At 38.9% G+C, this 144179-nt stretch overlaps 2 protein-coding genes and 1 long non-coding RNA gene across 5 annotated transcripts; 1 reads left to right on the top strand and 2 right to left on the bottom strand.

Moving 5' to 3' along the window:
- Positions 1 to 19248: 19248 nt before the first annotated feature.
- LOC111098108 lies at positions 19249 to 30018 on the top strand. Its single transcript, XR_005367059.1, has 3 exons — positions 19249 to 19297; positions 29122 to 29187; positions 29898 to 30018. It is a non-coding gene; the product is annotated as an uncharacterized LOC111098108 (long non-coding RNA).
- Positions 30019 to 54084: 24066 nt separating this feature from the next.
- Positions 54085 to 64530, bottom strand: CAVIN4 (caveolae associated protein 4). Its single transcript, XM_038552943.1, is given in 4 exon segments — positions 54085 to 57174; positions 62783 to 63103; positions 63105 to 63239; positions 64391 to 64530. Coding segments are annotated over 3 exon segments (1086 nt in total). The 5' UTR covers positions 63192 to 63239; positions 64391 to 64530; the 3' UTR covers positions 54085 to 56496.
- Positions 63735 to 143878, bottom strand: TMEFF1 (transmembrane protein with EGF like and two follistatin like domains 1). Of its 3 annotated transcripts, none has more exons than XM_038552940.1 (10): positions 143659 to 143878; positions 121943 to 122052; positions 115540 to 115669; positions 111178 to 111204; positions 108761 to 108857; positions 90581 to 90729; positions 88521 to 88586; positions 74765 to 74888; positions 68518 to 68676; positions 63735 to 64829 (listed from the first exon to the last, which is right to left on the bottom strand). In XM_038552940.1, the coding sequence occupies exons 1-10, from the start codon at positions 143861 to 143863 to the stop codon at positions 64745 to 64747; spliced, it is 1152 nt and encodes a 383-aa protein (XP_038408868.1). In that variant the 5' UTR covers positions 143864 to 143878; the 3' UTR covers positions 63735 to 64744. The 3 variants fall into 3 exon arrangements, with proteins under 3 accessions (XP_038408868.1, XP_038408870.1, XP_038408869.1); XM_038552942.1 differs by having other exon boundaries at positions 63735 to 64551; XM_038552941.1 differs by lacking the exon at positions 88521 to 88586.
- Positions 143879 to 144179: the final 301 nt, after the last annotated feature.

Raw genomic sequence — 144179 nt, 5'->3', positions numbered from 1 at the left:
TTGGATTTGTTTTCAAACCTCATTATTTTAAGGAAGCCAAGTACATAATATTGCTTTGATTTCTCAAAAAGAACAGAGACAAGTTGTTTTTAAAGGCGAACAATTGTGCCTTAAAATAAAATAGCTTTATTTTTGGTTTTGTAAAAGAAATACATGTTCAGTGTTAAAAAAAATTTTTTAAATAATACAGAAATGTTTGCTCCTACTTCATGGCAATGCCCAGTTCAGGTGGGAATCCCCAAGCTTTAGACCCACTGGAGGTCTCACTGCACTTCTGTACCCTCTGTTCCCTCCAGCTGGAATTCCCATCCCAGACTCATCCACACTTCCTTTCTCTCTCTGATAAATTTATAAGCGTCCTAAAATTCTTTTTTTTTAACATTTTATTTATTTATTCATGAGAAACACACAGAGAGACAGAGAGGCAGAGACATAGGCAGAGGGAGAAGCAGGCTCCATGCACGGAGCCCACCGTGGGACTCGATCCCAGGTCTCCAGGATCAGACCCTGGGCTGAAGGCAATGCTAAACCACTGAGCCACCTGGGCTGCCCAACGTCCTAAAATTCTTAGTCCAAATTTCCTTCAAGGCTCTCATTGTAGCCTTCGCTTTGCCCCCGCCTTCCCCTACCCAGACAGAATCACTACTGCCTCCACCTCCTTCACTTAGCCTCTGAAAGCTGTAGTTAGCCTCCTGCCGTAGTTGGCTGTTTTTGTATCTCTCTCCTCCCCTTGGATTGTGGGTTCCGAGAGGGTAGGGGCCAATCATGTTCATCTTCATACTGACAGCATAAATGCCATGGCACCATTTGTAGCATAACCTGGCGGTGGGGAAAAATACAGCGTCTCTACTGTTCCATGGTGAGATGGCACAGTATGGCAGTGAGGAGCAAGGACTCTGGGCCAGACTGCCTGGGTTCAAAACCTGGCTCTGCCCTTGCCAGTTACAACTTTGTACACATTGATTAACCTCTCCATGCTTCAGTTTTCTCATCTGCAGAATGGAAATTATAATAGCACCAACCTGACAGCAAAATCATGAGGATTGAATGAGGTAGTATTTGTAAAGAACTTAGAATATAAACATTTGTTTAAAAATACTTGTTTGGAGAATAAATATTATTCAAGCCCCAAATCTGTACCACATCATTCAAGAGAGAAGAAAATACAGCTCAAATTCAGACTCTTGGGCCCACTTTTTTCCCTCCAGTTGTTTTCACCAAGTCTTTGGTGTAGGGACTAGTTGATATTGTTCCCTACATTAAAAATAGGGATTTGGCTGGAATTGATTTTAGAGATGACTGAGCTTAAGCTTCTCATTTTATGGGTGAGGAAACCAAGGTGAAGTGGCTCTCTGAGGGCACCAAGGCTCATCATAACAGTGTTTCATTTGCCAACCCAGTGCTCTTTCCACACATTCTCAGATAATAGAGAAACCCAGAAAGCTTGAGTGTTGTTAAAATTATTTGGGAAAAAAAATGTCAGCAAAACTTGTATGAGCACAGGGCCCATGCTGATTAAGCCTCTGTTCTTATTCAAAACAGACCTCATTATATTCCCACCAAAGCTGGATTCTACTCCTTCCAGAGAACTACTGGGCCCTTCTCCTTGGACAAAATCACCATGAATTTGAGAAAACGCCCCTAATCACTTAATGAGTGGCAGGAAGAATTACAGGATGTTAAATTGCCTTGGTGTCATCTAGGGAGAATTTTTTCAATTTTATGCTTCCAATGGGAGAGTACAGATAACTGTTACTATTACAACAAATGTGGGCATATCGTGGAATTAAATGCAAAACGTTCTTGCTTTTATTTTATTTTATCTTTTAGTGTTACAATGACATTGCAAAGAAATTTCTCACTCCTAGGCGGATGCTTCAGGCTATACCTCCATCCCTCTAGCGATCAAATCCACTCTCTTCTACCCTCATGGGTACTTCAGGAGGATGTTTTGCAACGCAGTGAAACAGCAGAGTAGAGGATATGAAGTACCTAGTGGGCTCACATTCAAAATCTCACATATACAGTCTAGCCCGAGAGATGCAAACAAACAAAAATCAAAACAAGCATGGCCACTCTTTGGACATGACTCCCGCTCCTTTGCCTTCTTCCCTTTGACAAACATAATACGCAACCGGGACAGAGCCATTTTCATAAATGTTTCATTCTCCCTCCCCCGAGCATGGCATCACTGGAGCATGAATTATGACCAGCTTGGCCAGCAAGTATCTTTCCACGAGCACATCCTTTCTCATTTGTGGTCATGAGCTTCCAGTGGAGCTGCCTGGGTGAAAAGAGCTCAGTATCGGAACACACCAGTGGCTCCTGCATCTCCCGACCAACCCCTTGCCTGAGAGTTTACCAGGCAGTAAATTTATGTTCTTTTCTCAAAGCCAAGACAAACGAGGGTCTTCTCTCCTTCCTGCTTGGTTGCAAACATAGGGAAATCCCACTGTTGCTGACTTATCCCACTTGGGACTCCCCATTCAAGCACTATTTCTGTTGTGCCATATTTGAACAATAAACATTGTTAGTCCTTTTTAAAAATGGTGAACAACTTCCATGGTTGCTGAGTGATAATACTCATAATTGTTGCCAACCAGGAGAATCTGTTTGTGGGTGTTTCCTTCTGCAGCTGTAACCACAGCATTGCAGGGGACAAGCAAAGAGAAAAGAATATGATGTAGCCCCAAACACATACCCTCTGGCAGCCTCACTCATCTCCCCGTGAATTCCTCTCCCTTACACATGCCTGCTTGGTAACATAAAACCATCCACAGAAGCCACTTAATTTATTGAAAGGCCTTCATAAAATATTTCCTTAATATTCAATAAAGTAGAAGTCACTGAAGTGGAAAAATGGAGTCTTCTTTAAAAGGAAACTTGCCATGTGAGGTAAAGCAAAATGCATTAACCCTAAGACAACTGTACTTTTGAAGATTCTGTTTCTCCTTAACTCTCCAGGTCGCTGATGGCACTTCTGCCCACCCAGCTACCCAGCTCAAAACCTTTTGCTTCCTTACTTCCCTCCACTCATCACCAGCACAGTCAAGTTCTATGTCTTAGATAGTTCTTAAAATGTGCCCTCTCATCCCTAACCTCACCCCCCACAGCCTTGATTCAAATCACCAGTTTCTCTGCAAGAGTTGTCCTTGTGGTTCTCAAGGTGGGGCTCCCAGAACACTACCACCAGCATCAACTGAGAACTTCTCAGAAATGCAAATTCTCAGGCCTTACCCCAGACCCACTATATCTGACACTCTGGGGTTGGCTTCCAGCAGTCTGTGGGTTGATTGGGTTTTTTTTTAAGATTTTATTTACTTATTTATTTAAGAGAGAGAGAGAGAAAGGAAGAGAGAAAAAGAGAATGTATGCCAGCAAGCTGGGAGAGGGACAGAGGGAGAAGGAAAGAAACCAAGAGTCAGAGGCTTACCAGGCAGTCTTTGTTTTACTAAGCGCTCTGGCAGGTTCCAATGCCCACTCATTGAGTACTACTACTACTTTATTGCAATAGCATCCTAACTTATCTCCTGCCCCAGTCTTGCCTCCTTTTCTGTTAATGACCTTTCTAAATGCAAATATGCTTATGTCAGAGCACCTGAGTGGCTTAGTCAGTTAAGTGCCTGGATCTTGATCTCAGGGTTGTGAGTTCAAGCCCCATGTTGGGCTCCACAATTAGTCACACTTACATCAATTCCCCTGCTAAAAAGCCATCAGTGGTTCCCTCTTGCCCTCTAGATAAAATCCTAACTCCCCAGAAGAGCATGCAAGGCCTTCTCTGATCTGTAAGTTTGCTCCCCTTCTGCTGGTACCCCTCCCCATGCACCCTCTGGTCCAGGTATACCAGACAGCCACTCTGAATGTGCCTGTCAAACTGCATGCTGCACCCCACCTGGGGAAGACATGAAGAGGTCAGAGCAGGTTTCACAGAGGCAGCGTTCCTTGTCTGGGTCTTAAAACAAAGGAGGTGAGGGGTGCCTGGATGGCTCAGTCAGTTAAGTGTCTGCCTTCGGCTCAGATCATGATCCTGAGATCCTGAGACTGAGCTCCCTGCTCAGTGGGGAGTCTCCTTCTCCCTCTGCCCCTCCCTCCACCTTGCTCATGTGTGTGTGTGCTCTCTCTCTCTCTCAAATAAATACACAAAATATTTTAAAAGAAAAAAAGGAGATGAAAGCCATTCCAGATATGGTCCTGATGGGTACAGAGGCCATTGAGGTATGACTGTGCACACAGGCCTATCTATTGTTGTAAGAACCTGGTGACTTCTGGGTTCTAGAATTGGAGATGTTCTTCCAGGGGCAGGAGCTCATGTCAACAGATACTACACTTCATTTTTTTCTTAAGATTTTATTTATTTATTCATGAGAGACACAGAGAGAGAGGCAGAGACATAGGCAGAGGGAGAAGCAGGCTCCATCCAGGGAGCCTGATGTGGGACTCAATCCCAGGACCGTGGGATCACACCCTGAGCTAAAGGCAGATGCTCAACCGCTGAGCCACCCAGGCATCCCCAGATACTATGCTTTATAGAACAGGAGGCCTGGCACCAATAGCTCCATTCAGGGGATCCCTGGGTGGCGCAGCGGTTTGGCGCCTGCCTTTGGCCCAGGGCGCGATCCTGGAGATCCGGGATCGAATCCCACGTCAGGCTCCCGGTGCATGGAGCCTGCTTCTCCCTCTGCCTGTGTCTCTGCCTCTCTCTCTCTCTCTCTCTGTGACTATCATAAATAAATAAAAACGTAAAAAAAAAAATTTTAAAAAAAAAAATAGCTCCATTCAGGCTGTGGTTTTCATTCACACCTGTTAGTGATACCCATGTGCCAGTAATAAAGCAAAGATAAAATATATTTTAGAAGACTTCTTGGGTGACTAGGAACCACCACAATGTGTGGTTATTTTTCAGGAGATTTATTAAAGGGAATCAAGGCTGGAAAAAACAGAAGTAAAGCACTATTAATAGCTTGTCAGCATGAAATAGTGCTGGTTGTATGACCCTGAGTAATGAGTAAACTTTCTGTACTTCAGTTTTCACATTTGTAAAGTGGAGGTAGTAATAGTACCTACCTTACAGAATAGGAACTAAGATTTTTAATCTAGAATACTTAGCATAGCTTGGCACATAGTAAGCACTCAAAAGTGTAATCATTATTATCATCAATATTGCAATTCTTGATAATTTAAGAGTCTGTCATTGCCACGCAGTATGTGTTTGCAAAGAAAGCATCCAAATGGGACAGAACATATTCTGGAAATCAAGACAGCAATAATATTCAAACTGCTTATATCAATTAAGTCTTTCACTTGTCCTCCTCCAATTCATTCTAGATAGTATGTCCACTGCCTCACCAGTGAAGTTAGTTACCCAAGTTCCAGATAATGTGTTCCAAGAATTTGAGAGGATCATGGCCTAAACTTCCCTAAGCTTTACACAACTCACCCAAGTATCTCAGCTATGGAGAGGGAGACAGAGGTGGGAATTTGTTTGTTTGTTTGTTTTATTCATTTTTTTAAAGATTTTATTTATTCATGAGAGACACAGAGAGAGACAGGCAGAGACATAGGCAGAGGGAGAAGCAGGCTCCATGCAGAGAGCCCAATGTGGGACTTGATCCTGGGGCTGCGGGATCACACCCCGAGCCAGAGGCAGATGCTCCACCACTGAGCCACCCAGTTTGTTTTATTCAGAGAGACACAGAGGGAGAGGCAGGGACATAGGCCAAGGGAGAAGCAGGCTCCCCATAGGGAGCCTGATGCGGGACTCAATCCCAGGACCCCAGGGCCACACCCTGAGCTGAAGGTAGATGTTCAACTACTGAGCCACCCAGACATCCCCAGAGGTGAGAATATTATCTGATAAGATCTAACTCATAAAATCAAACTCGTGTATAAAGTTATCTGAATAGCTTGGTCTCCTTTTGACCAGGGACAATATTATTCATCAGGTTTTGATGATGACTCCCATACCTGTGGCTGACTTGTCACTAGCTTACAAAACTGAAGGTGTTTCAACCAGAGAGAAAGATATTGTCCTCACTTCTAATGCTTAGCACCAAGTGCCTTGTTTGATAAGGTATTTGTGATCATCAAAATCAAAGAATGCCACCCACATCATTTTAACAGCACATTTTAGGAATAGATCCTAGTGGCAAATACTCAGAGCAGGGATTCTAAGTTTCTGCCAGGCTTCCTAAGTTTACTCCATTCATTTTAAAATGTGAGTTTCAAATTCTGGTATATACGATTTTGTGATTGAGAGACCTGGGTAATGAAAACTGAACTGAAGCTACTAATTCTGATAAATGAGGCTATCATCAAGAAAACTCTTGACTGTGTTTAGTCAGAGTTATAGGAGCAATAATGAAAGTAACAACCTAGGGATGCCTGGGTGGCTCAGCGGTTGAGCGCCTGCCTTTGGCTCAGGGCGTGATTCCAGAGTCCCAGGATCTAGTACCACATCAGGCTCCCTGATGCATAGAGCATAGAGCCTGCTTCTCTCTCTGCCTTTGTCTATGCCTCTCTCTCTCTCTCTCCCTCCCTCTGTGTGTGTTTCCCATGAATAAATAAATAAAATCTTTTAAAAAAGTGAAAGTAATGACTTAGAAGCAATTTGGTCCCATGATTTCAGTAACTGCTTAGGGGGTCTTTGCATGATTAGCAAATGTTTATTATGAGATTCCATCTAGCCCTAATTGGTTCAAATAATACATTTGGCTTCTCAGTAGGATTTGGAGTGCCATAAACAAGTTACTGAGTTATATAGCTCAAGGGGTCTGGCTTAAATGAAGAGGTTGCTAACATGCTCATACACCTTCCCTATGTCCAGGGTGACAACTAATAACATTTATGAAATGCCAAATCTGTTTTCAATACCGTATTAAATACTTCCATGGATCTTCTCTTTTAACCTTTATGGCAAAGCTACATGAAGGCTACTACTAACATTAGTACTTTGAAATAAATGGCATTTAGAGAGTTTTAACTTGCCCAAGATACAACAGCTGGTCAGTGTAGGGCAGCAACAGTCAAACTGGGCGATCTGACTGATGGAGCCCATGCTCTGAATCACAGGGCTCTGCTGCAGCCATACTGACTTTTAAAGTCTAAGTTTCTGAGCCATTCCTGGGATGTTACAGTTCTTTTAACTGATCATCTTTTTCTCCCTTCTTTGGTTGATAAGAAAGTCAGGATCAATTTTCAGTACTTCCTGGGGAAAGGCCACTTAGCATAGTGGAGAATGGCTCAGCCCTGGTCAGTCCACTACAGGCCCATAGCTCATCTCCTCCCCTTAACTGCCTTGTGAACATGGACATGTGATTTCATTTCCTGGAGTCCTATCTCCTCATTTAGAAAACAGCAACATAATACCTGCTCAGGGTTATTATGAAGATAAATTTTGTGAATTCATGTATGTCGTCTTGTCAGCAGACTGGTGGTGATGCCTTACATAGTAAGGATAAGCAATGTTTCAAAAAATGTTTATCTGATGTTGTGTGCTTATGCACACCCTACTGGGTCACCATATAAAATGTGTTTGTTCCTGTGAGTTGGGGGCCAAGTTTGAAGGCCATTGTTCTATCCCTCCAGCTCCCAGCCTTTCCTCTGAGGTCTCTGGGGTTCCTTTACACCCTCTTTTTTTTCCCTCTTGCAATGAGAAGTGGAATCTTCTTTTCCTTAGAATTTATGCTTCCACACAGACATAAGGAATATAGTCACCACAAGAAAACAAACTCTTCTTAACTGGCCCTTTCTGATTTGGGAAAAAGAAACCAAGAACTTTTTCCCTTCAAAGTGTCTTCAGCTAAGCAGCAGATACTTAGTCTGATTCTCCAAGCTATTCCACAGGCATCTCTGGACATGGAAGCTCGACACAGAGAAGCCCAACAGTTTTCTGACCAAGTAGCTTACTAATAACTCTAAGTATCCAAAAAATTTCCCAAGTGTGTGTGGTAACCGGGATCAATGACCTTATCCTATTTCATTCTGGCTTTCCTGTGTTTATTCCATTCTCCTGAACCCTTCTTGCTTATTTATCTCTTCGAATCCCCTTCTTCCTATTAGCCAAATAGCCTACTGGAATGCAAAATGCTAATTTTAATTCTTCATTAAGTATTTTTAATGACAATTACATAAAACCAATATCTTTTAGTTGCTTTAAATCAGTACAACTCTTCAGTAATTGAATGGTCATCAAAACCATAGTTTTGGTAAAAATAGTTCCCACTTTCAATCTGCCATCAATCCATCATCAGGGGCAATAAGCTTGCACTGAATTTCCTAGGCTCAAACAGAACTTGTACAAGTGACTTATGGAGCTGCCCTTTGATTTGCTAATCATGCAGGCTGATAGAATAGTCATATATTCAGAAAGCATCCTCACGGAAGCAAACAGCTCTATTAACAACCTGAAACCCTGACAGTCATTCTGAGCCAGTAGTACCATTATGTATATGAAACAAGATGAATAGTATAGTACATGAGGCCAAGCAGACTCCCTTCCAGTACCAGATGAAAAAGACACCTGATTTACTAGGACTCCAAGAGACCATTGACATCTTGTGATATCCACCTACTTTTCTTCACTGCAGACTAGGAGGGAATGTTTATCAGTCCTGTTAGCTGGGTTTTTTACTTTACCGTAAGAATTATTATTGACAGATTCATTTAGGGTAAGAAATGGTCTTTCAGGAAAACACGAGGGGATTGCAGCAGAGCCCAGGAGCAGATGTGCATTATAAAGCAATATGAGGCATAATGAGAAAAGCAGTCTTCCCTATCCTATTAATTGTTGGCCCTACCTGCTAATCAAGAATTACTGACCCCTCCCTTGAGTTAGCTGATATTTGTGTATTATAATGCACCATGGCCCATGGCTCAACTCTAGGTAATGCTAACAGCCAGCATATCAGTAACATTAATCTGAACCCTACCTATTCCCTCTGCATTGCCTATAACACAACTTGTGAATAATACATAATTCTTTCCGGTAGGTGAATGGCTGAGTAAATGATACAATGCAATTGATGAACTGTGCAAAAAATTTAATTGTCAATTATGAAGGCGATTTTAAAATATGGAAAATGCTTTACATATAGGATTTAATGATAAAAGCAGAATACAAAACCGTCAGCGTACTAAGCTTACCGATATGTAAAAATGCAGTTGAATGTAAAGAAAGAAGACAAGCTGTTGTTTTGATAAAGGATGATAAGCAATTTGTTTTTCTTTTGTTTAGAAAATACCCTTTAATGTTCCTATGCTATTCTAATAATAAAAGTTATTTTACAATTGAAGCCCACCTCTTAAGAAAAAGTTAGTTACTGCTTACCATACATACAACCATAAAATAAAACCTGCACATGAAAATGCTGAAACATTTTTTTTTTCAGGCTCAAAAATAGTGTTGGAATCTGCCAAGGAATCAGCTCACATTATTCAATGTCAGACACATTTACACTCATATGTATTAGTAATTCCTTTGGTTGACTTTTCCTTGCCGTTGTCATGGCAACCATTTCCACTGCCATTAGTACCTCTAGGGCCCTGCCTTGTTCACATATTTTTAGGCCGTTTCTCTTGTAACAAAGCAATTAATACTTGTGGCATATCCATATCGAAGCCCTGGTGACCTGTTCTGTCTCTTGGAACTGCTAAGCATTCGGTTTCCTTCCTTTCTGCCTCTGTAGGTGCTTCCCTTTCCCTTTGTCGTGCTTCTTTTTCACTAATTCTTACAAACCTCTTGACTGTTTCTAATTATATCCTATTTGGATTATTTAAAGTTTCTTTTTTTTCCCTACATACTCCATGTTTCCCTATGCAATGACATTCTCTCCATTTTCAACAAAATAGCCTATTTTCATTCATGACCACTTTGGACCACCATCATAAAAGAGAATCAAAATGCAGTGGGGATAATTGAGACTGTAGAGTGATTCTAGACTGATGACCACATGGCTGGGTAGTCAAGGATTGCACACCTCCAGTCACAAGACACCCACCACAGCACAAGATAGCACCTTGCATTTTCTGACAGCTGGAGTGAGTCATCTAATAGTCTTTCTAATGAAGATTAAAGATATTAGCTACCTTTCTTCACGCCAAATTAATTTTTTCATAGTAATGACCCATTTGGTGAGGCTGCTATAAGACAGACTGATTCTTACACTGCTGCATAGAGAATAAATGTAGGCACTTCTTGCTAAGCAATAACTACTATCAAATGACTCATCAACGTTTACTCCCTTTGGCTCTATAATTCTTATAGAAATCTCTTCTATGAAAATTATCTAAAATGTAGGAAAAAATAAGTGTTTATTTAAATTTGTTTATAATAACAAAAACACTGGTAGTCACCTATATCTTTAAGAGTAGAAAAGAAATATGGGGTATCCACAAGATAAAATATTTGCGAGTGATGCATCTATAATGGCATGGCAAGTGCATGTGATGTAATGAAAATTTTAAATGTTAATGTGAGGGGTGTCTGGGTGGCTCAGTGGGTTAAGCATCTGCCTTCAGCTCAGGTCATGATCCCAGCATCCTCGAATCAAGCCCCATGTTGGGCTCCCTCCTCAGCAGGGAATCTGTTCCTCCCTCCCCCCTGCTCTTGCGCTCTTACTCTCTCACTTATGTTCTCTCTCTCTCTCTTTCTCTCTCTCTCTCAAATAAATAAATACTTTAAAAAAATAAAAACTAAAATAAAACATTAATGTGAAAAAGCAGGATGTGAATATGTGATTATAACTTTGTAAACCACAAGCCCTGTAAGGAACCATGTTTTTCTTATTTATCTTGTATCTATATAACCTACCATAATATCTGTAAATATTTGTTGTATAAGTGGGTGAGTGAATGGATGGAGAGATGAATATGTGAGCCAAAAAGAATGGAATGTAATATACCATTTTTCTAAGAATGGTTGTCTTTGGGAGATAACTTTTTGTGCTATGTTGTTCTTTACTTAATTATATCTTCCATCTTATAATTTTTAAAAACTTTTTGGAGGAGTTGAATTTATCTTAGATTTATGCCTTGCATATGGAGATAATGCAGAACAGATCTATACCCTTTCTATATAGAATCTTCCAAATAGTTCCAGCAATTTCAAACAAATTCTATATGACATGTATTCCCAAACCTACATACAGTTTTATCTACTTCATTCTGCGAGACCAAATGTTTTTAAAATAGGTGAGAAAACTCTGTAAACTCAAGAACTCTATATACATATGAAAATTCTATATGCTAAAATTACTTTTGTTATTTTATAAATTCTCTTCCTAATGTATGAGTCAGATCATTTCCTTCATCAAAAAATCTTCTGGCCTAATGAATAAAATTCAACTCCTTAGTCTGGCATTCAAGGCTTTCCAAAACTCAATTCCAAAGTATATCTCTACTTTCATATCCCATTACAACATTCCCAAACCCTGTGCACTAGCCTTCCCAGATTATTTGCTATTTGTCATGTCTTGCCTTCCTACCAATACTAACACTGTGCCCTTAGCTTGAAATGTTCTTTTCCCTCCCTCTTGTCAAAATCCTTCAACACCAACCAAAATACTCCCTTTTCTGGCTATGAAGATATGATCAGTGATGACAGACTATAAATGCCTAAGATTAAAGCCCTTTTACATTTACAAATAACCAGGTGTGGTTTCTGCTATCAAATCAATAAAAAAAATTAAAGTATCTAATATTCATTGGCCTTCTAATTAGGATCTGCTATGATCACATCTCATTAGTGAGAGATAGCCATTTTACCTGGCAAATTTCACTTGACTCCATCCTGACAGGAAGGTGAGAGAGAGAGAGAATTACATAAGGTTTAGACTCAGGATTAATGTAACCAACACTCTGCAGTATGTGTGCATGTGTATGTTGGGGGATAAGAGAGGGTAGCACATGTTGACTAGAAGGAATTTCTGGGATTGTGGGCCATTTTATATCACTTTTAAGAGTTACAAAATGTAAGTGGGGATCACTGGTGGAGAGAATAGGAGAGAACAGCAATTTTCTAGCCTAAGAGATAGCATGTGAAGGGGGGTAAAAAGAACTTCAAAGGACATTTGTTTCCATCTTTTAAGCCATAGTTGGGAAATTTACCAAAAGATGACATTTTAAAATGTTTCTCTTTATAATGGTTACCCAAACTAGCCTTCACCCTGCCAATGAGCGCAAATAGGAAATAAAACCACCAACCCAGAAAAACACCAGCTGTCAGAAGAGACGGGCACATGGCAACTTCACTTAATTCAGGCACAGAAATGCCTTCACTGAAGTGCCATGCTCTCTTCTGTCTCTCCTCCTGTGGGGGACACTTCAACACAGCCAAATCATCTTCTCTTTCCTTGCAGTCATTTGTCTGTAGTTTTTTGGAATATTTATTATATTTCCATTTTTTTGTAAGTGTTCATATTTCCTTCCTCATCAATAAAAACCATATATAATACCTCCTTCAATTTGTATGAAAATTAATTCAACCAGCTCGTTTCCAATAAAAAATGGAGTGCACTTTTCCCCACTTTGTATTTCACTAATTCTCTCAGTAAGTTCTAACAGAATTACACCTATATTTTCTCTCTAGTGGAGAATTTTCCACTAATTCATTGGAGGATTGCTAGTTCAAACTATTGCAAGGGCCCAGATAATTGATTGATGCTGACTGGTATTACTCGATCTCTCCAGAAGATTGAACAAAAAGAAATGGGATTAAATCACATCTGAGAGGAAATACTGAGACAGGAAGAAAAAGCTTCTTAAGTGTATAAATCAAATGTTACAAGGGTTTCTATGAAGGTTGTAGAACACCAATCATCAAAATTCTTTTAAAAAGGAGATAAATCTGTTTTTAAAGCCCAATCTCTTGGAAGAAGTGATCCTGAATGAAAGACCTCTTGATGCCTTATCCTTCACAAAAATTCTATTATTAACCAATATTACAGCAGCAGACACCATTAACTGCCTACCCAATATCCATTCTTCCCTCTTCCTGACCAACAGACTCCTCTTCTGCTGCTGCCTGACATGGCCATATAACCTGGCTAATGAAATGTATGCAGGGGCACCTGAGGGGCTCAGGCAGTTAAGCATGACTGTTGATCTCAGCTCAGGTCTTGATCTTGGGGTTGTGAGTTCAAGCCCTATGTTGTGCCCCATGCTGAGTGTGGAGCTTATTTTTTTTTAAAAAAGTGACTGAAAAGGAGCTTCTGAGGAAGCTTTACAAAAAGGAACCAGACTCAGCAGTCATGCTCCTCTTACCCTTTGCCCTTTGCTCTTTACCCTTTCCAACTCTTCCAACCAAAAGGCAAATTCAAACCCTGGAGATGTAGCCACCATCTTGGAAGTCACACACTAGCAGTGCGTGAGTGGCGCAATGGGTCAACTGTCTTCAGCTCAGGTCATGATCTCAGGATCCTGGGATTGAGCCCACATTGGGCTCCCTGCTCAGCAGAGAGACTGCTTCTCCATCTCTTCCCCACTCCTGATCTCTCTGGCTATCTCTGTCACTATCCCTGTCTCTGTCTCTCTCTCTCAAATAAATAAGTAAAATCTTAAAAAAAAAAAAAAAAAAAAAGGAAGTCGCACACTAAACATAACAGAGAAGGAAGACACAGGCACCTTGTACTAGTACCCCAGTCAAGGATACTCTTCTAGACTTACTGTTATAGGACAGAAATAAAGCCCTTCTTTAGTTAAACTCACTGATACAATTGCATTCCCTCTTTCTTAAAACTGTCTACCTTTTGCTCTTGTGATACCACATTTTCCTGGTTTTCCTCCTCTCTCACTATCCCCTCCTTCTCTTTCTCCTTTGCTGGATCTTCTCTGCTCAGCCTCCACAGAACACTCCAGAGATCAGTCTTGGGCTCTTTGGCAGGCAAAATAATAGCCTCCAAAATTGTTCACATCCTAATCCTCAGATTATGCGAATATCCTATCTTATATGGCAAAAGGAACTCTGCAGCTATGATTAAGGATCTTGACATGAGGAATCATCCTGGATTATCCAGGTGGGCCCAATGAAATCCCAAGGATCTTTATAAGGGAAAGAGGGAAGCAGGACAGTCAGAAAAAGTTATGATGATGGAAATGGGTTGAGTGACACACTATAAACACAGAAGGAGGGGCCACAGGCCAAGGAAAGCAGGTAGCCTCCAGAAGCTGAAAAGGTGAGAAAGCAGATTCTGCCCTCGAGTCTCCAGAGAGAACTCAGTCCTGTCAATGCCTGATTTCAGCCCAGGGAGACCTCTTCTGACTTTTAGAATATAAAATAATAAATTTGTGTTGTTTTAAGCTACTACTTTTGAAGTGATTTGTTACAGCCACAATGGGATGCTAATACAGGTCTCATTTCTTTATCTATATGTTCTTCCTAAGAAACCTCAAGGCATCCTGTGGCTTTAAAAACTATCTACATTCCACAGTTTCCAAATCTTTCTCAGAAAATCTCACCTCACTCCAGGATGCCAGATTTGTATATGCAAATTAATATGTAAAGCACAAAAAACAAAAATAGTAGCCCTTTACAAATGCAGACTTATCTGAGCCTATTTTTGTCTGAATGTGTTACTTGTTGAATTAATCTAGTTTTCTGTGCCCCACAGGTGTTGATGAGCAGCATCTGAAAATAGCGAAGATGTAGTGACAGAGTAGATCACCATCTACTTCATTCCCTCATTCCCTCATCCATATATGGTTAATGACCCAACCTAGAATGTGCCAGTTGCCATGTCAGTCCCCCAAGTGGATAAGGCATGTTCTTTCTTGTGTATCTAATAGATATCCCAAACTCCACACAGCCATTGAAGAACCCCTGACTTACCCAGCTCATCCCACAGCATCTCCCCTTCTGCACCAAAAAACACTCTGCTCCTTTCCCAGGCTCCTTCATCTCAGTAAAAAATGCACCATCATCCACCCTGTTGCTCATGTCAAAAACCTAAGAGCTTACCTTGTACCCATTCCTTTTCCCTCATTTCGTGCATCCAGCCTATAAGCAAAAATCCTGTCAACTCCATCTTCAAAACACACCCAAATGCATTCTCATCTTCCCTCTCTACTGCTTCCCTTGCAATCCAAGCCACTGCCGTCCTTCATGTGCATACCACAACCACCTCCAACAACCTAGTCCCTACACAGCAGCCAGAAGTACATTTTTAAATGTAAATTAGACCACATCACTCCTCTGCTTTTTTTTTTCTTTGCACAAGGAATGCTTTAATAATTATCCAAATATAACAACTTCTTCATTGTGGTCCTCTTGGCTTGCAAATGAGAGTCAGAACCAGAGGCCTGGACCCAGACAGGTACAAGGAGGAAGCCTGAGAAAACCATTTATTCCTGGGGGCTCCGGTCAGGTTTATTTGTAAATGGGAAGGAAAGAAAATAATGTGAAGTGGAGGCAAGAGGAAGGAGAAATGAATTCCTGAGTGAGAAGAGGAGCTCTGGAATGACTCTACGGCAGCCCTGTGTCCTGTCTCATCCCAAGAAACATCAATGATATCTTGTTGCTCTTAGAATAAATGTCACCCTGGCTTTCAGAGACTTTCTTCCTGCTTCTTCACTGTAGACCTTGTCCCATACCTGGCAATGAGTAAAAGAGGACAGTAGCCTCACTGTATCCTCAGATGTTGCCTCACCACACACAAGAGGCACATTCAAGATACAAACTAAATTAACAGAAAATTCAGACAAAATTAAACGTAGGAAAGCGTACATTCTGTGAGGGTCCTGCTTATATGACTCCAGTGTTCACCCTGGTCAGCCTAATAGTCAGGTGGGGTCCCCCTGAACTAAGTTCAATGTAGAATAATACCCTAAGGATTCTCTGCTTAGGAACATTATGAAGAATATAAAAAGATTGATGGGGGATTCCTAAACCTTCATTTTGTAATGAGAACAAAACACAGTTCATGGAGTATACTAATACACTAAAAAGCCATAAAAAATGTCAAGTGGATTCTGATGTGTCTCATTTCACTATGGAACTAATAATAATATGATTGCATTGTATTTGTACAGCAAACATTTATGGAGAATTTACTAGGACCCAGAAACGTTGCTAAGAGCTTTACATGAGCTGAGGTATGCTATCATTACTCTTATTTTAGAGATAGCATGACTAAATTTGAGGAACACAAGATCACACAGTTATTGCATGGCAGATTCAGGCTACAAACCCAGAGACCTGACTCCTGAGCCCATACCCTTAACCACAGCACTAGCCTGAATTAACCAGCAGGCTCAGACTAGTCAGACTTTCTCAGATGGTTCTCTCTGGATCCTTTTCTGAATGGCTCAGCATATATGGCTCCCATTCCCACCCAGTCCTCTGCTGAGATGTCTAGAAGTCTTATGTGTATTTCAGGACCCTTAATATAAAGACCTGAGTTTCTGCTTAAGTATGAATTCAAAGGACTGATTTCATCATAACCTAAATCCCTACACATCTGGCTTTGCTTGTCTCCCACAGACTCTGGGTAATGCTGTGACGGCTGCTTGGTGCTGGAGCTCCCTGGCTCTCCAACCTGAGTGCTCTACAGCTGGTTCTCTGGGCCCCAGTGTTCCCTGTGCTGTAGCTGAGCACTGGCAGCGGGATTAACATATCCCAAAGTCTCTTTGACACAAAGAATATATATCTGCTTGAAGTGGAAAGTTAAAATGACTCCTTCATCAGACAGAAACCTGGAGGGAATGACATTCCGGAGGAAATACATTTAACAGCTCCACATTAAATGTTTAATTATTTCACGCCCAATTTTATGTAGGTTATTCTAAAATACTCTAATAGGGAGCAGGGCTTTTTAATCACATTTTGTAGATTCTAAATTGAAGCCACATTAATAAATGAAGTCACAGGTACTTTCCACCCTGCAGTGCACAAGAGTCAGGTGTACCTTTTCTCAAACGACACTCCCTTGGCACTTGAGTGATACAGTAATACATTTGTCTTCCTACAATGCTTTCTTGCTTTGGTGTTTGTCTATTTACAACAAAGGAGGTGAAGATGACAGGGATAAAAGATAGAAATGTGTCTTTTCCCACCAAAAAATTAAGACACATGGTTTCTATATCGTGCGTCTTTGTTTTGCGTTCACATTATGGGAATATTCAGAAGAGCCAAACTAGGAGAATTCTGGCCAAACTGAAAAGGAAAAGGCACCAATATAGTTATCAGTCATGTCTTCACGCAGGTATCAGCATATTTTTAAATGCAAAATAATATGAGTAAGTAGTAAGTTGAAAAGCTTTAAAAACGTATCTACATTTTAACCACTAATATCTCCTGCCTCACTACATGCATTAGGTAAACTTCCAAACGGGTGTCATGTCGCTTTAAGAAAATTAAGGCCCTAAACATAGAAATATAGCCAATTACAGTTACCAAAAATAATCATGTCTATGTTGTTCAGTGCAGGAGATATTGCTTATACCCCAAAAGAGATAGGGCTTTGCGGCATAGTAGCTCCTCACAGCTGTCAGAAGCCAGTTTCCTTATCAGTCCAGCAGGAGTGTAATTAAAGACAATAGCCAGAGCAGCTGCATTGAAAAAACAAGTCATTTGTCTTCCCCTTCCCCCACCCCTTCTGCTCACATAGTTAATCTGAACATAGCATCAGCTCCATCGTCAAGGATCCTTCAAAAGGCAGAATAATAGGAAACATATATCTGTTTCCCACTGTGGACTGTGAAGGCTGAAGAAACACTTGCTCTTATCTCGCTATTACATTACATAAAATGCAAGTAATTTAAGTTGGAAACTCAAAAGCTCCTAAAATAGGGCAAGTTTTTGGAGAATGAGAAAAATTATTTTCAGGAATAGAGAGAATCTGGGGAAATGACCTAAACTCAGTGGTGTCCTGGAAAATGTTTAACAACAGGCCATCTAGGAGGAAAGCCCTGATTTGTAACATTTGGGATTTCTGTAGTTAAATACCCTCGTTGTGGTTGATGTCAGGCTATCGAGGTGACCTCATTGAACACAGAGGTAGAAAGAGGGGCACAGAAGATGCCAATACACAGTGTTTACACCCCACAAACAACAGATGTATGAAATCTCAAGAGCATAGATAATAATTTGGACATAATCTCAAGAACACATTTTTTTTTAAACTAGGAAATAGTACATTTTGACTGTTACCTTTGTTTTTAATGTAATTTATTGAAAGTTTATATAATTTTTTAACAATGGCTATGTTTATTGCCTTGGAGAATTGCTAAGAACATTCACCTCTCACAGGCCAGTACAAACTGACCCCAGTCCACCACTATCTAACCTATACTCTAGTAAGCTGGCTGCCACCTTACTAGAAGTCATAAATAGTCCTCAAGTTATAACAGGTAGAAAAGGATGCAAAATAACATTTTTTTCAACAATGGAATTTGGTCACTTTAATCATTTTCCCAAGACCTATCTTTCTAGAATAATCTCCCCAAAGCCAAAAAAAGAAGGAAAAAATTGTAGGTACATGCTTATGTGTTCTTCCTAAAACAGTAAGAACACGGGTACTTTTCACAATCATGGCTATTGAGAATGCATTTATAATCCTTTCTTCCTCACATGTATATAACTAAATGCTAATAGGATATTTTGGCTAAAGTGCAGAGATACAAAAGCTATGCCCCCATTGAAGTGCAAAGCTTTGCTGAGAACTTGCAAAACGGGTGATTAAAAACAGTTATCTGAACTTCTACTTCTGGGAAGATGGAGCTGACCTATTTTTCCCTGTCTCTCCCACTAAGTACAACTAAAAACCCTGGACATTATACAGGAAACAAACAAAAGACTCTGAAAGGCAGAGAGGGAAGACAGGGCAACTAGGGAGTAACACAGAGGTGAGTTTCTTCCATTCTATGGGGCCCATATCCTCAGCACAAACTCTTGCCCCAACCCCAAAGCTACTTGAACATAAGCTCCTTGACTACCAGCCACCTCCCTCAGGGCAACTCATATAATTCAGCATCTACTACTCCTGTCTTTAATTTTTGTTTTGGTCCTAACAATTTCTTTTTCTCTTGCATTCAGTTATCCTTCAAATAGATATCTATTATATTTTACCTAGTTCCCCAGGCATTCTATACCAGTAAAGTTTTCAGGTTATCTAATCTCTAAATTGCCAAAAGAGAAGTCCAGTATGTAGAGAATTAATTCAATTTGGTATATATTATACTATCTACTGATCAATGCTTTTCAGATTTTTATTTACATAAAAATCAGCTGAGGATCTTGATAAAATTCACATTCTGATTCTAGGTCTTGGATGGCACAAAAGAGTGGACCTTTCTAACAAGCTCCAAGGTGAAGCCAAACCACACAGTGAATAGCAAGTTTCTAGATGACCATATGTTAAGTAGTAATTATCTGATTTAATCTTAGCCTTTACACTTTTCCATGTTTTCTGAATTTACTTCAATAATTTGACAAGTAAATTATAATGATGTTATTTCCATTTTTAGGAAAACATACTCCGCTTTAATCACTTTATGGTTTAGACTCTCATAATCCTACTAGATCTACTTTTCTCCTTCTGCCTCCACTGTATTACTTTTGTTCACCACTATGCTGTCACACAGAAGAATGTGACTTCCCTGGAGGGAAAGAACTGTAACTTATTGTATCACTAACAAGATCTTATATTCAGAAAGCAATAAAAAATACTTCTAAAAAGGGGCACCTGGGTGGCTCAGTCAGTTAAGCATCTGCCCTAAGATCAAGCCCAGAGTAGGGCTTCCTGCTTAGTGGGGAGCCTGCTTCTTCCTCTCCCCGCTGCTTGTGCTCTCTTGCTATCACTCTCTCTAATGCTCTCTCTTGCTATCACTCTCTCTAATTTACTCATTAATAAACATTAATATGCCAGGTGGACCTATCAGTCTCTACCCATAAGGAGCTTTAAAGTAACAGCTACCTATACAAGTTGAGTCAAATAGTCAACATCCTAGTCATAATAATAACAGCTAACACTTCATGAACAACCCATTGGATGCCAAGTATCTGATATGTTTTACTTCACTTAATCCTTTAACAATCCTCTAAGGGAGGTACTATTATTATCCTCATTTTATAGATGAGAAAAGCTGAAGCTTATAGAGAGGCTGATAATTTCCCCATGGTTACTCCAATAGTAAATGGTAGAACAAGAATTTAATATCATGTCATCCTGATTCCAGAACCCAACTCTTACCACTAGGTATATTACGGTCACATATAAATTTCAAAGCACTCTGGCTCAGGCATGAAGCAAAAGTAACAACGTAAGGCCAGCAGGAGAGGGACTACACTGAGATCCAAGGGTTTCTCATTCATGTGGACATGAATATGGGCAAAGGGTAGATAACCTACCAGCCTCATGGAAGATACACCCAAGGTTTGGTCTGAAGTAAAGTTTAATTCCAACTTAGATGGAATACTGAGACTGAGTCTGCTGCACCCCCTGATCCCCACTGGAACGGTTCCCACTGCAACAATCCCGGGCTTTCAGACATCCAGTTGTAGACAGTTGAGGGAGAAAATTAAGTTGGAGACTCTGTGGTAGGGGCAGGCATAAAAGCACAGAAGCCAGTATGGTCAGGCCAAAGTTCACTTATGTGCTGAAGAAAGCCCATCATTTTTATAAGGATGAAGACATCAGGATTTTCACAATGTGCTATGGTATTTGAAAATGCCATTGCCTGCGTCTGGAGGACACAGCTCTGTAAAATTTATATTTTCTGGATTTTAAACAAAGACAAGTTCAGAAGAGGGTTTGTCAAGTTGAAAGCATGAGAAGCTAAGGGTAAAGAGACTGAGTGAGCTGCTGCATGGTAATTTTAAGTAAATAGATAAATGGTCAGTGCCAACAAACATCAAGGATGCTTGTGCCCACTTACTAGCAGGTGCAACCTCTTCTAAAGAAAAGGTATTTTCAAAAACTCAGACTAACTGGGATAGAGTAAAATTCTCACATCTGAATAGAATGTTAGCCTTGAAAAATCTCATTTTAATTGTTTATACCAATTTGCCATCTGTAAAATTTCTACCTAGAAAAACTAAGAGAAAAAAACTGTACACATTCTTTAATAATAACTCATGGTCTTCAGTATTATGAAAATAAGCATTATGTAATTATTAAACTATCAGATTCTTACCTGAGGCTGATTGATCTCAGAACACCAGACAAGGTGTAAATAAAGCCACGGCTAAGGGTTAGTTCTTACAAAGGCTATTCAGGGTCATTGTGTTTCATGACTGCCACCTGAACCTTTGCTTCAGCTGGTGGCAGGGGGAACAAAGCAAGACAGAGAAAGAAATAGTCCTAGTGATGGCAGAGGAATGGCATTGCTTTTCCATATAAAGGAAAACATATTATTAGGTCATGGCTGACATTTAATAGGTAATTCACTGAAATAACTTACCACTTCATACCCTGTAATTTGATGTGATTCTTCTTTTAATAGCACACCGAACAGATGCACATTTCCCATTTACATTCAAAATGACAGCAAATTCTCTACCAACATGGCTCTTGTGAAGGATAAGGAAAGAGAGGGTGAATGTTCTAGGGAACCACACAGATCTCTGGCCCTGTCTGCCTGTCTCATCATTCCTCTGCCACCCTCGGCCCTTTCCACCTCTATGAGCCCCTTCCTTAGTCCCTTTATATCCTTTGAAGTTCTATTCTTCCCTCTCTCAGCCTTGGAAAACGTGAATGTACTTATCACTTAATAGACACAGATAGATACATGATATATTTTTACCATGAAGAATCTGAAGAGTCATCCAATTCTCAGGCATGAGAAAGATGACCCTTTCCCTCTCTCTCACTATAATTCCTGTCTTTACCCATCCATCTATTAAAGGTTTGCTTTGACTTTTAAATGCATTTTTGATAGTTATAAGAGAAATACAGTAGGCCCTAAATAACTAATCCCCTTTCCCTCTCCATTCCTTTATCCCACCTTACCCCCACTTTACACAGAGCTTTCCTCTCCTTAAAAATAAATTTTGAAGAATGCTCTTGAAGGATATGTAATACCCTATTGATTGTTAAATTGACCCTTAAAACATTTTTTTTTTATTTTTTGAAACATTTTTTAAAGGCTGTGTGAACACATACCTTTTGTTCCCATGGCTTTTCATCTTCATATGAGAACCACCAGTAATACTTAACCACCTAAAGTTTAAACTTTCTCTGAGGATTAAGTTGAAGGCTTGCAAGTCTTCTTTTAAAAGATAAAAGACAACAGTCTCTTGCACATAATGTCCCTCTTCCATCAAGCATTTTTTATAAGAAAATTAACATCCTCAAGTTTAGTAAAAACAATTTTATTCAAAGGAGAATTGATTGCTGCAGATGGCCCTCAAATTCTGTTGCAGCTTTGGAAAACATTCCTCCCAAGTAACCGAAAATGATTAATCTAATATGAAAAAATTAGAACTCAGTTCTGCCATAGAAAATGTAGCAAGAGCCAGTAGCTTGCATTTCTACAGAGCTGGAACTGAGAAAGAATAGCAGATCAAATAAAGGTACCACATTAAAGTATTTGTCAATTGTGGGATAGCTCATATTATTGCTGACAACTATTTGTCCCCTATCCCACAAGAGAATTACACATCTTTATTGTTTGCTGTGATACCTGCAAGGCCAGAGCACATCTCACTGCCCAGAGTCAGACTTAGCCATGGGCTTGACAGGCCAATGAATGTCAGCAGAAATGACAGAGTGCTTACTCCAAGCAGGAGCTTATTTAAGAGGCCTGCTTTAGCTTTTTAATCTCTGCCTAAAGAATAGCATATCCTAGATGGGATGCTCCATTAGCCTGGATTCCAAAATGAAGATTCATAGAAAAGAACCATATGGAACAGAGCCCTGACTAGAGCTGCAACCAGAGGCAACTGGCAGCAATAGGGGCAAGCTTCATCCACAGAGGACATGCAATGGGACAAAGAATAAATATTCATTGTTATTTGCCACAGAGATTTAGGAGTTGCTTTTTGTCACAGATTAGATGATTAATACAACAAACTAGTCATGATGTGCTTATCCCAAGAATGGGGAGACTGGGTTTCCATGTTCTAGGAAAAAAGGAACATATATAAAACATTTGCTCAAAGCTAACTGCTATTCTAGGAGTTTTCAGGAAATTGGCCACCAATCAGATGCCCTCCCCCCCCAAAAAAACCTTTTGAGTCTCATCTAGAAAATGAAAGGCTAGGTTCTATGATCTCTAAGTAAGTTTCCAGAGCTGGCATTCAAGTATGAGTTCCTTACTGGAGCCATTCAGAAAAGTAAGATTCACTATATAACTTAGAGTCACTGCATTTTCAAGAGAGTAGATATCTGGCCAAGATATCTGGTCAAGAGTGGATATCTGACCCTATTTTTTTTTTTCATAATATGATTGATGTTTTAATGTACCAAGAATTATTAGCACCATTTTCGGAGAAAATTGTCTCCCAGTTCACTAATGGTCACTAATGTTTGAAACTTTTTATTTCAGAGAACAAATCCATTTTTAGTTCCTATATTCACCTCCTTATTACCCAACTACCAAAAATGTCGGAATTCTTCCATTTTTAATGGCAATTTTCATTTAAAATTGCTCATTTTATATTGCCATGAATTTAAGATGCCTGTAAACATAATGATAATTATGTGAATCTGACTAATAATTTGTCTTACCCAAAATTTGTAAGTGATAATAGAGATACCATCAAAAGATTTCAAATCATTAGAGTCTAGTATTATTAAAGATCGATACTGTCACCATTAATGAGACAAAGGCATTGTTCTGGGAAGGGAAATACATCTAGAGTTTGATAAATGGATTTCAAATAAAGAGCAGAAATAATCTATCCAGGCTAAAAGAAAGCTTTTAAAGGCTGGCAAAGTAAAATATAATATTCTAAAGCAAAATTTTCCTATGCCTCTTCTGTTTTGAAAAAAAATGTAGAAAGATACCATTTATATCTTATAGTGATGTTAATATTTTTAACCATTTTATTCAACATTTTAACTATATAAATGTTGAATAGAACAAGAAATCTATAAATGTGCCAAACTTTTTAGTTCTAGGCAAAGAATGATAAGCTGTTGGGCCAGAATTAGAAATACAGTATTAGAAAAAAATATATGATGGCTATTTTTTCCCGAAGTACATTATTAAAATTCAGTGCTATAAAACATTCATTTAACATGGGCACTGTTATATCTGTATATGAAATAAAGGCACAAACTAGAAATAAAAAAGGTAAGTTTAGACAGGGGGATTATGGGTGATTTGGTTTATGTATCTTTTTTTTTTTTGTAAGTTTTTTTTTTTAAGATTTATTTATTTATGATAGACAGACAGAGAGAGAGAGAGAGGCAGAGACACAGGCAGAGGGAGAAGCAGGCTCCATGCACCGGGAGCCTGACGTGGGATTCGATCCCGGGACTCCAGGATCGCGCCCTGGGCCAAAGGCAGGCGCTAAACCGCTGAGCCACCCAGGGATCCCCTGGTTTATGTATCTTTTATCTTTAGAATAATATTTTTAAACAGTTACAAATAAATGCTACTACTAGTATCTTATTATATACTAATTTTAATGTCCTATTTATATGTTACTTTTAGTAAATCTAAGCAATCCATGATCTTTTCAGGAAACATATATCACATGAGAGTGAAAAAGAAAACAGAAGCATCTGTATTCCTACAAAAATTCCAGATTCTTTGAGTCTTTTGTCTGTGCATATTTATAAGAAAAGAGGGGTCGGCAGCCCTGGTGGCGCAGGGGTTTAGCCCCGCCTGCAGCCCGGGGTGTGATCCTGGAGACCTGGGATCGAGTCCCACGTGGGGCTTCCTGCATGGAGCCTGCTTCTTCCTCAGCCTGTGTCTCTGCCTCTCTCTCTCTCTCTCTGAATAAATAAATAAATCTTAAAAAAAAAAAAGAGGGGGAAAAAAAGTTTCCACTTCAAGGATAATTTCAGAATAGCCATCCTATCCTATTAAGAAAAAGAAAAAGATGGGCACAGTGTTTTAAAATATATATTTGAAATAAAAATTGGTCTCAAAGAACTGCCAAGGCAGCGAGAAGTTGTAGGACCAAGATTTAAGAGAAGAAGGAAACCAAGAAAGGTAATTCCAGAACTCGGGGCGCTTTTCCCTCTGGGCAAACTGCCAGTTCTGAAAATAATAAACAACGAATGAGAGGCTGAGAACGTGAGCACAATTTTCTTCACTCTCACAGGACTACAGGAATAAAAATTTGAGTTCAAGGCATGCCAAAGAGGAGAGGCTCAGAAACACCCTGCACTTTTTCTGAGATTCTGAAAGAGCATAAGAGTAAATTAGGAACAGACTAGCCCTCATAAGAACTGAAGCTCAAATTTGAATCTGGTCTCAGATTCTGATGGGATGACATTGACTCTGTCCAGATGAACTGTATATAAAAGCCTAAGGAAATCTTCCCAGGACAAAAAAACACATCACCCAGGCCTTCAAATGATCAATAAGATTTTTCATAAACAATGCTTGCCCCTCAAAAAAAAAAAAAGGCAGATAAGACAGATAAGAGAATAAGCTTTATCTGAAAATCAAGAAAAGCAATAGACATAAACTCACAAGTGACACAAATATTGAAGTATCAAAGACAGATAAACTATGTTCAGTCAATAACTGACTGAGAAGATGGAGAATTTCAGAGAACTGGAAAGCAGAAAATAAATCAAACCAAAAGTCTGGGATTGAAAAATAAAACATGGTAAATTGACAATAGGAGATGACATACAAATGAAAAGACAATTGATGAAGAGAACATCAGAGAAGAATATATACAATGAAGTATGGAAAATCAAAATGAAAAAGTAGAGAAATGATTCTAAAAGACACATGGGATATGATGAAAGTATGCAAGAATAAGAAAAAGTAGAAGTGATACTTGAAGAAATAATGGCAAAACTCTTCCCCCAAAAATGTCAAACACATCAAGAAGTGCTACAAATTCCAAGAAAGGTAAATACAAAGAAAACCAAACTGTGACCACAGCATTCTCAAACTGGAAAACAAAGATAAAGAGAAAATCTTCAAGTCAACCAGAGGAAAAGAGATATATCACCTTTAAAAGAACAACACTAAAACCATCAGCTGATTGCTCAACAGGAAAGAAAAAAAAAGCAAGACAATGGAATGATAACCTTAATGTAGTAAAGAAAACACTTCCTATCACAGAATTCTATATCCATCAAAAATATCCTTCAAAGTTTTAAGCAAAATACATTTAATACAAAAAACTGAGAGGATGTGTGATTAGCGCAAATGTACTCATGGAAACACAAAAGGGAGTGCTTCGAGAGAAAGAAAAATCATCCCAGAAAGAAGTGCCAAGATGCAGAATAGAATGCAAAGCAATTGAAAGGGTAAAGTACGTCAGTATATTTAAGTAAACATTGATGAGGATATAACAGGAATAACATCGTATGGAGTTTAAAATATATCATTAATAACCTTAACATTAGTAGCACAGAAGGCAACAGGGGGCTGCTCTACCATCTTTGCATTATCCAGAAGTGGTAAAAGTAGTGATACATACAATACTTTAATAAGTATTTGAGGGGATCCCTTGGTGGCTCAGCGGTTTAGCGCCTGCCTTCGGCCCAAGGTGTGATCCTGGAGACCCGGGATCAAATCCCACGTCAGGCTCCCGGCATGGAGCCTGCTTCTCCCTCTGCCTGTGTCTCTGCCTCTCTTTCTCTCTGTCTCTCATGAATGAAAAAATAAAATCTTTAAAAAAAAAAAAAAGTATTTGATTAACAGAAAGCAAATAAAAAAAAAGGAACTTAGATTAATAGGACAAATAAGTATGAAGATGATAGCTTTATACCCAAGATATCAATAATACATTGAAGGTGAACAGATCAAATACATAAATTTAGAAAAAGTTGTCAGGCTGTCATTAAAAATAAGCAACTTGGAGCACCTGGGTGGCTCAGACTATTAAGCGTCTGCCTTCAGGGAGCCTGTTTGTCTCTCTCCCTCTGCCCCTCCTGTGCCACCTCCCCCCTCCCCCCCACCCCAGCTGTGCTCTCTCTCATATAAATAATAAATAAAACCTTAAAAAAACTAAGCAACTCAATTACATTAAAAAGATACATCATAAATATGTGAGTTTGGAAATAAAAAGGTGGAAAATTATATACAGCATGCAAACACTCACTAAAAGAAGGCTGGTAGGGGATGCCTGGGTGGCTCAGTTGTTGAGCATCAGCCTTCAGCTCAGAGCGTGATCCTGGAAACCCAGGATCAAGTCCCACATCGGGCTCCCTGCATGGAGCCTGCTTCTCCCTCTGCCTGTGTCTCTGCCTCTCTCTGTGTCTCTCATGAATAAATAAATAAAATTAAAAAAATAAAATAAAAGAAGGCTGGTAGAGCTTCACTACCATAAGATAAACCAGACTTCAAGACAGAAGCACTACTCTTCAAATGGAAAGAAGGATGTTTTTTATGATGATAAAAGCATAGATCTAAAGGGAAAATACAATGCTTAAATTTGTATTATGAATCTAAGCACGTTACCTCAAAATACATAAAGCCTGAAACTGGCAGAAATAAAAGAATAGAAAAATCCACATCATGGTTAGAGACTTTAACACATCCTTCTCAGTAACTCATAGAAAAAACAAATATGACATCAGTAAGGATACAGGTTTGGACAAGATTAACAAATAACTTAATGGACAGATCAAGAACAGAACACCTCAATTACTGTCAACTACACATTCTTTTCAAATTTACCAAATTGTCTCCAATCTGAGGCAAAAATCAAGTTTTAACTTTAGAAGATTTAAGTAATACATGTCATGTCCTGACTAACTGCAGTAGAATTAGACTAATAATTAATATCAAAAAGATAACTAAAAAATCTCCTTATACTTGGACATTAACCAATGCCCTTCTAAATAGCTCAGTTAAAGAAGATAATGAAAGTGAGAAATATTTGAGATGAATGACAATATCTTTTTAAGCCACATATTCATTTTTTACAGACAAAGAACTAACACCACACTTAGAAGGACATTCATGGCCTTAAATGTGCACCTAAGAAAATTGAGAAAGGCTAAAAAATCAATGCTCTCAGCACTCATCTTATGATGTTAGTAAGAGAAAGGATATAAAATTAAACCCGAAAAAGCTGAAGACAGGAAAAAATGAAGATCAGAAATCAATTAAATAAAAACAGTCATATAGGAACATTGCAAAAGCAAAAGGTTGCTTCCTTGAAAGCCCTAAGAAAGTTAACAAACCCCCATCAAGACCAAGAAAAAAGGCAAAACAACAGGAATAAAAACGGATGTCAGTTGCAGTATTTACAGACGTTAAAACATAAGGATAAAATATTAACAAATTAATGCCAAAAAAATTGAAATAATAAATAGACTAATTCCTAGGAAAATGTAACTTAGCAAAAGCATCAGAAAGTCTGAAGAGTCTCATATCTATTAGAGAAATTGAATACAGCCTGGTATTTTTTCATATAGCAATATATTAAATAAATTTCCTTATGTCATTAAGTATACCTGTTCAGTGACAGAGAACATTCATTATAGTAAAGATTGGAGTTTCATTTAAACTTTACTAATTCTTAACCATGTGACCTGTGATAAATTATATAACCTCTTTATACCACAATTTTAAAAATTCTGACCTCATAGGTGAGATACTAAATTTACCTAGCACAATATCTTGGATCTAGTAAATGTTTGAGAATGACAGCAATGAGTATGTTTAATAACTGCATGGTAGCCTATGTTCCCCTCTTAAAAATACTGCAAGAAATCCTTATCTGCCTTTACACACATCCCTAATTTCCTCAGGCCAAAATCCTGCACGTGAGATTAATGGATCAAGAGATTCATGATGCATAGGGTCCAAGTGTCCTTCAGAAAAGCTGAATCAGCTAACACTTTCACAGACAACATAAAAGTGCTCATTTTCCTATACCCTTGGCCACTTGGATATTATCCTTTTATATTTTTGCCAATTTGGTAGGACAAAGATAGTATTCCATTTATTTTGCATTATATTTATGATTTAGTAAGTATGAACATTTATTAGATCTATTGGCATCAGTAATTGTCTTTTCATAAATTGTCTTTTGGCATCTTTTAGCAGAGCAGAAGAAAAGGAGGATAATTGGCACAAATCACACAGTCCTGGTGGTCAAGGCGTTCCAAAGTAAGTACCTGTTGGTTCTCAAACACAGGGTGAGGAGAGACAGAGGAAAGAAACAGGCCAGTCCAGATTGAAGGGTGGCAGGTTTAAAAAGCAAGGGAACTTGTCTTAGCAGCCACAAGGTAAAGAGATCTCAACACCAGCCCACCAGAATCTTGTTTATACAGAGGCCTTAACAGGGTTCCGCTCCCTTATACTATCAGACAGTCCCAACAGCACCTTACTGTCTCAAGGCTGCGGCCTTGGAAATGGTTCCCACTGTGGGAATGATGGGCAGATCCTACAACCCAAGGGAAAGAGAGTTGGTGAGGAGCCTCTAATTGCCACATCCAGCTCATGGATCAACCAGCAGTCACGTCCTCGCATGACCTGCTCCAATAGTACCATCTGAAATGTCTTAGATAGTCTTTCCTTTCTAGGGACCTAAAAACTGTTTGCCTAGAGGCCACCTTCTTGACAGCCCTTCTTTCATCCACTTTTCTTCTGGGATATTTGTACTTTTTCATATTGATTTATAAGAGCCTTTTAGAGTTTGTTGTTTACCTTTTAATTCTGTTTAGGTTTATTTGCTTTCATTCTCATTTAATAAGGGAAGTATTAAGGCCATAGATTTGTCTCTGCAGTTTTGGTCATATCCTGTGGGTTCTTACAGGGAGTTTCTTTGTTGTTGTAATCAATTTTTACATCTGCGATTTATTTTTCTTTGCACCTAGGTTTAGTACATAAATATAGAAGAGAAAACAAAATCAGGACGGCACAATGACCAACTCGCATTACCTGTTAGATTTTGACTCTTGAATAGTTATCGAATATTAAACAAAGCACATAAAGACCATAACCATGAGGATATGCTCAAGTAGAGTAATCGAGGTTTGTTTGGGTTTTTTTTCCAATTCAAAGGTTAAAGAAAAAATATGGGAGCAGGGAGAGAATACAAATTCTAAAAGGCAAAATTTTTACATAGTCACTGTCAGAAGTTGTATGAGATTAAAATAATATTGCACTCATGATCAGATAATGCTTTAACATACCAGATGTGATCCATAATACATAGGTCTCAGGAAATGAAAACAACCAAAGCCAGGCTGCAGACCAGCCAGCATGGGCTTGTAGTGGAGCGCCGTCAAGCGAAAAACATGTCACCATAGCAAACTTCCCTGAGGTCTATTTGACTAGAACCAGAAATTACCTTCATGATTAATAGTGTATGTAGCACTGTTTATACTATAGCACTGACAGTTTAGAAATTATTGACATTTCCAAAAGAGTCATCTGATAAGAGATTTTGAAATTATTTGAATTGAGGACAGTCCATGGCTTCTTGTCAAATTAAGCTCCTATTACAAAAAAAAAACAAAAAAAACAAAAAAAACAAAAAAAAAAAGCATCTATTACAAGACACAGACCATGAAGAATCCCAGAACAAGCTATAGGGACGCAAAATTTGATGAACTGATGCACAGACATTAACTGAACCAAGGTTTTTACTGAATTTTACATTATACCTTTTCAGGTGAAAGCTGCATGTAAAATATGTGCAATATATGAGAAAAACAGGCAACCCTGATTTTGCTCAATCATATTTGGCAATGTTTAATTATCAAAAAATATTAAATTGGGGGAACCTGGATGGCTCAGCAGTTGAGCCTCTGCCTTCAGTTCGGGTCCTGGGATCGAGGCCCGCATCGGGCCCCCTGCATGGAGCCTGCTTCTCCCTCTGCCTATGTCTCTGCCTCTCTCTGTGTGTCTCTCATGAATAAATAAATAAATAAAATCTTAAAAAAAAAAAAAAAGATCAAATTGTGCCCCAACCAATGAGGTACAATAGTCCCCCTTACCCATGAGGGATACATTCTGAGACCCCACTGGGTGCCTGAAACCCCTGATAGTACTGAATCCTGTATATATTGTGCTTTTCCCTATACATACATACCTATACAGTAAAATTTACAAATTAGGCACAGTAAGAGATTAACAACAATAACTAATAAAACACTCATAACAATATCCTGTTACATTATACACATAACAATAAAATACACACTTATAACAATAAAAGCTATATGAATATGGTCTCTCTCTCTCAAAACATCTTGTTGTACTATACTCACCCTTCTTATAATGACGTGAGATGATAAAATGCCGTGTAATGAGATAAAGAGCAGTGAGTGACGCTGGCGTTTTGACATAATTAACGTGATGCTACATCAGAAGGAGGAGCATCCGCTTCCAGACAAGGTTGGACTGCCAAAGGAAGCTAAAACCTCCAAAAGCAAAACCGCAGATAAGGGGGACCACTATAGAGTCCAGCTCTGAGAGCTTGGAAAAGCAAAGTAACAAACAATAGACAAAATATACAGCTGCAAAAGGGAGACTGATTCTAGCCTCTATTTTGGCACCATAACCCTGTTCCCATCAAAGCATATCATAAGAGTCTGAGGCACTGGCTTTTTTCAAACACCGCAGACAGAGAATTTCTTGACATCAGCATTTCCCACAGAATCCTTAGAACCCAACGCACATTTAGCTTTGGTCTGGGAAACACCATTTAGAATGTATTTTATAAAAGAATGTTTGTTAACATGCATACAGTATACTGACAAGTAGTTCAACACTATGTATAAGATAGTAACAATTGTGTTATTAGGTATTTTATATACTTTTATATATTATTTATTTCTTTACTTATATATATAAACATATGTAAAACACATTTATATAGTATATATTTTGTTTTTATATACACATACACAATTGATCTTCATTATCCTTAGGTTCCATATTTGCACATTTGTCTATTTGCCAAAATTATCTGTAACCCCAAATCAATACTCAGGGAACTCTTGGAGTCATTCACTTACATTCAAAAAACAGGGAAAATTTTGAGTTGCCCAACGTTCACGTTCTTAGATGAGGTTAAACAGGCGACATTCTGCATTCTTGTTTTAGTTCTCCTATGACAAATAAAGGTCCTGCTTATGGTTTACTTAGTGCCGTCTTTTTCACATTTTTGTGTTTTTTGTTGGTGATTTTACATGGAACCCAAACATAGGGCTGAAGTGCCGTCTAGTGTTCCTAAGTGCGAGAAGGCTGTGATGTGCCTGATGCAGAAAACACGTGTATTAGCCAAACTTCATTCAGGCGTGAGTTATAGTGCTGCTAGCTATGAGTTCAATATTAAATCAACAATGATATTAAATAGTGTCTTTAAATAGAAACACATATAAAACAAGGTTATATATTGATTGGTTGACAAAAATGTGAACAGAGGTTCACAGGAACCTAACTCTGCATTTGCCCTATGAGCGATGCTGCAGTACTGGCTAATTCAGTGTTCAAGACAACTTTATAGAATGTAACTACCAGCAAATAATAAACTATGTTATATATAAAAATGAGGAACAGAAACTTAAAGAACTTAAATTTTTTTCAGCTAGAGAAATGAGCTTGAATAAGGTCTATCTCTGATAGCTATTCATTTTTTCAATTAATGAATATATATTGAGTTCTTCTATGTGCTGGGTATAAAACTTGTGCACAAATATGGACATTGCCCTGACTTTCTGAATGTTTGTGGTCTAGCAGAAAAGGGCCACCACTCCTATACACGTGTAACGCACAACCTAACTGGGGAATATAAATGTAACCAAATAATCACATGAATGAATTAATCATCTCAGACTTGGATAGGGCTCTGTAAGAGAAGAATACGGTTCTCTGCCGAAGAAGTCACCCAACTTAACTGGAAGGTAGGGGATGAGAAAAGTATTCCAATCAGAAAACATGGCCTGGGCAAAGGCTTGTAGCAGGAGGGAGCATGACATTCTGTAGAAACTACAAGAAGGACATTGTGCCTAAAGCAAAAGAAATAAAAATGGTCCAAAATAAAACTGGAGAGACAGGTGGGGGGGATGAACCATCCAAGGCCTTGTAAGCCCAGCTAAAGTATGTTGGTTTTATTCTGAGTGCAATTTGAAGCCACGTATGAAAGGTGATTATATTATTTACCCTAAAAGATTACTCTGGGTACAGTGTAGCCAAAGGAGAAGGGGGTGGTCAAAGTCAATGTGTGTAGAACTGTTAAATTATCATAACCTCCCTCAAGTGTCTTTTACATCATAATTATAGCCTAGTAAATATATAGCTGTAAGTATGCAGATTGGACCTTATGTGGAGGGAAGAATAATGAGAAAAAGCATGGCCATAATCAAAAGAGTTTTATATTTCTTATTCTAAAAGTTATAGGGGTGCCTGGCTGGCTCAGTTGGTGGAATATGGTATTCGTGATATAGGAGTTATGGATTTGAGCCCCATGATGGGTGTAGGGATTACTTGGAAATAAAATCTTTACAAAATTAATTAATTAACTAAAATTAAAGTTCTAAATCATGGAAATATTGTGACTTCCTTTCTTTCCAAATATATATCTGAAGTTCCTATCAGATGCATACTTAATCTTCTTTACTATGACTTCTCTTATTTTTCAAAATGTACATTTGCATTCTCATTCAAATATATATGCATCAAAAGAGGAGGTGAAGGAGGAGAGGGAGAAAAAAGGAGAAGTTGAAACAGGAGAAGAGAAAAAAAGAAATGTTATCTTCTACCCATGTGACCTTGTCTGGTCCTCATTTGACCAAAGATTGTAGCAGATCTTTTTAAGACAAGGGGGAAATTTGAATAAGGACTGTGCAATAAATGACATGGGAACATTTTCATAGGTGTGATAATGTTTTACATTTTAAATATAAAAATATATTTACATATCATTATTTATTAGAGATGTATACTAAAGCATTTATGGGTAAAATGACATGAAGTCTAGGATTGGCTTTATAATGATCTAGAAAGGGAACAAGATAAGTGAAATGTGATTGACAAAAGATAAGTAATTGTTGAGCCTGGGTGATGATACACAGCAATTCATTACACTTTTCTTTAACTTTGGTATATTCTTAAAAACTGAGGGAAAGGAGACAGAAGCCAAATTGCACTGAGCCAAAGAGTGACAGGGGGATACTTTGTTTTCTCCGTTTCAAAGTCTTTAGTACATTTGTATTAAACATTAAGCTTTGATTTAACTAGGATTCAAGAAATTAAGAGAGTGAATGTATTTGTAGTTGGGAAGGGATATTATGCAGCCTCCCTTCTTAGGAGACCATGGTCCAAGAACCACAGAGGGCGGCCAGTAACATAGTAGTCCCTGATGGAGCGTCAGGTCCCAGCCAGAAGCCCTGCAACCCTGGAGGGGCAGATAAAGGTGATAAGTAACATCCAAGATGGATTTGGTGCTTGTAACGATTCCTTTAAAGCCCCAGAAAAGACTTGGGGAGGTGAACCTCATAAATGACTGCAGTTGCAGCGTTCAGCAGAATGAGTGCACAGACTCAATATTTGGGCTTCAAAGGGAAAAGCCATGCCTTGAGGCTGGACAACTGAGGAACATAGAATACACACACACACAAACACTTAGCAGAGCACTTCCTTGAGCTGTGTCCTGTTCTACACTCTTTACATATGTGCATTTCATCCTCTAAACTACTGTGAAGGGACGTTATTATATAGAAATGCAGAAACTGAAGGACAACAAGATTCTGTAATTTGTCCTATCCAGATAGGGAGCAGAAGAGCTGGAGTTCTAACCCAAGCAATGTGACTCCTGAATCCATGCCCTTAATGTCTATTCTATAATGCTGCTTCTCTCCCTCTCCCTCTCTCTCTCTCTCTCTCTCTCTGTAAGGGAAAACAACCAGATGGACATTCACTAGTGTGTTTTTGGTTGAAGATTTTTTTCCTTTGCCCTTAATTTATTTTCTGGGTTTCTTAAGTTAAACATGTATCACTTCCATCATTATTTTTTAAGTCTATAAATATATTTTTTAAAAGGACCTTCCAGGGATCCTTGGGTGGCTCAGTGGCTTAGTACCTGCCTTTGGCCCAGGGTGTGATCCTGGAGACCTGGGATTGAGTCCCATGTCGGGCTCCCTGCATGGAGCCTGCTTCTCCCTCTGCCTGTGTCTCTACCTCTCTCTCTCTCTCTCATTCTGTCTCTCATGAATAAATAAAATCTTTTAAAAATATAAATGAATGAATGAATGAATGAATAAATAAATAAATAAATAAATAAATAAATAAATAAATAAATAAATAAACGGACCTTCCAGGGTGCCTGGGTGGCTCAGTTGGTTAAGTGACTGCCTTCAGCTCAGGTTATGATCCCAGGGTCCTCAGCAGAGAGCCTGCGTCTCCCTCTCCCTCTGCCTGCTGCTTGCCATCCTTCTGTTCTCTCTCTCTCTCTCTCTCAAATGCATAAATAAAATATTTTTTTAGAAATTAAATAAATAAGGACCTTCTTCTTAGAAAATCCTGAAAATAATAATACAAGATTTTTCCCAGATTAAGTGAAAGAAAAAGTGTCTTCTGGAAGCATTTTTGTTTCATGCTCATGTAGATGTGTTCCCCAACAATAGAAAAGGACTATAAGGTAGAAAATGTGATTGTTAACATGGAAAAACATCAGCAAGACCCTCCCATGAGGTCAAAGACCTTCTGACACTACAGTAGAGAAAGATGGGATGAACAGAATGTGGTGAATTGCAAAACTGGACACAAATTTTTCTACCCAGTATCCACACTCTTTTGTAATGGGACATTACAGCTCTTCCCATCAAGACAGGAGGTCTATTCTGGAGATCTAATGCACTGCATGGTGACTATAGTTAACAACACTATATTTCATACTTGAAAGTTGCTAAGAGAGTGGATCTTAAAACTTCTCATCACACACACACACACACACACACGTAGAAAGGTAAATATATGAGATCATGAATATGCTACCTAACCTAATTGTGGTCATCATTCCTCAATATGCACATATATCAAATCATCACATTGTCAAACACCGTAAACTTACAAAACGCTGTTTATCAGCTATATCTCAATAATGATGGTGGGGGGAAAAAGAAGTCTACTTTTCATCACCTTGAATCTGGGCTTACTCACAGACCTTAATCTAGCCAAGAGACATTGGCAGATGTAATATAAGCAGAGACTTGAGAAACATTTGTTCCCTGTGGCTTGCTTCTTGCTGATCTTAAAAGCTTGAGATACCATGTAAATGAACCCAAGCTAACCTACTGGAAGATAAGAAGCCAGACAGAGAAAATCATGGTTCTCTGGCTTATAGCCTGCCAACCACCAAAAATGTAAATGAGACCTACCAGCTGACCAGAGTTGCATGCCTCAGTTTTTTTCATCTGTAAAATAAAGTTAACTTTTTTTAAAGATTTAATTTATTTGAAAGAGATAGAGAAAAAGAGCACATGAGTGGAGGGAGGGGCAGAGGGAGAGGAAGAAGCAAACCCCCCACTGAGTAGGAAGCCCAATGCAGGGTTCGAGTACAGGACCCCAGGATCATGACCTGAGCTGAAGGCAGCTGCTTAATCAACTGAGCCACCTAGATGCCCCCGAAGTTTATTTTTTTAAAGATTTACTTATTTTAGAGAGAGAGAGAGAACACACAGGGAATAGGAGCAGAGGGAGAGAGAAACTCACATAGATTCCCCACTGAACATGGAACCTGATGCAGGACTCGATCCCATGACCCATGAGATCACGACCAAAACCAAGAGTCAGACACTCAGCCAAGGTGCCCCAAAATAAAGTTAATTTTGTGAGAGTTTACTGAGGTCAGGTATGTAATGTATTTATAACTATATCAGGCATAATAACACTACCAAATGTTATTACCACAGGGAAAAATTGTGAAAGATATTGAAATGGACCAAAGAGATTACTGAGTGTAATCCCACATAGCACAACCATTCAGGTTATATCAACCTTTCATTGTCACTGGGCTATTTCACAACTCTAGAATATGGGAAATAATGTAAATTATCTTTGTCCATAAAAATGAAAATTAATTGTGTCTAGTGGAATATAATTGATTATTGCCACATAAATAGACCTATTTTGAATCTATTTGTAAAAGTATTCCAACATTACATATTTGCCTAGATAGTGTGTGGTTGTTCTTTGAATTTTTGTTTGAACCAACTATACATCTTACTGGTTCTCTTACTAATTAATTAGTTAAATAAATAAATGTAATCTTTCATGTATCTTCATTTTATGCTTGTATGACTCAAAATTCCACTTTTTAAAATTTATTTATTTATTTATTCATGAGAGACAGAAAGAGAGAGAGGCAGAGACACAGGCAGAGGGAGAAGCAGGCTCCATGCAGGAAGTCTGACATGGGACTCGATCCCAGGTCTCCAGGATCACACCCTGGGCTGAAGGCAGCGCTAAACCGCTGACCCACCTGGGCTGCCCAAAACTCCACTTTTTTAAAGTAGCTTCAACACTCTAATTATAGTGTTCTGTTGTTGTTGTTTAAAAAAAAAAAGAAAAAGAAACTTTTGTGAGTCAAAAATGTTGTGCCTACTTTCTTTTATACAGGAAAACAACATAAGGGTATTCTCACATATGCAAGAGCACCAATACACTGATAAAACATAGAACACATATACCTTCATTATAAAAAGTGCCTAAAGAAATCAGCATACTGAAGCATAAATCAACATTAAGAAATCTGGAAGAGCAAGAACTGAAGTGAAACACTGAAATTCCTTAAATATAAGTCATATAACATGTTTTGAAAATAACATAATATTTTAAAAATAAACTAGAATAATCTAGGGAGGATTCTAAGGAAATGTGATACAATGCATGACGCTGACAACCTCCTACCCCCAATTTCCTTCTTTTTTAAAACATTTTTTTAAGATTTTATTTATTCATTCATGAGAGACACACAGAGAGAGGCAGAGACATAGGCAGAGGTTAGAAGCAGGCTCCATGTGGGGAGCCTGATGCAGGACTCGATCTCAGGACTCTGGGATCACAACCTGAGCCAAAGGCAGATGCTCAACCACTGAGCCACCCAGGTGCCCCTAACATTTTTTAAAAGTAATCTCTACATCCAATGTGGGTCTCGAACCTGATGTGGGAAACAAAGGCAGAAGAAAAATTATTATATTTCCTTACTACCTATAGCCCATTGACAAAGTCCTTGAAACAGGCAGAGTGACATTCCTCTAGGAACTCAGCTATCTTGATACTAATACTTTGCTTACTTTGCTAAGGGCAAAAGGCACTCTTAGCACAACCCCCAGGACCCTGTCAGGCTATTTTAACATATAAAAATACTTTAGAAACTTCCTCTATCTCTACCTACCCCCCCCCCCATACATGTTGGCAATCATCCTCCAAGTCTATGATCCACTAATATACATTGTGGCTGAGTATATTAGTGGATCATATACGTGGCTGAGTTTTTACTAAACAGTAATAAATGGCCTTTTCCTAACAATAACTAGCCCCCTCAGGATCCCTGAAGTGTTTCCTAAATACTTGAGAGGCTTACACTATCCCTAATCCCCTCCCGACTTGAAAGTCTATAATGGGCCACTCCCCATGCCCCCAGTGCAGCAGCTCTTTCTGCCCACAGGTCCTGTCCCCATGCTTTAATAAAATCACCTTTTATCGCATCAAAGACATCTCAAGAATTCTTTCTTGGCCATCGGCTCCAGATCTCACCTACATTCAAAAACTACATTAGAACCCACAACCCCAAGATCAAGAGTTACATGGTCTACCAACTAAGCCAGCCAGGCCTACCACTAGCTCCCTCAATTCCCTTCTTAAGTAGATGAGGAAATCCCATTCCATAATTACCTTGCCATAAAGATGAGTTTCCCATACATGCCTGAAAAACTTTCTGCAAAAAAGGTACAGTGCTGAGGAGGGTGGACAGCTTACCTGCCTTGTTCTCCAATAATATTCATAAGCAGAGAATGTTCCCTTCTGGCAGTTCCTTTCTGCAGACCTTGGCAAAAAGAGACCTCCCCTCTAGGCCATCGCAATCATCTGCCTACACTAAAGAGATCTAAGAGGGGACAGCTAATCTCTTAACTGTGTAAGCTTAAAACTAATTACCTTGGTTCTAATGTGCCTGTTTTTGTAAGTATAAGAACACTAAGAAACTGTAGGGACTATCTGCTATCTTGACCCAAAATGTTTTGTAAGAAAGAAGATCTGTAGAAAAAATGTATCTTACTATTTAGAACTTGTAAAATGAATTTACGTGCTTCTGACTCAGCAATGTCTGAGCACTTACAAACTCATAAGTGTAGGGGGCAAGATTTGCTATCCCAACACATGCCTCTTTGGCTTATGGATTATTTTAGGTTATTTTTAAGAAACAGAAGACTCAAAACATTTTTCTTTCTTTTTTTTTCTTTTTTCCTTTTTGCCTCCCTTGTAACTGCTTCAGAGGGTGCCATCACCATAGACATTTATAGTGTAATATGAACTAGATATGGTAGACAGAGAGGAACCTAGCAAGGGCCACTTGATCTGAATCCATTCTATGTCCCACTTTTTTCTGTATGGCCCAACAAATGTGTTTACCAAATATTTATTCTTTCTCTTCTTGTGAATTGCATTCCTTCCCTAAGAAACCCCAGGCCCCTATTCCCTTCTCCTTAGGCTGAATGACATACAAACCTCATTTTATTGACTGTCTTTGCAATCTCATTGTTATGTGGATTCACCATATATATGTAATTAAATATTTTTCCTATTAATCTATCTCATGTCAATTTAATTACTACATCAGCTAAAAGAACTTGAAGGGTAAAAGAAAATTTTCCCTCCCCAATTTAAGCCACACCATCCATCACAAGAATATTTATTGAATGAAAGGTAAATAGCTACAGGGCTTTTGACTGGTTTCTTGACAAATGAAATAATTAGTATAACAATGACTTATTAGTCTTCCTATGGGAAAGCATGCTAAGAAACTACAAAGAATTCACCTTATATATGCCCGTATTTTCTACTTAAAAAAAAAAAAAGATATAGCACACTTAAATGTGTAATTCTTCTACAGTACATTTCTTAGAAGTACAACTTCTAAGAAACTTCAAGGAATACATATTATCCCCATCCAGAATGTTGGCTTCTTGGAAAGAAAAGATAGATCTCCCCCAAAAGATCAAATCACTACTTTTTATGAAAAATCAGCTAAATGATAACCAGATATTAAGGCTTCTAAATATTTACATTCCTCTAGACCAAATGTTACCCAATTTTGTCTTAAAGGGCCAGATAGTAAATATTTTTGGCTTGGCTAACCATATGCTCTCTGTCACAACTATTCATAGTCATTTAAAGACTGACAGTATGTCAACAAATGGATATGGCTAGGTTCCAATTAAATTCATTTACAAAAACAGGCAGAGAGCCAGATTTGGCCCGAGGGCCATAGTTTGCTGACCCTTCCTTTAGAAGTCAGAGCTAATGGGAAACAAAGTGTGAGGCAAGGAACAGTAAACACCCCCCACTCTATCTTCCCACATGAATCAGTTTAGTGGTCCCATATTCTGGAACTGCTCTCTAGAAAAATAGCACCTCAAGCAAGCGAACAAGAATCTCTCCTTTGTCTTGCTTATTAGTATTCCAGATTGTTCCTCAAACTCAGTGATGAAGGGAAGATGCAGAGGATATTTTCAGAGAAATCTGAAAGATGTGACTCAATCTCACTTTAAAAGGATCCCCTTCTGGCCAGAAAGTCATTTTAACCTGAAGTACCACTTATCTCAAAAGGAAATTAGGTACCATAGTGTCTTAGCCTGCCATCTTGTGGCAGATAGGGTAAGGAAAGGAAAATTGTCGCACCAAGACCTCGACACCAGGTGGAATGCCTGCTTTGTAAAACAGGCACTCGGTAACATGTGCTAGATGCAAGGGCTATCCAGGGAGCCAAAAAAGCCACAGTCCCTTGTCCTCACAGAGTTTACAATTTGTAGGACTGGAGGTATTTCTCAAAAAAAAAAAAAATTTTTTTTTTTGCACAAACATATGTAAAGTTACAACCATGGAAAATGGTCTGATGGAGCCTTACATGCTGCCCTGAAAGTGAATAAATGGAACTCAACCTAGACAGGGAAGGTGGAGAAAGTTTCCCTGAAGATGAGGTGATTGAAATGAGGCCTGAATATGAACAGGGATTTCCCAGATGAGAAAGTGAGGGAAGATAGATCTCAGAGACAGGGAACAGTGTCCAGAAAAACTGCCACGGGGAAGCTGGGTGGCTCAGCGGTTGAGCATCTGATCCCAGAGTCCCAGGATCGAGTCCCACATCAGGCTCCCCCAGGGGAGCCTGCTTCTCTCTCTGCCTATGTCTCTGCCTCTGTTTGTCTCTCATGAATAAATAAGTAAAATCTTTAAAAAAAAAATAACTGCTGCAGGAGGAAAGCAAGGAGGATGAGAGGGGGCTAGGGAGGTAAAGAGGAGGACATTTTGGGCAGAGCCTCAGAAACCATGAAAATGAGGGGATTTTCTTTATCTTATAAGCAGAATGAAACCAAAACATCATCTTAAACAAGGAGTGACAAAATCAGATTTACATTTCAAAAAGATTGAACTGTGTATCAGTCAGGGTCCAGAAACTATACAGTAATTTAAACAGGGGGAAAAAGTTTTTTTTAAAGATTTTTATTTATTTATTCATGAGAGACACTGAGAGAGAGGCAGAGACACAGGCAGAGGGAGAAGCAGGCTCCATGCAGGGAGCCTGACATGGGACTCGATCCTGGGACCCCAGGATCACACCCTGGGCCAAAGGCAGACACTCAACCGCTGAGCCACCCAGGTGTCCCTGAACAGGGAAATTTTAAATCAAGAATTACTAACTATATTTAATAGGAGATTGAAGTAATCAGGGACTGGCCTGTAAGACATAAGCAAGACTCTAAAATATATAAGCACAGCAGCATAAGGAGCAGCTACTTTCCAAGCAAGGGCCTCCCTACTCCCAGAGCTGAGCCTCAGACCTTGTTGGAGAACCAGAACCTCTGTGGCTCCCTGGATGGCAGTAAGTCACAGTGCTGCAACTTGCAGCAAATGCCCCCTCTGGGTACCAGGGGAAACCCTTCAAAGAGAGGTAACTCTCTGGAGGCACTCCACTATGAGACCACCTAAGGGGGGCACCCATGAGAAGCTTCTAGGTGCTGGGCACTGCTGGCCGCAGTGCACCACCAAAGCTGGGCTCAGGAACCTGGCCCTGGAAAATCCGTGCACAATGCAGGAGCCTGAGCAGAGGGGGACAACCGACCGTGGAAAGAAAAGCCCTTCCTCCTCCAGTGTCTCTCCAGTGCCCTCTACTGACAAAGTTCAGCATCGTGCCAGCTGGCAGAGGAAAAATATTTAATGGACCCAGCAGAGCAGGCAATTTGAAGCCAGCACCCATTCTTGTTAGTTCGGATGAAAGAATATTAGAGGTTATACCATCCCCAGGCGTGGCCAGAAAGGATACAGATCCAGGCCTCAGAGATAGTAATGCTTGCCTAGCATCCAAAGGAACGTGAAGAAATGCAATCACATTAGCTTACACACACACGAGTGGTTACTATGAGCACGTACAGGCAGCTAATCGGCACGGTCCTGAACACATGCGCACCAGATGTACCTCATAAAACCTCTACCATAAGAAGCAAAGATATTTTTCAGATTCCAAGTCTCTTGAGATAGAACAGGCCTGATGAAGAGGCACCAGTTGTAACTAAGCAACATTTGTTAACATGACTGGAGGTCCATATGACCTCCAGCCAACAGTGTCACCTCCTTTGGAGACCCCTGCCTCAAAGTTTGCCCTCAAAAACCCTCACTTGTAAGCCACTGCGGAGTTCAGGACTTTGCTAGCAAGCCTGGCCTTCTGGGGCTTCATACAGGCTTTCAATTCACCCACGTTTCAAGATCATCAGAGGGTCAGGGACCAGCTGAAGGGGGTAAAGTGCCCCAGCTTGTCTGTAAGAAGTCACCCCTCATTTCTCCGAAGCATTAGTGTCACCAGCTGGCAGAACTTGAATACTGCTGAGAAGCTGGGTTAAAGTAACTTTGTCAACAATTAAAATTTACTAAGCACAAAAACAAACAAGAATTAGAGTGGCTCCTTCTGAATAGTGTACTGAGGGTAGGGAGAGGAGTGGGCCAGTAATTTTTAAATAAACCCTTCTATGCAGTTTGATATTTTTTAAATCAGCCCTCAAATAAAAGTGGAGAGAAACTTTCAGATGAGTTAAGTCATTATATCCTTATAACACTGGACTGGAACTTTCATTACTCAAAGATTACTGTTGGGTCTAAAAGCAACTCAAGGACTTTTTATTATCCAAGAGTGGCTGAAGAAGTTTTAAGACATGCCTGAGATGGTCTGTGAGAAAAGAACACAGTGTCCCTCTGCCACCGCCACTTTGATCTCAGCTCTCTCAATGTAAGGGCACCCACAGGAAGTGTGCTGAAAAAGAGCTAGCTTAGAATTGAGCTCTGCTAGTAGGGAGGGCACTTGTTGTGATGAGCAGTGGGTGTTGCATGTAAGTGATGAATCACTAAATTCTCCACCTGAAGCTGACAACTAATATTATATGGTATGTTAACTGAAATTTAAATAAACATGTGGGAGAGGGACTCCTGGGTGGCTTAGCGGTTGGGCGTCTGCCTTTGCCTCAGGGCGTGATCCCGGGGACTCAGGATCGAGTCCCACATCAGGCTTCCTGCATGGAGCCTGCTTCTCCTTCTTTCTTGGTCTCTGCCTCTGTGTGTGTGTGTGTCTCTCATGAATAAAGAAAATCTTTAAAAACAAAAATAAAATAAAATAAAATAATAAACATGTGGGAGAAAAAAAAGAATTGAGCTCTGCTTGTTCAGGGGAACTGGGATTTGGACAAGTCTGAATCTAGGGGTAGCCTTGGTTTCTGACATAGAGTTGACCAAGTTCCTTCATTCCATGAAAGTTTTCCTTGGTCCCCGCAGATTGGTTTTGATAATGCTGTAGCATCAAACCAAAAGTCTTGTTTTGGTGGCATTAATCAATCTATCGAACTATGTGGGGGGCATGAGCCAGTAGTGAAACAGACCATCCTGGTGGGGAGTTTGGAAAAGAGGACTTGGCTAAAAACCTTAAATCCATCATCCTGCCCATAAAGAAGATATAAAAGGGTAAGAGTACAGTTTGGAAGAGGTGTTGGATGGAGGATTTCTTTGGAGCCCTGCTGATCTCCCAACCAAGGGTGGTGGGTATGAGCGGCTCGCCTCTAACTTCAAGCTTAGCGGAGGGGACCTCCTCAGGATCTCCCAGAGTTTGCATCGAGGAGTTGCAGTGGATTGCTGTTTGACTCCCATCTGGGAAATATGGAAATCAACGGCGCCTCGCAGGTGTGGCAAATCCTCAGGGCTGATTCAACCTCTGCATCCCCCAGGACAGCTCCTGCCCCCTCTGCTGAGGTCCTCTCACCCTGAGAAAGGCCCCTTAGGAGAGTCCTCCGAGTGACCACCACGCCGGCTCCCTTCTGCAGACCCACCTGGTGCACACAGGACTCATTCATCATCGCCCTCCTCCTCCTCACTGCCATTGGTTCCCTCTAATGCCACCTACGGGAAGGGCACTGCGCTTGCCCACTCCCAAAGCTCATGTTTATTAACAGCGTGGCTGCCAGCCGTAAGGAACAGCTCAAGAATAGAATATTGGTACTTAGATGGTCAACAGACCCCCCCACACACTCTCCCTAAACTCCTGGGTTGCATGGGTGGCACCTCATATTTCATATGTACATAATTTATTTCAATTAACGAATTCCCTCTTGGAAGGCGGTTAGATCGCGACCCACTTGTTTTAATACAATTCCTACAAATCAATCTTCCGGATCACGTGGGGCTCCGCTCAGGCGCAGGGCCGGGACCCTAAAGCCCGGAGACAGACCCCAGGGTGCACCCCGCGCCTGCGCACTGAGGCGGGCTCCGCTCCCTCGCGCCTGCAGCGCGCATGCGTCACCCAGCCCCGTATCCCACATCACCTTCCCCCCTCCTGTCGCCTCCTTCGGGAAATGCAGTCTTCACCCCTCCTGCTTCCTTGCGGAACCTGCGGCAAGATGGGGAGGGGGGCTTCTGGAACAAACCCGGTTCTAGAGAGCACGACCCCCCACCTGGGGCCGGGCAGGGCTCCCGGAAGGCAGGGAGCCAATCAGGGCCGAGGCCCCGCCCCCTCCGCCCCACCTGCTCCAGACAGGTGGGCTCTATTCCACTTGATGTGTTGTGAGGGTTAAAGTACTCAAAGTTCCTGCTGCTTAAAGAGTATAAATACCGTGCAGCTATTTACCTGCCTCCATGTCTACTCATTTTCCTAACGGTGTTAGTAGTAGTTTGGATCCACTTCTCCAAGATTATTTTGTATGTTCAATCCTCTTTCTCAAGAACTAACTAGTTGTCACTTCTGTGGCCTCCACTTTATACTTTTCTAACTGGACATTCTCCTTCAGCCCCATGTCCCACATCATTTATATATAAATACCCTCCCGTTGTCTTGGATCCTCAGGGCTCTCTCTACCTCTCATGAGATCTGTAAAAGGTTACCCATATCCATCTCTCTGTCCCTCCTACCCCATTTACTTCACTGGAATCTGGCTTCTTGTGCCCACTCCACTAACACTGTCCCCAGCAAGTGCCATTAGATACAACGAACAAACACCTGTGTGCTGCGCCCTCCACACCTGACACGTCTGCCTGTAGCCACTGTAAACCCCCTCTGCACTCCCATTGGTATCCAATCCATAATGCTCACACTCCTCGTATTCCTACTGATGATCACTCTTTATCAGCCACAAATTTGCCTTCCCCTTGTCCTGCTTCCCTGTTCTGGTTCCCAGGTCACACTAGTCCTGTTTCTTAAACTCTCCTTTCATAGGTGAGCTCTTTCGTGTCATGATTTTGCAATGTCAGTGACCCTAAATCCATACCTCTAGCCTAGATTTTTCTTCTGAGCTTCAGATTCTTGGAACCTCAGACTCAACACCTCTAAAGCCTACCTTTATCAGTTTTCTGTGCTCCTCATCTCAGTGGATGGCATCATGTGCTGTCTCAAGTCAGAAATGGAGCAGTTACCTTAGACTCCTTCCTCTCCCTCATGCCCAGTTGTGGGTCTGTTCCCTAGGAAATAGACTCTTGAGACTTGAGTGCAGGTGGTTTGGGGGAAGGGGAGTGCTCTCAAGAATAGCACCTGTGAGGACTGAGGGAGGGAGGATGAGGTGGAGGGACCTGAACAATTGATGCAGTTCAAACAGTGCCCTCAGCCAATCCTATGGCGACCTGGAATGGCCTTTCAAAATTATTCCACACTGAGAGAAAGAATGGAGCACATACCCCCCAAGTAAAACCTGTCACTGGATGTGAGCTGCTTTCAGGAAGGGGTGTGCCTTAGGTGGGGTGGCTCTCTGTGCTGGGGGTCTAGGCTGAGAGAGGCATCAGCCAACAAAATTCACAGCATCTGGAGGGATGAGTGCTTGTCTAAAAAGGAAAACTGGAACAAAAAAAAAAAAAAGGAAAACTGGGCATCACACCACAGTACCCACTACATCCCCATACTCAGTCACCAAGCGTTTTACCTATTCCTACATTTTAATTTGAAGATCCCTCCTTCTTTAGGCTACTCTCTTCATTCTTCAAAAAATATATGAGAGTCCAAATGCACCAGGCACCATGACAGGAACAAAGTAATGGATGAAGCAGATATAGTTTCAGCTTTCAAGACATTTACAATCTAGCTGGGAAGTGAATAATCATTCAAATATATACTTTAAAACTATGATAAGTATTCTGAAGAAAAATCAGAAGTACAGAATTCCAGAATTGTGCAATATCACCATTATAAAATAAATAAAAGCGCAGAATGCTGTGAGATCTTACAAGGAGGCTTGCCCAGCAGAGCACTGGGGTGGAGGCAGGAAAAGTTTCCCTGAAGAAGTGTCAAAGAGGAGTGGGGATTTACTAGGTGTGTGCTTGGTTGTTGGACTGGAATGGGAGCGGAGAGGTGTGAACAAGATAAGGAAACCGCCTTTGCAAAGTTTTGTAACAGATGGGACGAGGATTTGGAGGAAAGGCCAGCACATCTGCAATGCAAAAATTGAGAGGCAAGGGCAGTAAGAGATGAAAATGAGGAGACAGGCAGGAGCCAGGCCATCCGGAGCTAGACATTGGGTCTTTCTTCCTAAAAGTTATGAAAGCCAATGAAAAAGCTTTAATCTCTGTCACAAAAATGATATACCTAGTTACGCAAAATATTCAACCACTCCAATCAATGTAGATAAAATGGATCATATAGATACACAAAATTGTTAAAAGCTAAATTCTGTAATGCTAAGTGCTGGGGAATATATATATATTCAGTGACAGTATTACTACTACAATAGTCTGCTTTCCTATCTCTCAGGACTACTTTGCTTCCTCTGAACAGTAACACCTAGCTGTTATTGCTTGCTAAATGCCAGTGTGCTAAGTGCTTTGCATAAATTAAATGACTTAATAAAGCATCTTTATGAAGTGGGTACTATTTAGACATTGAGATACAGAGTGTCATTTGTGTAAGTTCTCATAGTCGATAAATGGCAGACTACGACATGAAGCCAGATGTCTAATTAGAAAGCTAAAGCTTTTGACTAATACCCTGAAATACCCTACCTAAGCTTTGTAAACACCCAACCTCACTTGAGTATTTCCACGCTGCCTTGAACTTCCTCCCATCATGCCCAAGTCATGAGATCAGACCTATTTTGTAAATCAATGTCCACCAAACCTAATACAACCAACCACGGGCTACCTTTTGAGGGCCACCCCTAGAACCAAAGCACTTTCACCTGGTTGATCCCGCTGGTCCTTATTCCCTCCTCACCAGCCTATGATTTTGACGCCCTAATCTTCTGGCAGCTAAACCCGAGAGCTTTAAAAACTATTTGCTAAAAAAATACAAACTTACCTGAATATGAGTCAAAGAAAAACAAGACCACAAATATGCTGTAGTCTCGTCCTAATAACTATTTTATGATCCTGTTTTTTTATTTTCTATGTTAAAGCTAACCCTCTATTCCTTTCTCTTTAAGATTTCACTTATTTGAGAGAGCATGAGCAGAGTGAAGGGTAGAGGAGGAAACAGGTTCCCACTGAGCAGGGAGCCTGATGCAGGGCTTGATTCCAGAACCTGAATCCTGACCTGAGCTGAACTCAGACGCTTAACCAGCTGAGCCACCCAGATACCCTCACCCTCTATTCCGAATTGAGAGCTATTCCAAATGGCAGGTTTATAAAGTTATGAAAGTATCCACCAGATGTCAGCCTTGAGCTGCAATGGAGTTTACTGGGCCGTGGCCAAGGAGTAAACAAGGAGGCAACAGGGAGTGGAAGACTTTTGGAGTTCAGGTGATTTCTTTTGCAATGTAATTGTAGTTAGCTCTTTGTTTACCAACACCCTAGTTTGATTTTTCAACAAGTATAATTAGATCAATACATCAGATCGTGTCACTTCTCTGGTCAACAAGCTCCAATGTGTCCCCCTCTCACTCAAAATAAAAACAAAACTCCTTACCACAGCAGCCTTTGACACCCCACTCCTCCATTCCCGTCCTCACCCAGTTCAGCCATTGTTCCCTGAACCCACCTAATGAGGACACTGTAGCTACCTTCTCAAGAGAGGCCTTCCCAGACACCCTTTGTAAAATGGCACCCAGCCTGCACCAAACACCCATAATGCCCTACACCCTACTTTGACTTTTTTTTTTTTCCATAATACTTATCACCTAAAATATTACATTTACTAACTGTCAGTCTCTCTCAGGAATGTTAGCTCTCGGAAGGCAGGAACTTTTGTCTTATTCACTGCTTTATTCCCAGAGCCTAGAATGGTACCAGGCTTATAGGAAGTGCTCAGTTAAATGCCATATAAATGAATTACTTGATTCAAAGATAGAAAAGATCTCATATTTTAAAGAGTCGTTTGTTTTCATTCCGTAAATACTTATTAAATACCTAATATAAAGAAGGCATTGAATTACGGGAAATATGAGTAACCTCTTAATGATGAAAAGCACAGTCTCTTGCTCTTACAACATTTCAGAAAATTCATACACAATATTTAAAAGGTTTTACAAAAAAAAAACAGTATGACAATCATGGGTGCCAATTGTGGGGAACTATGGAACAAAAACATGATGCTTACATTCATCTTTAGGCATCTTTACTACCTTGCCTCCAAATAGACTGTTCTATTCTTAAACCCTCCCTGGGAGATGTTTTCTGCAGAGTAGGATTTCTTTGTGAGTAACCCAATTCCCTTCCCCTGCATTTGAAATCCATTTATTTTGCTTTGTCCTTAATGACAATAAAAACTACCCAGTTACCTTTCTCCAGGTTATTCAATATGCACTATTTAAAGGAGTTCCTGGCTTTGATCTTTAATTTGAAGCTAGATTGTATTTCTGCCCAGAAGACTCAATTAAGTTTCATGATTTCCATGTCCATTCTGTCATTCCTACACCTCATGCCCAGGGGGAAAAAAAATAATCATTGTCCTTTTTGGAAAACAAAAACGTGGAAGTCAAGAAAAATAATCCACCATATGCATATGATCTGGGTTCCATCAAACCATTAGGAGTAAATTCAGACTCCTCTGGACCCAATTTAGTCTCTTCTCAGCCTCTCTCCCTTCACAGATGCAGTCATTCTGGAGCAGGGGGGAAAAAAAAGGAAGGAGATGCTTAAGCAAATTATTACCAGAAGATGATTTTTTTTTAAATATGGAAGAATAACTAGTAAATCTTAAGTGATTTTACTCTCCAATACAGGTTTGCTGGTAATGCTACAGATGGTTTAATAGGAGAAAGATGTAGGAGTTTCAAGTAGAGAACATTTTGGTGCACTTTCCTATGGATCTACAACCTATGGTCTATTTGGATATTTTCTCTCCTGTTGAAGGAAATTTAGTCCTGTTTCTTTACAGTTGACAAGCATGTGATTGTTCCCCTCTGAAATCTCCATTGCTTTGAACTACAGCCAAGCACATCCCATGCATAATCCTGTTAATTTCTTTCTTTTCCTTATGGAAACATTCCGAATAAATGTGGCCACTTGAAAGGTGCTAATAAAATTAAAACAACAAACTCATTTCAATGGATTTCATTTTACCTTAAAACAACATCTAAATAACCAGTTTGTTGAGAATTTAAAGCTTTAGATAAAAGGCCTAATGAGGCCCTGGTAAGTTACAAATATTAGCCCATAAGATTCTAAAGATAACTTGGCTGCTTTACAGCATTATGCTGTAGGCAAACTTCAGCCAGGAATAATACCTTAATGGATTCACAGCAAGAACATGAACCAAACCCCCCAGACCGTAGTTCTCATTCTGGGTCTAAATTTAAGCCTAGAACAGTATTTATTGTTTCTCTTATTTTTGAGTGAATGATACCAGGAAGGTTTGGAAACCAGACAATGTTTGAGGATAAAGAATTCCTGCTCTTACAAAAGTAATGGTAATCACAGAATGTCAGGAGAAAATTGTTCTTGAAATGAGAGCCCAAGAATTGTTCAGAAAATAGCTTTATTTAGAAGTGAGCCAACTTCTTTACCCACTCCTTCTTCAAAGTCCAACTGCCCCAATTTTCTCATGAAAACACAGAATTTCACTTCTCTAACAACCGTGTTTCTCCAGCCCTACCCTCTGGGCTATGATGTATAATATGCTACTTGCCTGAGACCCTCCACCCTCCTTGGTCCTATCAAGCAGATGAGCACCTCAATTCAATGTGTCTAAATGAGGCCTACAAGGAGTAGCAGCCACCTTCACTGGGTTGTTTAACTGCACATGAGGCCTCAATAGCACAAAGCAGGCTGTGGCTTCCAATTGGACCATATGTACTGGGGTGGTGGGTTTTCTGGCCCAGGAGCCCCAGTTTCTCTGCCTCTTGAATCCTTGCTACCTGCTCACCTGAGGGGAGGTCTTCCATTCCTGCAGCTCCGTCTGGATAAGCATGTGAGGCAAGCCTGTGGTCTTCACTACTAGCTGATAAAATGAGCTGTTTCCACTCGACAAACCTTGTGCTCTCCCTGCTGACACCCCAGAGCAGGCAGGCAGACAGAAATCTCCTGTCTTAGCTCTAAGCCACATTTTCCAAGACAATTTACCAGACGTTCTACATTTGGGAGATTTACTGGACCTTTGCTCAGTCAGTAATAATGATACATTGGTCCCCATTTGCTGGCAATCCTCATACAAACTCTTCTATCAGCAAGAACCTTGGAGAAGATAAAATGGGTTGCATCAGACCCTATCTTTAAACCCTTAATACATTTGCAATACCATGAGTCAGATCTAACACAAGAGACACCAGGGAATTAGATTTGCAATCACAGTACCCACAATGAAATTGAGGCTCTTGCTACAACTGTGGCAGCTGATAGGAGTAGCTACATAAAACTGGGCAACTGGCCTTGGTCAGTGTACCAGATTATAGCAGCTTTTACAATAATGACAGCTGCTTTGACACTGTACTGTCAATCACAGCTCTAACTGGAATCTTTAGGTGCCAAACAACTGATATTAGAGAAAAAAGTAACAAAAAAATATCCATCTAAGAATGAGAAGTAGCTTTTCTTTGGACTATACAATGAGCAAGCAGAAATCTGGCCTTGAGCAAAGATATAGATGGGAGAAGCTCTCACAGTGGCCATAAACCTAAAGACAATGCTGCTTCTCAAGGACTCTGGAGTCCTAGTGGATAGACAACAGACGTGCTAGAGCCACTTCAAATCAGGCTTTTCTTCAAACATCGGTGAGAATCATAATGGCTAGATTAGGAAGACCTGTAGTGTGGGAACTTATGTGGAGTACAGGCATGGCTCCCCTTTGGTATTCAGGCTATCCCAAGAGACCAGGAACCAAGGCTATCATCAGAGCAGAGTAAAAAGCCATCAGGAGAATATGGTCTTAAAATCCCTGGACAGAATATATTTCCTATCTCAATGAATTGCATAGCTACTTGCCCAAGTTCCAGTTATCATTTTCTCCCCATCACAACCCACAGCCAAGTTTAACCCATTCATAGTTCTGTTCATGCTATAGGGCAGGTGCTATTCTCTCACCTAGGAAAATACAAGGGCCCCAGTAACTGGTCTCTCTCCTCTGGTATGATAATAAGAGCATCCTTTCATAAACATAAGTCGTGGTATTCCATGGCTTTAAATCCATCAATGGCTCTCTGTGGCCTTTGACATAAAACCCAAAACACCTTCACACAATCTCCATAGCTGAACCTTGCCTTGAATTCTGTTATTTAGCTGACTCATTAGTTTTCAAATGGTAACTGAAATATTCTCTAGATTTCCCTGGCAGCCCCTAGCCAACTTGTTAGATGCTCTTCATCTGTGGTCCCATCATCCATTGTTAAATCTGAGGCTCCTATCACAACGATACTGGGTTACCTAACTCCTCCCCTAAGTTTTTCCAGGGAAAGAACTCCTTTAGTGCAGGGCCATGTCCTTCATGATATTTAATGACTGCTAGCACATGGGAGGTTCTCCAAGTGCTGGTGACCCAGACGAATAAAATACAGTTCTTGCCCTTGAAAAACATAGTCTAGTCTAGAAAGCAGTTAAGTAAACTGGAATACAATGTAAGTGCTATGACAGATGTGTGATCTGAATTCTATACAAAGCATCTTCCATTCCTACAATTCTAACATCTTATACACAGCACTAGTCACATTGCTCAATTTTTGCTTGACTATCTCCCAGAACATGACAAGCCCAAGATAAGGGTTGGAAAAGTGGAGGGGAGGAGGAGACATAGACTGTGTTCTATTCATCTTTGAATCCTCAGTGCCTCACATAGAAGCTGGCATATGAAGGTGCTGTATATATTGAGTATGTGAAGTAATTAATCATACCCTTCCTGGGGAGTGGGAGGTGACCAAAGAAAGCTAAAATGAGGAAATTGACATTATCACTGAACTTGAAAGTCATCTCCCAGAATGAGAGGGAGACAAGTGGCATGAGCAAAGGTATCAAGAGGCAGAGCAGTTGGGGGAGGGGAGGGGCTGGACAAGCACAGCTGATTTTAGAAAGACGCCCAAAGTAAATTCAAAGCCTAAGTACATTCTATCATTCCACCCCCAACCTCTCAGGGATCCCTGGATTTTCTAAGAGACTCACCTTACCCTAGGTCCCCTATCTACTTATGAAATACACTAAAGAATTCTGACCGGGTAAGGACAGCTATAAATCCTCACGCATCACATAACTCAGAGGTAGTTGGTCACAAGAATAATACACAGAATTCAGCACTAAGGCTTCTTCATTTTTCATTCACTACAGACCAGGTACTAGCATGCCCAAAATTCAAATAGAATTGAGGAGGAGACCATAATCATCATTCCCCAAAGTCTTGATTCAAATATGCCAGAGCAATTTATTTTGGGAATGTAAACTGCAATTGTTTTTAGTAGGGTTCAATAAAAGAAGCTATAGAAAACATGTCTCAAAAGAAAACAAGGCCCAGCAATTTGGACCTGGAATGGAACTGTAATAGAATTTTACAGTTAACAATGATTCTGTGAAATATTTTATGTAACATAACCCATGCTCTTTAGCTGATGGAGTCACAATGAACTTCAGGCTTTGTTCTAAACCAAACCCTTAAAAGTGCACAAAAGGCAAAGAATGAAGTCAAAATGAAAATATTTGTATTTTTAATTTATGAAAACTTGTTGAAGGGAGATCACATACACACACCAATACACTCTCAGCAAGCTGGATTTTCACGCTCCTCTTATCACTATCTCACATTTAGCCTTAGCCTGTTTTTTAACAAACAAGCCAGAACCAGGCCACCATAAACTCTCAGAGGAAAAGCCCCTGGATCCAACATGCATAGAAAACAGAGCCGCACTACCAAGACTCCACGCTCTCAGTGTCTATGGTGTTACACGATTTTGCCTCATAAAAGCAAAAAAAAGATAAATCCTGGTCATGGTTTTATTGAATAAATTGCTTAGAATCTAACATATAATTTCAAAAACACAGGAGTAAAATGAGCAAAATATCTATTTTGTGTCATCTGAAACTTCTGAAATAAGGAACATTGACTAGAATATTCTTTGCATTAAATGGCAATGCATGATTTTATAGCCTATAATAAATAGACATTCTTTACATTAAGAAAACAGAAGGTGAAAAGAGAAACAATTATGAATGTGGAATTGAGAAATACTCTATATGGTGAAAAATGTCAAGACACAAAAGTGATTGGAGGGGAAAATCCTGGAACTAAGAAAGCAGTATAACGCTTCAATGAATCTCTAGTTACATAAAATTGTGTTTCTGGGGTTGTACGAAGTCTTACCACGATGAAGAGCTGACCAGGTTATAATGTTTTCCACATCAAAACTCAAATGTATCTATATATTCCATAATGTTAAGCCTGGTGACATAATAAGGTCAGTAAGCAAACAAACTACAAAAATTCCTTGGTAGTAATATCTGCAGAAAAATATTTTAGCCCCAATGATATTTACTCTGTGTAGGGCTAGAAAAAAGAAAAAGCTTATAACTTCTCATATTCTTCTTAAATTCAAAACATATCTATAACAAGAAGGGTTACTATATCAAATTCATGCCATGTTATTTGCATTATTAGTAAAAATATTTATAAATAGGATACCAACATCAAACTTTACCTTTTTAAAATTCAAATTTATAATGGCTTTAAGGGAATACGTGACTAGGCATCCAAGCTCTTTCTAAACTATAACATTTTTTAAATTATTCTTTTCAAACAATGTTGTAAACACTTTAGTTTTCAATATAAAAAGATAATCGAGATGAACAATTCATGATTTTATGTATTCATGTAGAGTGAAGAAGGAAATGATACTGAATCAAACTCCCAAACCCAAATATCTGGGTAACCAAGTCAAATACTCTATAGCTTATTTGTATCTGTCTGTGTAAGTTGATTACAATTTTTAAATACGATATGAGCGCCCAAAATTGATCTGACAGCTGCTTGTCTACACTCTTCAAACTCAACAATTCCATCATTTCTTCCCCATTACAAAAAAATGGAGATTTAAACATACCAGAAGTGCAGAACCAGTATGACAATTTTTCATGTCAGCAATAATATCTACTTCCAGATTGGCTAGATATAAAGCTAATGGTTAAGTGCAATCTGGCTTCCTCCCAAACCAGCAATGATGAATTCCTATGATCACTGTTTTGGACAGGCAGGCCCTGAGGGGTTCACTCTGGAAAAAAGAAACATGAGGCCATTTCCAAACCCATTGCATCAGGAAAGATTTTAGAAAATCCTCTTGAAAGCACACAGTCATAGTTTTACACTTCATGCTGCCCAAAGATTGCTCTAGTCTACCATAGATCTAAATCAACAGAAAATTAGAAAAGGAGTTTCCAGAAAGCATTTTAAGACCCTACCCAAGGTTGGATTTTAGTCTTTGACAGAAAAAGATGTTACTCAAATATTTTTTATCCCTTAGTCTATGAAAAGGCTTCTGAAGACCAACTTGAGCTTCTGGTCCAACCTAGGTCCTCAATGCTTGGTGCTCAAGTCTTTTTTAGAAGGTGTAATTATTACAATTCTGTTCCTGAGGAACCAGTGGGGTTTGTTTTCTCTGAATGTGCTTGCTCCCTGTACCCCCAGAATGTATAACATTTCCTTTGATCTTCACAACAGTCTTCTGAGATGGGATAGACTAACACTCTCCATTTTACTGATGAGCGTATTAGCAGGTGTCTTGCCGAGGGGCTTGGTATAACAGAGCTATAATGCCAGATCAAATGCTCAAGTCCAGAACTTCATTTTTTTTTTAAGCAAAAGCATCAAAAAGAAGTGTGACTACTAATTTACTGATGAATCTATTTGAACATATGGATGATATAATCCACATGGGTTATTCCCCTTTGAGCTTGGCCACAACATCCATCTAGACCAAAACTGAAAGTTCACTTGCAAATGATGGCTACAAATTGCCCTTCCTATGTTTTAGACACCAAACACCTAATTGGCCCTCACTAGGAAACTACTTTCCTGCTGGGTAAGAGAAAAGAACTTAAAAATCCACAGCTGCCATTAAGAATGACATAAAAGAGAGTTGATAGAATCATACAAGCCCAGGGGAGAAAAAGGAAGTTATAAGGAAATGTAGAGAATACTTGTATTACCTTTAAAATTTTAAACATCAGAAATGAAACCAGCCGTGTCATCCATGTTTTCCTATAGACACATATACATGACTATTGTATAAAGTAAATGACTATACTACGCTATCAATGTAAATGACTGTATCATTTAAACTAGAACCTGTGATTAAAGAGATTTATATTTATAATATGCTTAGTTCCTCTTTATGATTACTGCTTTAAATCTAGCAAAAGAGACTCATCATCCTCCACTTTCACCTGGGGTTTAAAAGTAACTTTTAAAGGCTCAGGGGTTGAAATCTCTCCCCCTTCTCTGGGAGGATACGCCGCCCTGGCCTCCTCATGGTCTGTTTCACTGAGCTCATCAGTGTAGATCTCACTGATGGGACCCAGAGACTCACTCCTGGCAATGATGTCCACACCCATCTCCCTGACCTCCTCCACGTCGCCCGCCACGGTTTGGTCCTTCGCTTTCCGAAGGCTACGCATCTTAAAAGCTTCCCTTGAGGGAGCTGCATTAGAAATGGATTTCTTAAACCTTTCACCTGACTGTTTCAGCCTCTCTCCTGACTGCCTTAACCTCTCTCCTGACTGCCTTAGCCTTTCTCTCCTCTCCGGGGTCACTATTCTAGTTCTAATTCTGTTCACTTTCTTGTCAAAATTTTGCCGTGTCTTCTGCATGTTTTCTTTGGAAAATGCCTTTTTGATATTGTCAATGCGCTCCTTGCCTGACTTTCTAAGCCTGGCAGATTTGCTTTCTTCCACATAATATTCTTCGTCTGAAGATAGATCTATTGGAGGGTCAAAGACATCGTCCTCGACCTCTTGATTCTCAGTTAGGCTTCTGTCCTTGACAATAGACAGGGATGTTGGACACCGAATCTCCTCCTGAAGGAGAGAAAGAGAAAAAGCACATTAGGTTATCAGTTCTTTTACCTTCTGGCCACACCTTTTCCATCTCCTCCACAGGCTATGCAGCCTCCGCCTGTGTCTCAACTGTTGGTTTTTCTCAGGGTTTCTCTCTCCTTATCTCTTGTTGCTTCGTCTCCCAAGCTCAACCAGAGCAACCTGACCCACTCCTCCCCTCAGATCCAATAGTAAGCAAACTCACAAATATTTTCACCTCTCCCCTTCTCCTAAGATGGTGACACAATTCTATATGACAGACAGACCTCACCTGGACGTAACAGGGACACCTCAAACTTAACACGTCCAGAGTCACCAGGGGGCCTCAGTCCGTTAAGCATCCAACTCTTGTTGTTGTTGTTTTTTAAATAAAGATGTTATTTATTTGAGAGAGAGAACAAGAGAACACAAGTGGGGGGAAGGGGAAGGGACAGAGGGACAGGGAGAAGCAGGTTCCCACTGAGCAGGGAGACTGACACTGGAATTGATCCCAGGACCTTGCGATCATAACCTGAGTCGAAGCCAGATGCTTAACCAACTGAGTCACCTAGATGCCCCTCAGCACAGGTCTTGATCTCAGGGTTGTGAGTTCAAGCCCTGCATTGGGCTCCATGCAGGATGTGGAGCCTACTTTAAAATAAATAAATTCATTAATTAGATTAGATTAAATAAATACATTTTTTAAAAATTTAACATGTCTAAAAATTAAGGTCCACACAGCATCGTCTCTATCCTCTCCACAGCTGCTCCTTTTCCTGGGCCTCTCAGCACCAAACCCCCTCCAGGTGCCACCCAAATAGAAATCTCAGAATTTTCAACCCAAGTATTTCCTCTCCTTTCAACCCATATCCCATGGGTCACCAAGCACTGGTGATAACCCTGCTTAATAACTCCTGCCCGGGATCCCTGGGTGGCGCAGCGGTTTGGCGCCTGCCTTGGGCCCAGGGTGCGATCCTGGAGACCCGGGATCGAATCCCACATCGGGCTCCCGGTGCCTGGAGCCTGCTTCTCCTTCTGCCTGTGTCTCTGCCTCTCTCTCTCTCTCTGTGACTATCATAAATAAATAAATAAAAATTAAAAAAAAAATAACTCCTGCCCCCTCCTCCTTCCTCCTTGCCTCTACCAATGTCTTAGTTCAGGTCCCTGTCATCTCAAGCCTGAACTTTTTGAAATAATACATTTACCTCCAAAGCATCACCTAAATATTTCCTGGGAAATATTTCTAAAGTATAGCTCTGTAACACATCCTTTCTCTACTGTCAAACTTTTGGGAACTTATCAACATCACAAGAAAGATAGTAAGATTAGAAGGCTCTTCAGTTTGAGCTAAACTTACTTTCCAGTCTAGCAACAGACTGTGTATTGTGTACACAGAGTATTGTGTACAATGTATTGTGTAATCGCTCTCTGCTCCTCAAACACAATGTTTTCATCTCTTCATGCCTTTGTATATTTTTTTTACTACCTTTTTCTTTCATTACTTTTAATGCCTTTCACTTCTTCTCAGTTCTGTCAACAAAATCTTTGAGAATCAATTTAAATGTCCCCAACGTCCCCCCAAGAAGCTAATTCTTTCTCCAATTTACACCAGAATGATAGGTACACACCTCTACATACAACACTTTTTGAACCTCTAGATAAAAAGGAAAAGATGTCAAAGAACAAAAAAGGAGAACTATCAGCCAGTGAGGCAAGAGGAAATCCAAGAAAGTAGCACCTCCAGGAGCCAAGGGAAAAGAAGCTTTAAGAAGAGAAGGAGGGACTAACAATGTCAGATGTGTAAAAGGATAAGGATGAGGACTGGATTTGGGAACCAATCTAGACAGACACTGGGGACCCCTGATAACCAGCCCAGAAACACAGCTGCTAGAGAAACCCATCTTACTATTTAGGGATTATTTCCAAAACTAAACAGGCAAAATTTAAGGATCATGAGATTTTAAGGGAATCCATGAGCTAAAATTTCTAAAAGAAACTATGCTCCTACTTAAGATCCAGATTAAATTTGCTCAATCAAAAATATTAATAAGTATGTAAGAAATAGGTTTACTCTAAAACCCATCAGCTTGACAGTCAAGAAGGTCCTTAGAACCTCATTTCTTTGGATACTTGCTTAAAATCAAATTCTTTGGCTACAGGATTGGAAAGTCTAGCAGTTAAAAAAAAAGGGGGGGAAGAAAAGGCAGGTGGGCGTCTCATAGCTAGCTCTCTGATGAATCAGTGCGAAGCAGCAAAATTATTCCTCTCCTTTCCTGACACCTGCTGCAGGGAGTAGCTCAGCAACACCAAGTGAGTTAGTATGGCCTGAGAAGGTATAATTAGAATAGGAAGGAGCCAAAGAATAATTACTGCTTAGTAGGGGGGAAAACCTCACAATCTTAGTGTGAAGAAATCAGATATAGCTTAACTCAGAAATCACATACCCTTCTCTTCAATTGCATGAATTAAACAAAATCAGGCTTAAAAACAAAACACAGGTAGAATCAGAGAAATTACTTGTTACATGGAAATATTTGTCGCAATTCCTATTAAGTCAGAGATACCATGAGTTAATGATGAATATACTATAATAATAATAATTGAAGATTGAGGCACATCGGTGGTTAAGCCTCTGCCTTCAACTCAGGTCATGATCTCAGGGTCCTGGTATCAAGCCCTGAGTCGAGCTCCCTGTTGAGTGGGGAGTCTGCTTCTCCCTCTCCCTCTGCCTCTCCCCTCTGCTCGTGCTATCAAATGAATAAAAAAAAATTTTTTTTTTTTAAATAATGATCAGGGCAGCCTGGTAGCTCAACGGTTTAATGCTGCCTTCAGCCCAAGGCGTGATCCTGGAGACCAGGGATCAAGTCCCACGTCGGGCTCTCTGCATGGAGCCTGCTTCTCCCTCTACCTGTGTCTCTACCCCTCTCTCTGTGTGTCTCTCATGAATAAATAAATCTTTAAAAAATAAATAAATAAATAAATAAATAAATAAATAAATAAATAAATAGTGATCACTGAAGATTATGGGATTGAGTTATAGTTGATTTCCAAATAATTGTTATATATCTTTTTATGTAAAAGTCCAGGTAAAATCATTTTTGTAACAAAACAAGTACTATCGTCAGAGTAATCAGAGTGGCTTTGATTGAGTATTAAAGAGACATAGCTAAGGGACTTTTGAATATATAGAAGTCCAGGACTTATCATTAGGGAATGGCCAAATATCTCATTTGGTAACTACAAGCATGTGGTTTGTAAGCAAAATTGTTAGAAGAGACAGTATGACTGCTGGCTTGCAATGAGAAGGTTATCGAGGTGAAAAAGTATGTTCAAAGAGAAATCACAATTGTATAATAAAGAGCAGATAATTTTTTTAATGCCAATATCCAGGATTAGGTGAAAGCTAAGCCATATACAACTATGGGAGATAAAGATGTAGCCAGGGAAAACTTTTTGAGAAAAAACCCAAATGGAAATGAAAATACACTATAGCTGAATTATCCCAGCTTCCAGTTAATTTCAGTAGGACAAGTGATCTCAGTATAACCACTTATATACATTAACTATGAGAATGAAGTATAAGAACTAATTTTAACTAAGTATAACCATGTACATACTGTATAGTGTTCTAACAGCTAATGAATCATCAAATCCATTGTTTTTACCTTCATCTTTTCTCTACAAGCTCTACCGTTATAAAAAATAGCAGCTGCTTACTGACAAACTACTGCTTCCTCCGAACAACCTAATTTCATAAAACTTCACAGCATTGTATCTTACAAGGAATGAGATCTGACTTAAATTAGCACCTCTAAGTAGCTTTTTCACTATCTTCAACTTTTTCAACTATAGGAAATCAAAGAGAAAAAATAACAAGCTTCAGGGAATAAAAAGGTGAATATAGAAAATAATCTTAACTGTAAAAAAAAAAATTTATGTCAATAGACAAGAGTCAATTAGAACATTTCAGAAACTTCTTTCTTCTAGCCTTTGTAGATTTTGATTGGTAACTGGTTCATAGGAGAAATGTCAGATACCAAGAATGTTTCCTGGCATGCCCCGTGCAAGTGAAGGGTACGACATAACCCATTCCAGCTAATGCCCTTGGAAAGGGAACTGAAGAATGGATCCTACATTCTCTAATACCAAATCTAGATCCCCATTACATACACTAATACTGGGACTGGCCTCTTTTTCTTAAGTAAAACAAGGTTCTTAAAAACAGATCCAAAATACTACTCTGCCATCCCAGGGTAACTTCATCAGTCAACAGACCACTGTGGAAAACTGTCTAACGTGTGAAGAATGCTGTGGGGAGCTGTGGCCCATATCTCTAGTGCCTTACAAATATCTGCCTACGTAATCCAACTGCATTCCTATTTCATTTTGTTTTTACTCTTCGAGGTTTTTTTCCTATGCACAGGGTATCCATCCATTTTTAAAATACACTGTGATAACACTGAATATATATGTATGTACAAAAGTGAATATCCCTGCACACATTCCTGATTTCATGCTTAGAAAAATCCTTTGACATGAAATGTTGGGGCCAGAAGGTTTGTAAAGGTTCTTAATAACATACTACCAAAACTTCCCTCCAGAAATGTTATACCAGTTAATACTGCCACCAGCATATGAAAGTACCTGGCTTTTTTTACCCTTAAACTCTGAGTATATGTTTTAATAATTGAAAATACTCAAATGGGCACAAGTGGAATTCTGATCATTTATTTTGTCTTTTGTAAATGGTCTGATAACGACTTTCCCATTTTTCTACCACAGGAAGAGTGTTCAACTTTTTCCTTTTGATATGTAAGTTTTAAAATATAGATATTATGCATTTTGCCATGGATGTGTTCCTATTTAAAAAAATATGAATGCCAAATGCAGAGAAACATAGGAACTTAGCACAAGACGCAATGTCACACTAAAACTACTATATTAAATAAGCTGAGTCAAAAGACTTTGTAATCAAATATAAGCAATTACTTATATGACTCCAACATCTGTAAAACTGTAACAACTATAAAAACTGCCTGATTATTTAAGAAATAGTTTTTCTTACTATGACTGTAACTTACCTATAAAATCACATGTAAAAATGCCAACAAATAATATTCTGAAAAGTTTACATTTTACTGTTTAAGGATTTCCAGGCTCTCTCCATAATAAAGGGGAAAACCACACTGTGGGACTCCTGGTCCTCAGTTTCTTTTTTTATACAACAAAGAGGTGTTTTAAACTAGAAGCTTCTTATATATCTTCTGGAACTAACATTCTCAGTCTTTGAAAGGGCATCATGCTAATATGGCTAATATGCTGGAAGAGCCTTACCAATATTAAGTTTCAAAGTCAAGAAATAGCCTAAGTTATGATCCACAGTTCATATTACACAAAATGGTTGGGAAACTCAAAATACTGATAGGATATAGTACATGAGAGAACATAGAAATGGCTTTATCCTGGGATTCTCGCTAATACAGAACTCTACTCCATGAATATATACAATAGTTATGATGTGATGCCAGAAACTTCTGATACAAATGGTTGGCAATTCAAGGATATTAAGATTCTACAGGAATCAAGCCAAATGCAAAAGTAGCAAGCTTACCTGGAAGATCACCACACGGAATTTGTTTTTTTTCATTATTTCCTCTTGCTTGGATTCAACATTTTTCACATGAACCTGTTGCCTCTCCACCCGGGCCTTCACATCTTTAATGTGAGCACTGACTTTTCGAGTTTTCTCAAACAACTTGTTAATGACATAGCCTGTATTGCTGTGTGACTGGGAAAGCTTCAACAGGTCAATCTGGACAGATTTTATGGCATTTTCCATTTCCCTATGTCTTTCCTCTAGTCTCTTCTGGCTTGCCTGCACACTGTCCACAATGGTGGCTACTTTGTCCAGCACCGTCACAATGGTAAGAGCAGGCGTCTTGGTCTTCGTCTTCTGTAATGCTTGACAGGCGATTCTGGTGGATTTTATCAGCATTGGAAGCAGACTCATTATGTTCCATTTTAGTTATTTCTCAGTGAAAGATGTCCCACCACAATCAATTCTGGCACTAAGAGTAAAAAGTTAGCTTGATAACAGGCAACAGGGTTGTTTAAAGGGTTGGAAACCCCACCCCTGGAGACTGGTCAAGTATTTATAACTACAAATACCCACACATGACTGTTCTGCAATATGAACCCTTGCAGAGCACTGGGTACTGTTCCAGACATGCTTGGTGACTGACTAATGGACTCAAATAAGACTGTGTGGAGAGAAGAGGAAAGCTTAAAAAAAAAAAAAAAAAAAAAAAAGTTCCCCAAAGCCACCATGTTACTAATAATAAGCCAAGGAGCCAAATGACCAAAAAAACAAATGCTGAATGTTGAGGGAAGCTTCTGCCTTTAGATAATTTCAAGCAGTATTTGTAAAAGCAAAGGGGAATTCTGAACTGAAATCTTTCTCTACTTCACATATTAAATGTACTGATTCATCAATATCAAAGAATGTGGTAAATAAATACACCAAAACAGAGGCCATATAGTGAAAACATTATATTATAACATGCTTTTCCAAACAAAATATTAAAATTAATATTTATTTTTGAACATATTCTTAAATTCTACATGCATACTTCCAAATATCTAAACTACATGTTAAACAGCTGAATACATTCTACTCACATTTCAGATCTTTAAACACCAACAATCTATTAATACAGCTATTACTACAGGACAAATTTGGATAGAGGTCTTAGATAATTTTTAAGCTCACCTTAAGAGCACCAATCATTAACAATCATTTTTGTATTTTATTCACGAACACTGATACAATTTGTTTATGTTAAAACAAATATTTCTTAAAAATGAATGTGTATTAAAGTAGTTTAACTGATCGAGTAGGCTTTATTCCAATCTGTTTGTTAAACAGACAATTCTCACAATATCTAAATCTACTTTCCAATGATCTGTTCCAACTTTGCTACCAGATACTTTTCCAAATTATCAGAATTATTTTTTCAAAGAGAGGAATAATCAAATTCCAATCCATACAGCTTATAAATATTTTACATCTAACACACACAGCTTTACAGGTCATGCGATAGGCAGTGTCTAAAAAATCAGTTACTAAATCTCAAAAACATTTAAATGTCTATTTAAACACAGTGTCTTCTAGATTTTTTATCTTTTTTTTGTAAGAAAAGTAATCTGTAAACATCTTTACCTTTAGTTCATGCTTGGTCATTTGTTGTGGTCATTGTGGAAGAAGTGGGTATGACTTTATAACCATTTGTGAAGTGGTCCTTCTTTGCAAAAATATTACATTCCATGGGTAAAGAACAAGTCTTAGAATTACCATGTGGTATAAATTTGTGAAATCAATTTCTGTATTTAAAAACATAAAACAAAGACTACTAAACAGTCCAAAACTGTTGTAGCTGAATATTCTAAATACGAGCCAACAGTACTACACTAAAAATGTCCAAAAATAAGGCCTCTGAAATAAATATTTCCATTCTTTAAAAAAAGACATAATAAATGTACATCACATGGTTAGTGTACATATAAAAGTCATCAGTTAAACCATTCTGGATGACGTATCTGAAGTAAAATGACCTAGGTTTTGCTTCTGTCGCCGTCCTCTGTTGTTTTTAGGGCATTTTCTGTTGAAAATAAAAGAAAAAAAAAAAAGAAAAACGTCGTTTTGTTTAAGATATTTCAAACGTTTCCAAAGTCATACAGATTTCACACACAAAGCCATATTGGGAAACAGGATGCTGTTTGATGCAAGACAAGCTGAGGACCAACATGTCAGACTGCTCTCTTCCCTACAGAGCTGGGAGGTGAGAGGGCTAGGTACAGCAGGTGTGAGCAAAAGCAAAGTTCACTACCGGGTCTCTATTGCTGCCTATGCCTCCCTGAGAGGAATCCTTGTCCTTCCTCTGGCCTGGCAGCTCCCTAGCCACAGTGACTAATAACACATAAACCTTGGGCAGTTGAAAGGATTCTGGCCTATATATGTCTCCTGAGCATGATGACACCCGCAAAGTGACAAGAACAGCTTGGATGAAGGAGTAATTAGGAACAGGTGTGCATGCACAGGAACAAACACACAAGAAATGCTTAGTGATTTTAGACACTGACTCAAAAGAAGTCATCCTGCTTGACCACAGAACCCAATAAAGAACTGTCATGCTGGGGGTAAGGGACAGTCCTTGGTTCTACTGTACTTGTTCTCCATGGTAGTATAAATCTCACTTGCTGTAACTGCTCTTATGCCTGTCCATCAGAATCCAAACTTATGAGATCTTATTATGCACCAAGGGCTGAGGTATGTAATGTGGTGCAAAGGCACTGAGATGAATTCTGGTCATTTTGAGCTTAAGCTCTGCTAAAAACTAGCTGTGCAACATCCATTTCCTGTATGCGAAATATTAAAAGTTGGACCAACCTCTAAAATCTCTGCCAGCGAGGAATTTATAATTTAATCTAAAGAAAGTCTTGTGGCATGGAGTACTCCTAAGTTCCATGTTTTTAATTCAGTTTCAAAGAGCACTGCTTTGCCTTGACCTGAAAGCCTTGACGGTAACACTTTCATTTCACATACTGTATTTCATAAATTTTATCTCACTAATCCTCCTAAAAACACTTTGAGGTAGACAATGATGAAATCATCTCCATTTCACAGTTGAGAGGCCAAGCAAACCTCTTTAACTGTCACCAATTCACCATGACATTGGAAAAGTTCTAACTTCCTGGCGCCATGGTTTTGTCATCTATGAAATAAAGGGGTTTGACTAGGATAATGTTTGAGGTCCCTGCTCTTCTGTCATTCTAAGTGTCTAAAAATATGAAAGAAGATTCCAAGCATAAAAGAACAAAGTTTTACTCTTGCAGTCTTGATAAGTGAGTCAGTGGGAACATCCTTTGAAAGGGAGATTCCTCGCATGTAACAGCCACCAGCCAGTTTATGGGATAAAACAGCTGTCCCATAATGGACTGTGTGGGAAAGACACTCCTTAAAAATTCAGTGAAGCTAAGTCCAAGTACATAATTATAATATTCTGAAGTCAAGAAGCAAAACATTTGAGGGGAAAAAAACAACACAATAAAAAGACAGGCCTCAAGGAGAGATGTATGATAAAATTCAAGGAGATGACCCCCTTCAGTCACAGAGCCAGTGGGCAGTGAAGACAATATAACATGTTTACAAAAACATTCTGACGTTGGAAGTGTCTGTGAAGGCAGTAAATGAATCTGGGATATCAGCTAGAAGGCATGAACTTGAAAAAATACCTGTCAGTAATTTTAACTTAGTAGAATTAGAATGTAGAAAATTATAGCACACTGAGAACAGAGGCAAAGAGCAGGATAAAAGGCTGGATTAGGATTTGTAAAACGGGGGATCCCTGGGTGGCGCAGTGGTTTGGCGCCTGCCTTTGGCCCAGGGCGCGATCCTGGAGACCCGGGATCGAATCCCACGTCGGGCTCCCAGTGCATGGAGCCTGCTTCTCCCTCTGCCTGTGTCTCTGCCTCTCTCTCTCTCTCTCTGTGACTATCATAAATAAATAAAAAATTAAAAAAAAAAAAAAAAAGGATTTGTAAAACGGCTTAACTACCTCCATGATCTAGAGTAAGGTACTTCCCCCATCCAGACCTTCAAATTTCCTTACTTCTCTAGAATGGAAGGGGTTGACTCAAAGTTGCTTCCTGCTGATTCGAACATCCTTTGATCTTCTTAAAGATGGCACTTTCACTGAGCCTCAAAAACTTCCCTCATCTTTACCTTATTTCTATCTCTCACCCTCCATATAATTTATTACTCAACTCCTGCTTTACTAGAATAATTAATATCCTATATGGTTCCCCTGACATCATGTTTTCTCTCCTCCAGTAAAATTTTGCAGATGACACTCAGATCAATGGTCTGAAAAAAAAGGATTCATTTCAAGTTATCTCCTCAACTCTATCCAAAAGCCCTGTCACTAACAAAATCAAGTTTGAACCTTGCTCCCATGCAATGGTCATACTTGGCAAATACACTTCCTCATATGACTCAACATGGACCATCCTCTTGATGGTTCCGTGGAAAGAGGAATGGTTTGGAAATGAGGCAGCACTTAATCCAAATCCAGGCACTTCCACTTACTAGGCACAGTAATGACCACAGGCAAATTACCTAACCTCTAAGCCTATATTAAATGGCCACAGGCAGCCCAGCTGTTACATGGGTTGCTTCTATTTTCCCTTTCTACTGTTATTTTTCACATCACTATCATCCCTATTTTAATCTATTGCCCAATTTTATTCTCAGTAGTCTTGCCTAAGGGCAGATCATCTGTTCTGTGGAATAAAGGCCACTGACTTTAGCACCTAAATTTTATGAAAAATACCCGTTACTCAGAGAACGTTTTTTTAATCATTTCTAGATTTATCATTTCAGCTCCAGATGGCTTAGAGTATTGAAGGTCTGGCTTCTATCCAGATCTTAGATAGAAGAGCCATAAATCCATGATGGCCTGCCAATATCTGTGTTTGATATGCTCCAATTCTCTGCCCAGAATAATGCAGAAAAGTACAGAGATGATGTTTATGGAACTTCTGAACCAAATCTTAAAGGAGATAGGAAGAGCCAAGCAAGATGAAAAGACATGACACTGGGAAGCAGAACAATATGAATTGGATTTAGTCTGACTTTTCTTGGGTCCTGTTCATCTCTGACTTACACGTTTCCACTCAGTTTGGAAAATACCCATTTTACGCCCATTGTAATCCAAGCATGTCTTTTAATTTGGAGTTTAGTTACAATAAACACCAATGGTTTTAGTTATGATGGAAAATTTTAAAGGTTCCTTACGATTGTATTCCAGAAAATGAAGTAATGTTAAGACAACGATAGAATAAGAAAAGTAGTTTTCTTTTATCTCTGATTTCTTCCTTTCTTATTATATTTACTGTGGATAAAGTATATTCTTAGGGCATAAACACCTTCCAGTTCTTCAGAGGTTTAAAAATTTTGGGCATGGTCCTTCTGCTACTACCATCATCATCCCTCAATGCAGTTCTAAGATCCCTAATTTCCTGCATGCTACTGAATATTCTCATGCTCCTTCTGCCTGCAGCCTAGCTATCCATGTAACCCTGAGAATGAGTTTGTGCCCATATTCTAAGGAAGCAAGATAAGGAGAGGCCAGACCTACACAGAAACCTTAGGGAACTAATTTTAGGATTTTTTTCCTAATAGACTGGAGAACTTAAAGCATCTATCATTTTCAGTGTGCTTCAAGGTTCTTTAATTTAATAGCTACCCATCTCTAACTGAAGGTTGGTATTTCTTAGGTCATTACTTACCTTGTTATGCACATGACAATCGCTACTATAATGGCAATCTGTACAGCTCCAATAATTGCTGCAATAAGAACATGAGTGAGCTTTTGCCTACTTGGCACAACATAGAGAATACTAAAGTCCGTCTTTTCACAGTGCTGTCCAGTGTAACCAGATTCACATCTGAAAGGGGGAGGGGGAGAGAAAGATTCCTATGAGAATTAGAAATTTCAATAATCCCAGGTTTTAAAACCAAAAACATACAAAAGAATGATACATTTATACTTAAATACAATTGCCATTTGTGTATTTTCTTAAACTCTATTTAGTACATCTGTTTCACACAGTGCTTCTTTTACCTATCATTATAAGACATTAATTTTAAAGTCACTAAATGATCATTATTACCTTCATTTAAAAAACAGGTACAGAATAGTACATTCAGTGGCCATAATATAGCTAATATCTATTCCTCACTCTAAGACATGCCAATTATTTTCTATTTTTTACAATTATGAATTAGGTGTGGTAAACTTTTGGTAAGTGTGCACATTTCTATATTTAGCGTTATTCCTTAGGCTAGATACTTGGAAATGGGATGACTGAATAAATAGGTATAAACATTTACAGTTCTCTGAACATAGCACCAAATTATATTCAACACACTTTTAGTATACATAAATATAATCATTTAAGACGCAGGGGGGAAATAAAGTTTTTAATGACAGAAACAGCCAAGCAGCCAAATAGGTGCTAATCTTAGAAATTATCTGAATTCCAAGTAAATAAAAAGGCAACAACATCAGCTGATAATAATAATTTGACAGGGGGAAACATTTAAGATATTTAACAGAAATTTCACATGTTTTAGCTGACAAAAGTGTAATGTATAAATTAGCCACCCTTCAGTTAGAACTGATTAATAAAACCTGAAGTGTAAGGATAGCATAGTTATTAACATCCCACACTTCATTTCAAAAAAAGATTTTTTAATAGAGCACATGCAAAGAAACCCAGGAATAAAAAAAAAAAAAGAAAGAAAGAAAGAAACCCAGGAGTAGGGAACTAGGTAGCTAAGGGGGACATGAATACACTAATCCCATCCCTGAGGTTCCTACACATTTGCCAGAAAGTTTCGCATTGGGCTTTTAAGTTTACTAGCAGACCAAAAAAAAAAGGACAAAAAAAGTAGTAAGGTTGATTTATAGATCACAGAATGGAATTGAGAGCCCAGAAATACACCCATACATCTATGGTCAACTGATTTTTATAAGGTGCTAAGACCCTCAATGAAAAAAATAATCTCTTCAACAAAAGCTGTTGGGACAACGGGACATTCACATGCAAAAGAATGAAGTTGGACCTCTTCCTCACAACATACACAAAAAAATTCAAAATGGCTCACAGATCTAAATATAAGAGCTTTTTAAAACTATAAAACTCTGAGAAAAAAAAAGAAGTAAAACCTCATGATCTGGAGTAGGCAATGGTTTCTTAGATATGATACCAAAAGCACAAGAAACAATAAAAAGTTAAACAGGATTAAATCAAAATTAAAATCTTTTATGTTTAAGAACACTATCAAGAAAATGAAGAGATAACCAAAAGAACAGGAGAACGTTCTTGCAAATTATTTATCTGATAAGAGCTTTGTATCTAGAATATATTTAAAAACTATTGCAGGGCAGCCCGAGTGGCTCACTGGTTTGGCGCTGCGTTCAGCCCAGGGCCTGATCCTAGGGGACCTGGGATCGAGTCCCACGTCAGGCTTCCTGCATGGAGCCTGCTTCTCCCTCTGCCAATGTCTCTGCCTTTCTTTCTCTCTGTCTCTCTCATGAATAAATAAATAAAATCTTTAGAAAAAAAATAAAATTAAAAAAATTAAAAACTATTGCAAACTCATTAACAAAAAGAAAAAAATTACAAAATGGGCAAAAGATTCTGAACAGACATTTTTCCAACCAAGATCTATAAATGGCAAATAAACACATGAAAAGAAAGCAACATATCATTATTCATTGTGGAAATGCATATCAAAACCACAATTAGATACCACTCCATACCCAGTAGAATGGCCAGAATCAAAAAGTCAGATAATATCGGTTGGCAAAGATACTGTAGGGAATGAAAAATGGCCAAGCCACTTTGGAGAACAGTCTAGCAGTCCTCAAGAGTTAAACACAGAGTTACCATTTGGCCCAGCAATTCCATTCCTGGACACTTACCCAGCTGAAAGTAACACAATTCCATGGAAAAACTTGCAAACAATTATTCAGGGCTATCACTCATTAATAGCCAAAAAAGTGGAAACAATCCAAACACTCATCAATTGGTAAGCAGATTACAAAATGTGGTATTAGAAGGAACAAAATACTGACACATGCTACAATGTGGATAAACCTTGAAAACATTATGTGAAAAAAGCCAGACACAGAAGACCATGTTATACAAGTCCACTTAAATGAAATGTCCAGAACAGGCAGATGTACAGTGACAAAATAGATTAGTGATTGTCTAAGACGAAGGGTGATAGGGAGATTTGGGAGTAATAGCTAAAGGGCACAGAGTTTCTTCTGGGGGTGATGAAATGTTCTAAAATTGATTGTGGTGACTGCAAAACTGAAAAAAAATACTAAAAACTAAAAAACCACTGTTTTTTTTTTTTTAAGATTTTATTTATTCATAAGAGAGAGAGGCAGAGACATAAGCAGAGGAAGAAGAAGGCTCCCTATGGGGAACCTGATATGGGACTCGATCCCAGGACCCCAGGATCATGACCTGAGCCAAAGGAAACACTCAACCACTGAGCCACCCAGGCGCCTAAAACCACTGGTTTAAAAAAAAAAAAAAAAAAAAGAGGGGCGCCTGGGTGGCTCAGTCGGGTTAGGCATCTAACTGTCTTTAGCTCACATCATGATCCTGAAGTCCTAGGATCAAGCCCCAAGTGGGGCTCCCTGCACAAAGGGGAATCTGTTTTTTCCTCTCTGCCCCCTTCCACTGACATATGCAAATGTTCTCTCTTTCATATAAATAAATAAAATCCTAAAAATAAATAACAAATGAAAAAAAGTGGTAAACTTATTAACATAAAATACAATCCCCACAAAATAAAATCAAACCAGTTGTTCAAAAAATCACAGTGACTACTATTATTAGATTCAAAGGAGATTTTATCTCATTGGTCCTGATTTAAAGAGAGTACTTTCTTATACATAGAACATCATCCTCAATAATATAATAAATTCAACAATATAATAAAGTCTTATAGGATTTTTAAAATAATGTCTTTTGTGGTAGGCTAATGGTGAAAAGCCAAAGCTCAATAAAATAAAAACAGTTCTAAAGGGAGCTATAACACTGTCCTAGATACGCAGCTGACAGTTTAGCTTAATCCAAAGATTAAAATCAGAATATCAAGAAGAATGCATAGGCCATATATCATTCAGGCAATCCTCTTTGGATATTATTTTCTGCAACTGATTTTTGGATTATGCTCTCCAAATATCTGAAGTAATAACTTCTAGGTTATTACTACTTCTTCTGTTATTGATTAAAGGCAGATCCAGGCATTTGGTCCTCTACATCCACAGGTCCTCCATAATAATCTCATTCACTACTACGGCCTTACGTGCTGATTCATCCACCCATCCATTTACTGAGCATCTGACATGTGCCAAGTACTGTAGTGGGTACCTGGATACATTAGTAAGCAAAACAAATGAAAAACCCTGATCTGGTTAATCTCTAATTGGGGGAGGGAGGGTCAATAAACATGATAAGTAATGGTTATCTTAGAAGCTGATATGTACTACACAGAGAGAGAGAAGAGAGATAGTTAAGGAAATTATGAGTGCCAGTTACAGGCTAGGAAGGGAAGGATGCAATTTTAACAAATGGTCAGGATATTCTTCCTTATGAAGGTGACATGTGAGTGAAGATATGAAGGAGGTGAGGGAATCTGCTATGTCGACAACAGGAAGAAGAACATATCAGATAAAAAAAGAGTCAGTGCAAAGACCCTGAGGAGGAAGCATGAACACAGGCATGTCCAAGAATAGAAAGTGTGGTGGGCATGGAGTGGGCTAGAGGAAGGGAAGCAGGGGACCAAGACAGAGGTGAAGGAGCCAAATTGTGTAAGGCTTCTGCACTCAGTGAGATAGAGGAGCCACTGAGAAGGTTTAGCAAAGAAATGACCTAAAATGACTTTCATTTGCAAAGTCTCCATCCAGCTGCTGTGTTGAATATGAACTGTAGAATACAACTGGAGAGGCTGTTGCAATAATGCCAGAGAGAAAAAAATGGTGGCCTGGACTAGGAATAGCAGGGGCTATCATAAGAAGAACTCAAATTCTGGATATATTGTGAAAATATAGACAATAAGATTTCTCAACTGACTGGGTATGGAGTATGAGAGAGAAAAGTCAAAGATCTATCAGAAGTGCTTTATCTGGGGCAGCCTGGGTGGCTCAGCAGCTTAGCACTGTCTTCAGCCCGGGGCCTGATCCTGGTGACCTGGGATCAAGCCCCACGTCGGGTTGCCTGTATGGAGCCTGCTTCTCCCTCTGCCCAGGTCTCTGCCTTTCTATCTGTGTGTCTCTCATGAATAAATAAATAAAATCTTAAAAAAAAAAAAGCGCTTTATCTGAACAAAGGAAAAAGTGGAGTTGGCATCAAGTGACATGAAGAAGGTTGCAGATAAAACAGATTTAGGGGAGAAAAGGCAGAGCAGGAGATCAGCTTAGGTCCTATTGAAGTTGAGTCAAAACATCCACACAAAAACAAAAAGGAGGGAGAGTTCTATGAATCTATGAGTCTCAAGTTGAGGACACAGGCCTGGGATTTATGCAAAGTAGAACCATCAGCATATGTCATGGAAAGCCTCAACGCTTGGATAGCATCACTAAGGAAGAGGACCAAGGCTAGACCTTGGGGCACTCCAACACTCTGAGGTCAGGCAGCAAAGGGGAAGCAGCCAAGAAGATGCAAAGGAATGGCCAGTGAGGTAGCAGAAAACGGAGAGAGACTGCAATCCCTAGAGCCAAGTGAAGAATGCACATCACAACACACAAGAGAGCAACCAACCTTATCAAATGCTACTGGTTGTTGAAAAGCTTATTCGGATGGATTCAAGAAAGATGGGAAGTCAGGAGCTGGAAACAGAGCACAGACAACTCTTTTGAGTTCTACAAAGAAAAGAAATGGGATGGTGGCTTATAGGAGAGTGAGGGATTTTTTTTCCAAGATAGAAGAAATGAAAATATTAATATATTTAAATTATGTATATAGGTATGTATTTATATAAGAATATATGAAACACAGAAAAGGGGGGAGTATTTCTGGTAGGTGAGAGTAAAAAGTCTGTGGGAGTTTTCTTCATATTGCTTCAGTGTTCTCTGTGAACTCAGATATAAGATGGGGGGGGGTACTGACAATGTAAAGAGAAGAGGGGCAGTCAAAAGCTGGCATCTAGGACAGAAGGAGAATGAATGGACTGCAGTGCAGAATGCTAACTAGGCAGCTTGTAGGCCACACTTTGAGTATAAACATCACTGATGTTTTGACTAAAAAAGGAAAAAACAGATTCTCGCCAAACTGCAGGAGGCAGGAGTGAGCAAAACAACAATCTCCCCTTGTCTGTGGAAACATTACCTGGCTAATGAGACCAACCTGGTAGGGGATGAGCTCCCAACAGCAGCCAAGAAGTACTACCAGCCAACAGACACCGAACAGCAAAGAGCATTATGATCATTAGGCTGAGAGTTAGGAAATATGAGATCTAGATTTGCTGGGGCTAACCTTGAACAAGTCACATAACCTCTCTGGCATCAGACAGTAGAAGATTTATACTCTTCCCAATTCCACTTCTCTCCTCACACCTGGTTCCACATCCCCATCCCCTTATTTTTAGAAATCTATTTTCGTATATGTTTTATTTGAGTTACATGTGCTCTATTCTGAACACATTCTTTAGTCCCTAAATCACCTTGTGACAGATTGCCTAAAAACCAAAATAGTGCTGGAATATGGCCTATTTTTATATGAAAAATGTATTAAAAATGTTAAGCCTATTATCTTAAAACCCTAATATGACATCTGGTTTTGATTTTGCATATACTTGCCACCTTTTTCCAAATGATGCTAATTTATTTTTTGACTCAATTGCAAATAAATATTATGTTTTGGTAATATTTAATCCAGATTTCATGGTTTTCTACAGGGCAGTGACTGAAGGGAAAAATTCCTCACCTCTGACCTTGAGGTGTTGACCTACCTACAAGAAGCCTTCTGAGTCGAATAGACGAATTCACATTTCCCATGGATGCAGTAACCATTGAGGTTTTCAGGGCAAGGCATGTGGTTTCCAATATAAACATCTTCTCTTTGATCACTAGCATCTTAAAAGAACATAAACTGGGTCAATAAACAGTGAAAAGCAAACTGAAAAATAGGGACTTCTCAGAAGTTCTGACAACAAATAAATGTGCAGGGTAATTTGGAAAAGAAAATTATCAGATAGGGCCAAGGTCTCATTATGACATAAACACAGCAAATACACTATTTAGATTTAAAGCATTTAAAAACAGTTGCAGGATGAGCTACTGTTGTTTACAATCTGTCCCCAGAAAACACAAATATCTTGGCTAAAGAAATAAATACTACCTCTACAAGAAAGCTCATCTCTATGACCAAGAATATTACAGCATTGGTCTTTGGAGACTTACTCTAATCATTTACCTGAGGATTATGAAATAGAAGCCAAAAAGACTGGAATGGCAGAGAGTAGGTTATGGGAATCTTAAGATGTAAGGTTTATGTTTGGAATGAAAATTATCAAGTGTATTGATTTTTTTCTTCAAAATGAAAAATAGCTTTGCTGTTTTTTTAATCTGGTTTTTCTTAGTATGTTATTGTATAAAAAATTCAAATAATATAGAAAATAAATAAAACTTTAAATCACCTGAAACCCCTCTATCAAAAGAGAACCATTGTAAACAGGTGGATGAACATCTGTTCAGACTTAGGTATATCAATTTGAACTGAGCTGAGCTGAATAAAGAAAATGGGAGTATGGTGAGTAATTTCAAGTCAGAAATGGGAAGAGAGGGGTGCCTGGGTGGCTCAGTCGGTTGAGCATCTGATTTTTTATTTTGGCTCAGGTCATGATTTCAAGGTCATGAGAGAGAGCCCCGAGTGGGGCTCCAGGCTGAGGCGTGGTGCCTGCTTGGGATTCTCTCTCTACCTCTGTCCCTCCCCCATCTCGTCTTTCTCACAGAAAGAAAAAAGAGAGAGAGAGAGAAAAGAAAGGAAGGGAGGATGGAAGGGAAGAAGGGAGGGAAGGAGGAAAGAAGAAAGAAGGAAAAAGGGATGGAAAGGAAATTTTAAGAATCAGGAGAGTAAGAGCAGGAAAGATGGAAGCATGAAGACCTAGTCCTCAAAATCAACTTCATGCATTCATTCTCTCTATCCCTTTCTCCCCACCCGCTCTGTCTCTGTCTCTCTCTTGTACTTGCATACGCACATACTACTCACTCATTCATATACTCACACATTCTGCAATGGATTTTTAAACTTTTTTTTCTGGTATATACATACATACATACATACATACATACATTTATCCTCAGCTCTACAGACTCAAGAGTCCCCCATGTTGATAGGTCTGTCCTTCTGTAGGAAACATTCCCAGTTTCCTGTCAGTTTCTAATAGTTCTAGCTTAAATTCTGTGCATTATTAGCTGTGTGACCTTGAGTGTACCACTCTAAGACTGAGATTCCATAACTATAAAGTCAGGATAATAACAGGACCTATACTTTACGGGGTTGAGAGGATAATGTGAGATAATTCATGCGTGTACAAGACCACTAAAAGAATCAGCTGTCTATACAGCACATCTTGTAACAGCAAAGGTTATCTCCCCAAATATAAATAAAGGTATTGATATAATTTGAAAAGTACTAATGGAAACAAATTAAGAAGGAATACAATAGGAGGCTGTGTGAATGTATATGTGTAGAAAAGGGGAAGAACAAGGGAGAAGTGGGAATAGAGGTACCAAGTGTGAATAAAACAGAAAAATGCAAGTTTTCTGGAGACTGAAATGTACACACAAACAAAAAAAAAGTCTAACAATTATTAGGCTCAATGATAGGACAACTAAAGCAGAAAGATTGGGTCATCTCTAACAAAACCAAACTGATGCCATTTTACCTCAAAATTTATATATTTACATTGTACTAATTTATGGCTATGAAGAAAGCTGAACCAGAAGTCAAGAAATCCAACATGCAAATTCTCAACTTTAAGGTATTTCTGCTATTTTGCAACCTTGGTCAAATCACATCGTTTCTCTAAGGCAGCTAAAATCAGCATTGTCTGATATGAAAATATGTTTCTAGTAAACATATTTTTTAAAAGTAAAAAGAAAATAGGTAAATTGATTTTAATCATACATTTAATCTAATATATCAAATAAGTATCATTTCAACATATAATCAATATAAAAAATTGTGATTTCTTTTTACATTGTCTTTAAATCTTTAAAATCCGATGAGTACTTAACACTCCAGCACATCTCGATTTCAACTGGCCATGTTTCATGTACTCGATATCTACATGCTGCTAGTAGCCACCATATAAGACAGCAACAGTACAGATGACTACTCATTTATCCTTTATTGACTATCTTCCATATGCCAGGCACTCCGCTAGGTGCTGGGGACAGAAAAATATCCTGCCCTTGAAGGGCTCATAAGGTCTCCTCCCGCTCCCAAACTATAATTCTGTGATGGCGGAAGAAATCAAACCATCCTTTGGGGCTGCTATAATCCTGGGCATCCACTTCTCCACTACAATACTCGTAATATTGTCTTACAACCATTTGGGTTTGTTTGTTTGTTTGTTTGTTTGTTTGTTTGTTTGTTTTGGGCCATTTGGGTTTTTAAACTTAGTCTCTACACCATGAGACTGTGAGCGCCTTAAGAATCTAGTATTCATTTCTGTATAACTCCTAACACTTAAAACATAGTACTTTTCTTGCCATGGTTTCAAATTAAAAGTGCTGCTCTACATTTGCAATCAACCCATAAGTGACTTGAGGAATGCAACTGTCTCCCATAGCACTCATCATCCTGCATCTTCTCAGAACATGATACTTTCATGGTGTGTTACACCACCAAGTACATAATAATAGGACTACAGAGACTAAGGTTATGTACCAACCTATAATAATAAGATCTTACAATGCATATAATAATGGTACTCTATAGGTCTATAGAGGCTGTGGTAGTGCACTAAACTACCATAAGAAAGCCCTATAAACAGCAGGAAATTTCAAGAATGCAGAACTGAAAGCTATCAGAGAATCCAGCTACATCACAGGAATAAGAGAAAGTTAACTAAATCAAGAACAGGATTTTGAGAAATTAGTAAACAAAGTATAGCACCAGTAGAAGGAACGTGGCATCAGGCTCTAGACAAAGCAAAGCCATGTAAAAGCATGGACATAGGTGAGCTCGGATAGCTCAGCTGGTAAAAACACAGACATATCCAGTAAGGATGTGAAGTCTGTGGCTGTCACAGAGTCCAAATTTAGCATTCCGCTCAATGCTGGCTTTATTCATTCCATTATTCTTACATACTATTTCTGTGCACAGCCATATGCTCAGCTAAGCTACAGAAGATATAAAGAAAAAGTATACATGGTCCCTGCCCTTAATAAGCTTATCATCAATTCAGGGAATCAACATATACACACACAAAGCTGAAAAATACAATGTAAGAGTTCCTATATGATAGTTAACATTAAATGACAAAAGGTTTTTTTTTTACAATACAAGGCTCTATGTACGAGAGGTTCTACAAGAGGTTCAAGTTTAAAAGAGAGCTTACTGTAGGTGATATTACTCAAGGAAGGATTCATAGAAAGGACAGGACTCAAGTAAGGTCTCAGCATATATTTAGATTTATTTAGGTAGAAGAGTGGAATTTATATAATCAGACTTATTTAGATAGAAGAGTGGAAACCAAAAGGAAGGTAAAATGCACACAGCATTCCCAACAAAAACAGGAAGTAGATGAACTTTAGTCCAGAGCTGTATATTCAAATTGGGGAAGGGTGTAAGTCAAAGTTGGAAAAATAAGCTAAAATCAGATTATGGAAAATTATGAATGCCAGGTGATAAATGTTTTCTTTTCTTTTTTTTTTTTTTAAAGATTTATCTATTTGAGGTAAGGGAGAAGAAGGAGAAAATCTTTAGCAGACTCCCTGCTGAGTGCAGAGCTGGACATTGAGCTTGATCTCATAACCCTGAGATCATGGCCTGAGCCAAACCATGAGTCAGACACTTAACCAACTGAGCCACCCAGATACCCCGAGAAATGTGTTCTCAGTCATATGGACAAGGAAGACATTGAAGGCCGCCTAGCTGGAGAATAACACAATGAAAGTCACGTTTTATATCTTTTGAGAGTGGTTGCCAAGGGCTGGTGGTTAGGTGGAATGGGGAGTGACTGCTAATGGGTGTCAGGTTTCTTTTGGGGATAATGAAAATGGCCTAAAATTTGATTCTGATGAGATGCTTATGTAATTCTAAATATACTTTTTAAAAAAAAATTAAACTGAGGGCACCTGGCTGGCCGGGTCCGTAGAGTTGGGGGCTGAGTTCCAGCCCACGTTAGGTGTAGAGACTTTTTAAAAATTTTTTTTTTAATTTTAAAAAACTGAATTTCAGGGATGCCTGGGTGACTCAGTGGTTGAGCACTTGCCTTTGACTCAGGGTGTGATCCTGTGGGGAGCCTGCTTCTCCCTCAGCCTCTCTTTCTGTGTCTCTCATAAATAAATATATCTCTGCCTCTCTCTGTGTCGTAAAAAAAAAAAAAAAAAAAAAAACTAAATTGCACACTTCAAACAGGTGAACTTAGTGGCATGAAAATTATACATTAAAAAACTGTTCAGAAATTTAATTGTCTAAAAGCATACAAGATAAAGAGGCAGGGTAACTAGAAAGACCAGGTGACCAATTAGGAAGTTACTACATAATCCAAACCTGTGGCAATGAAAAGCTGAGCTAGAGCTTAGCAGTAAGAATAAATACTAGAGATAGAGAAAAAATAAATTCAGCTTGAAGGTGCTCTGGAATGAGCCCTCAGCAACTCAGAACTGGAAGAGCCTTTGAGGGCCATCTGGTCTGATAAAGGAATCCCTTTAGTTACAACCCTGAGATCCTGTTTCTACTTTACCACTTTCCAGAGGTAAAGAACTCAACACAATTCCAATATTATCAAATGTGCCTTATGTTAAATGAAATCTTTCTTTAGCTACTGATTTCCCCATATCTGTTTACCCCATAACATCCCCATCCAACAATTTTTTTTTCTTTAGGTCAAACATCCCCAAGACCATTCTTTAGATAGTTTGCAACAACCATCTTTACAAGTAGTATCCAGCATTAACTCCTTCAATGTACTTTAGGCATTTAGCAGAACAGGACTAACTTCATTGAAGATGCTTTTAATACAGAATTATGCAAAAGGAAAGAAAATATGCATGAATTCAAAGAAAATAAGGTCAATAAACACATGAAAGATGCTCAACATCACTAATCATTAGACAAATGCAAATCAAAACTACAAGACAGCACCCCCACCCATTAGAATGACTATTATCGAAAAATAAAAATAATTAAGTGTCGGCAATCATGTGAAGAAATTAAAACCTTTGTGCACTGCTGATGAGAATGTATGACATAGCCACTGTGGAAAACAGTATGGTGGTTCCTCAAAAAATTAAATATATAATTACCATATGACCCAGCAATTCCATTTCTGGGGATATACGCAAAAGAACTGCAGGGTTCAAAGAGCAACTATATACCCATATTCACAGCAATATTCATAATAGCTGAAATGTGAAAACCAACACAAATGTCCATCAATGAATGATAAATAAAACACAGTCCATACATTTGATGGAACACTATTCAACCTCAAAAAGGAAATTCTGACTTATACTATAACACAGATTAATCTTGAGGACATTATGCTCACTGAAATAAGTCAGTCACAAAAAGACAAACACTATAGGATTCAACTTGTATGAGGTACTTGGAGTAGCCAAAATTATAGAAACAAAAAGAACGATAGCTGCTGGAGCTGAGAGGAAGAGTAAGTGGGAAGCTATTATTTATTGAGTATAGCTTGTTTTACAAGATGAAAGGGCTCTAGGGCCTCTGGGTGGCCTCAGATGCTTAGCATCTGACACTTGGTTTCTCAGGTCATGATCTCAAGGTCATGAGATTAAGTCCCACCTGGGGCTCCATGCTTAGTGGGGAGTCTGCTTTAGGATTCTCTCTCTCTCCCTGCCTCTGCTACTGCCCCCATGTGCATGCACTCTCTCTGAAGTGAATAAATGAATCTTTAAAAAACACAGATGAAAGAGCTCTAGAAATGGATGGTAGTGGTGGTTGCACATCATGAATGCATTTAATAGTACTGAGCTGTGCACTTAAAAATGGTTAAAATGGTAAATTCTGTTTTATAGATTTTACCAGAATTTTAAAAATTGGCAAAAAATGACTCTAAATATGAGTCTAAAGACAGGAGGGTTCAGTAGAGCAAATGTAGTAAGCTGAGTTCAAATTGAGACCTCTAGTCATCCAAAGTATTTATTAAGCACTTATTATATTCCAGGCACTACATATGAATATATGAAACAAGCACTTAAGATTAAGCTCTAAATCAAGGCTAGAGAACAAATGTTCACCAAGGTGATGGCTGAGAGTACATTAAAGTTCCGAAGGAAATTAAGTAAAGAAAGCAAAGGAGCAGAAGCGTATTCTGGAATAGCTGTGATATAAGAAAAAGAGCAGCAGGGCTTAGAGTCAGAAAGCCTGAATTCTAGTCCTTGCTCTGCCATTCTACATGCCACAAACTCACAGCTTCAGCTTCTTCATCTGCAAAATGAGAATAACATGGTTGTGATAAGGATCAAATAATAACACAAATATGTGAAAGCACCTGACACAAAAAGGGCGCATGAGGAATAACTATTGAATGGATGAATACCCTATTGATACCACTTATTAGCCACATTAAACATGATGTAGATTACAGGGAGACTCACCAATAGTGAGACCTTTGACCACAGCCAGGTACCAACAATGAAAACAGAAAATAAAAATACTGACAATCATCATAATAACATCGACAAAAATTCAGAGATATAGCATTTAAAAATCAGAGTAATCCTAGGCAGTAGATATTAGTGTCCCCCCCACTGTATAGACATGATCATTGAGGTTCTGAGAAACCAGGCCACAGCCTTTAAGTGTAGACCAAGTCTGATTCCACAGAGCAAGCTCTTAACCATCACACTATTATTTCACCAAACTACGTTGGGAGATGCATAGGGAATGGACAAAAGCAGAATGTCCAAGCACCTGCTCTCTGGACCAAGTAAATTAGATTAACTTCAAAAAGGAAATGTAAAAAGGCTTTAAAGATGTAATAAAGCACAGTTTCAGAAACCACAGCACAGATGTAGCTTCGCACAGCAAGAATTGGGCACAGAATGGCCTTCTCCAAACAATGCCCTTAGGCAAGTGGTGACAGGCTCCGTGAACAATAGCTGCAATTGCTCGACTCTGAACAATGTTTGTGTGTGTGAGATATAAAAAGTATACTTGGTCACCCAGTGGCTCCTTCCACCCACAGAGGCATTCAGAAACAAATCTACCACCAGCGGCAGTGTTTTCAAATACAAAGGAGAGTATGGTTCTAAGCGATGATGTTATAAGAAAACCCAGCACCAGATGGCCTATCTGCAAAAGGCATGTTCCACTGGCTGGCTGTCCTGGTGCATCAATGAACAACCTAAATAAAGCATAAGGAGTTGCTATTAACAACCAAGACATGCACCTGGTAGATCATTTGCTGAGGCCACAACAACCACATCACCACTACATCAGTAACTCTCTGGCTCATTTCTACAAATTCCTACAGTTAAGTAATTCAGTATATTCTCTCTTATTTTCCCTATACTACCCTGCACCCCAAGCTCTGTCACTAACCTATTCCTCCATACAGCATTCCCTAACCCCAGTCTCCCAAGACCCCATCCACCTATGGGGTTAAATTACCTATGTAAGTATAAAAGCCTGCCTACCCTCCAACACCTCCCACTGTCATTCCTAAATCCTTCTATTTTCCATACAAACCCTAATTCCTCCTTTCCTATCCTTTCCACACTGCCCAGTGAAATACATTTTCTGATATAAATAAACTCATCCACCTCCTCAGCCATTCTTCCCTTAGGAAGTACTCCTTTCTTTTCCCTGACATACCAAGGATCACATTACATCCTATATCCCCTTCCCTTCCACTTTCCCCTGCTGTGCTTCCCATTGTCACCTCCAGATCAGTATTCCATTCTCCTCTCCCAATGACCTTCATCTCTTAGGCATCTGTGCCATCTACCCAGACGGCCTTCTAAAAATCCTCAGCATGCTCATCAATCCTCATCAATCCCACGCTTTACCTGCTCCATAACACACACTCTCAGAATTCCAAGATTCTAGCAACTGGCTCAGTCTTACCTTTCAATGAGGGCAATTTCTCAAGACCACCTTAGAAAGAGCTTATCAAAAGAGCTGTATTAAAATATTTAAATGAGGAGCACCTCAGTGGCACAATCAGTTAAGCTTAAGCATCTGATTCTTGATTTAGATCAGGTCATGATCTCAGGGTCCTGGAATCGAGCCCCATGTCAGGCTCCACATTCACAGAGGGGTGGCTGCTTGAGAATTCTCTCTCGCTCTGCCCCTCCCCCTGCTCGCACACACTCTCTTTCAAAATAAATAAATCTTTAAAAAAAAAAAAAGAATATTAAAACATAGAAACGAGAGTCACCAAGTAATGGGTAAAATAATATCAGTATTTCAGTATTTCTGGTAGCGCTGGTCAGCAGGAAGAGAGGCTATTTAGAGGATGAGGCCAAACAGGGGATGAGGGTTGGGGGTGAAGTGAAGCTCAGGAATGAAGCAAGAATGTCTTGGAAATAAAAAAGGTTGTTACGGTTAGATTTTAGGCTGTATGAAAATATCCTTTGGATAAAAGTGGCCGCCACGTTGAAATGTCACATCCCACAGAGGAACTTCCTGGGTAGAGAGAATGTTAGAGACTATGATAAAATGTAGTATACATGGAGTGTATTCATTTTTCAAAACTGATACCTTAACATTCGTATATCTCACTGAATGTAAGTTAGACCTCAAAAAAACACCTGTAAAATAAGAATAATGATAAGTGGGTAGAGGTATACAGAGAAAATAAGAATGACAGAATGCTTAAAACTGTTGAAAGTGGATATTGGGTACATGAGGGTTCATTACACTATTCTGTTTATATGGTGTTTGCAATTTTCTATTGTCAAGTTTTTTAAATATCACATACCCATCTCCTAAATACCTCATGCTCAACAATCATACTCTGTATGGCTTCAATATCTACAATAGTTTCCAACACTATAATTTCAATATTTACCACAGGTTTCCCAACAGCTCAAGAAGAGCACTAATTCAGCCACCATGGACATTCAAATGTTCCATTTCATGAGCACTACTCTCCAAGAGATTGACTTTAAAAACTCTTCCCTACTGAGTACAATCTTCCAATGTGTGTCCAGTTTCTTGCTGATGTTGTATTCCTGCTTTTCACTTTGTAACCTCCATCCCTAGATCCCTACCTACCTAGTCTTGTTTGTGTACCAGGGACACAAGTACTTATTAAAGGCCTCCTATAAATGCTTGTGAGGACAAAAAAATAGAAGCAAATGGGGGGAAATACAAAACAACTACATTTTACCTCTAATCACTACTAGAATATGTCTTAACTCTTTCACAATTTGGATTTCATATTTATAACTCAAGAGAAACTCCTTGGTCCAAGATTACCAATGATTCCCTTCTCTTTAGAGTCAATGCTCGTCCTCTGATATCTTTATGCGACCTCTCCGTTTTGGCTTCTGTGCCACCCTAGTCATCTTGTTTGTCTCTGGATCCTGATTCTGCTTCATCCTAAATCAAGCCTCCTCTCCTTTGTAATATGCTGTCTAATAGAACTTTCTGCAACTCTCATTATGCTCTTTGTCTCCCCTGTCCAATATGGTAGCCACAGTCCACATGTGGCTATTTAAATTTAAATTAATTGAAATGAGGGCAGCCCCAGTAGCTCAGCAGTTTAGCTGAGCCACCTTCGGCCTGGGGCGTGATCCTGGGGATCCAGGACCCCGCGTCAGGCTCCCTGCATGGAGCCTGCTTCTCCCTCTGCCTGTGTCTCTGCTTCTCTCTCTGTGTCGCTCATGAATAAATAAATAAAATCTTTTTTAAAAAAATAAATAAATAATAAAAAATAAAAATAAATGAATTGAAATGATATGAAAAGTTTTGTTTCTTGATCATGCTAGCCTTATCTCAGGTGTGCAAGAATCTAACAATCTGCTCTATAATCTCTTACTCATTCTCAAGACTTAGTTACCTATCACTTCTATTTCCAAGGACTGACTTGTAAATTTATGTTAAATAAAGTCATCTGGAGAATTCCACAAGAAATTCAAGCTCCAAAATTAATCACCTCCACCATCAACTCCTCCTTTACCTTACTTCAAACACCTTCCCCTCCCAACATCCTTAGTTCTATAAATAGAATCTATCATCCAAGTCATCTGAACTCTCTATCCCTCTGATCTAAGCCAAGTCTATTCCCTTTGAATCTACGTAACTGATCTCCTTGCCTCCAGTCCAGTATATATAATAATGTTGCAACATTCCTGCCAGGTATCATTCATTCAACTAGTTAACTTTGCAGCCTTGTCTTTTTCAAATATATTAAGATTCTCCACTGCCTACAAATAAAGTTTAAATTTCCTAGGACAACATAACATTTAAGACACTATACTGGGCAGCCCGGGTGGCTCGGCGGTTTAGCGCCACCTTCGGCCCAGGGCCTGATCCTGGAGACCCAGGATCAAGTCCCACGTCAGGCTGCCTGCATGGAGCCTGCTTCTCTCTATGCCTGTGTCTCTATGGCTCTCTCTCTCTCTCTCTGTATGTGTTTCTCATGAATAAAGAAATAAAATCTTTAAAAAAAAAAAAAAAAAAAAGACACTATTCAATCTGAGGCACCTGGGTGCCTTCAGCTCAGGTCATGATTTTGGGGCCTAGGATCAAGCCACACTGGGCTCCCTGCTCAGTGGGGAGTCTGCCTCTTCCTCTCCCTCTGCCCCTTTCCCCCACCCTTACTCATGCTTTCTCTCTCTCTCAGATAAATAAATAAAATTTTAAAATTTTAAATAAATAAATGAAATCTAAAAAAAAAAGATACTACACAATCTGGCCCCAAGCTTTCTAGTCTACTCTCGCCTTCTACTTCTACTCTTAAGCCTCCTACTCTCCAGACAAAAAAGGACTCCTTACCATTCTATCATAACATTTACATCCACACCTCCGCTCATACTCTTCTACTCTCCTTAAATATCCTTTTGACCTCTGTTAAATCCAAAGATCCTTCAAGGTTCAGTCCAAAATCTACTTCTTCCATTAAGTTTCTCAGATCCTCACTATCTTCCACCAAATAGTAATCTCTTCTTTTCTGAATGCCTATTACACTTTTAACCACTCTACACTGATGACAATAACCAATTTCTACTTTGTTACATTATATTCATTTCTTATGATATCAAAAGCTCTTTAAAGATGAATGTCATGTATTAGATATCTTTCTATCCATCAACAGTCTAATAAAATGACCAGTGTAATATAGGCACATAATAAATTATATCTATTGATGATAATTTTATGAGTTATAGATCAATTCTTCTAAAAAAAAGATTTTATTTATTTGAAAGAGAGACAGACATAGCAACAAAAATAGCATGATCACAGAGGAGAGGGAGATGCAGGCCCCTGCTAAGCAGGGAGCCCAACATGGGTGAGCCCAGGACCCTGGGTTCATGACCTGAGCCAAAGGCAAACACTTAACTGAGCCACTCAAGTGCCCCTATGGATCAATTCTCATGTGTAAAGAATTATCAGTATCTCAAAAGTGGCCTAGCCACTAAATTATCCCTGTAATTTTATCAAAGGCAGATAAGTATTTGGGGCATACACAATTCCCCAAATATTAAGTATGAGTTTCTACTTACTGAAAAACAGCCTTCATATTCTGGTCATGTACTAACAGTATAGAGAATAAAACCGGGGCTGATCTATTATGTCTCCTACGGGAATACAGAAGATTTCTATTTTAAATACAGCACTTGTATCAACATAGGAAACTGATATTTCAGGAGCTCATGAGATATAAATGATTCAGGTGTGACATGATTCTAGTGAGGGAAATAACAAATTATTCAATGATAATAACAGCTACCATTTATTAAGCACTTATGAGTATGTCAGAAACTGTTCTAAGCACTTGACATGTATTATTTAATTTTTTAGGATTAATTATTTATTTTAGAGAGAGTGTGTAAGCGTGAAGTGGGGGAAGGGGCAGAGGGAGAATGGCAGAGAGAATCCTCAAGCAGACTCCGAACTAAGCACGGAGCCCAACACAGGGCTCCATCTCATGACCCATGAGATCATGACCTGAGTCTAAGCCAAGAGTCGGACACTTTACCAAAGGAGCCAGCCAGGCACCCCTGTACTATTTCATTTTTATAAAATTATGAGATAGGTACTGTTATTATTCTCATTTTACATTTAAAAAATTTTAAGATTTTATTTATTTATTCATGAGCGACACAGAGAGAGGCAGAGACACAGGCAGAGGGAACAGCAGGCTCATCACAGGGAGCCCGATGCAGAACTCAATTCCGGAACTCTGGGATCACGTCCTGAGCCGAAGGCAGACGCTCAACCACTGAGCCACCCAGGCGTCCCTTACATATTTTTTAATGTAAAGCCTGCTACTCCCTCTCCATTTGCCTACCACTCTCCCTGTTTGTGTGTTCTCTCCATCAAATAAATATATAAAATCTTAAAAAAAAAAAAAGAAAGAAATTAGGCAGAAAAGGTGGATTACACATCTAAAAACAATTCTTCATTATTATAACCCAACAAATGGATAGAAGATGCATGTGTGCAAGAGCAATTATATTTAAGTCTCAAAATAAGAGTCTCAAGATCTAGACCTGCTTCAGTTCTCTAGATAGAACCTCACAGAGCCTCAATGTTCCCCTTGATCCTTAGCCCTCACCGTAGTTGTAAGAATCAAATTAATCAAAGAGCATTGGACTTCAGGTCAAGGAATTCAATCCCTGCTACTCTGACCTTTACTACATGTAACACTCTGTACAAATAAATCCTACAGTTTCTTTGAGCTGTATCCATTCTTTTGACAAGTATGGAGCACCTACATCTGTGCCAAACATTCTGCCAAGAATTAGGAATACAAAAGTGAACAAGAGAGATACAGTCTCCTGTCCTCATAAAACCCAGGTCCTAGAGGGGGATACAGATGAGTTAAAAAAGAGAATTATAATTAACATAGGTTAAGTGTTTGGATAGGAGAGTATATAGAGAGGCACCTAATCTAAACTTAAGGAATCAATGAATACTGCCCAAGAGGAAATGACTTCTAAGCTAAGGCTTTAAGGATGAATACTAGTTAAGGGAAAAATTCCAAGCAGAAGGATCAAAGACTGGTGCAAAGAGGGCAAGCATTAATAGCAGATTCTAAAGAAGTAAGGAGGATTTAAATAGCAAAGATGAGGGATCTTTCTGTATAATTTCTTGCAACTGCATGTGAATCTGCAATTATCTCAATAAAAGTTTTAATTTAAAAAAAGCATACATGAGAGTATTCTATAAACTGAGAATAAGCACCTTACCTATTTCATTTCATAGTATTACTAATAATATACCCTATAAATTCTCATAGAGAGCAAAATTGGAAGGATCACTACTACTAAGGACAGCTAGTGACCATATTTCAATAGTTGGCCAAAATTTGGAAAATCATGATTCAATACCTTTCACATCTGGTCGATACTGTAGTCCATCATCTTTTTTTCCCAACAAACTAGTGTCATCTGTGTCTATAAGAGAAAAGTTTTCAAATTAAGACATAGGACGTTTAAGTCATACCATGAAATTCGCAAATATTCCAAATGCTGCAGGTCCTTCCCAACTCTGCCCACTTATCCTGCTCACGTTTCCCACCACTCTCTTGATTTATTGTGCCATTTCTATCTTAGGCCTCAAGGCATCCCAAATATATACATGTTCTGCAAGATGAACAATCTAATTTCATTTAGAGTTCAGCTCAAATGTCATCTCCTTAAAAAGTCTTCCCTGTGCAAACTAAAATAACACCTACCCCGAAGGGAAAGGATTAATCCTCTCTCCAAGAGACAATGGTCTCAGGATTTACCTCTCCTACCACTGTTTCCCTGGAAACCTATCAGTTTAAGATCAAGGTAGAATCTCGGCTATGTTATCAGACAAAATTTAGGACAGAAATGACCCCAGACTGGTGAATTGTATTTGGACTGGGAAGACTGTAAATGAACCACAAATGCCTGTTGGGAGCACAAGCTTCAGCTTCCTACTACATAGTGAGGGAGGAAAGCAAAGGTATAGTTAGGTATGAATGGAAGTATTATCAAGAGGACCAAGATAAAAGTTAAGGACTAACTACTCCAAAGGATTCTACATAAAATTTCAATTTAACAAAATTCTCAAGCTTGACCAACTTGAAGTTGAAATTCCAGATAGTACCATTCAATGATGAACCAGTTCTTCATAAAAAGTATTATTTCTCTAAGCTACTGTTTCAACTTAGGCTCTAAATGCCACTCTATGAAAGAAAAACAAACTATAAATTTCTTTAAGATTAAGGCTAAGTGAACTATCTACCTAAAAGGGTCTATCAGCAAATGGTTTGCTCTCCTAGCCTCCACCTGGAAATCCTCTAATGAGCTTCTTGAGTATCCTCTGGTTAGACCAGGGTATTGGAATCCCTTGTGCAGTATTTCACAATTAATTTATTACAATATAACGTACTAAACTTTGGCTTACAACATTTTCTCTTAGCTTAAATAAAAATATATCTCTTAGTACGTCCAAAAAAGGTAGGAAGGATGGACCTGCCAAGCAGGAAAGATCTACAAGTCCATGAAAATGTGTTGGCTCTTCTACGCTGTATATTACTAGGAAATGATATATTATCCTAGCTCATATGTATATTACTAAGGTAAGAAGATAGAGAATTTCTGCCTATAGTGACTGGATATTTCTAGTCAAAATGGAAAACAAGATCAAATTCTTACTTGGTATCATGGCTCTAAACTATGACAAGGGGATCCCTGGGTGGCTCAGCGGTTTGGCGCCTGCCTTCAGCCCAGGGTGTGGTCCTGGAGTCCCGGGATTAAGTCCCACATCAAGCTCCTGGCATGAAGCCTGCTTCTCTCTCTGCCTCTCTCTCTCTCTCTCTCTCTCTCTCTATGTCTATCATGAATAAATAAATAAAATCTTTAAAAAATAAAAAATAAATAAACTATGACAAAAAAAAAGCAGAAAAGCAAAAAGAATTTTAAATTGAAGGTAATAATTTTTCCTTACATTCTATAACCTCACACCAAAATCTCTAACAGTACACAATGTGTAGGGGCGAAAACTACAGTGAGAATGTGAAAATAAAGTAAACTTTTATGCTCTAAAAAAAGATGAATATATGGCAATGCTTGTAGTTTTACTATAATTAAGATAAGTTAACTATTAAACAACTATAATCATTTTAAATTTGAGACAACCTTTAAGAACTATAAATGTATCTACAAGTCTATGTTAGGAAGAACTTAGTAACTACATAATCAATAAAAAAGCATGGTTCGAGTATTGAGAAAATGAAAATAAATGGAAAAAAATCTAAATTAGTAACCAAAGAAATTCGAAAATATAAAGAAAAGAAACAAAAAGAACATCAAAGACTTCTCATTTTACAAATTTTGGAACACTACCAAAATGACAAATAAGATTTCAGACATAGAATATTAAAGACAGATCTCTCAATGAGTAGAATGGGTTTTACCTGTGCAATGACCAAGATGCCTTATATCAATTTGTTCTTGCTTTATACAAGATGCTTCTCGAACAAAACAAGGATTGTTGTAGGAACTCCCATCAGAAGCACACACAGGATTAAAACTGTAGCCACTGCAATCTATATTACATACACACCTGTTGGAAAAGACAAAAATTATCTATATTTTACAACAAAAGTATTTCACAATGCTGTATTTCATTTTCTTCTTTTCTGCTTTCTGTTAACAGAAGTCAATATCTCGTTTTAAGTCACTATGATAAAAGATTAAGCAAAGCGAACACCCGAACACCCGTCTAACAATTTCTTTCAGGTGAGAATTTAGAGGTAATTTCATCCAGATATTATTAACCAGGTGGTTTCCCAAGAATTTTTATCATCTACATACAATAATCAAGAGATGTCAAATGTCAACAATGTTAATTAAAAAGCAACATGGTGTAGTGGAAAGGACACAAAATTATGAGTCAAAAGTCATGAATCCAAATCCTAGTCCAAATAATTACTAGATTTGTGCCGATTCTTCCCTTAAGTCTTAGTTAACTTATCTGTAAAATAGAGGTTATAATAATATACTGACCCCCACAAATAACTGGGAAGATGAAAAAATATAATTTGATATAAGCCATGTAAAATGAAGGCCTTCCAAAGCATTTTTAGCTGAACATCTACCTATATCGTTGAGTTTACACTGAACACTGAGACTGCATAAGGAAGTCCTAGGCATGGTCACTCCTACCAAGAACGATAAAATCTAATTGGGAATATAAAAATTTTAAAAAAAATAGAGACTCTTTTGCTTCCAGCAACACTGCAGACTCAGAAGCTAAATTTCCCATTGAATACAACAAAAAATACAGGAAAAGCATTTTAAAATATTCTCTCAAAGGCATTCATAAGTTGACAAGAAATAAAGGAATATTCAGAACAAAAGTTAAACAAAAGTTAAATGAAGACAGGAACAGAGAAAGGTCAATCGCATTGGTTAAAGCTGATTTTCACCTTGAAAGTGTTTACCAAATTGGATAAATTCAACTATCAACTCTTTTAGCCTTGAAGGCCCCTGGGAATAGAAGACAAACAATACTGACCTACCTAAGATGGGGAGTTTGAAGACCCTTGAAAAGCTGGTACCTCAAAAAGCTACAACTCTCAGCATGCAGATAAACTAGAAATGAGCTTCTATATTCCACAGGAACTATTTAAAGGGGGTAAGGGGGTGCTGCCCTGAGCCACGGCATTGGAGAGAGGGAAGAAAAACATCTCCCCTGAGAATTAAAAACCACAAGCCAACCCTCACATGGGTAATTACAACTTAAAATACTACTTGGGTGTTCTGAAAAACCTCAAACCCAGAATTTATTTTAAGAGCCAAGGACTGGAAGGGGCCCTAGGCAAATGACAGAAGCAAATGCAATCTCCTTTGGAGAAACCAACTTTGCTATCCTTGACCTCAAACATTTTCCAAGATACACTTCTGAGAAAAATAAGCAGATCACACACTCACTCAGTCATATCTACAACAAATAAGGAAATAAAAATACCATGAATCGAACAAGTTGATTTGAAAATGAACCAAGCAAGGGCACCTGGCTGGCTCAGCTGCCAGTGGAGCATGCAATCTTAATCTCCCTGTCATGAGTCTGAGCCCCACATCAGGGGTAGAATTAACGTTAAAAAAAAGAAAGAAAGAAAGAAAAGAAAGCGAAAAGAAGGAAGGGGAAAAAATGAACCAAACAGAACTTCTAATAGATAAAAAATGTATTATTAGAAATAAAAAGCTTGGGGCACCTGGGTTCATTTTAAGCATCTGCCCTCCATTCAGGTCATGATCTCCAGGTCATGAGATCAAATCGTGTATTGGGCTCTGTGCTGGGTGGGAAGCCGGCTTGGGAGTCTCTCTCCCTCTCCCTCTGCCCCTCCCCCTATCCATGGTGTGTGTACTCTCTCTCAAAAAAATAAATAAAAATTAAAAATTAATAAATTCAATAGGCAGATTTAACAGATTAGAGAAACTAAAGGTGAGTTAGGGAACTGGCAGATATGTCAAAGGAAATCACTCAGACCATAGCAGAGTCAAAGAGGTGGAACATAGGAAAGAAAGATTAAGAAACATGAAGACAGAAGTGACAGAATTAAATATATACTCATTTCACAATTTAAAACTTAAGAAAAAGCAAGAAAAAAATTTTAAAAATTCATATTTATTAAAGTCAGAAATGGCTTTTACATTTTGGGGGAGGGGCAAAAGAATGTGACAGAGGGACGCCTGGGTGGCTCAGAGGTTGAGTGTCTGCTTTCGGCTCAGGGCGTGATCCTGGGGTCCCGGGATCAAGTCCCACGTCGGGTTCCCCACAGGGAGCCTGCTTGTCCCTCTGCCTGTGTCTCTACCCTTCTCTGTGTCTCTCATGAATAAATGAATAAAATCTTTAAAAAAAAAAAAAAAAAAAAACAAGAATGTGACAGAGACCACATTTGGTCTGCAGTGTAAAATATCGATCAACTGGACTTTTACAGAAAATCCTTGCTGAGAGACGCCTGGGTGGCTCAGTGGTTACACATCTGTCCAGTTGTGATCCTGGGTCCTAGGATCGAGTCCCACACTGGGCTCCCCACAGGGAGCCTGCTTCTCCCTCTGCCTATGTCTCTGCCTCTCCCTCTGCATCTCTCATGAATAAATAAATAAAATTCTTCAAAAAAAAAAAAAAAGAAAGAAAATCCTTGCTGACCCCAGCTTGACAGGATATAAAGTGAGCAAAACTGGAATAACAATAAATGAGAAAACGTGACTAAGGGAAGATTATAGAAATATTTCAGGAACAAGAAAAGGCCCAACAAAAAAGGCAAGATACCACAGCAATCCAGGAAATGATTTGGCAGTGGGCACTGAGCACAACTGTGACCAAGTGTAGGAGAAAGTCCGCATTCTTCAGTGTGATGGTACCACTGCATGTCAGACTAACAATGGTGAGAACAAACCACAGCTACTGTCCTCAATGGCACATGAGGAGAGAAAATGAAATTACCATGCCAAGGAAAGTCCAGCTCAGTGAAACTATGAGCAGAGGAGGAAAATATTAGACTCTAGAGGCTGCTACTCCTGATTATAGCATTTACAGCTGTTGGCACACTGGCAACGGTGCAGAGGGCAGGATGCCCAAAGCATAGAAGTGTGAACCGGGGTGGAAAGAAATCACTTCAGTAAATATGCCAAATTCAAAACATTTAACGACCATTTACTCTGCACCTACTGTGTGAGAATGCTCACATTTGCCTTATTTAATCCTGACAACAAATAATTATAAAAAGGGAAGATGAATAAGAACAAAGTTAAAAAGCCCAAGATCAGAGCACCTAGGCTCAGTGGCTCAGTGGTTGAGCATCCGCCTTCAGCTCAAGGCGTGATCCCGGGGTCTTGGGATCAAGTCCTGTATCGGGCTTCCCTGCATGGAGCCTGCTTCTCCTTCTGCCTGTGTCTCTGCCTCTCTGTGTGTGTGCATCTCTCATGAATAAATAAATAAAATATTTTTTAAAAATAGAGTGATTTAAATTTGAGCTTGGGGGCACCTGGGTGGCTTAGTGGTTAAGCATCTGCCTTTGGCTCAGGTCATGATTCCAGGGTCCTGGGATCGAGTCCCACATCAGGCTCCCCACAGGGAGCCGGCTTCTCCCTCTACCTGTGTCTCTGCCTCTCTCTGTGACTCTCATGGATAAACAAATAAAATCTTTAAAAAAGAAAAAAAAAAAAAAAAAGCCCAAGATCACAAAACATAACGTGGCTGGGATGGTGTTCTCTCTACTCATTATAGCTGTTGTGTAAAACATAGAACTCTGCACAGAAAGTGACAAATGAAAGGAGACATGAATTTTCCACATTTTTAAAAATTTTTTTAGTATTTTTTAAAGATTTTATTTATTAGAGAGAGAGTATGAGCAGGGGGAGGGAGAAACAGACTTCCTGCTGAGCAGGAAGCCTGATGCAGGGCTCAATCCCAAGAACCTGAGATTATGACCTGAGCCAAAGGCAGATGTTTAACCAACTGAGCCACCCAGGTACCCCTGATGTGGCTAGTCTTTTCCTTTTTTTTTATAAGATTTTATTTAAGATTTTTTTTTAAGATAGCCCAAATGGTGGGAAGGGGCAGAGGTATAAGGAGAAACAGACTCCCTGCTTAGTGAGGAGCCCAACAGGGAGCTTGATCACAGGACCCTGAGATCACAACCTAAGCCAAAGGCAGATGTTTAACTGATTTGACACCCAGGTACTCCTTTCACAACATGGGCCTCACTTTTCTCTCAATCACACCATGGACACTCCTCAGGGCCTTCCCTTTCCCTGGAACACTTCCCTCAGACACCCACCACATTTGATCCCTCACTTCAAGTTTTTTGTCAAGTCTTAAAAAAATGGCTGAAAAATAAAGCACTAAATATCCATTCAAGAAATTAAGAAAAGAACAATGAAATAAATCTGATGAAAACAAAAAAGAAGGGAATAAACAAAGGAATGGATACAGATAGATGGGGATATAGATATGGATATATAGATATATCTCAGCAGAAACAGAAAACAAAGTTACAACATAAAAGATCAATAAAGCCAAAGCTGATCCTTTGAAAAGACTTTTGAGGGGATCCCTGGGTGGCGCAGCGGTTTGGCGCCTGCCTTTGGCCCAGGGCGCGATCCTGGAGACCCGGGATCGAATCCCACGTCGGGCTCCCGGTGCATGGAGCCTGCTTCTCCCTCTGCCTGTGTCTCTGCCTCTCTCCCTCTCTCTTGGTGACTATCATAAATAAATAAAAATTTAAAAAAAAATTTAAAAAAAAAAAAAAAAAGAAAAGACTTTTGAATCTACAAAGGAGGATAAATCCAGAAAAAGAGAAAAACATATCAGGAATGAAAAAGACTAGACTTGGCAGGAATTCTGGTTTAAGAGATAATGAAGGGTTATTATAAGCCACTTTAAGACAGCAAGTTTGAAAACTTAGGTAAAATGAGTAATTTTTAAAACTATTAACTATCAAATTTAACCAAAAAAGACATAGAAGCTGAATGGTATTTTAAGCATTAAAGAAATTAACCTGTTTGAAAACAAAAACAGTCCTTCAGACAGCTTCAGAACCAGGCGCTATTTAAAAAGAAAATTTATGAACACACTCATTACAATCATTCAATAAATAAGTCATTCTATTCTTTCACGAAGTCATCCAGGGACTAGAAGGAACACTCCTTAACTCACTTTCTAAGGCCACATAAACTTAAAAAAAAAAAAAAAAATCATCAAAGTAACAGGTTATAACTCACTGAATAAAAATGAATAAAAGAAAATTTCATCGTTATGGCAGAACACTAATACTGCACAGGCAATAGATATCACAATCATAAAACAATAGGATGTGATTGAAAAAAGGAGCACCGTGAGAACAAAGATGAGCTCTCAGAAATTAAAATTACAGGGGCGCTCAGTCAGTTAAGCATCCAACTCTTGATTTCAGCTCAGGTCATGATCTCAGAGTCCTGGGATTGAGCCCTGCAGCAGGCTCCTCACTCAGCAGGGGGCCTGCTGGAGATTCTCTCCTTCTCCCTCTGCCTCCCAAGGTACTTGGCCGCTCTCTTTCTCTCTCTCTCAAATACATAAATCTTTAAAAAAAAGAAAATTATAACAGAAATAAAACACTCAAAAAAGGCCTGGTAGACAAAATTGAAGAAATCTCAGAAGGCACAGCAAAATTGTTTAAAAAATGAAAATGATTCACTCACACAGGGAATATAAGAAATAGTGAAAGGGATTATAGGGGAAAGGAGAGAAAATGAGTGGCAAAGATTAGAGAGGGTGACAAAACATGAGAGACTCCTAACTCTGGGAAACGAACAAGGGGTAGTAGAAGGGGAGGTGAGTGGGGGTATGAGGTGACTGAGTGACAGGCACTGAGGGGGGCACTTGACGGGATGAGCACTGGTGTTATACTATATGTTGGCAAATCAAACTTCAATAAAAAAAAATATATATATATATATGTATATATATAAAATGAAAATGAGAGAAAATCTAGGAAAATTAAAGGACTAGTCTAGGATGTCCAACAACCAAATAACAGAAACACCAACAGAAAAGACAGGAAAGGACATCATCATTAAAGAACTAATTGAAAAAAAAAAAAAAAAAAAGAACTAATTGAAGAAGGGGCACCTGGCTGGCTCAGTCAGTAGGGCATGTGATGATTGATCTCAGGGTTGTGTGTTTAAACCCCACACTGGCTGTAGAGATTACTAAAAGAAATAAAATCTTTAAAAAAATAATCCCTGGGTGGCGCAGCGGTTTGGCGCCTGCCTTTGGCCCAGGGTAAAAAAAATAAAAATAAAAATAAATAAAAATAAAAATAATAAAAATAAATAAAAATTAAAAAAAGAAATAAAATCTTTAAAAAAATTATAAAAAGAAATAATTGCAGAAAATTTCTCAAATCAGAAATAAGTAACTTTCTAAGAAAGGGTGTAACATTGTGAAATTCCACTACTGGGATCAAAAGATTCTATAACACAAAAGATGAGGAATCAGAATGGCTTCAGACTTCTACAAGCAATACTGGAAGCTAGAAGACAAGAGAGCAAATGCTTTCACAATTCTGAGAGAAAATTACTTCCCATTTAGAATCATGTGCTTGACAAGTGATAAATCAAGTATTAGGTGTAGGATAAAACCACTTTCAGGGCACCTGGCTGGCTCAGCTAGTGGAGTGTGTGTGACTCTTGATCTCGGGGTCGTGAGCTTGAGCCCCACGCTGGGTGTAGATATTACTTAAAAATAAAATATTAAAAAAACAAAAACACTTTCAAACATTACATCTCAAAAGTTCTTGGCTTTTTTTAACATCTTGTACTCTTTTTCAAGAAGCTACTGAAAAATAGACTAAAATGGGAGAATAAAACCAAGAAATTAAAGGCAAAAATACAAGAAACAGACTATCCTATATAGAAGAGAGGTAAATGAGTATCTAGGATGTTTGTGCTATAACAAAAAATACATTTGGTCTTTGTCCCCTGTTCTGGCACAGAGCACCTAAAACCCTTGAAACTGTCTGACTGGAGAATATTTTGTATGCTAAGGAAATGATTCATTGAGGGAAGGCAAGGAGGCACAAGTTTGACACCAGAAAAATCAACCATGTTAAAGTCAGAACATCTACTTCCCCACCCCACCAACCCACCTGACTTCTGGGGAAAGGGAGAAAAAGGGATTAGAGATGGCGTTCAATCACCAATGGCCAATAATTTAACCAAAAATGAAACTACAATAAAAAAAACTTCAAACAGGAGCATTCCAGTATGGTGAACATATCCAATGCTGGGAAGGTGGTACACCTGACACCATGGAGACAGAACAGAAACTCCTCAAGACCCCTCCAGACCCTGCACCTCTGCACCTCTTCATTTGCATTCTTTATAATTAAGAGTAAGCATAGCAGTTTCCTAAATTCTGTGGATCATTATTTGCAAATTATCAAACCTGAGGCGAGGTTGTGGGAATCTCCAAATTAGTAATGTGCTGAGAGGAAATGCAGGGAGCCTCACTTACAAGTAGTGTCTTGTGGGTCTGTGCCTTCATTCTATGGCATCTGTGCTAACTCCAAGTAGACAGTATCAGAGTGGAAGTGGTTGGTATAGGAGAACTGGAGAACTGGTTGTTGTTGAAAAAGATACAACACTAAAGAAAGATCTCAGGGTGACAGCTATATACAAGATGTACACTGCAAACAGTCCACACTGAAATAGTTTCACTCTGTAGACAGTCCTGTTGATGGCTGTAATTACTGATTACTAAGAAGCCTAGTGCCACTATGCTCTTTTTAGCCAGGGGACAGAATGCCCAGGTAAGCCTGATCCAGATTTTGATACTTGGCTTGTCTTAGTATAGTGGGGAAGTTCCCCCACTCTCCCCTGTATGTCCTACTGCCTGACCCAAATTAGCACACTCATTTAATTGACTCCTGAGAGCTAGAGGTCAGCTATGGCGAGGTAAGGAGAAACACAGAATAGGCCCTTCTCTGATCACTTTCCTGCTAGTCATCCATACCTGGCAACACTAGAATCCTGGCAGATGTCTCAACTGTGATGAGCTCTAGGTTCCTCATGACTCACTCATGCTCTTGTCCACTGATGTCCCCAGAAGGGAATCTTGTAAACTCTCTGGGAACCTGAAAGCTGGACTCTGACTCAAAAACCATTTAATGTGAGGGAACCCTGGGTGGCGCAGCGGTTTAGCGCCTGCCTTTGGCCCAGGGCGCGATCCTGGAGACCCGGGATCGAATCCCACGTCGGGCTCCCGGTGCATGGAGCCTGCTTCTCCCTCTGCCTATGTCTCTGACTCTCTCTCTCTCTCTCTGTGTGACTATCATAAATAAATAAAAATTAAAAAAAAAACATTCAATGTATCTTCTTCTGTAAGCCTTCATATAATCATAGCACAGCACTATTGCCCTTTCCTTCCGTGGCTGAGCTAATGCTCCATTCTGGTAATAGGGCAATTTTCTATTTTGTACCCTAGGTGTTAGATACACAGATGTAGTATTCTTTATATTACATACATATGAATGCAAACATACATTTTACAATACATGTTCTAAAATAAAATGTGAAACAATATAGTATCCTGCCATTAGTTTTAAAAAAGAAAGAGAATGTATGTACACATTTGATTGTACATACATAAAATAATTGCTGAGAGATTAAATAAACATCACAGTGACTGCCTCTAGTAAAGACAACTGAATGGCTGGAGAACAGAATTAGGAAACAGACTTTTTACTGTAGAACCTTTTAAAGCTTTTGAGTTTCTAACACTGCAAATTTCAAAGGCATGAATGCAAACATACATACATAAATAAATTCAATGACTTCTATGATTTTTGCAAATCACAACTCTGAGTCTTTAAAATAAGGATAATACCTCATAATACTGGTTGAAGAACCAAATAAGTTTTTGTAAAAAAAAAAAAAAAAAAAGGGAAGCCCTTTGAAATAAAATACTATGTACATCTGAAGATAGTAGTATTATTATTGAAAAAAAAATCTATCCTTTCCCTTCCCTTCTCTTTACTCCATAAAGAAAGTGTAATTCCTTCTTGATATGGTAAATTTATTTAGCAGTTAAGAAAACACTGGTTTAAACTAATTCATGTGACGTTATTTAGATTAAAAAACACCTACGCAGCCTGCAACAAGTTCAGTATTATATCCGTCTTTTTCACGTATATTAAACCCATACAATGACCCTGTGTGCAGCTCTACTTGATTAATACAGCCCTACTGTGAACAGCCATGAGTTCAACAAAGACCTATAGAGGGATACTACAACCTAACCTTATGGCAAGTTCACCCAGTCTAGAAATCAGTGGGACAAAGTCCCTGACCTTAGGGACCAACAATCTGCTAGTGATCCCAATAGCATAAGTGCAACACAGAAGGTATTTCTCAAGAACAAGAAGCAACACAGAATAGGGTCACCAAACTCATAGGGACTGTGGAAGAGAGCAAGGGAGGCTTTAGGGAAGAGGCACTGACTTGGGACTTTTGTCATACTTCATTCAGGTCGAGAAGAAAGAGTAAGAATTAAACTAGTAGATAAATAGGAATGGGACTCCAGGCAGAAGGAATAAGAAGCAAACTATCAAAGAGTAGCAGAGCATTCAGAAAACTGCAAAAGGTTATGGGGATATGGTGTTATGCATTTTAAAAACAGACCTCTCAAAAGAAACCTTTAACTAGCAGCTATATAGCACTACAGGAAAATATTTCTGGACAAAGGAGCCTGTCATTGCTAACTCCGGCTTATGCTTTGTATAAAATAATGTTTAATAGTGTTGTTTCCTGTGATCAGAAGAAAAAGAACAACATACAATTATTTTTCCATTATATCTAAGGGGCCATTACAGGAATTTATTAAATCTAAATAGTTTTAAAAGTCTGTATTTTTTTATTTTACTTATTTATTTATTCATGAGAGATACAGAGAGAGAGAGAGGCAGAGACACAGGCAGAGGAAGAAGCAGGCTCCATGCAGGGAGCCCCATGTGGGACTCGATCCCAGGTCTCCAGGATCACACCTTGGGCTGAAGGCGGCACTAAACCACTGAGCCACCAGGGCTGCCCAAAAGTCTGTATTATATATCCAGAGTAAGGCAATGTTAAATGACAAAACTTATTCCCATCTCTGATTAGGAGGAAATAAAGAATAGATAACAACAGGAAAGGAACTTCCTTTGGTTCTTTTTTTAAAAAGTCTATGTGGCATCAGGAAGGAGAACATAATGGAGAACACACAACGTATAGCATTACTCTCTGCTCATTCTAAGAGACAGACTCATCAGATTGTGACACTGACCAGCCATCTGTGTCAAACAGAAAATGATCCCACAAATGACAAAGATGTCCAAGCAGGTAGATTAACTGTTTATCAATGTTGTCTGTCACACTGCATACCTACAATGGTTCTCTGAGAAATTCTGAAATCTCCTATCACTCAAGGAAACAGCATCTCCAAAAGACTGACATCAAAGAGGCAGAAGAGCAGGGGCTATTTTCCATAAAAAGCATCACCCACAAAGTTCAAAAGAAATAATTCGAGGATTTTGCTAACAAAATTTCCATTGACATTGTGTATGATGATTCTACTGAATCCTCAAACCATTTGTGGGCAGAGATTTAGGTCAGGAATATAAAGGGTACTGATGTGAAGGAGTTCTAGGATTATTTGGCCCCACTGTGCAAACAGTTGATGGCCATCTTGCAGCAGTAACTTCAGCTGTGGTCAGATTACAAATACTGCTTAGAAAAAGAGAGATTTGCTGCAAACACATGGTTTAAGAAATATAACGTGCTGTAAAGCAGATGCTGTTTCTAAGTTTTAAGACTGAATAGATCTGGGCTGAAGCCTTTTTGTTGGTGCAAGATGCTAGTGCTCTTCCTTCCTCAGTCACCGAAACCCATACAGAAACAGGGGCCAGAAACTTAAAGTAGTTTGGAATGCTGAGCCCCCACGTGGAGAGCAGCTGTTCTGCAGAGTCCCACAGTATGGTGATGGACTTTATGGGAATGAGAAATAAACTTCTGTTAACCAACCCCCCAAAGAAAGACTAAGTAGAGTGTCTATCCACTATAATTCACAATGGAATACTGAAACCTCACCCAGGTGGGAGTCAAATTTCTTGGAACTTCAGTACCTAGCCCTAGGTATAAATTCAAAAGGTAAACATCAATGAAGACAGCCATCACTAAACCCATGCAAACACCAGTGTCACTGGAGAAGCACAATGTGCTTCACGAAGGAAAGGGGGACAAGATTACTAGAACTCATACACCAATTCGGCAATGTGGCAGGATACGAAATCAACGCCCAGAAAGCAGTGGCATTTCTATACACTAACAATGAGACTGAAGAAAGAGAAATTAAGGAGTCAATCCCATTTATAATTGCACCCAAAAGCATAAGATACCTAGGAATAAACCTAACCAAAGAGGTAAAGGATCTATACCCTAAAAACTATAGAACACTTCTGAAAGAAATTGAGGAAGACACAAAGAGATGGAAAAATATTCCATCCTCATGGATTGGAAGAATTAATATTGTGAAAATGTCTATGCTACCCAGGGCAATTTACACGTTCAATGCAATGCCTATCAAAATACCAGGGACTTTCTTCAGAGACTTTGAACAAATAATCTTAAGATTTGTGTGGAATCAGAAAAGACCCTGAATAGCCAAGGGAATATTAAAAATGAAAACCAGAACCGAGGGCATCACAATGCCAGATTTCAAGTTGTACTACAAAGCTGTGATCATCAAGCCAGTGTGGTACTGGCACAAAAACAGACACATAGATCAATGGAACAGAATAGAGAACCCAGCCAGAAATGGGCCCTCAACTCTATGGTCAACTGATATTCTACAAAGGAGGAAACAATATCCACTGGAAAAAGGACAGTCTCTTCAATAAACAGTGCTGGGAAAATTGGATAGCCACGTGCAGAAGAATGAAACTAGACCATTCTCTTACACCATACACAAAGATAAACTCAAAATGGATGGAAGATCTAAATGTGAGATAAAAATCCATCAAAATCCTAGAGCAGAACACAGACAACACCCTTTTTGAACTTGGCCACAGCAACTTCTTGCAAGATACATCCATGAAGGCAAGGAAAACAAAAGCAAAAATGAACTACTGGGATTTAAGATAAAAAGCTTCTGCATGCAAAAGAAACAGTCAACAAAAGTAAAAGACAAATGACATATCAGATAAAGGGCTAGTATCCAAGATCTATAAAGAACTTATTAAACTCAACACCCAAGAAACAAACAATCCAAACATGAAATGGGCAAAAGACATGAACAGAAATTTCACCGAAGAAGACATACACATGGGAAAAAGCACATGAGAGAATGCTCCATATCACTTGCCATCAGAGAAATACAAATCAAAACCACAATGAGATACCACCTCACACAAGTGAGAACGGTGAAAATTAACAAGACAGGAAATAACAAATGTTGGAGAAGATGTGGAGAAAGGGGAACCCTCTTGCACTGTTGGTGGGACGGTGAACTGGTACAGCCACTCTAGAAAACTGTGTGGAGGTTCCTCAAAATGTTAAAAATAGAGCTACCCTAAGACCCAGCAATTGCACTGCTGGGAATTTATCCCAAAGTTACAGATGCAGTGAAAAACTGAGACACCTGGACCCCAATGTTTCTAGCAGCAATGTCCATAATAGCCAAACTGTGGAAGCAGCCTTGGTGTCCATCGAAAGAGGAACAGATAAAGAAGCTGTGGTCTACCTGGATCAAGTCCCACGTCAGGCTCTCTGCATGGTGCCTGTTTCTCCCTCTGCCTGTGTCTCTGCCTCCCTCTCTCTCTCTCTGTGTGTGTCTCTATGAATAAATAAAGTCTTTAAACAAACAAACAAAAAAAAAGAAGCTGTGCTCTATGTATACAATGGAATACTACTCAGCCATTAGAAACGACAAATACCCACCATTGGCTTCCACGTGGTTGGAAATGGAGGGTATTACACTGAGCAAAGTAAGTCAATTGGAGAAGGACAATCATTATATGTTTTACTCATACGGGAAATATTAAAAATAGTGAAAGGGATTAGGGGAAAGGAGAGAAAATGAGTGGGAAAAATTAGAGAGGGTGACAAAACATGAGAGACTCCTAACTCTGGGAAACGAACAACGGGTAGTGGAAGGGGAGGTGGGTGGGGGGGATGGGGGATGGGCACTGATAGGGGCACCTGACAGGATGAGCACTGGGTGTTATACTATATGTTGGCAAATCGAACTCCAATAAGAAAAAATATATATATAAAGAAGGAAGGGGGAAAAGCCTTCCAGAAGCTAAAAATGATTTAAATTAAAAATAAATCAGGGGATTCCTGGGTGGCACAGCGGTTTAGTGCCTGCCTTTGGCCCAGGGCGCGATCCTGGAGACCCGGGATCGAATCCCACATCGGGCTCCCGGTGCATGGAGCCTGCTTCTCCCTCACCTGTGTCTCTGCCTCTCTTTCTCTCTGTGTGTGTGTGTGACTATCATAAATAAATAAAAATAAAATAAAAATTAATTAATTAATTAAAAACAAATCAGCCACTTGAGCAGATAAGAAATAGAATACATGCAATAAATAAAGTTCATATACTTCACTCAGAAGAACCTATTTACTCTGATTTTACATTTAGAATTTATTCCTACATTAGATACAGTTCCTACAGGTGTATTATCTCAGATTCTGGGAAAGGAGAGAAGCAAATTTAAAAGCTGGGGTCATCTACACTCAGGCTCATTATCAAGGCATGCTGACAGCACCCAGAAGCATCAGCTAAGAGCCTGAGATGGGAAAAGAAAAATTATTTTTAAAGAACTCAAAACACAGCGCAGAATGGAACCTTGAGCTTAGGAACGAAACCACCACCACTGAAGAACATTAGGGTATTTACACATGTGTGTGCACAATGCAATGGATAAATAAATCCCTTGTTACTGGACCCATGTTCTGGGTAACTGCCAGCCATTCAGTCTCTTCTGAGCTCAGCCTCACCTGCAAAATCAAGATAATCTTGCCACCAGACAGAACTGCCATAAAGAGCTGAAAAAACAATTTATGTAACAATATCTGCAAAACGTAACACAGTATACCATATGTAACACTAGGACAATACATTTAAATACATTTCCATTTAAAGGGCTAAATAAAAAAACAGCACTTCTCTTAATAGCAAAAAAATCAAGTTACATGATACCACTGATCCCCCCCAGCAAAATGCCAGGGTTTTTCTTTTAACTAGTAACAAGGAAAAGAGAGCTTTAAAGCAAAAGAAAGATTTTAGCTGCCCTTTGGAAACCAGATAGGTTATAAGCATTTCTTCTAACAGAAAAGACATTTCAAAATGAGAAAAAGCAAAGTATTTTTTTAATGAATACCCATACCTAAAAATATAACATGAAATACAATATTCATTACTGTTACATTATAGAAGAATATTTTCCGAACTGTAGGTCATAATCACTAGTGGAGAAAGAAGTCAACTCCAGCAATTTTTAAGGAAGTAGGATAGAAAATATTAGAGTGTCTTGCATTTAGCAAAGGTAAGTATTACATCACAGAATTTTGTTTTATTTAATATGTATTATTATCACATGTGTACATTCACAAGTAGGTCACACAGTAAATTTATTTCTTACATGGTATTGTAGTTAAAAAAAGTCTGAAAGTCACTGCTGTGAAACAGATAGGCATATGCCATTCTTGATGGCAGCTAAGGTGTAAACAAGGAATTTAAAAGCAGCTAGTAATCAGAGTGACCAGAAGAAAATAAGGAAAGTAAAGAAATCTCAGCTGGACCAGGCTGAAGAGGGCAGTGTTTTTTAAAAAGTCATCAAGCATTCATCATTCATTTGGGGAATATAAAAAGTCATGAAAGGGATTATAGGGGAAAGGAGAGAAAATGAGTGGGAAATATCAGAGAGGATGACAAAACATGAGAGACTCCTAACTCTGGGAAACGAACAAGGAGTAGTGGAAGGGGAGGTGGGCAGGAGGATGGGGTGACTGGGTGATGGGCACTGAGGGGGGCACTTGACGGGATGAGCACTGGCCGTTATACTATATGTTAGCAAATCAAACTCCAATAAAAAATATACAAAAAAAAGTCATCAAGCCGCAGCCCTTCAAGTGGGAAAAGGATAACAGCCTCTTTCTAGGAATAAAAAAGGCCAATATAGGAAAAAAAAAACTCTACTAGAATTTAGGAAAATCTGCCCCATAAAAACCCTCTGACTGTAATCCTTAATTTTCTCATCTGTAAAGTGAGAGGACTAGACTAGAAGATACATTTTAAGATCCTACTCAACCTTAACATTCCCTGATTCTGGCAGAGTTTATAATAATTAAGCCTTGACATGAGTACTTGTTTCGTTAACCTTCTGTGTTTAATAACTATAGTTTTATCTTTTAATTAAAAAATATATAACATCTTCCTAATAAATGATAGATTTTTATATATAAAAACCAAGGCATCATTAACTATTGCCCATATGAGCATCTTTCAATTTTCCATCTGAAAAGGTCTAGCTGGCTGGGTCACAATTACCCATCAGCAAGCATGCCACTATTCACCTGGAAGTAATTATGAAAAGCACATAGACCTGAAGGAGTTAAATAGCATCCATATAGCTTCCTTGGTACCATGGCCCATTTAAAAGTTTTTTTAAAAATTACAGTAACCACTGAGGTATGTCTAATTGTTAAACTCAACTATCATCAGTAATAAGTGTTTTATTCATTCATGAGAGACACAGAGGCAGAGACACAGGCAGAGGGAGAAGCAGGCTCCCTGCAGGGATGCCTGATGAGTAATAAGTGTTTTATACACTAAAAGATTAATATTGGGATCCGTGGGTGGCGCAGCGGTTTGGCGCCTGCCTTTGGCCCAGGGCGTGATCTGGAGACCCGGGATCGAATCCCACGTCGGGCTCCCGGTGCATGGAGCCTGCTTCTCCCTCTGCCTGTGTCTCTGCCTCTCTCTCTCTCTCTCTCTCTGTGTGTGACTGTCATAAATAAATTTTTTAAAAAAAATTAAAAAAAAAAGAAACATAAAAGATTAATATTCCTAAAATTCCCTTCTGTCTCCTTTCATAGTAGGATCAGCCATTTTAGCTTCATCACTTACTTTCAGTTAGTTACTAACTGCTTTCGTAGTGTTTTCCCATCATTGCACCAATTTCCTCGCCTGGACTTGGCTGCTTGTCCCGTCTATATGCTCCCCGGCTGGCACCTCAGCCTGCCTGCTCCTTTCTACTGGTAAGCTCTTCCCTGGTCTGTGTCCACTTCCTCATGCTTAAAGCCTGTATCTGCAAAAATGATGGTTGCAAGCTCTCAAACAGACACACAAGATGAACTGAGTACCTAACAAAGAAGTTACCGTGACTGGGCATAGAGTACATATTGCATCATGAGGTGGTGTTCATAGAAAGATGTATATTTTACCATACAGATATCATATGTGGGGCTGCCCCTAAATCTGCTCTTCTAAGTAAAAGATCTTTATCTCTTTCAATCAAGGGATGAAAAATGAGAGCAGAGAAATGTCTAAAGCAGGACTAGATAGAAATACCATCAAAGGAATAAAAACAGTTCAACAGATCAAGTTAATCAATCACTGACAACTACTTTGACTCTGAACATCTTTATAGAACAGTCCTGAGGGAAAACCCTAAAAAGTACTAAATCTCTACAAAAATACACACACACACACACACACACACACACACACACACACCAGTATTTCATCATGCCATATGACTAGCAAAAACAAGAAGAGAACATAACACCTATTAACTGTTCTCTCTGCCAGTCCATAGAGCTCATTTCTTTCCTGTTCTGTAGACCCATATCTACTTTGGAAAACATGTACTTCAAATCAAATCACTCTAACTGAAATGGATGGACACATGTCAATCCAAGTGACCAAAATGTAGACACAGAACAAACTAAAGTTTTGCTAAATTCACTTTTTACTAAACTTATCTTGTGCCAATTCTCACCAACTTTAAAATATATACAAAGTAAATTATCAGACATTAATTTCACCATGTACCATCCAAATAGCTGATTTTCAACCATAATCCTGAACATGGTGTGATCCTGATTTGTAAAAACTCACTTTGGGCATTAAGCTATTTGAACCATATTACTACTGTTCAGTGAAAGACCTATGTATTTAAGGGCTGAATAAAACATGGAACCAGAAAACACACAGTAAAAATATGAGTAAGGAAGAAAGTACAAATCTCTATGAAATGAGTGCTTTAAAAATACACACTAAGGGGAAATTGGGGGAGTGAAGATCCATTTGTGCTATAAGGTCCTGAAGTCAGCATTAAAGCTTTTAGAATCAACTGTACAAAAAGCAACCACCATACAGAAATGAGAGGTTAAGACTGGGAATAAATAAACAGGAACCTGGGGAAGAAAGGAAGAAACAAACATGACTGTGTTGATGATGTCAATATTGCTGCTATTTCACCACATACCATCTGAAAATTGAACAGACAATGCTGTCAGCTACAAAACCCACCTTACTGAAGGCTGAACATGAGTGAGAAAATAAAACATAATGTGTGTGCAACTGGGATTTCTAAAAATATTGTACTCTTACATAATAATTATTGTGTCTTAAATTTTGAAGTAGTGTTGGATTTTTCTTAATACACTGAAATATATGAAAAGTTTCTGCATAAAAATGCAAGAAAAGAGAAACTTAATGATACTAGTAGAAAGTATAATGGTAGGATAATTCAGAATAAAGTATTTTTGAAAAATAAAATTACCACTTAGTATAAAATATATAAAACTGCCAATAAAAATAAAGGCAGAGGTAAACCTAAAAAAAAAAAAAAAAAACATGGATTCTCATTCTAAAACCACAAACATTTTAACTTAAATAGCAATATTATATCAACATAAGAGAAAAATTAATAGACCAACAATAAAAAAATATAGAAGACACACACAAAATATATACAACCAGGTTCAAAGATAACGTCCTACAATATAATAGGGCTGATGATTAACCTCCAAGTAAGTGCATCCCTTTCCCTCAATCAACTCACCCAACATTTTCTGCATCTTCATCACACTCAGCTTTATATTTGCAAGGTCCACACTTGGAGTGTTTTCTGTGAACTTCTGCCCCTGACCCTTCCTCTTCTGTTTAAAAAGAAAAATTAAATTTTCAACCAAAAGTTGGGTTCCTTTCCAGATAAGCTTCACGTTTTCAGCAGCCATTATCTTACTTCTAGGGAAAATGTACCTGAGTTCTTGAAAACAATCACTTCCAAAATCTATCAATGCTTGTGCCCCAAAAATGTTGCAATACAGAGTACAACATATTCTATGAGGAAAACAAGTATTAGTGCTAGCAAAATAATCCCTTAACCTATGTATAGAGGTGCAATATAGGTTTTGATAATTAATTGCCTTTGTAAGAATTACCACATAAACATTAAATAAGAGAGAAAATAAAACATGGATAATAAATTTGGTCCAGTGATTACCATATTGAAATATTTGCCTGTGTGATGCTGGTCAGCAAATAAATGATTAAATGCAATAGAGTATAACCACTTCTTCCTCACACATCAGTTTTATACCTGCCTTTCTTACTACATAACAAATTCCAGAATTAAAAAAAAAAAATTATCTCCAAATCTGTAAAAGGAAAGGGGTCTCCCTACAAAAGACTTGCCTCTTTTTCTACTTTGTCACTTAGCACAGCCAGAAATAAGAATGCAGAAGTGTGTGGTCTCCTATCATCCGCACAAAAACAAAACAAAACAAAACAAAAACAAAACTGCATACCACTAAGTCCCCAACTCATATCTGACATTTAAGGGCTTACACATTTGTGGTGCTCAACTAGAATGAATCCTAGCCTGACACTCTCAAACTGGGCAGAGAGATGTGTTCTGAGGCCAATTTAGGGATTCAGCTTACTCAAGGGATCTCTCATTCTGGTTTGGAAAAGAATACCTTTTATTATTCAGGGGGTGTCACTCAGTAAAGAAGATATTAAAAGGAAGACTCCATAAACCTAATATGCCTGTTTGGTAATATTTCCGAACTTTCCATTTTTAGTGTCTGCCTACACTTTAGGTAGAAATCGTTCCCAAGTTCTCATGAACATTCCCAGATACCAGGAATCACAATCCTATGTATTTCTGAGGCTTCAGAAACATCAGGAAATTGTACAGTCACCACAAGCTCACTTAAGTTTATGTACTTATCTGCACAAACCCCTTTGCCTTTCTAAACTCATACTCCCTAAAAAAAATTGTCCATGTACATCCTCAGAGAAAGACATCTAGTATTTACACTAAATAAACAAATCTTAAGGTCAACTTCCACTTCCCTAGTATAAAAACAATGACAATCTCCTTACTGAGTGGCTGACCACAGGGACTAGCCTACATGATCTCTCTTAAAATCTTTTCCAGCTCTAAGATCTAGAATTGATGGTCTGATCCTTCACATGTGATCCTGAAGCTTCTGCTTGAACATGTCCATTTAAATCATATTTGATTGTTGGAAAGCTTTAATTTTTTTTTTCCCCTGAAACTGTCATCACTGAACTTCTCAGGATGGTTCTTCCATTTCTCTAAAGTGACCTTTGAAGTGTCTTCTAACTCTGACATTTTAGGATTCTACGAAATGTGGAAATCTGAAGTAAGGTTTCAGGTAGTATTGGAAGGATCGTGACTATAAATTTTCATTTGTTTAAATGTGAATTTAACAAGAGTAAGTTTTCTTTGAGTGTATACCCACAGTAATTCCAGCATTATTTTGCATACAGTTGACAGTATTACAGCTTCATTAGACTTGAAATCATCATTCTTAATTCTGACCATTTAGAATAAACTCTTGTTAAATGCTATTACCAGTCATTACTTTTTTAAACAGAAGTAATTTATATATTTGTTTTTTTTTAATTATATTTGTAAAACAAAATTACATAGATTCCACTAGTTTTTCTGCTAGCCTTCTCTTTGCCGTGTACAAATCATTTCAGAGTTTTATAACCCTGCACCTTTTGAAAATTCCTTATGAGCAAAAATCTGTAAGCAAGGAGTTAGAGATTTACCAATACTTCGGTCCAATCCAAAATCACTTGTGGGGATGATCCCCAAGGAGAAGGCACTTTTGTGCAATCTCAGTTTAATGGGAGGTACAACATTTCCACTTTGTGTGTCAACAAAATTTTAGTGAAAAATAACTGCATAAAACAAAGTGCCCTAGGGTTAGTGAACAGAGGTGTTGGAAGTGATGGCTAAGAGTTTCTTTCTGGAATAACAAAAATGTTCTAAAGTTGACTGTGGTGGTGAATGCATAACTCTGTGACTATATTAAAAGCCACTAAATTGTACATTTTAAATGAGTGAACTGTAGGGTACGTGAATTTTACTCAATAAAGCTACTAAAAACAGAAAATGACAGAATACAAATGTCCTTTAAAGGGATACTTGAAACTCACCTCCTTCTCCAGATCCAGAGCCATTATCTGAGAAGAAAAACAAACAGTGAATAGAAATATTTTCACTAAAAAAAAAAAAAGAAAGAAAAAAAGAAATATTTTCACTGGGGGAAAACATTTTCATTAAAAATTTTATCTTACCCAACAGGAAAATTTCCTATCAAAAGTCAAACTGTGATGAGGTGCCTGGGTGGTCCAGTCAGTTGAGCATCTCATTCTTGGTTTTGGCTCAGGTCATGACCTCAGGGTTGTGAGATCAAGCCCAGCATTGGGCACCGCACTCATTAGGGAGTCTGCTCAAGATTCTCTCTCTCTCCTTCTACCTCCCTACCTCTATCCCCACTGCTCACCTTTTTTTAAAAAAATAAATCTTTTTTAAAAAATCAAACTGTAGGGGCAGCCCCAATGGTGCAGTGGTTTAGCGCCGCCTGCAGCCCAGGGTGTGATCCTGGAGACCCGAGATCGAGTCCCACGTCAGGTTCCCTGCATGGAGCCTGCTTCTCCCTCTGCCTGTGTCTCTGCCTCTCTCTCTCCTCTCTCTCCTCTCTCTCCCTCTCTCTCTCTCTGTCACTCATGAATAAATAAATAAAATCTTTTTTAAAAAAAGATACTTTGTTTTAAAAAAAAAATCAAACTGTATCAGGACAGAGCATGATCCCAGGATCCAGGATCTGGTCCCACATGGGCTCCTTGTGGGAGCCTGCTTCTCCCTCTGCCTGTGTCTCTGTCTCTCTCTCTCTCTGTCGCTCATGAATAAATAAATAAAATCTTTAAAAAAAAAAAAAAAAAGATACTTTGTGTTTTTTAAAAAATCAAACTGTATCGGGACAAGGCATGATCCCGGGATCCAGGATCAAGTCCCACATCGGGCTCCTTGCGGGGAGCCTGCTTCTCCCTCTGCCTGTGTCTTTGCCTCTCTCTGTGTCTCTCATGAATAAACAGATAAAATCTTAAAAAAAAAAAAATCAAACTGTGATAGCAATTCTCATGTAGCGTTTTTCTCATTTTTTTGATCTAGAACTAAACTAAATTACTTTTATCTACCTATTCCATGTCTTTCTCCAAATAAAAATTTCTTGGACATAAATTCATCTATACCTCATACAACTTTTGTAGCCCATTTAGGAAACATGCAGGTGCCTTGCACAGAGTAAAGGACAATAAATACTGTAAAGTAAATGGCTATATAAAAATAATTTTAATTAACTCACTTAAGAGGTAAAAAAAATTTAATTTTGTTAAAGCTTGAGAGGAATAATGAATAAGCTACTTTTATTAGAAAGGGAGGAAAAGAGCTTTGGGTCTTGCTCCAAAAATCTTAATGAAATCTGTGGATAAATGCCAAAAGCCAAAAGGTAAGAAAAAGCCTAAAGGCTTAAAAGGAAAGAACTTCAGAATTGAGGTTTTCATGTTACTGATAAAATTAGCTTTCTCTAGGAAACCTAGCCAGAATGACTCTGACCAGTGTAGGTGAGACACTCATTATTAACAAAATTAAAGAGGCTGCCTCAAAATTATCAGCAAGAAGTCAGCCTAAAATGTAATTAATATCAAGTATTTACCCTATCAATCCTAAAAAGGCCAACATATGGTGCAGAGCACGTTACAAAGGGAGTAATGCTATAGTATCACCAGCATGGTATAGAAAAAAAAGCAGAGATGGCAAGTAAAGAACCTGACACACTTTACCCAGCATTTTCAGGGGATGAGGGAGACACAGGTTCAGGAACTCACTCCGATATTTCAAATGGTTCCCCAGAGTGAGAGACAACACCCTTCACAATATCACTCCTTTCCCTTTAACACCCTTCACAATATCACTCCTTTCCCTTTAACACCCTTCACAATATCACTCCTTTCCCTTTAACATACTTCAGACAATAATCAAATCCCCAAAACATGGTAGAAACAGAAGGAACTAGAAGAATACATATTTTTTGTAATATCCACTATAAAATCTTCATAGGATTTTATAAAGTCTTAAATTGCACTCAGTTTTGATTGATCAATCATAAATAATTACATCTGAGTAAGGAGGAAAAGAATGGAAGAGCAGAAAAAGAAAGACAAGAAATAAAGGAACTCAATTTAAAATTGTTTTATGACCAAACTTTTCCTTCTATTCTATGTACATTGGCTGGGTACATATTATGTGCTAGGCAACATGATAAATCCCACAAATAAATTGATAAGTAAGAAAGTCCCAGTGCATGAGTTACTCACAATCTGTTTTCAACCCATGCCCAATTTTAATAAATATAATACCTCATACCTTCCTTTAGTGTCCTTTAAAATTCTAAAAAATAAATAAATAAATAAATAAATAGTGACTACTCTGATAAGATTGAGTTCTTCTTGTAGATTATATTTTCATTGCACACATGTCTTCCCCCATCCATGCAACTCCACCCCAACCCTGGGACTATGATATACCTCCCTCAGCAGGCAAATTGCCTTCCTGTTGAGAAGCAACTGCTCTGGCGGCAGGAGGCACACGTGTCAGATAAATGAGATACAGTATGATATATACAGAGAGATATGCACAAAGTGTAAACAAACTCTGCCAGGAGATACCACAGAAGAAAAAATTTCAGAGGAAAAAAGGCTAAACCTCAATCTTAAGGCAAAAGAAAGGAGTTTTCAAGTAAACAAAGGAGAATGTTATTTCTAGCACAGGGACCAGGACCAATAAAAAGAGCAAATGAGAGGAACAACACTGGCCCACCAAGCAACTAATGAGATCAATACAGCACCTCACAGTTTAACTCATTCAATCTTCATTTAACAATCCCAAGAGATGATATCCAATTTAATAATTTAAGTAACTAGGGCTCAGAGGGGCTAAGTGACTTGTCCAAGGTCATATAGTAAACAAGAGCTGGAGTTAACATCAAGTCTTTCAACCCCAGTGCAGTGCTCTTTCCAATCTACCACCTTCTTCTATTGTTTAATGTTCACTGCCTATCAAAATACTTTGTGTCTTCAATACATGCTCCTCATAAGGGTATAAGGGATATATAATTAACTTGGGATTATAAAGAGGTCTATGTTCTTTTTTAGTTTCTAAACCAAGTCTGTGAAACACAAGGTACTTAGAGAAATATATAAGAATCACAACAAGGGAACCCTGGGTGGCACAGCGGTTTAGCGCCTGCCTTTGGCCCAGGGCACGATCCTGGAGACCCGGGATCGAATCCCACGTCGGGCTCCCGGTGCATGGAGCCTGCTTCTCCCTCTGCCTATGTCTCTGCCTCTCTCTCTCTCTCTCTCTCTCTCTGTATGACTATCATAAATAAATAAAAAAAAATTAAAAATTAAAAGAATCACAACAAATGATAGTCTATTGGCCTAAGAACACAATCATTTCACCAAGCACCTAATTATTTGGTATAAGGAAAAGAATATAGCCTTGTCCAAAGATAGGTCTGGTCTTTGCCCTTAGCTTCTGGAAGGTAATCTATATCATACCTAATGGAAATGTCATGTTTAAGTAGGGTGCTGACCATATCAGATCTTAGGGTGAAGGCTGGCCACACTCAACAGTCCTAGAGTGAAGCCTGGGCACACCACAAGGACCAACCTTAGAGTGGGGAGCTCTCATTCACATGGTATTAGCAGACCTGGAGTTGGAGATCAACCACATGGACAATAGATCCCTCATGCTTATGTAATGGAGCCCCAGTAAAAATTCTGAACATGGGCACTGTAATATATAGGGAAAGAAATACAGTATATAAGAAGTGTCCACACCTTTACTACTAACCTTCATCCAGTAATTCTAATTATAATACTTCACCTATATCCCTGTCCCCAAATACAAATGCAAGTAAGAAACTTACATCAGTGCCTTCCAAAATTAACTACTACAGATTCAGGAAGGAAAAGAGAAGGAAGGAAATGCAAAAAACTGGAGGAAGATAGGTGACAAGGATTGGCAGGCAGAATAGAAAAGATATAAAAAGAGACAAGCTTGGAAAGAGACACATCCTGAAATGCCACTAATGGCTTTCTACGGATATTCTCCACCCTTTCCCATGCCAAGAAAATAAAAATCAACAAAACAAACCCAGTATCATTTCCCACACCAAATCCTGTTCTAATATTCAAACCATAAGGCAAAAGATACGCAGCAAAGTCCCCACGAAAATGGCAGGAAACATTAACAATGTAAGAGAAGTAAAGTATTAGACCATCTGGGGTTAAAAAGCAACAACATGAAATGCAAACAAAAAAGAGCTCCTTCACTCCCCACACATCTGATCCACACAGCAGTTCTGAGAATACACCTCTGACTGGAAATTTCCTTTTAGAAATCATGGTGGAATCATTTCTAACATTTATTCAGAAAAATACCGCACATACCAGAGTAGCATGGTCCTCTTGCTACTACTGTTATCTCTTTCTGGTGCTTACAAGCAGCCCTTCGGAGAAAGCATTCATTTTGATAAGTGTCCCCATTTGATCCACAGACAGGAATGTAATTTGTATGGCACTGCAAAAGAAACAAAAATAAATTCTCAAAACTAGGCATGAATATTAATAGCTTACTTCATATTCATGAATGTAATACCATAGTATTATGACATACTTCTACTACAGAATCATTTGTTCTTTTATTTGTTTTTTTTTTAAAGTATCACTTTATCACATCTTTTTTCACATTTATAATGAAAATAACTATCAACTAACCATTAAAATGAGAATGAAAATCTCATGTTATCTACTTCATTTGCTTCCTATAAAAATCAAGACAGGTAAGAGGGAAATTCTTGGCAATGTCTGCAATAAGCTAAGACACACTAATTATATAATGTCATTTTATTCTTTTTAAGATTTTATTTATTTATTTGACAGAGACAGAGCACACAAAAGCAGGGGGAACAGCAGGCAGAAGGAGAGGAAGAAGCAGAGCAGAGAGCCCAATATGGGGCTAGATGCCAGGACCCTGGGATCATGACCTAAGCTGAAGGCAGATACTTAACCGACTGAGACACCCAGGTGCCCCATAATGTCATTTTATTATTAGCAAAATTCATTTATTCAATACCTCTAGAATGCAAAGTCCCAAGGTAAACGCTATAGAAAACACACACAAAAAACACACACTATCCATATGACTGTGGACTAGCATCATCACCATTTTCCCCACATGTAAAATGGTAATTATAATAAGCATCTACCTACTAAAGTTGTTGTGAGAATTAAATAAGAGAAATCCATCTTTAGCATTTATTTCTGGTCACAGTAAATTCTTAATACAGTCAAGAACTGTGCTGAATACAATAAATAAGAAAATAATAACAAGGTTGTGATGGTCAATTTTATGTGCCAACCTGACTAGGCCCCACAGTTCCCAGATTAAACATTATTTCTGGATGTTCTATGAGGGTGTTTCTGGATGAATTTTCATTTGAATCAATGGATTGAGTAAGCTCTCTCTCCAATGTTGATGGGATCATCCAATCCCTGAGAGCCTAAGTAGAACAAAAAAGCAGGGGAAAGGAGAATTGGGTTTCCCTTCCTGTTGATTTTGGACATGCATATTCTCCTGGTTCTGAGGCCTTCAGGCTTGGACTGGAACTAAACTACCAGTTTTCCTCAACCTCCAGCAAACAGACAGCAGATTATGAGATTTTTCAGCCTCCATAATCAAGCAAACCAATCCCTTATAATATAAACACGCTCCACTTACCCCTCATCCTGGGTGTGTGTGTGTGTGTGTGTGTGTGTATTTATTTATTTATTTCCTACTGGTTCTATTTCTCTGGAGAACCCTAATACAAAGATCTTATAAGAGGGCATGACACCTAGCAAGAGCAGATACTGATAAATTCAGGAAAAAAGACATAGTCCAGAGAACTCTAAGAGAAAATCAAAGAGGAAGAAAGAAAATAGGAGAAAAGTCGTAAGAACTCCTCATTGTACATAACCCAAGATTTTTGTTGTTTTTGTTTTTCTTTTAAAGATTTATTGGAGGGACGCCTCGGTAGCTCAGCGGTTGAGCATCTGCCTTCGGCTCAGCGCGTAGTCCTGGTCTGGGGATCGAGTCCCACATCGGGCTCCCTGCATGGAGCCTGCTTCTCCCTCTGCCTGTGTCTCTGCCTCTGTCTCTCTCTCTCTCTCTCTGTCTCTCATGAATAAATAAAATCTTTTAAAAAATAAAATAAAATAAAGATTTATTGGAGACAGAGAGCACAAGTGGGAGGGGCAGAAGGAGAGGGAGAGTCTTAAGCAGACTCCACGCTGACCACAGAACAAAACGAGGGGCTCAAGCTCACAACCCTGAGATCATGACCAAGGCTGAAACCAAGAGTTGGATGCATAATCAACTACGCTACCCCCATAACCCAAGTTTTAATGGAAAGATGCAATTTTGATCGTTTTTATTGGTACAAAATAAAAGTAGCTTTGTTTATATAATGTGGTAAGATATAATAGCTCTTATTAGCAGACTGAAAAAAACAATTTTAGACTTCATTTAAAATTCTGTGATGTTAAAATGTGTTTAAATTATATGCCAGAAAGCTCATGTTAACACTAAAAGCATGCTGAATCATAAGCAAGTTTTTTAAATGAATTGAAAGATACTGCCAAAACGCCCAGCAGAGAAGTGTTTAATGGACATATGAGGTGATTTTTCTTCAACTGGCAATAACCTAAGTCTAACTTGAATAGATTTATAAATTATAAGAAGGCAGAGTAGTCAAAGGAAGGTTCGTTCAGCAGCAGGATCAAATCATGCTGTAAGCCCTTAGGCAGTTTGCTCCTACAGGGCAAGCAACTTGTCTTCAAACATCTTTATATCCTCAGCATCTAGCACTGAGCACAAAGCAAGCACTGGATAAACGTCTAGTGATCTCAACTCCTAACTTTTATTTCTCTTTCTGGCTTTGCCACCATGTAAGAATCCAGACAGATCATGAGAGGATTTTCTAGCTGTCCAAATACATTAAACAGGTCAAAAAGGCTATTTCTTTATAATCTCAGAGTTGTAGGGAAAGATTTTCAATTAACGAAAAGCAGAACCATAAAGACAAAAATAAATATGATATGAAAATTTTAAACTTCTTTATATCAAAAATTATAAACAAAATGAAAATGACACTAATCTTTTTAACATTTTTATGATCTGTATAAACTAAAAGGAACACTGTCGGTCCCGACAGCCTGGGTGGCTCAGCAGTTGAACATCTGCCTTCGATCCAGGGCATGATCCTGGAGTCCCACAATCGAGTCCCACATCGGGCTCCCTGCATGGAGCCTTACTTCTCCCTCTGCCTATGCCTCTGCCCCTCTCTCTCTCTGTGTCTCTCATGAATAAATAAATAAAATCTATTTAAAAAAAACACTCTCTAAGGTAAATACTATTGAGTGATCTAGTACTTGACTGAGAAATTAAAACACCTACAAGAAGAGCAATCAGTAGTCTGGAGTGAAAGGAAGACATTTTTTCATTGTATTATATATCTTCTTATATAATGTTCAAGTTGTTTAATATGGACATTTATTACTCTTTGAAAAACATAAAAACAGTACCTACATCATAGGTTCTCATGAGAGTTTATGAGTTATAGAGACTTTTATACACATATACATATATATTTTTTTAAGGATTATTTATTCATGAGAGAGAGAGGCACAGACACAGGCAGAGGGAGAAGCAAGCTCCTCACAGGGAGCCTGATGCAGGACTCGATCCTGGATCCTGGGATCACAACCTGAACCGAAGGCAGACGCCCAACTGCTGAGCCATCCAGGCGTCCCTGTACATATATATTTAGAACTGTTAATGGATATAATGCTCCTCATAAGCAACATGTAAGTACTCAAATAGTGTACTGTATATAGTATATGCACATATATACTCAAGTACATATGTTTACAAATCAAACAAGGGAAAAAGAAAATACTCCAAAAAATGGGCAAAGAATATGAAATACTGATTCATCAAATAAATGATCAATAAATATATAGCACTTTTTCAGTTTCTCTAATAATCAAATGAAATTTTTTTTTATTTTTTTTGTTTTACTGATTTACAGAACTTAAAAGGATTAACAAAATCCACTACCAAGAGGCCAAGGGGAAACAAGCAGTCAGATATGTTGCTATTGGTTAAGAATGTTATCTGCACATGAGCATCCCATTGGCTCAATTGCACAGCAAGGAATTTAACCTAAAGAAATTTAAGACAGTTGGAAGAAGGAACAGCTTCAGTCTTCCCAATACATGGGTGACTAAAACACCAATAAGAAACCTACAATCTGGGACACCTGGGTGGCTCAGTGGTTGAGCGTCTGCCTTCGGCTTAGGTAGTGATCCTGGGGTCCTAGGATCAAGTCCCACATGGGGATCCCTGCAGTGAGCCTGCTTCTCCCTCTGCTATGTCTCTGCCTCTCTCTGTGTGTCTTTCATGAATAAATAAAATCTTTAAAAAAAACAAACATCTCTATGAATAAATAAATAAAATCTTAAAAAAAAAAGAAACAAATCTTTCTGGATTAAAAATCTACAATCTTTCTGGATTAAAAACCAAAAGATAGAGTTCAGGGCAATCAGAGCCACTAAAAAGAGAGAAAAACTCAGAAAGGAGAGAGTCTGAAGAGACTCCAGATTCTGTATATAAATTCAGATCAAATTTCTGGCTGACTCCCAAACCACTCATGGGGCTGACTCCAAGTAGCCCAGCTAAGGCTAAAAGTAATGAACTAATATTTGTGTTGCTTCCCACAACAGTTGAGTTCAGCCAACGTAACAGTTTCAAAAGTGACAGTACTCTTCAGGGGAACCTAAGAGAATTCAAACACCTTAAAATATCATTCACAATGTGTAGGATAAATTCAAAATTACTCTAATACAAAGAAAAAGCAAATCATAATCCATTCTCAAGTGGAAAATTAACAGAGATGATCCCTCAGATGTCCTAAATGCTCAAATTAAGAAAGATTTCAAAGCAGAAATAGCATCTATGCTCAAGGAAAATATTCCTGTAATGAGTGAAAAGATAGGAAATCTCAAGAAATCAAAACTATCGGGTGCCTGGGTGGTATAGTCAGTTGAGTGTCTGACTCTTGGTTTCAGCTTAGGTTATAATCCTATGGTCATGAGATCGAGCCCCACACACTGGGCTCCACACCATGCATGGAGCCTGCTTAAGATTCTTTCTCTCTCTCTCTCCCTCTTCCTCAGCCCCTCCCAATCCCTCCTTCTCTCAAAAAAAAAAAAAAAATCTGAAAATAAAAACTCATTGGATGGACTGAATGGAGAGGACAGAAGAAAGGATCAGGGAACCTGAAAACAGACCATAAGAAATTATCTAATGTGAAGAACAGAAAAAAGTAAAAGTCCACAAGGGCTTATACACACTATGTACACCAATACCTTCTTTTAAGGAAAGAAGCCCACTTTAGTTGCTATCCCTTTTAAGAGGATTTGGGGTGCAGGGAGGGAAGACAGACACAACACACTAGCCAAAACATTCATTGCATGAGTAACCATGTAGGGATGGGCACAAGGTCGGCTAAAGCCATGTCAAAGGTGACTATTGTGAGTAAATAGTGGATTGCAAAGTCCCTTTTGACTAAGAAGAGCCTGTCTATCCTGACAATAGTATAACTCCCTACTCTTCCTCTGACAGTTTATAGTTTTCAAAGAGATTTCATATGTAAGCTCTCTAATTTTGATTTTCATTACAATATCATAGAAAAGGATAGAAAACATGCCTTCTCTTTTCAAATGGATCATAAAGGAACTTCCTGAGGTGATAGGGTTACTAGAAATACTGTCTTATGCTTTTATCCCTAATCTCTGTATCCTTTCCTTCCCTTAAAATCCAAAATGGTGAATACAATTAGAATAAGATCATGAGTGGAAAAAATTCCAGTTTCTTCTTTGTTTCATCTCAAATCCTGAATCAGGGACCATCTCTCCTGAGCAATATTCTGAAGCCAGATTATAATTTAATCACTACAGTAAAAAGGAAGAATTGAATGTAACACATTTCCTTTCTTTTTAGCTTTTTTAAGAGACAGATCACAACTTAAAAGAGCATCTTAAAAGCAAAGATGTTAGTTTGAGGTTCCCCTGTCTAGTTTATCTCTAACCCTGACCTACCCTGAGGCACCAAGTCAGCCATATTCTTTGGCCTAAAAAGATGAGACAGCAGCAAATAAAAAAGGAAGGGAAGAGCATAACACACAAAGAACTTGAATCCCTCTGTTACATACACACTTGAAACTAATGTAACATTGTGGGTCAACTATACTTAAAAAAAAAAAAAAAAATTTAATGAACAGGAAAAAGACTACAAAGAGAAGGAAAGGAGGGAAAATACAAACTTTTTGGGGAGGGGAGGCAGAGGGAGAGGGAGAGAGAGAATTTCAATCAGACTCCCTGCTGAGCATGCATGGATCCCATGTGGGGCTTGATCCCATGACCTGAACTGAAACCAAATGAGCCACCTAGGTGTCCTCCCAAAAATGTCAACATTTTAAATAAGAAATTCATTTCCTTTCAGTGTAAATTAGAACTTATATTTGAATAGAACTTTAATTTTTTTCCGCATCTTCACACCTATTTATTGCCAGTCTGTCCTCTTAACCCAAGGAAAGAAGTATGGAAGGTACAAATATAATAGTACTTCATCTGGCCACAAAAAAAAAACTCAGTAGACTGTGAACCCAACTTCTTTCCAGGGTTCTTTTTTAATTTGAAGAATATAGAATAAAATATTTAAAATGTAAAATTTTTCAGTAAGTTTCCTCACCTGAAACTGACATGCACATTTCAAACCGTCCCCATCTTCTTTACAGACTCCTCCATATTTACATGACGATTCATCACAAACTCTTACATCAGACTCCCTCACATTTAATTCTGAAAAAGAAGGGAAAAAAATGTTTCATATATGTACATATATAAAAGGAAAAAAAAACTTAAAATGTGTTGATAACCTCACTCACAAGTATAATATGACATAACATACAAAAAGCAAGTCCCATAGGACACAAAATGTTCAAAATTCCCCCAAGGAGAATCTTGCAGAATAGTATGCCTAATAGTAACCCAAACTAAAATAAAACTCAAATTTTCAGGATTCCACAGAATTCTCAAAGGTAAATCTACAGAATTTTTCTACTTGGCCTGCCAAAAGTTTAAGATAGTCTTCTTACTATTGTCTTAATACCAGAGATTATTTAAAAAATAATAAATAGATTTATTTAAATCTATTCTAAATAAATATCTAAATAAATAGATTTTTTAAAAAATAATCTCTATATCCAACATGCGGCTGAAACTCATGACCCCCAGATCAAGAGCTGTGTGCTCTATGGCTGAGCCAGCCAGACACTCCCTTAGATTACTTTTCTAAGGATTAAGTTACTTTTAAGGAGAACAAATAAGGATAACTAAAAGAAATTTTAATTCTTTTGCTACCCAAATAAATTTCAGATGATCATAATTCACTCTAGACAAACTAATTATAAAAGAATTTATAAAATAAACTTGAATTTCACACAATAGAGATACATATGGAACATTTATGTGCACAGAATTTAAAAGATTAAAAATCTTACTCTTAAAATTTTTAAATGACTAATTTAATTATACTCTACCAGGGAAAGCAGAGCCAATCAACAATACTAGCATTCTGTGGTCATTTCATTCCTGCTCCAAGACCATTGGTCCTGCTCTGGATCTATCAAATTAAGCTTTCTAGAATCACACAGAATTGAGTGGAAAACACCATAAAGCAATTTTTATATCCTCCCTATTGGGAATGAGAGATACAACAACAAACAATAAACAATAAAATGATAGCAACAATAGCAAACAAAAAACAAAAGATTATTTTAAAAACTCAGCCCATTGCAGAGGTAAACAAATGAGACTGGGGACAGGAAGGCCTCAGTTGGCTTCTGACTCTGTCACCCAGTAGCTGAGGGACTCTAGGAAGAGCACAAGGTCTCCTGCAGCTGTGGCTCATGATGAGGTAGGTCTTGGCAAACAGATCTCAGAGAGCATTTCTCCAGCAGTCCCCCATCCCTGGTTATTTTCTAGTTCTAGATTTCAAAGGAGGACCCAGTGGACTGAGTCAAGAAAGTTCTGTATCTAGGGACACCTGCATGGCTCAGCAGTTGAGTGTCTGCCTTTGGCTGAGGTTGTGATCCTGGGTCCTGGGGCAGGGTCACACATCAAGCTCTCAGCAGGGAGCCTGCTTCTCCCTCTGCCTATGCCTCTGCCTCTCTCTGTGCGTCTCTCATGAATAAATTTTTAAAAAATTTTTTTAAAAAAAGAAGGTTCTGTATTTAGTCACATCTGTCCTGGTGACATTTCATTGCCTCTCTTTGCCCCATTTGTTCTCACTACTCTGCAACAGTGTCTTGGGTCTCCCACTCCTCCTAGCTGACCCTCAGAGGAACTGGCAGTCAAGTACCTAAATACCCAAGGGAGTTAAGTCAACATTACCTATTGGAAAAACCACTCTCAACCAAATAGTATACCGCAACTAGGTGTAGTATACATCTATGTAACTACAGGTTACAAATTTTTTTCTTTTCCTTAAATGAAACTTACGTGTTTGAAAAAAAAAAAAAAGACATGAGCTGAAACTTAGCAGGAAACTATTAGAGCTATTTTGTTGTTCTCACTGTTTCACAAACTATTTCAGGCACAGATGATCATCCTTTTATTCTTTCATCTTGGCCATTTGGTTATGGAGGCTCTATGCTCTTGGTTTCCCATATCTCTCAATTTTTGCTTATCTTTCTTCCCCTTGATGACTTGCATTAGCACCTGAGGCTCAATCCTAGGTGTGGGATTTGCTTTTTTTTTTTTTCTATCTACCTACATTCCTACTGGGAACTTGCACAAGGTCCAGTTCCAATTACTATCTAATATATGTACATCTTGAAACCTAAGGAAGATTAACTAAATATTAATAAAGAACTGCTCTGGGGAAAAGAATAAGAATGCATAACATCTTTGTTCAACTACAGGCTTAACCAGTTTTAGGGGCCACAGAAATAAAAATAATTGTACAACTCAAGAAATAAAATTTAGCATATTTCTCCTCCTTTTCTTTGTACCCTTAAAGTTCACACTGGGTTCCAATACAATCAGACATATAAAATAAGAATAAGTAGTTTTTATTCTGTTTATCGGCCAAGATTATGCTCTGAGTTGCTCTGAGTTACTCTGACTTGCTACTCGGGCTTGAGATTCTTTGAGGTATTATACCTATTGTATTTTAAAAGTACGATGGGATTGCAGTCTAAAACCTAAATCATCCCTGTCACTAAGATTCACACATCTCTGAAGACTGAGTCTGTTCAAAGCATCTGTTTGCATGAGGTACTAAGAAACATTCTGGGACAATAATCATCCTTACTAAAGAGAGGCAGAAAAGCTTGGCCCAATAAACAAAGCTTGAATAGGAGGAGTGGTCCCATGCACAGGTTGGTATCTATCACTTGGACTGCTCCCCTAGCCCAGCCCCAAGAGTTCATCATCAGAAGAGCTATAATGAGAAACTAAATAACAGCTTTCACTAAAAGCTTTGAAACAGCAGATATGAAGAGTTCTGCTTTGACGTCCACACAAGATATAATTGCAGGGGAGAAAAGAGGATGGGATACTTCACCAGCCCCAGCATCAGCATTATATGTAGCAGGACAGCACAAGGCCAAGGAGATAATCAGGCACAGAGATACACCTCTGCTATTTAGGGGCAGCAAACATGGCAGGAAGAAAAAGATGTGCTATGTGGTAGTGGCCAGAATACATTAGTGAGCCCACATGAAACAAACACCCTTTGGTGACTCCAAGAATAAACTTAGGGGGGAGTAATTTGGGGAGCTAGAGATCCTACATTAATAGGTAAAGGTAAAAGTCATGAAATTCTGATTGCGCTGGTTATTAGTCATGTTTTATTTTATGCCTATCCTGTTAATAAATGCATATTTTCATGCGTATGACGTGTTAAATGTGATTATTTAGTTGATCAGGAAACAATTATCTACTATATATCTATGCTAAAAAAATTGGGACACAGAAAAATATTAAATGGAGTCTACGATTCTTGCTAACATATGGAACAATTAGTGATGAATTCAATAGTCTAAAGGAGAAAATGCTGTTCTACAGGCTATGATTGCTCTAGGAATTTCAATAAGTAGGAGATAGAGATAAAAATGGATTTGAAGCAGAATATACAGTGTCAAAGATGGCAAGACTTGCACTGACATTGAAAAATTAGTAAAACTTTTTGGCTGATTATAAAACTGATAGAGGATTTTAAAAAACTAATACAGGATCACTATACAGAATTTAGAAACAGTTTTTTAAATTTTTTTATTTAAAAAAAACTATCTTTTTAAGATTTTATTTATTTACTCATGAGAGACACAGAGAGAGAAAGAGAGGCAGAGACACAGACAGAGGGAGAAACAGGCTCCATGCAGGGAGCCTGATGTGGGACTTGATCCCAGGACTCCAGGATCAAGCCCTAGGCTGAAGGCGGCACTAAACCGCTGAGCCACTGGGGCTGCCCTAGAAACAACATTTAAAAGGTAAAGAATGTTTTAGGGGCGCCTGGGTGACTCAGTCAGTTAGCATCTCCCATCAGCTCAGATCATGATCTTGAGGTTCTGGGATCTACCCCACATGGGGCTCCCTTCTCCCAGGGTGTCTGCTTCTCCCTCTGCCCCCACCCCCCCACCACTCATGCACAGGCATACATGCACTCTCTTGCTCTCTCTTAAATAAAATCTTTAAAAAGGTAAAATAAAAATAAAGGAATGTTTTCATTGCCTACAACATATAAAACTAAAAGAGAATTTTCTTATCTAGAAAAATAATAGAAGTGAAAGTAGACACAAATAAATAGTACACGTAAATATTAGTATCAGTGGTTCCCTAATCATGTCCCTTATGAAAACTGGTGTCCTAGAGTGTACCTTCATTAAAATCAAATAAGAACTTCATTTTCTCATTTGCAAGGGAAAAAAAGCCAATGGAAAGAATTTTCTCATTTTAAGAGTTTTCTTTCACATATTTCTTAAACCTTCAGTATCTGAGATTACTTCCTTGCTAGTTAACAACAAAACTAATGGTCCACAAATAAGTAAAGAATATTAATAGAAAAAATCCAAGTGTTTCATGAGAACACAAGATCACGAATCCCACAAGCTCATAAACATACATTTTAAATTGTTTTGGTACTGTGGCAGTCACAGCTAACTGCCTACCCTGGATCTATTCTTACTTCATAGACTACCTCAATTTTGTTCAGGGAAGCAAGCTAAATAATCTGTATTTCCCAGACTCCCTTGAAATGTATCACAGTTCATACATAAGCACCGTCCCTTCCTCCTTCATTCTTCCATTCTGTCCTGCCTGGAGAGTAAAAGCGTTGCCTAAGGTTGTAGTCATCTTCCATGTACAAAGATGAAAGCTACAAGCTAAAGATGGTAGACCAGGACAACAGCAAGAATATGGAAAGAGAGAATAATTATAGAATCATCACACCTATCCTGGATTTCACCCATTCAGACTTACTGTTATAAGAAATAAACAAACGTATAAATTTAAAAAGCTCTTCTTTTGTTTTGTTTGTTTGTTTGTTTTTATTTTATTTACTTATGATAGTCATACAGAGAGAGAGAGAGAAGCAGAGACACAGGCAGAGGGAGAAGCAGGCTCCATGCACCGGGAGCCCGATGTGGGATTTGATCCCGGGTCTCGAGGATCTCGCCCTGGGCCAAAGGCAGGCGCCAAACTGCTGCGCCACCCAGGGATCCCTAAATTAAAAAAGCTCTTATCATTTAAGCCACTTATTGGTCAGATCACTGATACATGTAATAAAACACAAACCTGACATATTGATTGCACACAAATTTAATTAAGATAAATACTTCTAAGCAAAAGTCTTAAATAATTTGGTGCTACATCACCCACATGATAAATTTATCAAGACCATCTGACTTCCTGATATTCTTACTTCTCTCACAAACTGAAAACCAACGCCTTAGCTCAAACTCAATACAGAAGGAATTCTATTTTGGGATCATCTTCTGAATATTATTTCTTTTCAAGTATTTAATATAGTACCAGGCATCAAGAGGGCACTGTACTACCTGTCAGTGATGATTATGATTACACAGCTGCCTTCCTGAACCCAAAATGGAAATTCAGCAAAACAGATGAGCCATTATAAAGGCCCTCAAACTTCAATTCTTCAAATAGAAATATTTTACACAAAGAAACACTCCGAACGGTGGCTCAAAACAAAAATATTTTGTTCTGGTTGCAAATGTGCCCATCATACGATTTTCTAAATGTAAAATTCATCTCAATTTTTATTAAGATCTCAAAGCTAGGAAACAATATACACAAGAGGAAGGAACTCTGGGAGGCCGGGACGGCTCAGCGGTTGAGTGCCTTTCTTTGGCCCAGGGCGTGATCCTCGAGTACCAGGATCGAGTCCCACATCAGGCTCCCTGCATGGAGCCTGCTTCTCCTTCTGTCTATGTCTGTCTGTCTGTCTGTCTCTCTCTCTCTCTTTCTCTGTGTGTGTGTTTCTCATGAATAAATAAATAAAAATCTTAAAAAAAAAAAAAAAAAAAGAGGAAGGAACTCTACTCACTGTGAACCTGAGCTGCCAAAACCCCCAACTATCAGCAGCACTAACCAGGTTCAGGCTATAGTTCAAAATGAGACCCTTTAGCCCTCCAGAATGGTACGACCTTTCTACCACCCCTCCATTAAATAGAAGGCAGTCTGTGGAATCTTGTGAGAGAGCTAACACCAGTAAAGAGCCAAAACTGAAAAAACTTTGTAAGATGTTACAATAGAACTCAGGGCTTCTCAACTTCAACACTACTGACATCTTGGGTTAGATAATTCTTTGATGCAAGGGGCCATCTTGTTCACTGGAGGACTCATAAGTATTTTAGCTCCAACCAGGAGAGTTGGTCTTGTGCTTCATCCAGCCCATGTATTTGTTATTGTAATTACACAGTTTCAACATTTCATAAGAATGAAAATAAACTGTTAGGAAAGGATCCCCGGGTGGCTCAGTGGTTTAGGGCCTGCCGTCAGCCCAGGGTGTAATCCTGGAGACCTGGGATCGAGTCCCACATCGGGCTCCCTGCATGGAATGGAGCCTGCTTCTCCCTCTGCCTGTGTCTCTGCCTCTCTCTCTGTGTGTCTCTCATGAATAAATAAATAAATAAAATCTTTTTTAAAAATAAATAAATAAAATAAACTGTTAGGAAAACAAAACTGAATGCTATAGAAAGACTTAAGGTGAGTTGCTTTTAAAGAGATGCTATTGCATTATGTATAGGCAAGAGAAAAATCTAGAATTCTGCAACCACAAGTATTTAAGTTCTTCTAAAGGGATTAAAACTAGAATTTATAACCAACGTATACTTATTCAAGAAAGGGAAAATCCCAACTATTCTCAAAGATAAATCCTGGGCCCTCTTTCAAAATAGTGTTTAATAGGGGCAACTCAGTGGCTCAGTCAGTTGAGGATCTGACTCTTGATTGTGGCTCAGGTTCTGATCTCAGGGTTTGGGATCAAGATCCTGGTTGGGCTCCATGCTGGGGGGGGGGCGGAGTCTGCTTAAGATTCTCTCTCTCCCTGTCCCTCTGCCTGCCCCCTGTTCTCTCTCTAAAAATAAAAATAAAAAAATAAAAAAACAAAAACAAAATAATATTTAATAAATCTATATTACATTTTTAAGTTCAAATAAAATGTTGCATGAATTTATAAAACATTTTTGTGACTGTCCACTTTAAAAACTTTCTTGATTAACCACTAACTACAACAATCTTCAGGCACCAAGACAAGACGGATCCTACTAGGTATAAAAATGTTCTGCCCTCAGTCATCCCACTGTACCCTCTCATCTTGCTTCATCTCTCTCAGCATTCTCATCCACTTGCACTACTTCAGTTTCCAACTGCATTAAAGCCATCTCATCTGCCATTTCCAGTCCTCAGAGCACCGCAGGGGGGGATGTCCTATAATGAATGCGAAGTACTTATCAACATGTGGGCACCTTTAGTTCATCTCTAGTTGATTCCTTATTGACTCCCCACAGGACATGTTCAAACTCTTTACCTTGTTCTTATTTCTTAAGAATAACCTCATTTCAATGGGTTTATACACATTAGATGTTAACAGTATTTCCTTTTTTGGAAAAACACACCAATCCAAACTGACCAGATCCCCCAGCTGGATGGTTTCACTCTCAAAACAAGGCAAGAATGTTCCTGACCCCGTATCCAACTGTTTATGAGAAAATTTCTCCGAGAAAAACCACAATCTCTACACTGTAAACAGTAGAAATATTTAAATATTTTAAATATCCCACACCAGAAAACGGTGTGGTACAGCCAAGGAATACTGTAGAGCTGTATATATTATGTGGTAATATGGAAATATGTTCATAAATGTCAAGTGAAAAAGCAGAAGACAAAACTATACACATGCACTATGATTATGTATAAAAAACACATATAAGAAAACCCAGCCAGAAAAAAACAAAAATGGTTAAGGGACTGTGTTTATACCAGTTGAGCAATGGATGATACTCTCTTCTTTTCAAGTTTCTATACTGGTTATATTTAACAGGGAAAAAAACTCCATGTGATTTCAAACCCAACCCCAGAATAGAGTCTGCTATTATGGACAAAGCACTAGTTTGAATGTAGAGAAGGGCCAGGTTCATATGCTAGTTCTTCACCTTTAAAATAATAACATCTTCCCTTCCTTAGATATTGTAATGGTTAGATGCGTACTAAAAAGCAACAGTGCCTAGAACAAGTAGGTATACAATAAAAATTTTCTTTCTTCCTTTCTCCAGACCAATCTAATGACACAAATCACTGAAAATACATTTCCAGGTAAAAATCAAATAATAGATTTAGTAAATGTTGACTTGAGACCAAGCAAATGAGATAAATTAGAAATTAAATTCTCATCAACTTGTTTATTAACCATACTATGATAGTTATCTTCTACCATAAAAATATAAGAGGGAAAATAAACTGTACTCAGTATTTCATGATACAAAACCAAAAGCAGTTTACATTAATATTAAAAAGTATCAATGATAGAGATGACTAAAACTCTCTAAGCTATATTTAACAAAAGAAATTTCACATATGCCACACAATTATCTGACTGGTATTTTTCATCCCATTCTACATACTACTGCCAAACCACCCTTTGTTAAGTACCATTTTGAAAGTGTCAATCCTCCACCCAACACCTACAATCATTCCCTGCTGCCTCAATTCTTAATGCCTCTGCTTCAGGCAAGGTGATGGGGAGGACAGTCTACTACAGGATCAGAAAGAAGAAAAGAACCAGATCCTGAGCCAGGTATTAAAGGTACTCTGGGCCTTTCCAGAGTCCTAATTATAGTTTCCAAACTGGAAAACTCTCTCCTCCTTTTTCTGACTAGCTTGGCAAGCCTGTGTGCTTTCCCTCTTGCAGATCCATAAACTGTTATATTTCAGTTATTAAAAAGAATGATGAAGAATCTCCATACTTCCTAATATAACACATTAAGTTTTTTTAAAAAGGTTTTTTTTAAATGTATGACACAAACTATTTTTAATGTCTATATACAAAAATCTGGAAGGTATATACATAAAAATATGAAGCACAGTTATCTCTTGGTAGAATCTGAATTTTCTTCTTTATTCTATATTTCTCTGAACTGCCTGAGTTTTATAATGAACTTGTATTACTTCTTAAATCAGATAAAATAAATATGTGCTACAGCTTGTAAGAATCCTGAAAAAATTATGTTAGGTGAATGAAGCCAGGCACAAAAGGCCACATATTGTATGATTCCATTTATATGAAATGTCAAAAATAAGTCCAAAATAAGTAAATCCATAAAGACACAAAGTCTATATGGCTGCCACCTCTGGCAGATAGGAGCAGATTAGTATTAGGGTTGACTATTAATAGATATGGAAATTCTTTTTGGGGTGGTGGAAATGTTCTATAATTATATAGTAGATAGTAGTGATGGTTACACAACATATTGAATACATTAAAAACCACTGAACTACATACTTTAAAATGGTAAACTTTACACTATATGAATTATATCTCAAAAAACATAATTTTTAAAATCAGATAAAACAATCCTATTAAAATTTTTTTAATGAAACAAAGAAAAATGAACAGGCATTATAATTTGATGTCTAAGAGGCAGGCCGCCCTAAGACAATACTGCCTAGATCAGTACCCTGGCTCTGCAATGATCAGCTCTGTGCCTCAGTAATTTAACCACTCTCTACCTCCATTCTCTCACCTGTAAAATGGGGATAATAAAAGTACCTATCTCATAATGTTGGCAGAGAATTAAATAAAGATAAGGAAAGCACTCAGCACTGCATGACACATCATAAGTGCTATACTGTTAGCTTTCCTTATTATTATTACACCAGCACTGGAGAGGCTATGGGAAATGAGCACTCAAACCAACCATCAAAGTGTAAATCAGTAGAACCTCTCACAAAATAATGTGTTGGTATATAATGAGTTTTATTCATATTTATCCTTTAACTCAATAATTCTATTTCTAGGAAATTACGATAAGGAGAGAAGAAAAAACATGTGTATGGATGCATGATTGTTAACAGCATTTTTTATAACAAAGTAGAAAACGGCCTCAGTATCCATCTGTTGGGAATTAATTAAATAAATTATTGATGAAATACTAGTAGCCATTAAAGTATATAGTAGAAACACATAAACTGATATGGAAAGACCAAAATCCACGGTGACGTAAAGAAGAGCAGGTTATAAAACTATATAGGGCTATAATCCAATTTATATTTTACAACATACACATATTTACACACATATTTTAGGATTTTTTTTTAAGATTTTATTTATTTTTTCATGAGAGGCAGAGACACAGGCAGAGAGAGAAGCGGGCTCCACACAGGGAGCCCAATGTGGGGCTCGATCCTAGGACTCCGGGATCACGCCCCAAGCCAAAGGCAGAGGCTCAGCTGCTGAACCACCCAGGCGTCCTATATTTTAGGATTTTTGCAAGTAAAATTAACACATTTTCTCCATCAAAAATTTTAAATATCAATAAATAAATCTAAACACAACAATATCACCTTCTGGTTCAATTTCTAGCCACTATTCCTTAGAATTGCAACACTAAGTAGAATAGGAGGTAGCCAGAATCCAGGAAAGTCACCCACAAAGACAAAAATCTACAAAACAAGCTACAAGTTGGCAAAGGAAAACATGAAATTATTTTAAAAGCACATTTAAAAAGGATTTCACAAAACTCTGCTGCATTAGGAAGAGTTCCAGGCTTGTAGTTCCAATTATTTGATTAGATAACGCTATGATATTGGGCAAGCACCAAATCTCTCTCCAGTTCCCTGGAGTAAAAATCTCTCACAGAATTTCAAGGAGTAAATGAGATCTTTACAAAAGAGCAATGGAAACTAACTATACAGGATACTTTTCCTCTTTAGACGAAACAACCCAAACTAAAACTACCTTTTTAAAAAAAAAAAAAAAAAAAAGATTTTATATATTTGAGAGACATCAAACAAATACTGCCTTTATAACAACAAAAAAAGGTGTGAGTTTTTCTTTTTAACCATGGAAGAGAAAAACTCAGAATATCTGCACAAAAATAAGAGAAATGGAGCTGTGGCTGAAAACATAATACCTGTCAAAGTTTCTGAAGGCAGAAGAATGTGTTAAGAACTTTAGAACCTGAAATGACTTTTCAAAAAATGATGAGACAACTGAGCCATGAAAAATACATGACACCTGTAAAAAAGAAATCTATTCAAATAGTAACAAAGGAATAACAGTAAAGCATCTAATAAACTCAAAGCAAATAGTGAGAGAATTTTAAGATTTAAACAGAATTGCAAAGTGTATGAGAAGAGAATGTATGCCAACTCCTAAATGCTCATTTATCCCATGAGAGAAGCTAATAATGGAACTAATTTTAAGAATAATGAAAATAGTTCTGTTAAAACAATGTTTCTAACAATGAATAAAGGGGGAAGGGGGGAGAAAGAGGAAGGGGATAAATGGGTTGACATTATCTCCTAATCCAGCTTAAAAGAAACTGAGAATTTAAATTCCATTAAAGAAACTACATATACAAGGGAAATAAAGGATTAAAAAAAGTGAAATAATTGGTTATAATTAAAAAAAAAAAAAAAAGACAGTAATGAGTGTTGACCAGGATATGGAGAATTAGAACATTGCTGGTGAAAATGTAAAATGGCACAACCACTTTGGATAACAGTTTGGCAGGTTCTTAAAATGTTAAATGTAAAGTTTACCATATGACCGAGTAATTCTGCTCCAGTATAAACCCAACGGAACTGAAAACATGTCCACACATAAATCTGTACATGAATGTTCAGAGAAGCGTTATTCGTAATAGCCAAAAAGAAGAAAACAACCCAAATGTCTATCAAGTGAGAAATGGATAAACAAAATGTGGTATACATATATATCCATGTATTTTAATATTACTGAAACATAAAATGGGTATGAAGCACTGACACACACTACAATATGGATGAACCTTGAAAATATGCTAAATGAAAGAAGCCAATCACAAAAGGCCACGTACTATAGGACTCCATTTATATGAAATGTCCAAAATAGACAAATATACAGCAAAAGGTACATTAGTGGCTGCCTCAAGCTGGGGGGCTGGGGTTTGGGGAGTAAATGCTGAAGACTATAAAGTTTCTTTGGAGTAGGACAAAAATGTTCTACAATTGATTGTGGTGATGGTTGTACAATCTTGTGTCTATTCTACTAAAAATACTGGATTATACACTTTAAAAAATGATGATGGAGGGTGGCACAAACATAATTACTTCATTTAGTAGAAGTGGGTGGATGCTTATAAAAAATGAATGGTCTACATCTATATTGGGAAACAAATCCTAACATTTAAAAACTAAAAGACAAACACAAATCCAGAAAGGATGGATATCATCAGGACTTCAGGAGATACTTTTGTGGAGGGTTTTTTTTTGAGAGAGAGGGAGAGAAAGAGCAAATGCATACATATGTGAGTGGGGGGTAAGATGGAGGGAGGTAAAATCCTAAGCAGGCTCCACACTCAGTGCAGAGCCTGAGATAGGGACTCCACGCCATGACCCCAAGATCATGGTCTGAGCTGAAATCAAGTGTCAGAGACAACCAACTGAGCCACCAAGGCACCCCTATTGGAGATACTTTAAATCTACTCTACAAAAATAAAAATACAACAAAAAAATGAAATAAAATTCAATGCATATATCCCAGAGTAACAAAAATATAAGAAAAACTGAAAAACCATCCAAAATAAACCTATTATCATTGTAATTGGAGGCTTCACTATTTCATTAACAGGAGATGACAAAACAAAGAAGTAAAAAGCACAGAACTGACAAAGTATAAACTATTCTCCTTGGTAGGACCCAATCTGGCAAGAAAAAAGATTTAGACAGACAGATACATACAGACAGATATAGAAAGAGACTATGATAAGGCAAATGCTACAGTCTTAACAACTGGGAAATCTGGGTATATTATTGAACTTTTCTCTAAGTTTGAAATTAATTCAAAATAAAAAATGTTAAGTAAAATTAATAGTTATATAATAGGGGACCAAGAAGCCAAGGATATAACACTTTCTTTCTTGGACTACAGGGATCTTACACAAAATTTGTTCTCCTGCTGGGATGCAGACAGACACCTAGTTTTCCTACCAAAAGCTACAAATTCTACAACAGATTTTTTTTTTAAGATTTTATTTTATTTATTCATGAGAGGCACAGAGAGAGAAAGGCAGAGACACAGGCAGAGGGAGAAGCAAGCTCCATGCAGGGAGCCCGATGTGGGACTTGATCCCGGATCTCCGGGATCATGCCCTGAGCAGAAGGCACTCAACCACTGAGCCACTCAGGTGACCCTCTACGACACATTCTTAAACCATAATGCAAAAACCACAAAACAAAATATCTGTAACATACCTACACTTACATGTTTTATAAGAATGACAAGAGGAATTTTATCTGAAATGCTCTTGTGGTAAGGAAAAAGACATATAATGATCAGTTTCCACCTAAAGAACTTGAAAGAGAAAAAAAGGGAAACTTGAAGGGGAAAAGATGTAATACTAAGATATAAAATTAATAAAGGAAAACTAGATATGATAAAAAAAACATCATCAGAGAGCTTTTCAAGGAAAACAGTATAATCAGAAGCAGGGTAGCCTTCAAATATGAAGAGGTAGAAGGTGGATTCAAGGAAAGGGTTGAAAAGGAAAAGAATAGAGTACAGTGGGAGGTGCAAGGAGCATAGGCAGGAGAGGTCTCCAGCCAGGAAGGGCTGAGCACTGCAGAAATAAGGATTTGCATCTAACTTGGTCATTGTGAATAACAGGAATGAGGGAAGAAATATATACACCAATTTGACTCTCTTCCAAACAGGCTCTCCATCTCAAATTAAAAGCAACACACTTCACACTGCCTCCTACAGCATAAGATCCAGAAGCCAAGGGAGAAAAAGATCAATGAAAGCCTAGCTAGGCAAGGATTGGCAAAGAGAAGTACTCATGCCCCACTGGACAGTTCTGGGTGACTTTTGCCATCTAGAAACAAGAGCCCGATGTTACCAATGCCTCCCAAGTTTAGAAAGAGTGATCAAACTCCAGATTTTTAAGGAAAACCTCCAGATTTTTAATGCTTAGTAACCAATGCAAATTTTTTTTTAAAGATTTTACTTATTTGAGAGAGAAGGTGAGTGAGACAGAGAGAGCATGGCGGAGGGGGGTTGGTCAGAGAGAGAAGCAGACTCCCAGCTCAGCGGGGAACCCAATGCGGGGCTCCATCCTGGGACTCCAGGATTATGACCTGAACCAAAGGCAGGTACTTAACAGACAGAGCCACCTAGGCACTCCCAATGCAAATTTTTAAAACTGTGCAGGCCAAACAAATGCTCTTAGTTCTCCCCATGTCCACAGTTGTCCTCTATCACTGTGTTCCCAGTCTCTTTTCTCCAGATCGCCTTCACCAATTCCAGCCTTTGCTTTCTAAAACCATGATGTTGCTCAAATCCTTAAAGTTTCCCTCTGTCTTCAGAGCAAGTAGCAAACCTCAGCCTTCAAGGCCTTCCACTAATGTGGCAATGTGACTCACTTGCTACTTTTATCCCCACACCCCAAATATCCCAAGAGTCTCCCTCCCTGTTTTGTTTTGGGTTTTTTTTGTTTTTTTTGTTTTGTTTTGTTTTTTAAGATTTGTCTTTTTTAATTCATGAGAGACACACAGAGAGAGGCAGAGACATAGGCAGAGGGAGACTTGATCCCAGGACCCCAGGATCACAACCTGAGCCAAAGGTAGATGCTCAACCACTGAGCCACCCAAGCACCCCTGGGCCTTTTCCATCACCATTCCCTCGGCCTAGAATACCTACACTTCCCAGCTCTCCTCAGTTTCTATGTCCATTCAGTTATTCATTCTACAGATAAATATGTAGAGGCACCTAATTTTGTGCCAGACACTATTCTAAGCACAGTCAATAGGGCAGTGAATAAAACACAAAAATCCCTGCCCTCGTGGAGGTATATAGAGGAGACAGATAATAACAAGTATAGTAGGTCACACAGGAAAAGTTGCTTTGAAACAGGAAAAAAAGCATTAAGAAAGATTAAGGTGAGAGAGGGGCAGAGAGGATGGAAGTTGGAAAAGGCTGCAATTTTAAGGCATTATTTTGAAAGTGACATTAAAGACCTGAAGGCATTGAGGAGATAAATAACTGGGAAAAGAAGGTTCGAGGCAAAAAGAAGGTTCCAGGCAAAGCAAAGCCCTCAGGCAAAAGTGTGCCTCTTGTTTCAAGTTGACATTCTACTCTGTCTATTGGGCCCAACTGAGTGCCACTTACTCAGAGACACCATTTTTCGATTCCTACAAATTAGAATTATTCATTCCCTCAACACCGTACTTATATCTTCCTTAGGGCACCTTACAGTAAAAACTTTCTTTTTAAACATGTATGAGTGACCATTGAGCAATTAATCAAGAGTCAGGTAAAGGAGGAAATAATTTTAAAATGAGACATAAGGAGCACCAGGGCAGCTCAGCCAGTTAAGCGTCTGCCTTCAGCTCAGGTCATGATCCTGGGATCTTAGGATAGAACCCCACATCAGGCTCCCTGCTCAGCAGGGTGTCTGCTTCTGCTTCTCCCTCTCCCCCCTGCTTGTGATCTCTCTCTCTCTCTCTCTCTCTCTCAAATAATAAAATTTTTAAATTAAAAAAAAAGAAACAAAATATACACATTTTGAACTTCACACATCTAAACAAACATACATTCATTTCCTGTATAGCACCAAATGCAATGCCCTCCTTTCTTAGGTAAGCTACACCTACAACCTATTAACTACAATGTCCATTTTCCTTTCCTTTAAATTAAGAGACGTAGGCACCTGGATGGCTCAGTGAGGAGAGTATTCAGGGTCCTGAGCTCAAGCTCCACATTGGGTGTAGAGATAACTAAAAGAGATACTTAAAAATACTTGCAAATTTTTCTAAGAGCAGAATCCTTTCAGAGATTTGTAAGGTTTCCCCCCAAACTGTTTCAGTTGTCTTGACCAGAATCTAATTCACTGAAAGGCAATTCTCTCTCTCTCTCTCTCTCTAACCTTTATCAAGTCTTTGCAAAGCATTTCATTAAAAGACAACTTTTTGCATTAATACTGCACCAATTTGAGTAATTTTTGTTATTTTTTACTCAAAGGATCACTTGTATAACTTTGAGAACAAACACAACTGATTCTTTATTGGTAAGCAGAGAAGTATATGATTCACAGGCAAACAAGAGCTAACTTACCAGCTTGAGCATCTGGGTGCTATGGGAATTGGTTAGTATGTTTACTAAGGGAATGTCTAATCCAAAATGCTAAAATCAAACCCAGCAAATGATCTTAATAGACGTTTTTCCAAACAAGATACGTAAAGAGCCACTAAATGCATAAAAATGTGCTCAACATCATTAGTCATTAGTTAAATGGAAATCAAAACCACACTGATACATAACTTCACACCCACTAGGATAACTATAATCAAAAAGACAAGAACAAGCGTTGGCCAGGATGTGGGGAAATCGGAACCCTCATACATTGCTGGTGAAAATGTAAAATGGTACAGCTGCTTTAGAAAACAGTTTGGGAGTTCCTCAAAATGTTATACACAGAGTTACTATGTGACTCAGAAACTATTCCTAGGTATACACCCAAGAGAACTGAAAACATATGTCCACACAAAAATGTCTACATCAATGTTCATATCAGCATATTCAAAATAGATGAAAAGTGGAAATAACCCAAATGTCCACCAACTGATGAATGGATAAACAAAATGTGGTCCATACAATGAAATACTATGCAACCATAAAAAGTACTTAAGTTCTAACACATGCTACAAGACAGATGAACCTTGAAAACATTACACTAATTGAAAGAAGCCAATCACAAAAGGCCACATGTTGCAGGATTCCATTTATATGCAATGTCCAAAAAAACAAATCCACAGACATTGAAAGTAGATTAGCAGTTGCCAGGGGTTGTGCGGAGAGAGGAACATGAAGTGACTGTTTATAAGTATAGGGTTTCTTTTTGGGGTGATGAAAATGTTCGGTCATTAGATAGTCATGACGGTTGTACAATTTTGTGAATATACTTAATTGTACACTTTTTAAAAACTCCAGTGCTGTCAGTGTTCAATAAATGCTTATTAATAGGGGGAATGTTGAGAGAAAGCCCAGATGTATTAAACAGAAATTTCTTTATATAGATTTATAAAAGGCTAACTACTTCTGTTAGAATATAAAGCCCTTGAAGGCAGCAATGGCCTCTCATTTATTTCCCTTAACATCTAGCATACTAGAGTACCCTAAGCAGGTACTCAATCAAGGTTCACAAATAAATTAATAAAGACCCACATATTACATACCAAGGATCTAGAAGTCCTGATCAAGATTCCACACAGATGTTTAAAAATTCACTTTTTAGTCCCCAAAATTCTGAATTGCCACTAATAAGACACATCTCTTAATATGAAATTCATAACATATCCATTTGTACCATCTTTACCACTCTGTCACAGTCCAAAGGACCCACTTCTAATTTCCATGACTTTTAAAACCTACTTCAAATTCTCCACCTTTATATCTATCACCAAATACCACTAATTGGTCTCTCACTATGTTTTTCCACTTCTTTAGCCACATTCCTAAGATGGAAATACTCACATAGTTAGCCTCATTTGTTCTTCTCAACCTAGAGTCAAAACGAAGCATCGTCATTATCTTCATATTACAAATGAGAAAAAAATGCCACATCTAAGGTCACCTGGTCCCTTAGGTTCAAAGTTCACCTTTCTTCACATGTAATGTGAAGTCATGTAATTCCAAGTTTTTTTCTCTTTGGATGACAGGGAACTTTCTGGTAAGTTAATTTTTTAAAAATAAGTACAAATAAGAAGATACAAAACACCAAAGCAGTAATTATAAAAGTCCAGAATGACTGGAGAACTGAGGCATGAAGACAATTAAAAAAAGCTTGTTTAGAAAAAGAAGAAATAAACAAAGGACCCAGTGCTTTGGGAAGATGTTGTAATATCAAGAGATGACAAGGACAAATACAGACCCATTCAGTTTCTTCTTTGCTTTGGTAAACATCAAGGAGCTTGATCTTGAAGAAAAGAACTCTCATAAAAGGAAGCTAACGTCTGAGGTAAGTGGCATGAAGAAAGGACAATAACAATACACAGCTAGTTCAAAAGAATCTGCATTCTGATCTAAACAAATCACAATCCGTGATACTGAAAAAACTTTAAGATCTGACTGCTGATTATCTAAGCTATCTTGACACAATGCCAGAAGACCAGAAATGTATGCTCAACTTTCAAAAAAAGGAGAAATGCCAATCCAGAAAAACATCTATGGGTAAACATGCCACGTATCCCCTGAAAAAGTCTAGAAATGGGTAAATATGTTTCTGAACATGATAAAATGTAAAAGCCAGCTGGGATCTTAATTAAGGCAGGCTATACAACATTATCTATCGGATAGGATTATTAAAACGGAAAAAGGGAGAATGATATACACATATACATAACTGATTCTAACAAGACAATCAGACAGAATCTTTAAATAATAGGCTAGTGAACAAAATGGGAAAATGTTGGACAGCAGAAGTTCAAAAATCTGTTAAACTCTACAAGGAGGATGCATAGCTGGCTGAACATCTGGTTGATTAATGTATCAACAACAACCAATTTGGAAGGAAGTCTCCAGTAAAATATCACAGAGCTGCATCCTTTTCCATGATCTAGACAACTCTGTTAAAAGGTTTTTATTCTTAATAAAAACTGATTTTTATTCTTAATAAAGCCACAGACCTGCTCTTCAGATTTGCAAAGGCCACAATACTGTGAGTGACCAAAACACAGAAAGCCTGATAGAATCAGATTCCAGAACGGTCAGAGTTGGCTGAAATGATGATCCAAAATTAAAAGTGAAAATTAACAGGGATTTTTTTAAATATTTTATTTATTTATTCATGAGAGACACAGAGAGAGAGAGAGAGGCAGAGACACAGGCAGAGGGAGAAGCAGGCTCCATGCAGGGAACCGGACACGGGACTCGATCTGGTATCTCCAGGATCACACCCTGGACTGAAGTGGGAGCTAAACCGCTGAGCCACCCTGGCTGCCCTTAAGAGGGAATTTAACTATAGGAAACAAACTGAGGGTTGCTGGAGGTGCGGTGGGTGGGGGATGAGAGCATTTCAAGTAATGAGCACTGGGTGTTATATGCAATTGATCAATCATTAAACTCTACCTCTGAAACAAATAATACAGTACATATTAATTAAATTGAATTTAAATTTTAAAAAAGTTTTAAAAAGAAAAGTAACAGGAAGTCAAGGCCAGCATTTAGATTTTGAAACTAAAATACAGGAAGGAATAATCTTCAGTTTATGTGGGAAATGCCTGGGTAATAAAAGTGACTACAAAAAAAAATCTATGTAAAATCTCAAGATGCATTAATAGATGGCCTATGCCCAGATCGGATTGCTACAATTCTTAAAAAATTACCTTTTTCCATATGAATCATTCTCAGATTTTCATTCTAGAAAGTTATAACAAGAATCTACAAATATCATTTAGTTAAAGCTCTAGCTTTAGACCCAGCTTTATTCACATGAATAGCTTTATTCACATGGATCTTAGTATTAGAAAACATTTTATTTGAGAAGCCTATTTATTTACATGGATATCAATATATCCTTGAAAGATGGCTAGATATTATCAAATCCAAGTCACTCTTTTAACAGAAGAGGAAATTAAGAAAGATTAAGTAACTTGCTCCAAACAGCCCAGCTCCTTAGCAAGGGCCTGGATCTCCAAATCAGTCCCCTTTTCCTACACCATGAGGGTTTCCAGCCCCGTGTCCTTACTTAAAAGTTGTACTTTGCACTGAAGAGTTAGAAAACATACACAGAAACATCCATCAACACACATTGTATTTTGCTAAGGACAAATTAGCTTAGCAAGAACAAATAATCACAGCACATTAGCCAGTAAAATATTTTGACATGGTGTGATCACTTACAAGTTTGAAAATAACAAATATTTGCTACAAAAAGGCACTCCAATATACAAATGGTTTTTATTCTTAACCATGAATGTGTGATTATTTATTAAAGCATTATCCCATATCCCACTTAACATTAAAAAAATAAAGTGAAAGTTATTACATGGATGGAAAAGCTTTTAATGGACATGCCATTGTTTACGGTGCTCAAAATCCTTCCCCCATCATAAAACATACCATTATGAAAATTACTAAGGATTTTAGACCTTGAAATCTAAACAGCAGGCCAAAGGTTTTCTTCACGGAGGGTAGCATCTGTGCTGAGACCCCCTTGGTCCCTCTTCACTCCCCCAGAAACAATGCCCCTTCAATAGCCCAAAGGTACAAATGTTGTCTGGCAGACAGGCCAGTGGATCCCCGGGTGGCCTTAAGTCCATCCTCCTTTCCCTTTCCCCTCCTCCTCCCTCCCCCCACCCTCCACCCCCCACCAAGCCTCCTCTCCCGCCCTCTGGGTTTAGAGAAGACAAGTGGAGAATTGAGAATTGATAAAAGGTAAGTTAGCAAGGCTGTGGCTTACGATCTCTACCATCTGCTAGGCCAGCTCTAGGAGGATGCACCCAACCCTAAATCAGACCTGGAAGCTTCTCCTTGCCCCAGGGCTCCTCTGGGACCCCTTTTGAAAGGAAGAAGGAACTTTACAGCCCAGATACCCTCATCTCCAGTCTCTTCCATTAGAGCCCCAGCAAGCTCTTTGTTTCCAAGACCTGGGGAAGGGGGGTGGGGGGAGGGGGAAGGCCTCGGAGAAGGGGAGAGGTCACTCCCTTGCTCCCATTGCTGCCAATCTCCAGGCCCTCCCGCAAAACACACAAACACGCGCACAGGGATCATGCTCTTTGAACCGGTTCCCTCTTTTCCCACACCACCTTAAACACCCAGGGTCACACCTAGCTACAGAGAGGCACTTCCTGAAATCCAATTATTAGCTTTCTTGACCCAAACCCTGCGCAGGATGACTCCCTAGAGCTCCCTCCCTCTGAATGGACACCCACGGGGTTCACTCCAGGACACCCATCCCTCCTCCTCCGTGCATGCCCCACGGGTATATCCCAGAGCCCCCCGCAGATCGCACGAAGGCACAGGGTCATTTCCTGCGCCCCAGGACTTTTCCTTGCAGACGTCCACAGACCTCGCGGTCACTCCACCCGCCCCCCCACGGCAACTCTGAACCCAAAGGACACACACACACACACACACACACGCGCGCGCAGTCAGTCGGACAGCGTCAATCCACGTCCTCTGGGCCGCCCGTTCCCTTCACCCGCACGAACAGTCCGAGACCCCAGGGTCCCGGGGTCGCTCCGGGGCCCTGAGGCTCGCCTCCCGCCCCCGCAGCAGCCCCTCGGCGTCACACACACACACGCACACACGCATGCACACACCCGGCCTCCCCGGAGCCCTCACCACACACACACACACACACACGCGCTCCCGCGTGCACACCCGCGGTCACACCAAGGGCCCCGCCGCCCCCCGCCGGGTCCCGTCCCCGCAGCCCACGGCGCCCCGGGCCGCTCCCGCGCAGACGCTCGACACACACGGCCGCACGCGCGGCCACTCCCCGGGACCCCGCCGGGCCCCGAGCCCGCAAGGCACGCGGCGCCCGGCCCCGCGCCCCCCGCCCCGCGCCCCCGAGCCCCGCGCCCCCGCGCCCCCGCGCCCCGCGCCCCGGGCCTGCCCGCGCGGCCGCCGGACGGGGAGGGAGGGAGGGAGGGGCCGCAAGGGCGGGCTCCGGCCGCTCCTACCTGAGCAGTTGATGCTCTTGCCTCTGCCGCCGGGACAGTCCCCGCCGCCGCCGCCGCCGCCGCCGCCGCCGCCCGGGGGCTGGTTGGACGCGCGGCTCCCGGGCAGAGAGAAGGCGAAGAGCAGGAGCACCGACGTGTAGCCGCAGAAGGCGAGCGGGGGCGCGGCAGGCAGCCGGAGCGGCGCCTCAGCGGCCGCGGTGCCCATGGCTGGCGCCCCTGGACGGCGGGAAGCGCAGGGAGCCGCAGGCCCGGGGCATCCAGCCGCGCGCCGGGAGCCCCGCCGCCGCCTCGGCGCCTCCTAGCAGCCCCTCGGCATCCCGGGCCCGCCCGCCGCGCCCGCCAGGCCCCGGCCCGCCGCGCTCGGGACGGAGTTGGAGGGGCGCGGGGCGCGCGCGGGGGGTGCGCGCGGGGGGTGCGCGCGGGGGTGCGGGCCCGCGTGGGGGAGCCCGAGGCGGGGGGCGCGGGCGGGCGGGAGGGCGCGCGCGCGGCGGGCGGGGGCGCGGGCGCGGGCGGCGCGGGCG

The sequence above is a fragment of the Canis lupus genome, chromosome 11 (assembly GCF_011100685.1).
Source record: "Canis lupus familiaris isolate Mischka breed German Shepherd chromosome 11, alternate assembly UU_Cfam_GSD_1.0, whole genome shotgun sequence".
NCBI classification, from domain to species: Eukaryota; Metazoa; Chordata; class Mammalia; order Carnivora; family Canidae; genus Canis; species Canis lupus.
Note: the sequence above shows the minus strand (reverse complement) of the source record. Positions and strands in the feature narration are given on the sequence as shown.

Excerpts from the sequence above, each read along its gene's own strand:
- TMEFF1 (XM_038552940.1), bottom strand. The coding sequence starts at position 143,863 with ATGGGCACCGCGGCCGCTGAGGCGCCGCTCCGGCTGCCTGCCGCGCCC. Across the intron at positions 90,730-108,760 it reads GAAGATGCAGAAAATGTTGG|GTGTGTATGTAATATAGATT; the intron begins GTGAGTTGATTG and ends CTTTTCCAACAG. Across the intron at positions 88,587-90,580 it reads GCATCTTGGTCATTGCACAG|ACACAGATGACACTAGTTTG; the intron begins GTAAAACCCATT and ends TTTCTCTTATAG.